This window comes from Amblyomma maculatum, chromosome 1 (genome assembly GCF_055883805.1).
Source record: "Amblyomma maculatum isolate TAMU_Amacu chromosome 1, ASM5588380v1, whole genome shotgun sequence".
NCBI classification, from domain to species: Eukaryota; Metazoa; Arthropoda; class Arachnida; order Ixodida; family Ixodidae; genus Amblyomma; species Amblyomma maculatum.
The window spans coordinates 328,333,569-328,455,464 of record NC_139344.1 but is presented as its reverse complement, the minus strand read 5'-3'; the positions used below and the strand labels follow the sequence as shown (position 1 = coordinate 328,455,464).

The following is a 121,896-nucleotide window of genomic DNA, read 5'->3' as shown; positions in this document are numbered from 1 at the left end:
TTGAAGTATTGAAGCAACCGAGCCATCTCCGAAAAGGAGAAGAAAGAAATACGGAGCCAGTTCGCCATGCTCATCCATGTTCGCGTGCACAAAACTCGTGCGGAGAATTAACCTCCTCTCCTAGCTGGGCGTGTCCATGCATCGCGGCCCAGCCGCGTGGCACGTTCAAGGGACAAGGACCAGTAAGCGGCCGCCACCGAGCCGAGAACGTGCAGCAGCTCGAGCCATTCGTGACACGCGCAGGGCGGGTTCGGAGCCGGCCAGATCAGATCGTTCTAGCCGCGCACAGTGTCGACACGTCACCTTCCAGCACTGCCTAGGACGATGGCCCTGCGCGCAGTGCTTGCCGGCCTGAGCCTCGCCCTGGTGGTCCGGGCTGACTTCCAGGATGATCATTTTCGGCTCAGGGACGCCGGAGGCCTACGGCAGGCGATGCCGTACGACGCTGAGCGCCAGCGGGCTTTGCTCGAGGGCCCATTCCATCGGGCGCCCGTGGCCCAGCTAAGCCTCGCAGATGCCCCGAGCAACCAGTCCCAGCTCGAAGTCGGAAAGGTCCCGGCCCCGCAAGCCCCTGCCGCAGTTCCCAACGCGCCGGCCCCCGCAGGAGCTCCTCCTGCGACCAACGGCACAGGACCTGCCGTTCCGCCTGCTGTTCACAAATCCTTCTTCGAACGCAACCCGGTGAACCCAGTCTTCGGCCTGGAACAGCAGCCAGACTCCGACGAGGCATCGAAGCAGCTCCTGGAGCAGGACCTGGGTAAGCTTCAGCGCCGCAAGTTCCGCATGCGCCGTCACAAGGGCCTGAAGGGCATGCGCAAGATTCGTAAGCTCATCGATGAGGAGGCTGGTCCCGCAGGAATGCCCCAGGAGGCGTACGCACAGCAGAGGCCCGAACAGGCAGCCGCCGCGGGCAGGCTTGAGGCCCTGTCAGGACTTAAGGTGGAGCTGGCCCGCGCTTACATTGCGGCTGAGGAACCAGAGGCGGACTCCGGTCCCATGGAGCTGCTTTGCACCGTCGGCTACAAGGAGTACGCTAGCATCACCTGGACCGTCAACGGCCGCCCCCTGGAGAACTTCATCGACCGGTCTACCATGACCACGGTCAAGAACGACCTGCCGGTCAAGGTCTCCAAGATCACAATCACCCAACTGGAGAGGCTGCCCTCCGATAACGGCAAGTTTGTCTTTGAGTGCACGGCTCTTGTCGACGCGCAGGTCACAAAGGCCACCATCGCCCTGGGCTCTATCATCGAAGACACCTGCACGGCCAACGCACAGTGCGAGCCCCGCGGAGCTACCTGCAGCGAGGGGCGCTGCCTTTGCAAGCCTTCTCAGCCCGTGAGTCTCAAGTCGAAGCACCTGACCTGCCGTGCCGCTGCCGGTCTGGGTTGGCCCTGCGACTACTCGGAGCAGTGCGTGTTCGCCACGCCCAACGCAGTCTGCAACGACCGCCAGGTCTGCGAGTGCGCGCTTGGCTTCGTCCGGAGCTCAACCAACAAGTCCTGCGACAGCCCCGTTCCTGGAAACCTCATCGGACAGCCCTGCAAGGCCAACACCGACTGCCACGCCGCCGGAGCCTCTTGCCTCAACAGCGTTTGCGCCTGCACTAACAACACATTCGAGCGCGGCGGCCTGTGCTTGACGGAGGAGCAGCTGAAGATGCAGGTCGGCGTCCGAGGACCAAACTTTCTGGCTGGAGACGATGGCATCAAGACTGTCCAGAATGACACCCGATACACCGTGGCCGCGGCCATGATCAACGAGAACGTCGACAAGAAGGAATCGACGCTGGCTGCTCCACTGGGCATGCCAGTCCGAAGCGCGGCCGGTGCCTTCTCACCATCCGCCGTTGCCGCTGCGGCAACCTCCCTGGCCACCTTCCTGCTGATCAGGCGCGGTTGAGTCCTGTCCATCTGGGGGTCGCGAGCAAAAAAAAAAAAAAATAAAAACTTTTTTTTTTCTGTACCCTGGCCAGTGTCTTCTTTGCTGCCGACACGGTCACCAGCGCGGTTGTCGCTCAAGAGAGCCTCTACGCAGATTATGCCTCCGTGGCAGATCATTGCAAAGCAGCCGTAATACTTTCAAATAGAGGCTCGGCTAGGCGCTCTTGAGATGTGGAGGCGCTTTTGGTGCTGCATCACTTCTCTATAAGGCGGTGGCAAGTTGGATACCTGCACATAGAAAAAGTTCAAATATTAAGGTGTTTAATAAGCCCCAGTGTATTACTTTGATCGCAACCGGCCAAAAAACTAGTAATGCAACGGACGATCATAACAAAAAAATCGGGTAAGACTATATAACCGGTTGGTAATTTTTAATCTCATTAATAAAATCGATTTGCATGCGTTGTTCTTTGTTGACTTCTGGTCTCTAAGCTCAAGCGACGAGAATTTTCAACAAATTTTGCTTGTATTCAGCTGCTCTAAAGAGCAAAAAAAAAAAAAAAAGAAAAAACAGCTTCGCAACGTGGGTATGTGCTATTGGGCAGCTAAGAATGGAAGAGGAACCGAAGGAAAAGAAGATTAAAGAACAGGACCTGGAGTTCAGGGCTATGTAACATATATGGTACAAGCCTTTGCCTCTAGTGCTAACAGCACAGTAGCATTGAAACATCAGTCGCAAACAGACCCCATTATTGTTATGAATAATGGTTATAAATATTACAATGAATGAATTATTACAACGCCGAATAGTTTCGTAATGAACAATAGTGCCGATTAAGCATTACTTCGGGTGATGTCGATAACCTCCCGTTCTCACTTCGTTCCCAATCATTATTCTGTTTTGGTTTGCGGGGTTTAACGTCCCAAAGCGACTCAGGCTGTGAGAGAAGCCGTAGTGGAGGACTCCGCAAATTTCGACCACCTGGGGTTCTTCACAGTGCACTGATATCGCACAGAACATGGGCGCCTTGCTTTTCGCCTCCTGTTCCCTGTACTCGCTGGTAAGATCAGATAAGGCAGGAGTCTCAACTCGTATTGCTATGCGAGCCGCCCTGAAATAATTCTTCCCATCAGGGACAGGAGCCGAACGACAGCAAAACAAAATAGCATTAATAAATAAGACCAATAAGGAAAATAAAAGCAATATAAAACAATATAATAAATCCAAATTAATAACGGCTCGTTCCATGACTACACTCCCTCATTCTTCGTGGAAAAAGCAAAATGCGGCGCATGATCTCATCTGCCTAATGTCCAAGTTCGCCACTTCAGTATAGCTCGGAGATAGTTACAACGGTTACTAGCACTGTCACTTGTCATTAAAAGGGAAAAAAAGTAGACTAAACCATGATAGTGAGGGTGGGTTGTCCGGCACCTCACTTCTGAAGGCAGCTGATGTCCGTCCAAGTTCATGGAGAACAATAGGCTTCTTTTCATTTTCGCAAAGAACGCGCACTGTCCGGGGACGAGACCTTTAAGTGATTTTGATTAGAAAATTGGTTAATGATAAAGATGACTTGCGAAGCTGGCGCGTGCTTTTGAAAAAAAAAAAAAAAAGGCAGAAATTTCGGAAGTCAGCGGGTCGCATCACGCAGCACCGCGGGCCGCGTGTTTGAGACCCCTGGCATAAAGCGTTATCTGCAGGGTATTTACAATCAAACACGGAAAGTTTTCCGCAGCTCAGCTGACGCAGTACGCTCATATAAGTTTGCTTCTGGGCAGATACTCAGCCTTACAAGGCTGTTCCACGAATCTAAACTGACACAGTAAATGCAGATTGGCATATGGCTGCGAGTTCGTTTGCGATCGCATCACTTTAAACGGTCTAGGGCTCAACGACCAGAATTTCTCAAAATTACCAGGTTATCACGTTTTCATCGCTTGTTCTTGCAGTTATTTGCGACTGGTAGCTTTGGCAAAAATGCCCAGCTTCGAAATCAGACAAATGAGAAACCGAAGTGATTGTGGAAGGAGCAGCTCTTTAGTCTCCGGTATATCCCTTGACAGCTGCTGCAGTGTAGACAACACATAGCCGAAATGCGCTAATACTGCATATACTAAAAAACACTCAAGACGCAAAGAAAGAGGAATTGTATACCATAACTGCCACTGTAATGAACTGAATGTCTGCCATCATAAATGAAACAATACAGTAATTTTAGGTCCATTTTTCACGCGAAAACGAGCACTGCTTTCCAAGTTAGTCATGCTTGGCAGCCAAGACACAAGGAAGCACTGCCCTGAAACAGTACAAGCGTAAATGGCTTGACTAGGTCCAGTACCGAGGAAGGACCGGCTACATTACATTCGCCACTGCTCCATACAGAGTCCCGTAACGCTTAAGCAGTCTTAGAGCACACATGCCTGGTCATCGGACATAGGCAGCGCATGCCAGGAATTGGGCGCTGCAGCCTCGAGGTCGAAGCGGAAGCACGGCCTGACAGCATCTTCGTATGGCGGCGGCTTGTCGCCCGTAGAAGACTCGGAGCAGAACGATGGCGCTATGACGACCGCGGCGGGAGGCTCCTCCGCTTCCATGTTTCGCCGGTCGTCGAGCTTCCTGCGCCAGACGACGAACCTCATGCGTCATTCTGAAATAGCTCGAGGTCTTGCGTATGTTGGTGCCGCGTGAGGTGCTGTAAAACCTTTACCCGTAATCTCAACCAGCAGCACTTTGCGCACAGAACAACAAACCGGAGGCGTGAGTTCTTGTCAAGGCACACAGGCTGCGGTGCATACGCGAGGCGTTCAATAAGGCTAGTGTTCGGCCCTACAAGTTGTAGCTTTGCTAAGAAGCGATGGAACAGAAAACGTGCTCCATTTCACATGAAGCAAGGATCTCCTCTCTTCCATGAGGCACATCACTTTTGATACAATCCAAGTTAAGACGTCATAGAGTTATCCTTCCAGTGGTACAGCATGCCACTGAATGCCACCGTAAAAGGAATGAGAACGGGTGTTTTGCTTCGCGCGCGTGCTTTATAGCCCGGACCTTGCACTCCATCTGACTTCTGGCTGCTTCCCAAGACAAGGCAAGCGGACGCGTTGCGCGCCCAACGAAGAGGTCACCAACGCAGTGCGCCGTTAGTGTCGCGAACAGTCGACTCGATTCTTGTACTAATGCAAGCCGATATTGTAATGCACAGGTTACCTTAAGCGGCCTCGCCGATTTAGTTGTAGTGAACTTTACGAAAAGTGGTGCCCTCCAGGAAGACAGAAAATAAACTGCTTCCGCCCTTTAATTCCATGAATGGATATAGGAACGATAGAGACCCAGAAGGCGATCTTTACTGAACACCTCCGCAAACATGCGCGTAAAGGTAAAACAAAACTGAGGCGGAGGATGCCGAGCGATAACGTCGGTTCGCTTGATCGCTTGATGGCAAAGCTTGTAAGCTCGTTTGGTAAGAAATGCTTCGCCATCGCCATGCGTCCAGCTAAAAGCGACCACGAAGCATTTCTTACCAAACGGGCTTACAAGCTTCGTCCAGGACGCTTAATAGTGCGTTGAATAAAGTTGTTTCCTCCTCCTCCTCCTCCTAGTTTTGAGTAAAGCGTGTCGAAAAAAATCACGTGATTAAATAATCAAAATTGGTTCACAGGAAAGGAGAGGTGCAGTATCTGTCACACTTGTTTCTGTGGACACCTGAACCGCGCCGTAATGGAAGGGAGGAAGATGGGAGTGAAAGCGGAGAGAGAGAAAGAGGAGCCGTAGTGGAGGGCTCCGGAGTAATTTCGACCCCGTGAGGCTCTTTATCGTGCACTGACATCGCACAGCACACGGACGCCTCTTGCATCAAAATTGTGATGCCGACGTTGTTTGTGCAGCATTCAGAGTGACGTCATACCATTTTGTTTCTCATTTAGCGTTCATATGCTGGTCAAATTGGAAGCTAGTTTACGATAGGGATTCGGATTGATGACATATGTACCTCCGATTGTATTGTGTGCCGTTAAGTGAAGACAGACACTGCCCCTTCGCTTCCCCCAAAATCAACTAAAGACGTTTCTTGGCCAAACTCCGTGCCGGTCTCTGAATGCCAAAAATTCGTGGAATGAAAAGGCGGTGTTGAAGGTTCTATCGCGTTGACTCTGAAGGCGAAGCCCAACTTAAGCGTCTTCTTCACTTTTTTTCCAGCTGGTGCAGGTGCGGAATATGCCTCGCGTTAAAAGAACTAAAGAGCGAGGAGCGGATTTTATGTTGCTCTTGGGGATGTCTTGTAGAGCGGACGCTGTGCGGACGTGTTCCGCATGAGCTCCCGCCTTGAGACCGATTTTCGGCGGAACGCGCTGTGCCTTGGACTTGCTTTTTGTGGACTCGTCTGCAGGCAGTTGCCCTGTACCTGTGGACACCATATTTTGGCAAGTGTTCCCCCCTTTTAGGGGTTTTTTCACGATTTGTACTCGACCACGGCGCGGCAAATCAGGCCTAATCATTAGGCCGAGCCGACGCCTGCGGCACCGGGCTCCGGGGCTGTGACTTGTGGTTGTGGGCCTTTGCGAGGCTGAATACAATGGAGTACTCCGTTGAGGGAGAATCTATATCGCCCGAAGAGTTCGAGGCGGGAGAATGGACCTGGGTTTTAAAGGCGCAAGATCGATTCAAGAAGTCTGTGTACGGGGATCACTCCGAGAGTAGGCCTACCGAGAAACAGGCGGGCAGCGACGGGCGCCAGACGCACGGAGCAGCCCAAGTCAAGCGGGGGAAAGCGCCGGTGTGGAAGAAACGGGGACCGTTTCTGAAGATGCCAGCCAAGGATTTCAAGGTTGTGTGCCGGCCCAAGAATTGGGACTTGAGTATAGTGACGCCGAGGGAGCTCGGATGTGCCTTGAGAGCGGCAGCAGAGCTGACGAACGCGACTGCGGTGGAAGAAGACCTGGTGCGGGTCAATGAGACAAACAACACGATGACGGTGAGCACGCCGTGTATGAATCGTAGTGGGGCATATGCGAATGTAAAGACGCTCAAGCTGGGCGGTCGTGACCTTGAGGTTTCGGCGTACGTGGCGGCGCCGGAGAACTCTGTGCGCGGAGTAATTTACAATGCGTACAACGGATGCCCATTGGCAGAAGTTCGCGCAGGATTCTTGAAGAAGAACGAAGACATGGACATTTTGGATGCCAGACCTTTGGGCAAGTCAAAGGCGATTCAGATCACTTTCGGCGGGAAGCGCGTTCCCCGGCAAGTTATTTATTGGAACTGTCTGTACGCTGTGATCCCGTATAGAGAGTTAGTCGAGACCTGCTATAACTGCAGACGAGTGGGACATCGGGCGGACGTTTGCTATCGTCCGAAGACTAATTTGTGTCGCCGTTGCGGGAAGGAACATCCTGCACCACCGGACGGAGAGTCGCTGACCTGCACGCCGGACTGCATCGTGTGCCATGGGGCGCACAGCACGGGAAGCCGCAACTGCAAGTTTCGTCTAGCCCGTCAGCAGCCGACGGGTCTGCAGCACAGCAACGAGGACAAGAGCCAAACTGGCAAGGAAGAGCGGCGTTCGCAGCACAGCAACAAGGACAAGAGCCAAACTGGCAAGGAAGAGCGGCGTTCGAGGCCCAGGAAGCGGTCATCTAGCGGTGCGAGAGGCGATAGCAAGAGAAGGAACCGGTCAGCTTCCTTCCCGTCACTGCCCGGACCCGAGCCTGGCAAAGGAGGAGGGCAAGGTTCCGGTCATGGAAGAAGTCCCAGTGCCACAAGGAAAAAGGTGAGCTGGCCAAACGCGGGCTCCCAAAATGAGACTGCTCGAGAGAAGGAGCTACAAAGGCAGGTGTTGCAGCAAGCCGAAACTATCAAAAAGATGGAAGCTAGGATGGCAGAGATGGAACGCGCGCTTAAAACCGGCAGAGTAGAAAGGGTACAGACGCCGCTGGCCCAGGCCCCACAAAAAGCGGCGCAGGCGAACGCTTCTAGCGTGGACGATAACTGTACAGCTATGGAAGTGGAGAATCGGGGGACGGTCAAAAGGCCGCCGCCGGCAGATGAGGGAGCTCATGCGAAGAGAATAGCAGAAACTTCGGCGGCGGACACGCCGCAGCCAGTAGTTAAAGTCACTAGTCTTAGGAGGGACATGCTTACCCTTGCAGAGAGAGTAGGAAAACTGGAAGAAAGACAGGATAGGTTGGAAGGTCGGGTCGACAAGATCGAAGCCAGACTAGGCAAGATTGAGGAGCGTCTTGACGCCTTCACCAATGACTTAAGGGGTTTCCAGACCCAAGTAATGGGTATGTTTAAACACCTAAATGCTATGCTAGAGGCTAGATTGCCTCCCGTAGTCGGCCAGGAGCCGATGTTAGTGAACCTAGTGCCTCACCATGGCCCCTCGCCAGCAAATTGAGGTTTGGCAGTGGAACTGCAGGGGCTTCCGTCGCAAGCGGGGGAACCTGCAGTTGCACATACAAAATCTAGATAGTAAGCCGGACATTATAGCTTTGCAGGAGGCTAGCGGCTCGGTTAAATTACCGGGATTTAAGACATTTACACCACCAGAAATTGATCGAGGGGGCGTATCGAGCGTCTTTACGGCCATGCTAGTCCATCGTAACACCACAGTGATTCAGCATACCATAGATAGCAGCAGGGAGGACTACGTCCTGCTAGAGATTTTACCCAAAAGAAAAGGCGATAAGAGTCTCTTTGCTCTTAATGTATACTCTTCTCCAAAAGATAAGGGGGTGGGCTTGCCAGACCTCCTGATAAAGACGCAACGGCTAGCGGCTAGGTCTCAACTCATCGTGGTGGGGGATTTCAATGCGCCTCATCCGGAGTGGGGCTACATCCGAGCCAGCCCGAAGGGAAATAAACTTTGGCAGGTTGCCCAGGACCTGCGATGGACGATCTTGAACAACCCGCTAGATCATACAAGGATAGGCAACAGCGTGAGCATAGACACCTCTCCAGACCTCACATTTGTGAATGGTATCAGGGATGCAAAGTGGGTAAACACGGGACAGCCACTGGGAAGTGATCACTATATCCTTTCCACGATATTTAGTGCTGCTAAGCACAAAGACAAGGTGAAAGGAACTCGAGTGACGGACTGGGACCGATTTCGGGAAGTCAGGAATGATACAGTGACCGGGGAAATCGAGGACTTAGGAGCCTGGGTTGAGGCACTCAAGCAGGCCGTGAAGAGTACCACAAAAGAGGTTCCAGCGGAGGAGGAGGGCTCTACGGCTGATTCCAGATTGTTACACATGTGGGAAGCACATGCGAGTCTCCTTCGGAGGTGGAAGAAACAAAGGCATAATGGTGTGCTCCGTAGAAAGATGGCCAAGTTAGAACGAGAAATCGAAACGTACACATTGGAGTTGCAGTGCAAACAGTGGGGGCAGATTTGTGACCGGATGAATGGGCAATTCGGATGCAAAAAAACATGGCAGTTGTTGAGGCATCTTTTAGACCCGACGGCAACCAAATCTGCGCAGAAGGGGCAAATGGCTAGGTTAGTGCATCGGTATCAAGGCACGACTGGGGAGTTTATACATGAACTCCGAAGACGTTACATAAACACAGAGGCGGGCGGTTGCTTGCCGGATTACTCGGGAGAGGAAAACCTTGAATTAGATGCAGACTTTACGGTGGCGGAGGTGGAGTTTGCAATGGGTCAGCTTCGTACCACGTCAGCAGCGGGTCCGGACGGGGTTACTAATAAGATGCTGAGGAACCTGGATTTCAAGTCAGTAGGGGCACTCACGAATTTGATGAATAAATTTTGGGTGGCCGGGGAGATTCCGCCAGAGTGGAAGCATGCTAGGATTACATTTATTCCTAAAGCAGGGAAGAAGCTCTGCATTGAGAATCTGCGTCCCATCTCGCTAACGTCGTGTTTAGCCAAATTGATGGAGCATGTGGTCCTGAACAGGCTTCAGGGTTATGTAGAGGACAAGGAGTTGATACCTGAAACAATGATTGGTTTCAGGGCTAATTTATCAACGCAGGACGTCATGATACAACTAAAAAAAGACGTTGTTGATCCTGGGTACGGCACGGGCACCAAGGCTATCTTGGGGCTCGACCTAACTAAGGCCTTTGACAATGTTACCCATGAGGCAATATTGAGGAACCTATCGGACATAAGACCGGGGGGTAGAACCTTCCGGTACATCAGATCGTTTCTGGAGGGTAGGACTGCGGAGATTATAGTCGGAGAAATGAAATCGGATCCCTTCCCATTGGGGGGCAGAGGGACACCGCAAGGGTCGGTATTATCGCCGTTCCTATTTAATCTCGCATTGATCAAGATACCACCCAGGCTGCAAGGGATATCGGGACTTAAACATACATTTTATGCGGATGACATTACTCTTTGGGTAACAAGAGGCAGTGACGCACATTTGCAAGAAACTCTACAGCACGCGGTGGATATTGTTGAGGAGCTAGCAGGGGAAGCAGGACTCTCGTGCTCTCAGCCCAAGTCCGAGCTTTTTGTGCTGAGGGACAAGCCAAGAGGGATACATGCGAGACACTATGTGCCGCCACCGCCTTTAGAGGTCAAAGTGGGGGGCGTACCGGTCGCTGAGGTTCAAACGATCAGGATCCTGGGTATGTATCTGCAGACTAACAGGAAAAATAGCGAGTCCTTGAAAAGGCTTAAAAATACGGTCAATGCTACCGTGAGGTTAATCAGGAGAATCGCTAATCGTAAGAGAGGTGTTAAGGAAAAAGACTTGTGTAAGCTGGTGCAGGCGTTTGTGCTCAGTAGAATAGTGTATGCGACGCCTTATTTGAAGTTGGACGCGACGGAAACAGGCAAGGTGGAGGCTATGATTAGGCAGGCATATAAAGCGGCCCTTGGGTTGCCTCACAATGCGTCTACCGAAAGGCTGCTGGGATTAGGGGTGCACAACACCCTAGAAGAACTACGGGAGGCGCACTTGGTGATGCACCTCGGTAGGCTTTCAAAAACAAAAGCAGGAAGGGACATATTGGAAAGGATCGGCATTGGAGTTGATGCTCCAGCTGGTGACACTAAAATTCAGATTAGGCGGGAAATGCACAAGGGCTTGTACATAAAACCTTTGCCCAAGAACATGCATCCAATACATCACGAGGACCGCAGGAAGGCAAGAGCCAAAGCTTTACATGTTAAGTACGGGAAGTACAACGGGGCAGTCTATGTAGATGTCGCCGAGTATAGGGACAAGGACGCATTTGCAATTGCGGTGGTGGACGGGCGGGGACGCTTGATCGCCTCCGGATCAGTCAAAACCCGCTCCCCAGAAACTGCAGAGGAAGCGGCGATAGCACTAGCTATTACTAGTAGTAATGCTGACTTGATCTTCAGCGATTCCAAAACAGCCATCCGAAATTTGGCGAGGGGCAGAATATCTGTCACAGCGGCGCGATTGCTGAATCGGGCCACGGGGCGAGGAACTACGGAGGCGGAAATTGTCTGGGTACCAGCACACTCTGGGAATCCTGGGAACGAGACGGCTCACATGAATGCTCGAGGTTTCGTCAGCCGAGTAGGTGAGCCGGACGTTCCGGGAAGGTCCACGAGAGATGGGCTGGTATCCTTTCATGACATTACTAATCATTTCAAACTTGAGCGGAGGATTTACCCACCCCCGGACAAGCAATTGGTGAAGGCGCAGGAATGCGTCTGGCGACGATTGCAGACTAGATGTTTCTTAAACCCATACGTGTTGAGCAAAATCTACCCGGACATTCAGCCGGAGTGCAAATGGTGTCAGGAATTGGCAACCTATGACCACATATTATGGAGCTGTAGCATAGCACCGCCACCGGCGGATATTATGCGTGATCCTTCCCTCGAGCAGTGGGAGGCCGTGTTGGCCAGCTCAGACCCGGTCGTCCAGACCAGGGCCGTGGAGTGGGCCACCCAGGTCGCCGTCAGCCATGGGTTGATGGCCATCTAACACGGAACCATCCATACATGCTCTCTGACGAAAATAAAGTTTTTCCATCCATCCATATGTTGCTCTTGGAAAGTGCATTTGGGGGGAGATGGGGGAGGGGTGGGGGAGGGTGCAGTCCCATTTGAACCACGTATTCCTTGGACTCTTCTTGGTGGAAAAAGTAGGTGTCAGCATGTTTTTTGTTTTCGTAAAATGTAAAGGGAGTTTAGTTAAATCAGCCCGTGCAAAGAGGCGCTACTCAGCGGCGTGTTTTTCTCAGCATTAACAGTCAGGTTCCATGAACTCAGCCTTTAAATTTGTTCGCAAAGGTAGCAATATTTCTTTGTCCCGTAGGCAAGAACCCCAGGTGGTCGAAATTTCCGGAGACCTCCACTACGGCGTCTCTCATAGCCTTAGTCGCTTTGGGGCGTTAAACCCCACAAACCAAACCTTTGGCCCGTAGGCACAGCACACACGCTGAGACTGCGCAGTCGGCTTCAAAGCGAAACGCACAATTTCTGCCAGTGGTGTATAGCTAACTTGGAAAATGATTTTAAGCTCTGCTCGACCAAATCGCCGTGGCTTGAAGATACAAGTACGTGATTCAATTTTTTATAGCATAGATGTGAACAGAATGTTTGTCTAAAGAAGGGTGAATTCTGACTAGCGCCTTTAAATTTTACATATTCGTTATCTCTCTCTCTCTCTCTCTCTCTCTCTCACACACACACACACACACACACACACACACACACACACACACACACACACACACACACACACACACACACACACACACACACACACACACACACACACACACACACACACACACACACACACACACACACACACACACACACACACACACACGCACACGCACACGCACACGCACACGCACACGCACACACACACACACACACACACACACACACACACGCACGCACGCACGCACGCACGCACGCACGCGCGCGCGTATTCGGAGCCACAATACAGGGTAGGGTTATCGTGGCGCCCACTACCCACCCATGTCAGCAAGTGAGCACTATGGTTCAATTACGCCATATTACACCAAAAGCTACTGTGACGCCGACTACCTTAGATTAAGACGGCTATGTAGCTATAGGTGCAAAAACGCAGTTACGTACCGTTTCCAGTAGAGGAAGCACAGGGACATGGAGAAGATGAGGATGGAGAGGAGGCATCCGACGCTCATCAGATATACCTTGGAGAAGCCCCGGCTGCTGCGGGGCTCTGCTGGTCGCAGCGGGGTAATCGCAATCAGTTTGTTTTCTTTAGCTGCAAATCTTAAACTCAAAAGCATGACATCTTTTGACGCCACAAAAACGAATCTAATAACTTCGACTTATTTTTTCTGAGGCGAATAACGTGATGCCAAAGAATTGTGCTGCTGTTTATTTTAAGAGCCAAGAACTGATCAAAACGTCTATAAAAATACGGAGACTTGGTTCACTTTTGTTTTACATAATCAGTAAAACAAATATATTGCTAATAAGTTATCGAGCAGTAAAGATGGGTAGATTGTTGCCCTCAACTGTGTTCGCATCATCACCTATGCCGTGTTTTGTAGATGTTCGATATTTCTCATTACGGTGTCATAGTAAGTACTTTGGTGTCTCCAAATTAGTAGCCACACCGAGTTTGTCTGCCGCTTATTTTTAATCAGAAGTGAAAGCGTTCGCATATATGGTACAAAAGGAATGAGTGGTGGGAAAGCAAGCTATAGGTTGTAATAAGTCGCACACATCAAGCATAATGGACTTCAAATCAGTGTATAGTGTGTCTTTTAAAGATGAGGGAAGCAAACCTTGTATTATTCTCAAAGCTTCCGAGCACGACAAACAATGCGGTCACACTTTTCTTTGTCACACGTTATAAGCCTCCGGTAAGAAAGGAGGAAGTGCGCAGCTCGGCGGCTTAAGTGGACGCGAGCCTATAGAGTCAATTTGTGCTCTTCTTTCGGTTGCCTTGGCTACTGCGCGAACTGAGTGATACCTCGGATCCGAGCACTTCTAATTTTCCTCGTTTATTTACTGCGCCTCTCGTTGTCATCTCATGGCAGCTATAGATCATTCCTCCATTCGCTCCCTCCCACAATCACTGCCTATAGGTTAATGTTATTCATCCTTGCATGATGGAAGTCCTTTTAATCGTGGCCATGCTCCAGTCTGCTGGCCACTTGTGATTAACGCCTTGGTCATTTTAGGTCTATTTATACCGATCTTGCCCTATCAAGTCCTGGAGCATCAATGGACAAGAAGTGGAAGCTGTGACAGATTTTCTGTTCTTGGGCGCCAAGATTACCTCGGAAGGAGACTGCAGCCATGAAATTAGGAGACGCCTGCTTCTGGGAAAGAGAGCAATGGTTAGCCTTGACCGCCTAGTAAAGAGCAGAGACATTAGTCTGCCAACCAAGATCCGTATAACTCGTGCTATGGTCTTTCCAGTTGTGATGTATGGATGCGAGAGTTGGACTGTGAAAAAGGCTGACCGTCGAAGAATTGACGCGTTTGAATTGTGGTGCTGGCGAAGACTCTTGAGAGTTCCTTGGACTGCCAGAAGATCAAATCAGTCGATATTGTCGACCATAAACCCTGACTGCTCATTGGAGGGTCAAATTCTAAAGTTAAAGCTCAGCTACTTTGGTCATCTGATGAGAAGAGAGGAGTCGCTGGAGAAAGATTTGATGTTGGGAAAGGTTGAGGGTCGCCGGAGAAGGGGTAGGCAGCGAACGCGATGGTTAGATGGCATCCTCGAGGCACTGCAGATGAAGCTATGTGATGTTAAGAAGATAGTGAGAGACCGGAAAGCGTGGCGTGACATGGTCCATAGGGTCACGAAGAGTCGGACACGACTGAACGCCTGAACTGAACTGATACCGATCACGTGAGCGTTTGGTTCCTCACTGTTTGCTTTCCTTAAGTTCCTGTTCATCAACTATCCATCATTTGCGTTCGCTTCCTTCTCCTCATCATTGGCTACGAGACTAAATCTCCATTTTCTCATCGTTTCAAACTCTACTGGACATTTCTTTCAAACTTGACGTTTTGTGTGCTGCAGTGCGGTGTGGACAATGAGTTAAATATGAGAATTTATTGAAGGAATGCCCTAGAGGTGTTATCTGGTAATGGGCGACGACGGGTATCAATAAGAAAACGGTGGACAGCAGGATGTTATCACAGGGTGTAGCGGGATGTGAGCACGGGGATAAATTGTAGCGACACCTTTATCGTCACTAGCAGCGCGCATATGCCGCTTTGAGACGTTTCCTGCTCAATTTGACGTGTACAGAGGAAGGAAAGGTCACCCGCTGCATTAATTAATAAGCACATTGTAAAATTATCAGCTACATCGAAAGCACTGCGACGATGAGTCAGACCAATTCAGGGCTATCCTAAAGGCGGCGTTATATTTTTTATACTCGCTTCGATTGATTTTTCGTGTTACGAAGTAGAGTTCCCCTGTGATTGCCTTTAATTCCTAATTTTATCATGCGAAATATTTACAGGCCAACCGATAGGTATAAGTTAGAAAAAGTATGGCTTGATCAATGTATTTAAAACACCACAAATGATAAGCATGTGTTAGCAGTGCTTTGCTGCCAAGTCTGACGCCTCCACTTCAACCTTCCGTGGCTTTCCCATCGATCAAAACGCGAGCAGAGGAACAGATTTCATTAGGAAAGATGATGGTTCGTAAACTGACAATTATTCCTCATATTATAGTGTATCTTTATAGTGGCCTTAGGTTACACCACCTATCTTCTGCGGAGAAGTTGCAAAGCTAATAGCTCTTAATGTTTTTGTTATATTTTTGTATGAACGTGATTGTCAACAATTAAAATGCGCAGGGGGAACAAACCGGTCGACAAGCTGTCATTTCACTTTTTTTTTTTGTTTTGTTTTTAGCGCTGACTCATCCCTTATCGTGGCGAGGAGGCAACATTTATTCTCACCTGGAATACACCTGTCTTCATAAAGAATGAAGCCGATCTTGCAGACACACGTCTCTGCGATGCAGCCGGAGTTCTCGATCAAGCAGTTCGAATCGCTCTGGCACCACTGGCCGAGTTGGGAGTAACCTATATATGCACGTACAAGAGGCCGGAGAAAAAAAGCGCGTAACATTTTACCTCCATTTCACTCCCCTGCAACTCGTTCACGCAGATGGGCTTATAAAGTAGAAGAGCGAATGCATTGAAAATTAAAATAAATGAAAAAGACTGCTTTCAATTTTATACGTTTATGAAATTAAGGGGAAATTATGGCGGCAAGAAGAGGAAAATCAGGGAACAATCGCTCATTTTCGACGCACTGAGCAAAAAGTGAAACAATACGTAGGAATGTTTCGAACTGTGCTTCGCGCGATATGGTAAAAATTGTGACGAGAAAAATAAGAAAATCAATGCGATTAATCGCGATATTGTTGGGCCGCGCGAAATAAATGAAACATGATGTCTGCCGAAACTGCGATACCCTTAGAGCTGAAATATCCCAGATATGAAACCGCTGAGATATTCTTTGATATTGTTTTCGACCATTAAATCAATTACCTCGCGAGCATGAAAGTAATATCTAAAATACGTTGACCGGGAATTGTTTTTCAGTCACTACCGTGGTTATTTTTTATTATCATTATTATTTTCGTTGGACAAGCGACGTCTATGCGCTTCTCTGTGTACGGAATGTCACAGAATTTCGCCGTCAAATTTGCAGCAGCGTAGTTTCCTTGGCGAACTCTGCTTTTTCCATGTCCTTGGCCGAGTATTTGTTCCTAGAAGCGCACTTAAGAAACTGCCGTCTTGCTCCTTATCTGCGGCTACTGACAGTGCCTCTTATCTTATTGCTTCATCAAATTTTCTGTGAATGATTCAAACTATAGGTAACAAAACTGAACCTCTAAGCCGTTGTCGGCTATAATATTCAAACCCTCTTGACATTGGGGATAAGAAAATCTCGTAGAATAATTTTGAACTGGTGTTTGAGACGTATACGTGACATCACCATTGCTTCTTGCTCTGTTCATAGGCGTTTTGATATTTTTGTTATGATATTGCGCGACAGCAGCCATGGTTTGCAACTTCCTGGGAAGTCTGCGCACAGCACCAAAGGAACGTGTAAGCCAGTGAGGGCGGTTTCATTGAATGTAGCAATGACATCAAAGAAGCGCTCACAAATTGAGAAGCGGTTCACACACACACACGCAAAAAAAAAGGGGGGGGAGAGAGAGAGAGAGAGAGTGTGGAGGGGGCCAGAACAACCAGCAGATAGAAAGAACAGAGAAAAAAGGTTTAACGCAAGATTTATTCACTGTACTGTAGCCACAGCCTGAACATAATGCTAAAATACCTCAAAGTTCTGTTGACTTAACGCGACGAATAATGTTACCGCGAATCATTATGCACTAGCGCCCCCAAAATAAAACAGAGCACGGGCCTGTTGAAAGCGTGCTCTCCTTAGTGCGGGATGCTGATGAGGCGAACACCAAGAGTGTCAATCTCGACAACCAGGTGTCCCACACGCACCCAAGTTATACGCATGCGCGTCCGTTTGTAGGCGCGCGCCGCGAAACCTTATTTTGTTCATTCGTGTGTTCCGTTTTATTTTGGGGGCATTAGTCCACCTAACCTTTCATGAAAGCAGCGGCATCAGGCTACATAAACAAACCAGTCCCAACGCGTCTGTGCAATGCAGTTCGAGCTATGTATTGTTAAACGCGGCAAGAAGTATTCAAGCTTAAGAGTATACTAACTGATAAGTGCACTCGAATTTGATTTTAGCGCATGAGGATGCGCTAAAATGGCAGCGCTGGGCCAGCATTTTTTTCTCGCTCTCCTAGAATATTCTTCGAAAGATTCCGTACAACCCGAAAGGGTACGACACAGGCAATGAGAGAGAGCTCCACGCCACCTTTGAGCAGGACATCCTCCAGCGTCAACTGGTCCCCCGCTGCCATCGCGAAGAGCACGGCACTCGAGCACCACCTGAAGACGCACGCAGTCGACCGGCGCATAATTTGCCTTTTCGGCCGACCCTGAGTGGACGCACAGATTAACCTCGGTAGAGGGCAGCGATGAAAACAGGAAGGGGCGACCCTACCACCGCTATCTGGACTGCAGCAGTGTTTGTGAACTTTACAACCGTAGCATCTGTTCTGTCAGCGGCGCGCAGATAGCTAGCTGCTCGCTTTATAGTTGCCCGTCGCTCGCCGGACGCCGCGTGGGGCGAGGCGAAATAGTGGCCCACATTCAAGGGCGCCGCCGCGCACGAATCTCGCCGTTATGTGCAAACGCTTGTGTGGGTGAAACGGTCATCGTATTGGCGCAGAAAAATAAGAAAATAAGGATGCGCTGTGGGTCAAGTCTTTTCGGGCGGGTACTATATATCTCCGACGGATGGTACCGAGTGACGAACTTCAGCTTGCTTGTGCTTTCGGGACGGTAGCTCATACACGGGTTCGTCGCACCCTGCAAGGCTCCATGCCTTGCAGGGTGCAGGGTGCCTTGCAGGGGGGTATTTATGATACGCACTGCGCAGATATCATTGTTCTGCCGGGTATCTCGAAAATGACATAATGATGATGTCTTTTGGAATGCGCGCTGTGATACGTCTCTTAAGAATAACAGAGAAACACCTTGATGACGTAGCCGTATAGTATACGTATTTCGCAGTACTCCCATAAAGCATGCAGTGCGGTACACGCGCAGCGAAGATATCAATTCTCAGTTTGACACCCCGAAGTTTGTATGTGTCACGATATGTAATCTAGGATCACAGTGATAAATATCGTGGACATCTTGGGCATACGTTGAAGAGTAGGACTGCAAAAGATTCGCTCCTACGCATGACACTCGGGAAAGCTCGACGCGTGCCTGAGTAAAGGATGCACTATAAGGGCATTCTGAAGCGGCGGATTCACCATACTCTCACGACACGCGATTCTTAGTTTATATCCCAGCCTTTTCAGGGAAGCCCACTATTAATATATATATATATAAGAATGGCTTTTTTGAGGTACGAACACAGCTTCTACAAAGCAACAGTACCAGTGATGGAGAGCATAAAGAAAAGGGCAGGCGAATAGTATTAACTATAATCGGACACAACTGAAGTCTGCAGTTACCGCTGCACAGATTTCCTTCATGACTGAAGTAGCCAGCTGTTAATAAAGCTTTCCTTATTGTTACTATAAGTAAAAAAGCTAACCTCGAGAATGTTTGTATCTCTTGTATGTTCGGTAGCTATGCACATATCAAAAACTGATTTCTTTTACTGTTAAGCGGAGTAAAGCACACGCCGCTTATCTATATGGCCTAGAGTTACAAACTAGTGCTTAGTTAAGTTGTAGCCTATCCATACTGAGGCCAAGAGCCCGTTTGCAATTAGAGATACAGTTCTAGCCGGCCGAAAGTGATAGTCTTATCAATCTTTAGAAATTCAATACCTTCACCGCTGTTCTTAAGTTTTGGTTAATTCGCACCAAAAGACATGCAGTGTCGAGAAGTCCGCACGCAATCCCAATAAGTGGTCCACATCACTTACTCTGTATCGTCTGGGCTGTGACAGCAAGCAGCGGCGAGCACTGTAGTGCAAGCGGTATACGCAAATGTCCAGTCACCTTCTCTGTATACAGAGAAGGTGACTAGACATTTGCGTCATTGCGGGTTTTCTGAAAGCGCGAGTCTTTTGGCGCAAGTCAGCCAAAACGTGGTGAGACCCAACTCCGAGGGTAACCACATTTATCGAAATTCTGAGGACTTGTATGCCTTATTGTTAACGGCCGGTCACTAATCTCCAATTTCAACTGGGCGCCCAACCATAATAGATGAAAATTAATTATCGGAATATAGTTAGGGTTATTCGTCTTCGGGTTTTATATTTTTTTTTTTTTTTTTCAAATTCGGGGTGTAAAAATCGGGCGTTATTTTTAGACTCGATAATAGGAGAGAAATCGGATTTTTCGTGGAAACACTCCGAATTTCGGATTTTATCGGATTAAATTTACAAACTAATAATTTACTCGATTTCTCCTAACCGGCGGGTAATGATTACGGTTATGTTTTGGGTTGCTTTAAGGAAATTAAGTATTTCATATTTCGGCGTTTGTGTCGTAATTATTACTCTCAGTGATGTGCAACGGTCAGTTCTTGGACAAGAAACATTTTATTCACGTGAGCTGGCAATCGACGTTTCACACGCCCTTATTAACATACATGCGCAACATTTCGGTCTCCATCCGAGACCTGTCTGGTCTTTGGAGGTGCCTTAGCTGAGAGAACGTTCGATCAACGTCACAGCTACCATTAGCTAGACACAACAATGTCAACGCTGTATTTGCTAGCCTGGGGTAGCGCATAGTTGCGTCGTTCCAATAGTCCATCAGTTCAACACTTTCATTCGTGGGGCTTGCTTCCAGGAAGCACTGGTTAAAAACTCCCCACGAAACGAGCCCACATCGCCCGCCACGGAAATAAAGGGAGGGGGCAGTCATCAAACGCCTGACTCAGCAGCTGCAACCGGAATGGATCGAGTAAGGCATCCAGTTTCCACATTGTTAACTAGTTTTCTTCTTTGTCGAGATGTTCGGTTTCGGAGACTAGCCCTATTTTGGGGAGAGAGAGAGAGATAACATTTATTTGCACCTGTCAAAAGGTTGGCGAGGATCCGAGGCACAGCGCTGTCCTAGCTATGTCCTCGCCCTCAGCCGTCGACCTGGATCTCTTGGATCTGAGCAGCGGCTAGGCCGAGACGGATGACTTCACGCTGTCCTTTTCCGTTCTGTTTGAGAAGTAGTGCCTCTCAGGACTATTTTCGCGCAAATCTCTTCACAGCAAGTTTCTACTAATGTGGCACTGCTCCTGGGTAACACAGATGAAACACCTTTTGCTCGATCGCTTCTAACGATCATTGTCGATAACACGTTGACAATATGCTATAGCTTGACGATTACGAGGTGATCGAAGCTTGGCATCAGAAGTTTTCCGCTTTCAAGCGTTTTCTGGGCACCTAAAAGTGGCCCGAGTGAACCTATTTGCCTTTGCATAAAGAACCTCTTTATCAGAAAGTATCAGAAGTTCCGGTGGGCACAGTTGTTCCAGAAACCGGGGAAAATCGGGTTTTACCCGAAAACGAACACGCCTTAATATAGTTAACCGGCTTGTAGTTAAATTATTCGCCTGATTTATGATGTCAGCCAACACTGGTAGAATTTTGGTATCATTGTGCCACGAAAGCCATCTCTTTTACCTTAAAAAACCTATTTTTAAAAATTCGTGGCAGGGTTCCGTGAAACACCTGGAATACAGCACAATTTTCACTTTCTCGTCCGAACGAGAAAGTCGCGTCTGTGTGATGTGGTACCATAATAGCCGGAAGGAAATACAGCCTCCTGTCATCATCTTCCTTTTTCGTCCTTTCCAACTGGGGACCCGGGCAACGGCAGCCAGACGTTCGCACTCTGGAGCGCTGCCCGTAAGGCAATATCCTTGCTGCCCTTTCATGTTAGCGATTTATCTCTAGACACACGCCGGACATCCGCCTGCCCGCACGTGTTCCCCGTGTAAACGGAGGCACGTGGGCATACAGGGCCCTGCATGGCAGTTCATTCCGCGATACGCGGGAGAAAGAGAGAGCATGCTCTCATAAATGAACGAGTAAAGGAGATGGGGGAGGGGGAGAAGGTTGCTGTACTATGTTTAAGTCACAATTATTCTGCTTCGCACATTTTATCATTTGAAGTCAGATAAAAAAAAAAAAAAAAGGTCTCAGTGAACCAAGGGTCGCAAAAACTGCAATCTTCCAGGTATGAATGCCGAATGCAGGCGAATAATTATACATACAGTCCGGAACTCCCGCATTGTGAATGCCACAGGTTCCCGGCTGTGTACTGAACTGTCTCCTCCTACTTGCTGGAAGACGATGAATTGCGTGTTTGTGTATTCCAAAATAGCACAGGAATGTGTCGGCGTAGAAGCATGTCTCGTTTCTTTTTTTTGACGCGACTCGTTCACCTTCTATACACGTAGCGGAACGAAGGACCCTCCCGTTGGGTCTATATATGTATACAGTCGGTGCTTGTCTTGCGCCCATAAATGCCGACACCATCTCGCGAATCCATCGACTGAAATTTTCCACTGACGACTAAATTTTTTTTGTTTCCTATATCATATCGCTCTGTGATTATCAGCTCTGCGCGATGCCTTTATGTTTCGTACATAAACGATAAAAGCTGGGATTTGTTGAAGCTGTATAATCCAGCCATCACAACCCTCAGCGTGCAGCGCCGTAGAAGTAGCGGCAAGTTGATCTGATAGTGTACTATATCACCATAGTCGAATATAACTTTAGTCTGCAGTAACCAACACACAATTCCTCCGTGACAGAAAGTAGTCCTTTATGAGGGCTTTTCTGGCTGCTCAAATAAAAGGTCGAACGTTACAGGGCAAGTTAAAAGCGCAATAATTTCGATGCCTCTGGCTTAATTGTTTGGTGTCGTCAAATATTAAAATCTGACTCTTTTTACAGCTTGGCGAAATAATACACACGCCGCGTACCACTGCCCATCGTTAGCAACAGCATTTTTTTTTTTAATTGTGGTTGTGGTTTGTGGGGTTTAACGTCCCAAAGCGACTCAGGCTATGAGAGACGCCGTAGTGGAGGACTCCGGAAATTTCGACCACCTGGGGTTCTTTAACGTGCACTGACATCGCACAGCACACAGGCACCTTGCTTTTCGCCTCCATCGAAAAGCGGCCGCCGAGGCCGGGATTCGATCCCGCGTCCTTGGGAACAGTAGTCGAGTGCCGTAACCACTGCGCCACCCCGGCGGGACCTTTATTTAATTGTATCCTATAGTATAGTAACTCTAGGTTCTTTAACGTACAGTGATATCGCGCAGTATACATGGGCGCCTTGTGTTTCGCTTCCATCGAAACCCGTCGAGGCCGGGACCAAACTCGGATCGCTCGGCTCAGTTTTCGACTGCATTACCACTGAGCCACTGCTGCGGCAAAAAGAAACGAATGTTGGAATCGAGCGCGCGGTCTCCGTGGTACACAGTATAATCTGCGAAAGCACGCCTCAGGCCAGACGCAACAGCTACCTGCCACAGCCAGTACAACTTTCGAGTCAGTCGCGGCGCGTATAGTATACTATATCATGCAAAGTACGCCGCTTGATTACGCAATCTATAATTGGACCAGCTTTATTTTAGTCAGGTGTCATATAATGGAAACGAAACATTACTTTAGGCGTGATTTACGTTTTGGAGGTAAGCTTACGACTCTGAAATGTCAACCACATCGTCACTGACTTCGTTAGTGACAGATTTTCTTTGTTTCGCATACCTGGACTATAGATATACAACGTCCAGCTGAAGGAAATAACTCGCACTAAATAACGGCCTCGAAGCGTGCCATATATACGTAAGCGGTATTGCATCTTCTTCGCTAAGAAAGGACCACCAAGCAGCCGTGTTGCAGGAGACATATTGTCACCACGCCACAGCATGTGGCTGTCTAAAGCTCTCTGGTCAATTTCTGCATCACTGGAACGATCGACAACATGCCCTATCTATGTAGGGCTCTTTTCATGCTACATTGGTTCCCGATACCAGCCAAGTCGCCCACAAGGGAGCTGTTTTGACTGTCGCACTGCAGTCACACGTTTAGGCACGGACGTTAGGCAGCCGTTTCCCCCACTGAAAGGAATTGATCAACGGTCATACGAATCGCTGCGGTGAAGATGAAATGCGACAGCAGTTTTTCCTATCGCGTTGCATTGGCCGCCTTTCAAATGAGTCTTCGAATTTGATTTCGCCGTCACATTTTCATTCTTCCTGGCTTCTGGAGGGTGCACCCTTGTGGACGGTGGAGGGTTAGCTCATTCGCTCCCACATGTCGACGCAGGAATGATCTGGAGGGTGGAGGTGAGTGTGTTATGAATGGGTTCCCTTCAATGACATTCTGAAGAGCGGTGGTCGAAAGTTACGGTCAAGCTACCTTTCGCCGAGATAGCGCCTTTGCTGTCATTAAAGTTTTCTCTCAGAACCTATTTCCAAACTTCAGACTGCATAAACTAAGAGCGTCATCTCGTGTGCTTAGCGAAGTGACAGGCGCAGCAGCACCGCACCGTGGTTGATGGAGGTCAGGTTTGGTGAAAAAGCTGGGAATTCGTGAACATATACCAAAAATTCGCCAGCAAATGTGCGTACGGAAGCTGCTTGATTTTACCTGCAGTATACTGCGGCTTTGCAGCACCCATATTTGCACGGTAAAGCATGGGACAGAAATGGCGTGCCCACCGAAGTTGCCACCATTATCGACTCACTAGCATTCAAGCGGCTTGAAAGCCTTTATTGCCTCATCGTTGTCGACAAAGGTTGTCAGCAGAGGTGTCACGCTTTCGAGAGCGAGAGTTAAAAATAAATTGGTGAACCTTTTCACCGGGAATCAAACCTCCATCCCTGGATCACCAGCCTAGCGCTTTACCAACTGCGCCAAGCCGCTGCATTTTTTTTTTTTCAGCATGGTATTTATTACACGCCTTTAAATGCAGGAAATAGCTATATACATTATTTATAAAGTAATCAGCCTGTAGCCGAAAAGTCCAATTAAAACATGCAACACAACACCACACAACTAGAATACGTCTAAGCACAACTACGCTAAAATGGCGGCAAGGAAAGACAACACATCAACAATGGCAGCCAGTCCGGTTGATAGTCACTATCTTCGTAAGTGTCTCTAAGCCAGTACACCATCTGGCCGAAATGAGTACAGGGGGAAACGAGAGGCTCAGCATTCCGATCCAACATACGCGTTTTCCACAGGCTGCGCAGTCCAAACAGGAAAATCATGTCAAAGGGTCCATGGTTATGTTCGGTGGCCATTAGGTAACGCAAACTGTGGGAATTCAAAATAAAGTCTTTCTTCACTGTTCTTTGCAGAACGTCCCAAAATAATATTGCATCTTTGCAAGCAACGAAACAGTGTTCGATAGGCAGAACTTCGGCATGAAGTTTAAAGAAAAAAACGTTTTAGTAGAAGGCGAGATCGGCATTTTGCGCCAATCCCCTGATCGTGAAACGTTCTTCATGATTCCCCTTGTCTACAGTGAGAATGATAGCGGGATTCCGCGATTGATAGTTTCTGCGCCTTTCCTTTCCGGCAAACGAATTATATAACGCCGGTGAACTTTGATGCCTTTAATGAAATGCTGGTTGTGTTCGACAAGGGGCACGCGACGTACCGGCACTACAGGTCATGACGCCACCAGGCGATTCATTCATTACGAAGCTGACCCCGCCGGGCGTCCGATCCAGGCGTCTGTGCGCCGCCTTTCATTTGCCGCTTCCTCGAACGCCGTACCACACAGCAAACAGAAGCAGACCCAGATGTCTAGGAGGCGTTAGTACACCAGGCATCAGTGGCTTTTGGAATTGATTCACAGCATAGAAAAGGTGCTGTATCTGTCTCAGTGGAGGGCTACGATCTACCGCACATTAGTGGTCCAGGGGGGTTTGCCGGTGGCTGCTCCTGGCCCTATGGAGTTGGGACTGGTAGGTCACTGCCGCTTGCGGCGGGGGCTTGCCTGCCACCATATTAAGGCGAAAGAAAGCCTTTATGGCTCATACTGTCGTGGACAAAGTGTGTTCCGCTTTTGCTGCGGCTGTCGCATGCGTTCCTTGCCGCGCGTTCGTGTGATTGCAGATGGCAGGAACGCTAGACAAGATGAGACTTCTCTGGCTTTCACCTTTCACTACTTTAGTCGCTAAAGTCCCTCGCAATTTTATTTTTATCTGTTGTAGGCCGCCTTTGCACCCGCTACCGTTTCGGTGGTGGACGACGGCTGTAGCCGACGCGCGCGTGTTTCTCTTCCTCCTCTTTTTCTCTATTTCCTCTTCTGTCCGCACGAGGCAGCGGAGGTGGCTCAGCTACAGAGCCAGTAGCAGGCCCGTGCATTTTCTTTTCCTTGTCACATGTGGTCCAAAGTGCCCCCTAGAATTTTTACCGTGATTTTTATTATATTTGTTTACCCTGGACTGCCCACCGGGGGTAAGTAACTCGCTAATTTCGATTTCAACTACTTCAGCGCACCTAGCGACTGAAGGAAACTGACGCTTTAGGTTGGTCTGTGGGGTTTAACGTCCCAAAGCAACTCAGGCTATGAGAGACGCCGTAGTGGAGGGCTCCGGAAATTTCGACCGCCTGGGGTTCTTTAACGTGCACTGACATCGCACAGCACACAAAGAAATGACTTGCTGTGCAAGCACGCTGGCTCGTCAGTTGTATCCACTACTCGGGCGACCTGTACGATGCCTGTAAAAGTTGCGATTTAGCGTGGCATGCCAAGATATACGAAAGTATCCGACTGGCGCTGCACCAAGAATAGGCGTTTTGGTATTTTGTGGGATGGACATCTGGAAGGTTTGGCATAGCTTGAATTTGAAGCCAAGCGTAGGCGTTCTAGAGTGAAGCGCCTATTTGGAGGAAAATAAGTTCGGCGGTCGAGTGGCTGGGTCTCTCAAGGCGTTCTAAGTATGTATTTAGGCTTGTTGAAAATCGGTGACGATATGGTAAGGTTCGGTTCGGGTTTTGGGGTTTAACGTCCTAAAGCGACTCAGGCTGAGAGACGCCGTTGGAAAGGCTCCGGAAATTTCTACCGCCGGGGGTTCTACACTGACAACGTACACGGGTGTCTTGCTTTTCAAACACCTCCATCGAAAAGCGGCCGTCGTGGCCAAGATTCGATCCCGCATCCTTGGGCACACTAGTCTAGCGCCTTAACCACTGCACCGCCACGGCGGGGCCATACGAAAAGGGCACCGATGTTATCAAAGCGCTTGATACGCTTCCAGTGCTACTGGCCTCTGCTGTGGCTGGGCTCTTCGCTCGTATAGAGGCTGTGAGAACAGGGTTGAAACTGTGATGCAGGCCAGCAACTGCAAAAGCGTCACAATCTGGACAGGCTGCCACGTCCATACACACTACTGTGGTGTCTCAAGTTGTTCGCATAAGCGCCGAAACTTGGCCGCGGCCAGACTCGTGGTGCATATGCACTTCTACAGGAAGTGACGATATCAGGCGCCTCTGAGGTGCACAGTGAAATGCGCACCTCCGACGATCAACGTGTCAGCGCATTCCTTATAAACGCTTTTCATGCGCTTACATTTCTGGCTGGTTTTGGAGAGTCTAAATTAGCACACCGGTGCGGCTAGTACGGGCAATACGGTAACGCGTAGCCGTTGCGACGCGTGCTTTCTCGCACATCTGCCGAGGCCGTAGTTACCGTGTACAGTTTACAGCATGAGTGCTAAAACTCTACTAAACGACACCAAGAATTAGAGGGTCTCTTAGACGTCTCTTAATTAAGAGGTGAATGACGAAAGCCTACCCTTCCTCTCCTATCATTTGCATTTTATCGGCGTTCGTTGCAGTGCTACGTATAATTATAATTGGTTTACAGGAAAGGAAGGGCGAAGTATATGTCACACTTTCTCCGGCAAGTATGCGTTCGGACGGTACACTATCGCTCCTGTCACATGACGTTCCTTGGCGCGCGTTCAAGTGCGGGATTGCAGATGACTGGAAAGCTAGACAAGATGAGACTTCTGGTTGGTCACTTCGAATTGTTTTTAAGAACTTTATTTTTCCACCGATGTAGGAGGCCCCCTACTCCCCGCTCCCGGCACGCAGGTCTATGGGACGGAGGCCGGGGCCTCCACGACTAAAGACAAGGGTGGCTTTTCGTGGCCCTACAAGGCTGGGACTGGTAGGTGAACTCCGCTAGCGGCGGGGGCTAGCCTGCCACATTTTTATCTGTTGTAGGCCGTCATTGCACCCGCCACCGCTTTGGTGGTGGACGACGGCTGTTGCGGAGCGCGTTCTTCTCTCCCGCTTCTTTTACCTTCTCTCTTCTGTCCGCACAAGGCAGCGGAGGTGGCTCAGCTAGCCCCGCCGGGGTGGTGCAGTGGTAAGACACCCGACTACTGTGCCGGAGTACCCGGGTTCGAACCCGACCTCGGCGGCTGCGTTTCGATGGAGGCGAAACGAAGAGGCGTCGTGTGCTGTGCGATGTCAGCGCACGTTAAAGATCCATGAGAAGAACCCACCTCACCCGAAGTCAAGAAGTCTTTTTGAATAAGCTCATCGCCCATGCGGCTTACACGCCACATATTATGGCCCGCTGGCGTCAGTATAAAGAGAAAATGATTACGTGCCCCCACTGTACGACTCTAACCTGCGGCGGCATATCTCATTTACTTTGGGAATGCCCTGCTTTTTCTACTGGACGCCCCGAGATCGAACCCTACCGCCTGAACTACCGTTCCCTTCTAGAAACTGATGCAAACACACAGATGATATTTGCCAAGTATGGCTCGCTTAGTGGCCTGGTTAGAGCAATGTGATTCGAGTGACGACCTAAATAAACAATGAAGATTATGTCTACTCCCCTTTATCCCCATCCATGGCCATGAGCCTTCCCATTCAATAAAGGACATTCAATCAATCAGGTGGTCGAAATTACTCTGTAGCCCTCCACTACGGCTCCTCTTTCCACTTTCACTCCCATCTTTCTCCCTTCCCTTACGGCGCGGTGTCCACAGGAATCAAGTGAGACAGTTACCGCGCATTTCCCTTCCTATAAATAAATAAATCAGGTGGCTCAGTCGCTCCGCAGTAGCAGTTCCTAAGCTTCTCTACTATTTATGTTTTGCTTGGCGCCAGGGGAATCAAGGCATTGCAAGATTATATGCTCAACAGTACCTCTTTCTCCGCAGGTTTCGAATTTATCTTCCGCCTTTTCCTCCAATTGCGTGTGGAAAAGCCAGACAGGACAGAAAATTCCCAGCTTGCAGGCGCCGCCAAGCGACGGTCTCCTCGTTATTTAGCGTTCAGTCCGGAGGTGGCAGGGACCTTCTGCTCAGTCTGTAGATGGTGATGACGGTGCTCTGATTTTCGTATATTTTTGCAGCCTCTCGTCCATACCATCGCAAACAGGCGGCTCTACGGCTGCCAAGAAGTAGAGAGCTCGGGCTAGCTCGTGCGCCGCCTCGTTGCCTGGGACGGATTCGTGCGCAGAGGGTCCAAATGATTAGAATCCTTCTCTCAAGTTCTGCTTTCTGTAGAATTTTGGCTGCCTCCTTCGAGACAAAGTTCCAGACAGCCGTTTGGCCGTCACTAATAACTTGGCGGTCGGTGACGTCACTTTCTGTCGACCAATCAGGTGCGCCGCTCGCGCGGATAGCTTTTGTCGACAGTAGAGATATTTAGCTTACCGTGATACGCGACCTGCTACCGTGACTCTCCACCGCGCGTGGGCTGATTGGTCCCGAAGCGGCAGGTCTGTGTGCCGACATCCAGCATGTGGCGCCATCTATCGGCGTCAAGGGGGGGTCTGGGCATGCGCAGTGGAACACGCGGTGGCGGATCGCGGTAAGCTAAAACTCGTTAGTATCAGCCATTAGGGCCATTTTTTAAACATACAGCACCTACACCAGCGCAGCAAAAATTCATTGTAGGTATACATTTGCTATACTGGTGTAGGTTAAACAAATGGCCCTATTAAATGTTTTCCCCTTAAAATAGCCCGTGTCCTACGGCTGCAGCACCGACAAGAAAAAAGGTTCGTGCTTCAGCTCAAGTCACGAACATTCCCATAACAAATAAGACAAAAAAAATTAAAAGGTCTCTTAGATGTCTCTTAAGAGGAGAATGGCAAAAGCCTACCCTTCCTCTCCTATCATTTGCCTCTGCATTGGCGTTCGTTGCAGTACATACATATAATTGTAATTGGTTGCAGGAAAGGAAAGGCACAGTATTTGTCACTTTCTCTGGCAAGTGCGAGTTTGTACGATGCACCATCACTCATATCCTGTCGCATGGCGTTCAGTTCCTTGGCGCGCATTCAAGTGTGGCATTGCAGATAGCAGGAAAGCTAGACAAGAACTAATCTCGGGGAATCTGGCAGAATATGACAGATCTTGCGCGCTGGATTTCGTTCCATGAGACTAGAAGGGCCAACACCCCATAGACTAAGAATTGTTTAGGTGGTGTTGGAAGGGCCCTGCCGCGGTGGTGTAGTGGTAAGACGCCCGACCACTGCGCCGCAGTACCCGGGCTCGATCCCAACCGCCGGCAGCTACGTTTCGATGGAGGCGAAACGAAGTGGCATTAGTGTGCTGTACGATGTCAGTAGGTTTAACTGTATTTAGATTACCAATATCACAGAGAAGAGTACAAAGTATGTAGCAGGTAATCTGCACAGTAATTTAAATGTCAGATGAAAATTTCGATGGAAATCATACTGCAGACGAATTTGAAGGAACTACTAAATTTGTTTGCCAGAACAGAAAGCGCACATTAATACATATGCGAGCACGCTATAGGTGTGCACAAATATGTTGCATAGTAGCCTGACAAAGTGAGAATAATGAAATTAGAGATTTAATTGCATCATGCACAAAGCCAGCTCGCATTATCCTACCTGAAAAAGAAATTTTTGTGTTTTCAAATTCTCACCATCTCATTTCTGTCACTGTACCTCACAGTGGCTGCTATTTCAGCGTGGGTGTGTTTTTATTTTTGCTTCCCATCCTATTCAGAGCACTCTAAAGGTGTCCAGAAGGGTAGCCATGCATCTCTCATCCCTCTCCTCCTACAGCATACCTGTTAACAACTCCACGAGCAGACATTCCATGTGATTTTCCGTATGCCACAGGCAGTGCGTGCAGCGACGATATATGGGCATTTCTTCTCGGCGATTACGCACATTGTCTGTGATCCAACAGTTTTTAAGCCCCAGGTCAATGAGCGGACGCACACTCCGCATACGCGTGTGGCGCATGGTGCATGCACGATGCCGAGATTGGACCAAATCAGGCCAAGTACAGGTGTAATGCTCTGTTTTTTCGCACCGGCAAGAAAGCTTCTCCTCAAGGACATGTGCTCCCGCAAGGCAGTTGCCCCACAGTATTGCATGAACTTGCATGGAAGCCATCCTGTGGGAGTGCACTCTTTTGCAAAAACCTTTTTGCCGCCCCCCTTTTTTTCCCTTTGAAACAGTCATGGGGATGCCTTGTAAGAGCTTTGCGTGGGGTCGCTTTGGTATACAATCACGTGCCAAAATTAGCCTAAACCGAAAGGCATGAGAAATACTTTGTCTAAAGCGTTTTTTTTCACATTGAATGGAAAACCAACCTATGGTCTCGCATCATTTATGCCATCCAAGAATTCATCTTAACCGAGTTTTGTCGGAAATCTACTATGCATAAAAACTGACAGACAAAAATAGCATAAATTATTTGATATGTACTACATTCTTTACTTTTCTTCCATTTTCTTAGTGACACATCAATGCAAACTGAACAGTTGGCATGACCAGATAAATGGTATGAAAAAAAAAAAAAAAGTGATTACTAGCAGCTTATGGTAGGAAGGTACATTTGGTCTAAAATATACCTGTTATATCAATTCTAAAATCATGCTACAACTGCCAGCTTATGGTTCAAATGCTAAGACGTGCATAATGAGATGACACGAGGAGTATGCTATGTGTATGCATGTAAGACTCATGCATGATGACTGTCATAATGAGCATGAAAGTGTTGCTTCTCAGCGTTGTCAAAATATAAGTCTGATGGTATGATTTGTGCGATATGTTACAAGCTAATACTCTAAAGACATCACTTATTAAGGAACTTCAACTCTTCCCCACGAATCAGCAGTTTCTCTCTATCGAGAACAGGGCCTGGTTTTGGCTGAAAAAGAAAACGGGAACATCAATGAAAAATGGCTGTGAAGTGACGAAAAAGAGTTTTGCAACTAAATAATTCCTGCAACTAACTCACACATTCACTTAAATGAAGCAAAGTTTGGTCACACTGCTATGCATTCAAACATTATGGAGCTGTTCAATTTTGCACTATGTTTCTATTATTTTGTTTCTTTTTCACTCTCGCACATGAAGAACTACACAGCAGGGAGAATTCGATTCCTGTAGCCAAAATTGATGAGACATCAACGCTCGCAATAATGGGCATTGGTCGGAATATGGTTAATGTCCAAACTGATATTCCGCTCCCCGCGTATGCCCCGGTCTGATTAGCTCACAGTGGGCATTGGTCGGAATATGATCAACGTCCAAACTGACCCTCCGCTCCCCATCTGATTAGGAGAACACTAATATGTACATTTTTCGTTAACTAAGGCATTTGCATCACGTTTGTAACCAAAAATGAATCGTTATGTTCGATCCCTGATATCCTCAAAACCAAGCCAACACTGGGGGTGTGTCACGGCCAGAAATACCCGACAGCAAAACGGTTAATGCAAGTCTCGAGTGCACCTAGAGAACAGACAAAACAAACTCCCGGCAAAAGAGCAATTCGTCGAGCAGATTGAAATTTTTCTGAAGCAGAGAGAGAAATATCAAAAGCGCCAGTAATGCAAAATTGTAAAACACCATTTTTGTGCTGTATCATTCTTGCGTCAACCTGAAGGTGAGCATGTGCTGAGCTAAAGACTTCTGGGGAATTTGCTAAAGCTGTAAATGCACCTTGAAGCTTGTCTGGTCAGTTAATCCATATATTATTAGTATTAAAGCATCGGCACTCGAGAAGAACTAAAAGATGAACTAGTGTCTGTACCTTTCCCATTGATGTCCTTTCAAAATTAGAACCGTTGCACTTTCTGGAAAGAGAAAGAACAGTTTTTCAGTTTTCAGTCAAAAGCATAATGTACAATATCAGAGGCTATCGGAGGCACGTATTCACATTGCTGGACATCATTACTGAAGTATTCAAACTTAGCTGCTTTCTGGATAATTTTTTATGGTGTGCTTTGAAGAAAAAAAGAAAAAGAAAAGCAAACTTTGTTTATTTGGTACTTCAAGCCATCCCTATATGCAGGGCATTTTGGGGAAGCCCGCGACTCATTTTTAAAAATGGGCTACTAGAGATAAAAAGATGGCTTTAATGACGAAATAATACCTTCCTGTCCGATATCATAAAAAAAGATAGATTTTGTTAACTAGTCAGCTGATTAATTAAATCCTAATAGCTAACCTTTTAACTACTATAGATGCTAGACACCTGGCTGCAATTAAAGATATGTAGGTGACTATTAGTAATGGCCATAGGTGTTTTCAAAATTTTGGAAACACTATCGCCCTTGGTGCTACGGCTAAGTGAATTACGGTCATTTCCCATTCAGTTCGAAAGCCACGCACTGCCCGCCTGCGACTGTCACGCTGCGGCGCACCTGCCACGTGAACTCCTTGTCCCCGTTGCGGAAGGAGCAGTGACGAGCATCGCATCGCTGGTAGAGCGGGTGGGACAGAGATTGTCATATGGCACATGCACCACAGAGTCCTGCATTTTCATGGTCATTGCTGTACGCTCACAGCTGTCCCATGATATTCTAGCTTGTTGTGCTACAGCATCAAAGGTAACCGTGTTTTCAATATTCTGAAAACAGATATGAATATTACTAATAGTCAGCTACAAATCTTTAATTCCTACTATGCACCTATCTGTAAAAGTTAAAAAGCCAACTGTTATTATTTAGTTAACCAGTTGATTAATTAACATGACTTAGCTTTTTTATGATGTCCACCAGTGCTGTTACCACCTTGGCAAAAAAAACCCATCCATTTACTTCAAAAAACTTATTTTAAAATATAGCTGCTGGGCTCCCATGAGAAACATGTTATACAGTCAAGCCCACTGTAACAAATGCTTCCTTACTATGAAGGATGGCAGTGCCACTGTCAAAATATGCATTAGGGCGATGGCACTGCGTCTAAGGTAAAGCTAATGCCAGGCACATTGGTTAGAGTGAACAAGGAGGCATCGTCAACTTGACCCCGCAGTCAGAACATGTGCACTTCCGACCAGCATGGTGACCAAAAACTCCCCCAGAAAAGCAGAGAGAGAGAGAGATAGAAAGAAAAAAAAGAGCAGCATTAAAACTCGCAATCAAGCACACATCGATGGGTGACAATGTTGATTGGTGCATATGCGTTTATCAGCTGGTCTTGAGTTGAAGCCAAAAGAAATGTGTGTCTGTGTGTGTGGAGGAGGGGGGGGGGGGGGTGTATAAGGTCAGCTTAGAAAGTGAAAGCGCTTCATGCGGCCAGTGATCAAGCTCTGGCAGATTTAGTGACGGCTGAATTCCAAACTTTCTGTAGCAGAAAATTCCAAATTCCACAAGATTGAGAACAAAGAGTCCACACAATTCCGTGGGAGACATCAGACTGCTTCAGAATGCACCTCACGTTATGGTTAGGACTATTAGTACAAACTCGTCTTTTTCTTTTTCTTAGGTGACCTTTACCACCAGGCTCAAAAGCCACTAGGAGAAGTCAGCTTTTCAATAAACTTTGGCCACAGCATGAGAAGTGCAAAAGACTGTGGTGTGGGTTGCCGAGAAAGAGCAAGCACTGACAGGGTTAAGTAAAGCACAGAGAGCAAAGGAAAAACAGGCAGCTGTAAGCAGCATGCAGCGTAGGCATGGCAGTGACAGTGGCTGCTGTGGTGTGGGAGGATGGACGCATTATATATAGAAGATTTGACTTTAATTGATTCTGGTGCCTGCATTGGAAGTGTTGCCTCTTACGCATCATCGACCTATCCGCTCCTTCCGTATTTCAGTGTTCTATTTGGGTTTTCTTGGCGGAGATTTGGCTATGGTTGACTTTAACAGCTTGAGACTCCACTAATATTTAAGTTTTCTCTCGAGCCGTCAAGTTCTCCCGCGTGTTGTATTGAAGCAAATAACGTAAAATAGTCATTCTTCTATCTCGCTGTCGTTCTTACCGATGCCCGTAACAACAGTACAGTCAAACTCACTTATAACAATACCGATTTTAACAATATATCAGATATAACAATGGGCAGCTGCTGCACTGTCAGGTTTGCCATGTGTTCTATGGTAAAATAAACCGCTTATTACAATGGTGTCATATTATATTACCAGTTGTGACAATCAAATATGGTCGCTGAAAGTCAACAAAAACGCGGAAACGTGGCGACCACAAAAGCGCGCGTGTATGTGAAGGCAGCGACAACGCCCATGCAGTGACAATAAAAAAAAAAAAAGGAAAAGAAATCGAAACAGAGCATGTCGAGCCAATGCGTTAGATGGGTACGCCGGGGAAGCTTGCATGCCGCGGAGATGCGGGGGAGGACGGAGTGCTTCATCACGCGGAGGAGGGAAGGCTTAAGGTGCTGCTAGGCACGGCCATTATGAGGGAGAGCATTGTGCGCTCTCCCTTGAGACCACCCGTTAACTAGGGAACTCGCGTCCTCTCTGCCTCTGCACGGTGGAGCAGTCCATTCTGAGGGCGCACTGACCGTGGTGCGCTGCACTGTCCTCCCCTATTTGCTTTGTCCAGGTCACCGTTTTGTAGCAGGTGTGCAGTAGTCTTCGTGCACGTGTCTTTCTAGCATGGTTCTCCTAGCGTGTCATCATCTTTGCTACGATCTTGCTGGCCCTGCATTCAAGAAGTATACGTGGACCGGGACTTGTACAATGAGGGCAAGACTGGGCTGTTTTTGTAGATGCTACCGTCAAAGACGCACGCTGTCAAAGGCGATCCCTGTAAAAGCGGCAAGCAAAGCAAGCTGCGTGTGATCGTTTTCTTGTGTGCCAACATGAATGGCAGCGACAAGTGCTTCGCCTTCGTCATATGGAAGTACAAGAATCCCCGCTGTTTTCATGGTGCCGCGAGGGTCCCGGTTCGCTACCGTTATAATGGGAAAGCATGGATGACGCACAAATTTTTAAACCGCGAGTGGCTAGTCGAGTTTGACCAGCAGATGCAGTGCAAAGGCATGAAGGTGGCATTGGTGCTCGACAATTGCACTGCGCACCAAACAGCTCAGAAGCTCTCGCATGTGGAAGTTTTTTTTCTCCCACCTAACACCACTGCAGGCTTGCAGCCTATGGATGCAGGCGTGACTGCTTGCTTCAAGGCACTGTATTGCCACTGTATTTTGAGCAGGCTCGCGCTGAACCTCGACATTTCTGTCCGAAAAGAAGCAGGCATGCAATTAGTCCTTTTAAAAAAAGTTAAATGTCTCATTTGCCTGACTGCGTTTCTGGCCATCATAGAGAAAGCCCAATTACTACAAACCTTGGATATAATGAATGCTCGTGACTGTCAGATTCTTTATAAGGAGGCTTGACTGTATTCCTTAATTCGCCGAACGAGGCATGCAAAGGAGTTTCAGCCTGACGCAGAAGCGGTTTATGCAGTCATTTCATCCTCACCTGCAGCTGTAAGCTGGAACCTTGCAGAAGGTAGCCGTGCGTTGACTACAGTCTTTACAACGGAAGAAGCGTTTCATGGCTTTGTGATGTCGCAGTGCATGATTCTCCTTCTTGCACAAGTCAGACGCCTTGTGTGCTGTGTAATTGCACTGGAAGGAAAAAAAAAAAAACGGGGACACTTAAGCTCCGTCTTAAGGGCATGATCTGACGGAGTTAATGGCTCCTATCAGCGACTCACACCGCAGATCCTCATTCACATACACGCATATGCTGATCACTTAAGTAACTAAAGGGCCCCTGAAAAGGTACTTGGGATAATATTCTCATAAAAGAAATCCATAGAGGTGGCCTTTGTGAGTATTAGAGTCAAATTTAAAACCTTTCGCATGAAGCCTATAATTTACAAATAATAATTAAAAAATGGTCCTGGTGACCGCTTCTCGCAATCGATTAGAGAGACACCTCCCCGCGCACTCCTTTCCCGATGATGCCATCGCGGCTTGCTGGGTGCCCCTGCTGAATGAACGCTCCCAAGTGATGCAGGCTAGACAAGGCATGGTGAGGTGATGGTGCGACTTGTTTTCTTCGATTTTGCTCTTGCACTCCAGCATACACTAAGTTGAGGGTGAACAGGAGAAGTATCATTTTCGATCATCAATTCTCATCTCACTCGCCGATCTCAAAAAACCTGCCCTAGATGGTAGCCCCTGCCAACTTCGCCTTGCCATGTGGTCACCTGACGTCACACAACCTGCCAATTAATTGTGTCAGGCCGTGTCCACACATTGGAGGTGTGCCCTTAATTTTTTGGGGCCCCGATGGTCTCACTGGCGTATAACTAATGTAGAATACCCTATGACCCTTACTTTCAAGGTCACGATTGTGGTGACATCAGAAATAATGAAGTAGATATACTGATTTCTGAACATGGATATGTGAGGACTTTTATTACGTGACATTACTGAAAGTAGTGCAGAATGCAGAATTCAATTTCTTCATTTAGAAAATACTTTACGGCATGCTATTCCTCAAGGCACATCTCATCACATCATCACATCACATCACTTTAATACCTTAAAGACCCTCATCAGAGGGTATTACATAAGGGGTGGGGCGCACAGAAATGAAACATGAGAACGAAAAGAAATACAAAAAGTTTGGTGCTCAAATACAGTATATGCGACAAAAGGATGGAGGTTTTGGCTAGTTGGTACATTATTAGATATTTCTTCACGGTAAGCAGGAACCGCAACGGAATACAAGGAAACGGTGACATAGATGCAATGCTGAACTTGGGCGTAGGGCACGGCTTCTTAGTATTGCTTGAATGGCTCTAGAATGAAACTCTTTGCAGTAATGCCCTAAATTTCCCTCAGAATAAGGTTTTTGCGCATGCTAGGCCTTTAGGATCACTATATGGGCGTCAGAGGAATGGAGGAAAAAATAATGCATTGTACAGGTTAGAGAAAAATGATGTACCTTCTTGCAGGAAACCACATCGCACTGTATTTCAGAGACAGAGAGCATCTTCTCTTCCAGCTGCTCCTTCTTTTCCAGGATGCTGAAGTACTGCTCTTCCTCCTCTTGCTCCAGCTGATAAATGCAACATAATCAGAGGTAAACTGCTGGCACTGCAAAGCCGTACACTGTTCACAGCAGTATTACAAATCGCACAAAACCAGAGACTGTTTTACAACTGCCAAGGATAGGTATTATAGGTATTGTTCAAACAAAAGCGGTCCTTTATACTTTAGACCAGTTAGTAAATATAACTATGGCTATTTGACCTCATATAAAAATAAACTGAACTTGTTATGGTGCAGTCAGGTTTATTGCTGACAAGCAGTTTCCTTAAGAAATGAGCCTGCAGCTGGCAATAAAAATCCCATTAAAAGAAAAAAAGAATGTGGAGGTTGATGGCTGCTCACTTATTCCAGCAACAGGTGGTAGCTTGCTCTTAAGAGCAACATTTAGGTAGTTGCCTAAAATGGGGATGCATTTTATACCCGGAACCTGAAATTTAGTCTAGTACCATAATGGCACATCCACCAGTTATAGACATATTTTATAACTGCACCTAATAATGTAGAGTGGTTTTTCAATGCACTACTGCTTTTGAAATATCACAACTACTTAGGGATAATGATCGACCTATACTTTGTCTCTATCAGATATAATAATAATAATAATAATAATAATAATAATAATAATAATAATAATAATAATAATAATAATAAAATAAAATAAAATAATAATAATAATAATAATAATAATAATAATAATAATAATAATAATAATAATAATAATAATAATAATAATAATAATAAACTGTTGCAGAAGCTAACTCCATCAGTACTGTATTCGAAAAGTTCCTACAGGAAAAAACAGTGTTCAGTTTTAACCTAATCTTTCAAAGCTGTCACAAATGTATGTGTAATGTATAAACTACTACATAGTGCATCATCAATGCAAAAAATGTCATACATCATCCAGTTGATGTGCATGAGATGACTTTTGTCGAAGCAGCTTGTCCACTTGATCATCGTTTAATGATGGTCCAAGACGGGATTTTTTAGCAGCTGGCATTTTCACTGGGCCATCATCTTGACCCTCCATGCCTGAAATGGCAGCATAAAACAATCGCTCAGATAAGAAGCAGTCGCGGTCAGCTTGTGTAAAGCTAAACGTCCTCATGGCTACAGGTACCTGTTTCAATTATGAGCAGTTTGAAACCCAAGTAAGCTGCCACACTTCGCGCGTCGGAAGGTATGCGATACGATTTCATGCGACAGCTGCACTAGCATGCTTTTTTCTACCTTGATTTCGACACATTACGTCTGACATTTTGAGGTGCACACAGCATACAACACTGGCCAGAGCAGTTATTTTGTTAGATCTGTAGATATATACAAAACTCGTCAGATGTGCGAGTTGCGAAAGCTTAGTGCATAATTTCGGGTTCTTGCAGTCAAAAAAATCTGCAACGCATTGTCCAGGCGTGTGATGCCACATCAGCGAGCAAAATGCGGAAAAACATCTGCGCAACAAGCGCATCAGATATTGTCAGCTGCCGTACAAGTATCGAGGGCGTTATCTTGCATCTGAGAACTATTGCTTCGCGGCGTTGGTGGCAGTCCAAGCCAAGCTTTCCATCACTTGCGTCCAGTCTGTAGGCGGCTGTACACTTTGCCCCCAACACCTCTTTAAAAAAAATGCCAATTACTTTTCCAACAGAGCTTCCATGTTTGTTGCCCTGCTTAGTTATGCATGCCAGCGGGCACTGTGTTCCGATACAAAGCAAGAAACAATTCCGCACTTCCTCTGTTATTTGGAAGATTTTTTGGAACTACAGTAGAACCCCTTTGTAGTAGTCTCTGAAAACGACAAAAATCTTTACTATAGAAGGGTGTTTACTATATGAGTTGTTGGTGATCCCATGGTACTGAAGATGCTGTCTGGTAATTAAGTGGCTACTTACTGGACACGTCTTGTTGCTTAATTAAAAAACTCTAGAGTACCTTCCATTTCTCTTATCATTTTTTCGTGCCATTTTCTTCTTTCAATTCTAAGATTTTTTGTTTGCATCTTGCGGAAGTACCTCTTAAACATGAGGGCAATGTGGCCATGAATACCCAGTTTGTTTTCACCTGAAAACCAAAGCCTTGCATGAACACGGCGTCTCCTCAGCTGTTTCTGTCTTCTAAAAGGCAATACGAGATGAAAAATGCGCGCGGCTGTCAAGCACTGCAGAACTGCACACGCCGCGCCTCCAGTTCTTACCACTACTGGATCATGCTTTGTGCTGCGCAATGCTGCAAATGCTTGGCCGTTTTTTCCCTTCCCTATTTGTTGCTGCACTTGTACTCTCCTTTGCTTGCTGAATGAACTGCGCCACCTTCTTTCCATGTTTGTAGACAGCATTGCTTTTTTTTTTCCCTACACGCTGCAAGGTTTCCCTCACGGCTCCAAGGCTTACGCAAAGTTGGCTACTCCTGAGTCCTGCTAAGCCCGGTGGAAAAGGCGGTTAGAAAAACACTCGGTGTTTATTTTCTAAAAAAAAGATAGATAGAGAGAGAGAGAGAAGTATGCCTCGTGATCTTCGGTAGTGCGCGTGCGGCGATGTCATTTCGTGGGAAATCGTCGCCGCGGCCAGATGCACTTTACTATAGATTTTTACTATAAAAGGAAAAAATATGCACAGTTGTTTATGAACGATGAACTGGGACTTCAGTTTCACTTTACTATATATGAGTTTGCCATAGCGGGGTTCTACTGTATTCACCTAGGTACGCACAAGAGATTCCACCTGTTCTGCAACTATTTCATGTTACTCATGAAAATGATGCGCTTGTAATCAGTGCTAGATAAAACCAATGCTTACAAGACGTTGAGGGTCCCTCCAGTTTCCTTTGTATTTTTTCCTGCGCTTCTACTGATGTAGTATCCTTCTTCACCGCGTTGGGGTCTTTTCGCACGAGGGGAGCCTTTGCTCTCAGCTTTTGCGCTGCTCTAAGCTGTTGAGAGGGGGAAAAAAAAAAAAAGGAGACAAAATTTAACACTCTAGATTCCAGCAGCAGCTTAGTCTGAACCTAAATAAGCACTACATAAAAAGCAAAGACTGTAAAAAGCCACTAATATTATTCTCAAACCTATTTGCAGTAATCTCCAAAGACAACCATGATAACAATATATAACGGTAATGGGTGCAACAACTAACTATACATTTTGTGAAACATTCTACGATTCTTTAGATTTACGACTTCATCAAATCTCATAAAAAGCATTGAGCACCATAAAGATGGATTTTTATGTTCACCAAAGACAACGTAACAATGCAAGTACAATAAAACTCCCATAAAGTATGGCATGGCCGGTATGTAGGAGTGGACATCTGAAAGCTGTGTGTGGGCTATGAAAGATGTTATAATGGAGGATTATGGATTAATTTCTACCACCTTGAGTTTTTTAATACCCACACACACCTCGCAGCCCCGCCAGGGTGTTGCAGTGGTAAGACGCCCAACTATTGTGCCGGAGTACCCGGGTTCGTTTCGATAGAGGCGAAACGGAGTGGCGTCCGTGTGCTGTGCGATGTCAGTGCACGTTAAAGAACCACAGATGGTCGAAATTTCCGGAGTGCTCCACTACGGCGTCTCTCATAGCCTTAGTCGCTTTGGGACGTTAAACCCAACAAAACCAAACCAACCAAACACACACCTCGCAGCACAAGGCCTACTTTGCATCTTACTTTGCCACTAAGGAAATGTTGCCACCGCGGCCAGGATTCGATTCCAAAACATTAGGCTCTCGTGGTTAATTCAGATTTCATGTGAGTGGGAAATAACATTTGAACTATATCTGAATGTCAAATTACCGAATGGCTCTATCAAAGCTGCCAAATACCTATTTGAGTAAAAGTAAAATTTATTAAGGCAAAAATCTGGGAACGCTGATCTCCTTTTAAATAGAAACTGCGTAACAAATCTGTTTTTTCACATTTATTTCCACTGCATTTAAGGAGACCTCACTGCAAAAACAATATATATATAGCATGTTATGAGCACATTTTTCATTGAGATGGAATAAAAGAAATAACCATCCCGCAGATTGAAGCAAGGAAAAAGCATAATGCTACAGTGGCTGGAAATTAATGAGCTGAATTATAAAAAAAAAACAATGACAGTTATGATGTTTGGTAACGAGAAACTCGACGACAGCTTTGCATGTATTTTGGCTTTGCTACGATATGCAGAGGCGAAGAATTCGAGAGACATGCAATGTATGTGAAAATAGAGCCTATACTGTTTTTTGTCGCACATAGCCATCCTTTGGCTGACACTCCTTTCGTAGTTATTGTTACAAAGAAGGCGTTCACGTGACACCTGCCCGAGATGCTGTTGTGCCTCGTCGACATATTGATGCTACCTGAGCGAGATCCCTGGTCCATTGCCCCTGTCATACTGACCTCCACTTACCACCCTATGTTTCTACCCTTCCTTCTTCGCCACTGCCCTCTTTGTTCTCTAGCTGCATTCCCATCCTACGCCTTTCACTCTTTCCCTCCTATTGTGCCAAATATTTGCGTAACTGTTGGTCAAGCAGGCCCCATAATTAACATGGCGCCACTTCCGAAGCCTGTCTGAATTTGGTATACCAGCGTCAGCTGCAGGGCATCCGAATAAATGAGTAACAAATTTGTTTAGCAACTGGTACTACAGTTCAGGAGGCACGAGCAGTACACATCAATTATTACGTATTTACCCACCTTTGCTATTTCAGATGGAGTTAACGCCGTTAGTTTTGGTAATGGCGCTGAGCACAGGCCAAGAGGCCTGCTAGAAGCCGGCCCTTTCGCCAGTGATGGCGGAGCTGGTGTCTTCTTGGAGTTCAATGGTGAACTTGCAGCTAGAGATTTCATACCAGCGCTTTGCATCTTGAGCAGGTCCTTAGCAGTGACAGAGACTATTTCTCTCTTGGCAGATACCTCTAAAATAAATAACAATGATTAAAAAATTTGTTTATGAAGATGGTGATTTTACAATAATGGCACAAAGGCGAATTGGCCAAACAATGCTACAGCAGTGTTCTGTATTAGACCCCAAAATATGCAACATGCAGGGAAATATGAAAATTGATAGGCGCAGTGAGAATTCTATGAGCACGAAGTCAAAAACTGACAAATCACAAATAATTATTCTAAAAAATAATACTACCACATGGATTGTATTAAAGTGATCAATAGCAGTTTGTAGGCCTCTCCTCATTCGCCATGTTCCAGTTTCATTTCTGAAAGTATTTGTACAGAACAGCTGAATGGCAACCTTTTCATCCGCGCCTGCTACTGTTCCATTTTACAGACTGGAGAAGCAGAGCTGGGACAAGAGGTGATAATGCTTTTGTCATCTCGTTCTTGTTACTACAGAAGTACATCAACTACTGAAACTTTCACAGTGTTTGCCAAGCGAGCGATTTCTTTTCGCCCTTCACAATGAGTGAGCAGTGCCCCCATATTCAGCACAAGCTATAATTTGTGAACAAAATTAATTTCCGCAAACAAGTTTCTGCCCGATGATCGCACTGCATTTTTTTAACAGGAAGCATGTCTAGGAAAACACACCCCGTTGTTTTTCAAAAAGTAAGCAAGCAAGTAAGGTCGAGCGGCCGTACGTGGCTATCGCGGCCCAGCTTTTTTGTCTAGCAGCGCATCTACTTAAACAGGGGGCTAGACCGTTGTTACAAAACAAAAATATATATGCACAAATTTAGAAACAAAAATATACAGAAAGAAATAAAACCAATTACCAGATGTGGAGTCTGTCTCTTGCACCACATGACGAAGGAAGTTACGAGAGCCAGCACCAGGGTTACACAGTGCCTTTCCCCTATATAAATAAAAAAAAAAAAAAAAGAATAAAAAGCACTTTTTAGCTCTCTCTGATGTGGCACTTGACAAGTTAAAAGTACTTAGCTTGTATATTATACAGTGTGTGGGGTCTAACCAAAGCTCTTTAATATTACCAGTGGCAAAACTTCCCATAAGGTCTTTGTATTAAAAATAACGATCTGACCTGGCCAAACTTCGGGTGCTTACAGACTGTGGCAATGCCTGCAGTCATTACGCTGTGTCCAACTTAAAAACTGATGATTGTTGATAATGCCTTACCACTAGGCAATTAAATCAAACAAATGCAGTATTGAATATTAGTCGACACAACAGTCAGTCCAAGAGACAAATTCGGAGCTAGAAGAAACAAGAAAAGAAATGCTTTCCAGGAAGTAATAGCGACAAAAGATGATACTTTTATTGGCTGCTTCCAGATGGTGCTGCCGCTCGTAAGCGTCCGAAAAGCGGCTACTAAAAACTAGTTACTTTTTAAGCGAAGTTTCTTAACTGGTATGATCTAGGAGCTGAGGAGTTTAACACCCTGTAGCAATGCGAGCTACAAAGCTTGCCATAGAGGCATACTAAACAATTGTGAAATACAGACTTACAAGAAGTTGGACTTGACTGCAACAGTGTTGATGGCCTCGTTTTCAGATGAGGAAAGATGCTTCAAACGGATAGCTTCTGCTGAGGCTTGTCGTGCAGATCTTTCTATTTCTTCTGCCTGCTTGGCAACCTTAAGGTTGCTCAAGATCAGCTTGTCTTTCGCGCGAAGGGCTCTCGTTGCCTCCCGCCTAGAGGGTATAACAGATGACTTGTAATATGCACCTTATCTGGATGACTGTTGTATGTACATCATGTAAGCAGCAAACCAACAGCGAGTCAAGTAAATTTCATGTTAATGTTCACAGCTGCTCCAGACCACTAAGCAATCCAAAGCAAACCCTTGTCAAAGTAAGGACAGGACATTGCTAATTATTAAGGAATAAGAAATGCATAGCAATATGTCATTCCTAGCTTTTAGAAGAGGCAAGCGACAATGAGATGGAATTGTTTGGTCAAATAATCAGTTGATGACAGTGAGAAGTAAAGAAATTTGTGACAATTTTTCCTCCATTCCATGCACTCTTCATCAGATACGGGATCTGTTTATTTAATTGGTATTGCTATTTATTTCAAAGAAAGGCAGTCGCATAGTATATTCTGCTGTCTTAGTCAATCCTGGCTATATTGAACTCGAAGGGATAGTGAAATAGTTCAATGCATTAATAACTTTACATATGAAAGACACCAACTGAGAACGGCTCTGCAACTCTGAAGCGGTGTACACACTTAGATATGGTGTACTCTCACTGGCGGAGCGCCTCCAACAGCGATGCTTCCCGCCAGCACAATGCTTGCTGTGGGCGCGGTGACACTACGGAGAAACGCGAGGCCTACGGGCAAGCCAAGCGCCATATCGCACTACCCCATGCTGGGCGGTGAAAAGGGGAGTGCACTTAGCGCACTTTCCCTTTCCGCTTTGTAGGCACGAGGTATTGGAGTACCACAGCCTAATCAGCCCACGCCTCTCGGCCCACTTATGTGCAGACCCGCTCTGACATATGCGGGTACTCCCGGCATGCAGCGTAGCTTAGGTGCCATTGGAGTCGGGGCTTGAATTAAAATTTCAGAGAATGGTCATTGGAAAAAAAAAAGCACCCCTGATTGCAAAAGGCGTAATTCTGTTACTGGTACATTATAAACACACTAATAACTCAGCTTAAATGGGGTACAGTTGATTTCTGCGTCAGCTTCAGCAACAAAGCAGGCCAGGGGAGAGCCATCGCAAACATTTGGTAGCTAAGCTGGCTTCACTGCATAGCAACCAGTGCATCGAACAATGGCTTCCTTGCACAACAGAAATGTAGAGTTGAAAGCAAGCATGCCAGAATGAGGCAGTTTTCAACCCGGCTCTATGCATGAAAGGTGGTCGTAAGAGTGTCATAGGGAGAAGCGAACCTTGCAGGGGCATGGCACGCAGTTTGACATATCAAATGATCTGTTGAACGGCAGTTCGATAAATGCGAACACTGCTACACTTTTGCATGAAATTTTCAAGGGGGCATTCTGCGAGTTTGACATAAGCAATAATTTAATACATCAGGAATCGATTGTAGTACACCTATCGGCTCCTCCTTCACAATGACTTGTCAACACACTGCTCTGTTCAAAGAAATGAGACAGCTAAACAGGCAAGTGGCACATGCCACTTTTTCAACTCGTCATCATATGATCCCTTATTCTGTATTGCAAAACAACATTCTGTGATACCAGTCAAACAATGTTTCTGATACTGATATGTGCATCTCCTAGTCCAGTGAAATTGCCTATGCAGTGACAACATAGCTCTTATGCAAAGGCTACTCAGCATACTTTTATACTAAATAACTTTGTTTATTCCTTCAGGTACAAGGGTGTTTGCTGTGATGACAGAAAAAAGTTCCAACTGCAAAACACTTTTGCGCTCTGCAGCGAACATAGTCTTCTTAAGTTCCATCCACGCCACTTGATCATTTAACCTAGATAAAAAGGCCCCAGACAGTACACATTCTTTGTGGAAATAACGAAGTGGTAGTGATAGCTGTGACAGTAAGTGGAATGCTTGAGCCAACTTATCTGCCCCGTGAAATGTCTGTACTGCAGTAATTTGGGAATCGCAATTCTTGAAATACTGAGTTGGTTCTCGCTTCAAATATGGATGGGTGTAGCACTTTCTAGGAACTAAACAGTGTAGCAACATTTATTGTTTTCAAATCTTAGTTTCTTTCAAATGTCTGAAAGCAAGGTGATATGTGATGCCTGTGCTTCCCATAATATATTAGTACAACAGGTTCACCAATCAAGTTGAACTAAGAATTTGGATAACCATTTGGCTCTAGCATTCTGGAAGGTTGTGCATTTACTTCCAATGCTTCACACGTTGTCTATGACGCACATACAGTGTTAGACTGTCATATACCATGTTTGCTAAGGAAGAGTGTGAGCAACTTACGTCGGATTCAAAAACAGTTGGCCACCGTACATTACTTGGCTATTCTTGAGAATCTTCTGTTTCAGTCCACTTGGTGCAACTCCGGAATACCTGTTGGACATCGATATTGAAGCTCTTCGATACTATGCATCAACAAGGTTTTACTGTACTTCCTCACAATGTCTCACTTAGCTTCATAACTCCATAAACCTTTATCTTTTTTTAATACTGATTTAGCGCACACAAACAAGCAGAGAAAAAAAAACGAATCTGCAGAGAGACTCACGATGCTTGAAGGTCCGTTCGCTTAGAACTCATCTTGCGATACTCAGCCTTGACGTGATAAACGCAATAGGGACAAGTTGACCTGAGAGAGACGGGTAAACATTCATCTAGTGGCTGCGAAGCTACACATCAATGATGCCATGTTTTTTCAATCATCAGTGTTCACTATTCACAAATCTCCTACTAAAAAACAATATTCGTATCAGCATATTTAGAGCAAGTCATTCCTAATTTTGTCCAAGAAATCAATACATGCACGTTAACTACTTATGTGAAAAACTGCAAGCTCATCCAAGTGCACAAGCACAAAAAAAAAACTTTTATGCAGTGGTTTTTAATTTCTGCCATACGCCAATGAGAGGCCTATCTAGATTGCATCTCAGTAAACATAGTGTCCTCAAGTAAGAATGGCTACAGTTCCTGTTTTATTGTACTGCAGGGGTTCTCATTCTTTTTACTGTTGAAGTCGCATTTACTTTTTATAGGCGCTAAAAAGCACCATATATCGTGGCTTCCATCATTTTCTCTTTTAAATGCTTGCAAAGAAAAAGGGCATGCATTAATGACCAACTGTACCATGAAACAGTCTGCTATTAATGATTACAGAGTGGCCAATCCCAAAATGAAATAGGTAAGAGAAACTCAGGTAAGGGGAACGTAAGGGAAACTCAGAGTGAGAACTATTGCTCGATAGAGGTTAAAATTACAAATGAGGTACTCACATGTTGACCACATTAGTACATATCTGGCCATCCCTTGTTTTGCCTTTGCAGGTTCCAAAATCCTTGGATGTTCCCATCAGCATTATCTTTCCAGGGTGATCAATACTGAGGCAAACTTCTGTTCGACTGCTCTAGAAAATGAGAAGAACAGCAAAGTTTCTGGCAAAAGTAAAAGGAGAATGCATGCATGTTTCCTGAATTAAACACTCAGAAAATTAAAACAATTGCAAATACCAGAGCTTGATCAGAAACTTGAAAATGAAAGAATACCAAAGATGAGAAAGAATCAAGGCCCTGCTATGCATGCATGTTTACCATTTATAGTGCTTCTTTTGCCCGGAGAAGAACAAAACGCACTGAATTTAATTTTTTCACAGTGAAGCAATCAAACAAAAGAATGTAAGGTTTGAACACTAACTGTTTAGCTATGGAAACTTACATAACTGTCCTTGTTTGGCATGATTGTCGGATTGAGAAAGCCGATCACAGAGCCAACAGATGTTTTCCAGTGTTTCTCATGTACATCACCAAAAAGAAAGACGCAGACAAGATTTTCACAATCTTGCAGGTCGGTCAGCCTCCATATTGAAAATGGCTTTCCCTGAAAATGCAGAAAGTTGTTGCTTTAGTTATTCAAAAAACATGTGAAGTCAAGGGCTAGCACGTGCATATGCCTCTTTGTATGAAAAAATGCCACCTAATTCTAATTAAAATTTAAAATGTTAAAGCTACTGGCCATGCTGTGGAAGGTTTGGTTCGAAAACCAAATGGCTAAGGGGTCACACATACGTTTTTAGATGTCTTTGGTGGTGACTTGTTGACCAAAACGCCTACAGTAACCCAGTCAATGTCAGTGTTCTTCTGCTTAACAAAACTGGGCACCATGGACATCTTGACCATTTTTCTTCCAGTCATACGAGCTTCCATTACTGTTGACGATACAAGAGGTCGTCTGGAAAAGTAAAAATTAGCTTAGCTAGAATGGAGTCTAGGTTTGCTTGCTACAATTCAGCTTGTAATCACTGAACATAGCAAGTACGTACAGCTAAGAGCTAAAACTCCAAATAGCCCATTACCTGAGACAACTGTTTCAGCCACTGTCAGCTTTTGGAAGGATACAATTCACAGACAGTGCTATGATTAAGAACAGTCGACCTATGTCAGCAAAAATATCTACTCTAAGATGGCAAACCATATTTTTAGAACCATTGCACATTTAGCTTTGGCTATTCAATGTCCCCTATAGAAGATGTTGGGCACTAAAAAGAATATATGGTATTGGGAGCTTGTTTCGCTCAGCGATCCCTCACTGCATAGTACTGTGAGCGGATCCACTCAAAGCACAGCACCAAGAAATATTCTGGAGCAGATTTGTAGTTATAACGTCCCACAATACCAAGCAAAGCACATAAAGGCATTGAAGACTTACATTATCCGTATGCCAGAGTAGGGATCCCTCACGCCGCTGCCATCAAGCTCGCCGAGAGGAAGGGTACCTTTGGGCTTATCTTTCCCTGACGATTAAATGAATGGTGAGAAAGATTATATACGTGGACTACAGAACGAGGCGCTTCCAACTTACATGTATCAACAGGTCGCCTCGATGAGAACTCGGATGACTTTCGCCGATCTTCTAGGTTTCTCTTAACGCTTTTGCCAAACTTGCTCAAACTTGCCTCGGTTGGATAGCGCTTCTCGTCATCTGAGGAATCTGTGTCACCGGAATGTACGACACTCTTCACCAATGAAACCTCTGCCTCCATCAGCTTGTTGTCGTCTTTAAACGCAAATATATCTGCATCCAAGAGCTTCATGGGTGCTCGGACAGCGACAGTGTTCTTAGAAGTGCTTTGACTGCTGCTCTGTTCGCTCGAAGAAATGTTCCTCGCCGCTGATGAACTCTGAGATGGGGCTGGTGGGGCTTCTTGGCGAGTCGACTTCTGCCTTTCGAGTTGCTGGCGAAGGATGTTCATCTTTTCTTGCATTTCACGCAACTGCTTTTCAATGTCAGCAGTTGAAGCCGGTGCACAACTAGGCCCATTTTCATTCTTCTGATCGTGGACAGTCTGCTTGCTTTCGGTTTCTGGCGGATTCTGGCCTTCCACCGACTCCAGAAGCTCTTGCCCAAGCAGTTCATCGAGTGCATCGAGGTCCAACTCCTCTGTTGAAAAAGGGCATTCAGATATCAGTGAGAGAAAAAGCCGGTCAGTTCGCAAATACTACAAAACTTACCGTCCATGCTGAAGCAACGTGATTAAAGCTTGCACCAAGAAAATATTTCAATAGCAACAATTTATTGTCCACGCTTTCTACCGAATTCCACGCTCCTTCGCCACACCACCTCGCCTTCCACAGCCCTCCGTACCTCCGTACCTCCGTCTTTACGCGCGCTTTTTGGTAGAGGCGTGGAAAAAAAAAGAAAAAAAAAAAAAATATCAGACCCTTTCTCCATGCTTTGTCCTCTTTTTCTCAGCCTTCCACATCAGCGATAACCCTGCTACTCGTTTCACTGTTATATTCACACTTCTCGACAGCAAAATATTTTACATGAGGCAAATGTGTTTATTCTCCACCACATTCATTATATCTGCAGCACGCACCAGGGGGCTTGGTTTCGAAAACATGGTTGTGTGTTGATGTGTGAGCATGAGCGTTTCAGAATGCGATAAAGTTTTCTCACGTAAACTGTGGCCAAATGGAACTTGAATCGTGCGCAGCAATAACTGTGAAAAAGGTCGTGATGTGATCTCGCTGCTGGCGCGTCGTGTACGTTTGCCGCATGGTTCTCAAAGGCCAGTACGCGCGCATTTTTTAATTTTCTGCCTGCCCGTGCACTCTCCACGTAAGAGTTTGCTATCAACTCGTAACAGTGCTCCACTACGACAGTTTCGTCTTCGGCATGATCTACCGCAGCAAACCGACGTTCCCGCAGAGCTGGGATGTTAGTCGTGTGGACGCCAAATCGTGCAGAATCGCGCTAGCATCGTGTGGCTGATCACGGCATCTGCTGTAAACAGTGTGATCGGACAGACCTCGTGTCTGCGTGTTACTGATCGTTGTGCATCTGTGATCTTTGTGACGGATATATCAACGCTTCCTAATGGTGAGTAAACGTTTATCTGCAGCTTAACATCGTTTTTGTGCTCATGCGGCGAAAAACACGAGTTGGCGCCTGCCCACGCTGGCGTCGACGACGATAAAGAGAACGCGTTTGGACCGGCCACCACGCTCCACATTTCTTTCTTCTTACGTCGGTGCACAGGATTTCGAGAAGAAAACGGAAGTCAAAGGCAAAAGTTGGCGCAGAGAACGGGAGGAGAGAGGTCGGCGGCAGCAAGCCCGTGCTTTGCAAGCTGAAAGAGGCGACCAGCAATGTGTGCCTGTGTCCGGCAATAATGTTCCGCACGGCGCTGGAGGCGATGTTAAACATGGTAGCGTAAGCCCTTCTCGCATACATCTAACACCTTGATCTCGCAGTCTGCTCCATTCAGCTTGATTCCTTTTTGTTTGTTTCCCAGCAGGCGACGTCGCAGCTGGTGACAGTGCTGGCGACAGCGCCTCATTCAAGCGTGCTGAGAGCCTACCCCCTGAAGATACATCGGAAGAAGTGGCTGTCAGCTCTGTGGCAGTAAGGATCTCCTGTGTAAATTTTTGTTCATTTATGAGGAAGCCAATATATTTGCTGGCAGTTCTCGGGCATTTTCGCTAGCAAAGTTTTGTGGAACTTTTTGCTGTAAAACAGTTTTACATTGTGGCAACGGGCATGCCTGTTATTTCAGAGGAAAAAAAAAAAAAATGTTTTCATGCTCTTGTTCTCGCCGTGTTAGGCTGTCAGTGGATGACTTTGTCGCAGCAAATTTCATAGGCATGTGCTGTTGCAGGGCTGTGCAGTGGGAACATATGCCAGTCACTACGTCCCACTTTGCTAAGAAAAGTGGAAATGCTGCTCAATTTGCTGACAGCCAGTTGCTTTTCTTACTATTTTACTATTTTTCTTAGGATAATGCAGCTGCTGCCGAGGAAACTGAAAAGGTAGGTAAACTGAGTTTGGTATTATTGGCTTTATTTTTGCTCATCTGGCTTTTTTTCCCCTTTAACTTTTTCTCCAGGCTATGCTTGATGCATATGTAACAGAACTTCAGGAAAGACTAAATTTGAAATTAGAACTTCGGAACAAGAATCTAGCAGCATCTGGTAAGGCTATGGTTCCTTCTCATCTCATGAATACATTGGGCTCTATCGTCGTAGTCGTTATTCACTATTGACATCTTCCATTGTGCGCATAATAATGTACAGCCATCCCTTGATTGTAGTGCATTACTTATTGCATTATCAAGTTGTGAGGGAAGTACTCTTGCATGCCTGCGACGTGGTTACGAAGGCAGGGCGTCAAAATGCTCAAGGTATTTGAAGAAGTGAGTTTGTGGCATGGGCGCAGTGTGCCTATACAAGGAGCTTTTCATCATGATCATCGTCACCTGGCCAGGGTTCGTATTCCGAGTTTGCGTCATTATCAAATTGTCGCTACCTCACATCGTGTCATCTGATTGGTCGAAACACTGGGACTGGGTGTTGCCACTGCGGAACCGGAAGAGACGGAAACATCATGTTCCGGTGTTTCTACCAATCAGATGACTCGAGCTCACATGAGATAGCGACACTTTCGATAACGACACAAACTCGGAATACGGGCCCAGCTACAACCACTGCAGAACGAAGATGATCTTCAGGAGCTGTATTACACAGCGATCCCATCGCAAATCTATCACAAACCAACCAATTAGCCCGCACCTATTGGTCGATTTTGACTGGCAGACATATCAACCTGTAGGAATGGGGCTAATTGACAAGTTTCTGGCAGTTTTTGCAGTGTGATCATTGTGTAATTTGTCCACAATTGACTGTGTCTTGTACCATTTGCAGCCACTGTATCACTTCCTGTCTAACTTCCTTGTCTCATTTGTGCCTATTTGCTCTCTGTTACCCCCCCCCCGTGGCGCGTTTCACATGCTGCGATTTTTGCACTGTGAAGCTGCAACTCTCGTCGGTCTAGCCGCAGAGTGAGCGTCGCTCCAGCTGTGGAGGCGTTTCCAACCGGTTGGAATTCAGTCGCAGCGTCGGTGCAGTCGTTCTGGGACTGACCAATGAGGAGCCGAAGAGCGTTGCAGCGTCGTGTGACGTCTGGTGACGTGCAACGGTCTGAAGGGGAGAGCGCGCGCACTCTCCTATGAGACCGGCTGTGGCAGAGCAGCGTAATATCTACGCCTAAGCAGCCGCCCCTATTTTGGTTTCATACGGCGCAGCAATGCGCTTTTTGTACGCTGAAAGACTGTCCGTTTTCATAAATACGTATGTATTATCGCTTAGAATCTAAAAATACCTCTGAGTATATAAATCAAACACACACTGTGTACGTGTTTTTTACAAAACATCAAACAACCCTGATGGGATCGCTCACCTAATTCGCACACGGGTTCGCTGCATGTGAAAGCACTTGCGAAAATCGCACTGCGGCGTTACCGACTGCACCGAAAATTTTCGCTGCAGTCGCAGCATGTGAAACAGGCCCGACACTTTCTGCTACTTGCAGAACACTGAAAAAAAAAAAAAATATTGTGTAGTAATTATGCCTTCACTGTGTTTTGTAATTTCAGGCAACCGTCCAGAAGAAGCATTCTTCAGCAAGCTTGACTCAAATCTGAGGAAAAACACTGCATTTGTAAAAAAATTGGTGAGCATATTCTCTTACTCAGCTTCGAGCAGATTTATTTATTTATTTATTTATTTATTTATTTATTGGAGGCATTACAGAGGGGAGTGGGATACATAAAAGTATAAGGATGTACGTACAGCAAAGTTACAGAAGAAAATACATTACAAGTACATAAAAAACATGCGCAAAAAGAACAAGGAAAAAAAAAACTTCACAATGCAGTGGGGATAAGTAAAAACTGTCAGGAAGTAAAGGGCAAACAACATAGTAACAAGCAATATACATTCAAAGAAAAACAATGGCTTTCCGAAATGCGTCGTTATCTGTTACACGTGCGATATCATGGGGAAGGTGATTCCAACTGACACAAGTTCTAGGTATGCTCATGAAATCTTTTGCATGCATTCAGAAAACAATTTCAGAGGCGCAGCGAGACTCTCTCCTGAAGGACATGGCTGGCTTAAACCTTACCAAGTACATAAGTGAAGTGGTATGTTCGTTTGATCTCTGTTTATTAGATGTCAAAAATTGATGGTACTGCAATCAGCTCAATGCATTCTATTTTGTCCACAGGCGGCAGCCATAGTGGAAGCCAAGCTCAAGGTAAGTGCACTCCTTTGGATGGAAGGAAGAAACATCTTGAAGTAATTATGTTGTGAGAGTCTGGAAACTAAACCAGAAATTAAATGGCTGATAGGCATGTGCTGATCGATAACCTACGAAGGGTTGATTGTGCTTTACATTACAGAGGCTTTTCTGCATGGTCATCATGATTTTATTTATTTTTATTTAGTATTTTTAAGCCAATAGAAAGTTATATAGCATTTGAGTGCAGTAAGTGCACTGATTTAAATATATTGAAAAGTTTTGTGCGTCAGGAGGTTAAAATTTGCTTGTGGCTAATTGTAAACTGAGGGGAAACCTACTAGCAAAGCTAGTTTGTATCGTTACCTACTTTGCATAAGTTTTAGAGGTAGTGCCATGATGTTAAGAGTAATGCCATTTTCTTTGGCTGTGGGAGTGGTTCAGTGTTGGTAATATTGTCAGGATTTATTTTGTTGAGCTTTTGTTCCTAACATCCCAAATTTTTGCTCGCGTTTATGACTCTTGTGAACGTCTTGTGTAATGGGTTCTAATATTTTTTGCCCTGAGGAAGCCTCGACAACTTTCAAAGGGTGACGAAAAGCCCCACGTGTCTTGTCTTTTGTACCGTTCGGCATGACACCTCCAAACGAGGGCATATAGATGCATAGGCTCTCAAAAAATGCTCAGTATTAGATGACAGACTGTGGATTAAGGGAAGGTTGGGGTTTAGGCTAAGGGTTCTACAATAATTCGTTATGAGAGTCCTTGGTCCAGGGCATTGCTTCTGATAGTTCAACACACTTTGCCTTTTCATTCCTCCTAGATGTCTGACATTCAGACTGCCGTGATCGTGTGCTCATCATTGCACCAGCGCTATGCAGAGTTCTCAGCACAGCTCCTTGAGAACTGGCTCAAGGCATTGCCACTGAAAAAGGATGACAAGGTTTGTTCCTGCTAACTGCATAGTCTCTCTCTTCCAACGTTGAACTAGTTCACCGGCATAACAAGCGATTTATAAATGCTTCATCTGGATCGCACAAAAGTATATACTGCTTAGTGAAGCTTTACTTGGCAGACCCAGAAGATAGAGGATGGCAAGAGAAAAAATGGTTTTGTTTTGTTTTTTTTCCCACGTTCCCTGCTACTAGCCCTATTCTTTCAATTCATCCCGATTCATGTACAGTCTTTGTTTTGCCATTTTGTTCCTGGGGTATCCGCCTTCATTCCCGGCTGTGGCGGCCCTTTCGATGAAGGTGAAACAGAAAATGCCCATGTACTGTCCTGTGTCGATGTATGTTAAAGAACCTCACATTGTCGAAATTATCCAGAGCTTTCCACTATGCTATCGTTCACAGCCTTAGTTGTTCTCTGAGGTTAAACCCCCCAAACCAAACCTTTTTTTTTATTTTTCCTGTTATCATCTACTGTCTTGTTGGAGGTTTCCTGGCCCTGCCAATTGTTGGGAACAGCTTCGAGTACCTGCCAGAGCATTTCTTTGAAGTAATGTGATGATTTGAAATAAAGTGCATAGATATCTTCCATCTTTTTCTTCGGGCTTATGGACACGTTCAGCATGTGTGCTGAAAAATTTTACAGAAATGTTTTTGGAATAAGTGCTACATTCTTATTTCATTATTTTTTTTTTTTTTGAGTGCGGAGAGAGTGCAGACCACTCAGAATATTGCAACTGATTATATGTGTTAAAGGTCTGATAGCATTGGTAACTATTGCCGCTTCACATCACTGCAGTTCGCTTCATCTTGCTGCAAGTTGCAATCATGTTGGTGTCATGTTACATCGAATGTCACCTGCGACATGCATTCTTTATTTAATCTTGGGTGTCTTAATACTTTTTCTTTTTTGCATTGATGCCACAGATGATACCATTGGTTGTTTGTGAGAAACAAAAAATCCAAAAGACCTTATTAAAGGCATTTTCTTCAGAAAAAAAAGAAAAGCATCTAAACATGCATTGAATATTGGAATTGGAATCTCGAAGCCATTAACTTCTTTTAGCTGTGAGCAAATGAATAATTGTATGAAATCTATAGTCTCTTTTCAAGCCAGCCAATTTGTTTGCTTACCTTTTATTGCAGGGAAGAAAAGTTTTTGACTGCAGAGAATAGGAACCCTTGTTGAATAATGCAGATATGTGTAATTTAACACTTTTAACTGTGTAAGCATGACACCAGGCCATCAGCAAGTTTTAGATTCATATGTCTTAAGCCTGAGCACCCTGAACTGTTAAGCTACTTGTCTGTATTTGTGCTCATTGTCAAAACTCATGATTCATTATGCACTTCAAGGAACCATATTCTGAAGGCATTTATAATTTTCAGTTTACTAATTTTCTTTTTTATAGTGGCCAATTGGTACTCGCACAGCATTTGACATTTGTTTGCCTAGGTGGCATTGTGCAATGCATGTGGAGGGAGTGAAAAGCCACAGACGCCAAGAAAGGCACCGAGGAGTTATTTTTGTGCGTGTGTGTGTGCGTGTTTTGATCAATGTGAAGTGATGATGTAATCATGGAGATAGTTAATAAAAAAAAAATAGAAAAAGAAACCGCATGCCTCTTGGTGGGACTCAAACCCAAGCCCTCAGAATTTTGCATCCGGTGCTCTTCACCCTGAACTATGGCAAGCGCTGCATTTCAAAGTGTGCGGTGGGCTCATATCATGTTTCAGCTATTATGGTTTTCTCTGTGCCTTGAAACAATCTGCCTCTGTGTGAAACTCAGTGCCTTGCTTGTTGCCTCTTTCAGGCCACTAACCTCAGCAAGATCAGGGTGGACTTGAGATTCTTTGCTGAGGTCAGTTTCGAGTTTCTGCTTTTGAGGAAATTTTTGTTGCGCGTATGATGAGAATTTGTGTACCTTTAATTTTTAACAGAACAGAGGTATGAGCTCGAAGACTGCTCACCATGAAATGGCAAGGACATCTCAATAGTGCGTATAAAGGAAGGGGAGCAATGCATATATGGCTGTAAATTGTGCAGGTTCGTTTCAGAAAAGGGGAATGTCAATCTTTTCAGTCACTTGTTTCACTTTCTCTCCGGAACAGCACTTCTTTTCTATGTTACAATCTCAAAACACATCTTCTATGGCAGTTGCATGCACATGAAAAGCAACTAGCTTTGATAATTTCCATCGTGGTTCCATGCTGAAGCAACTGTCACAACAGAACTTATCAAGGCTGTTGACATTGTATATGCAGGTTATATTCGATATTGTTGCTTAAGAAAGAATTGCTAGTTTTTGAGCATTAACAATATCAGTGACTATGCATTTAATGAGCTGCAGTTGTCCTTGGACAGAATTTTTCTATTCATAGTGTGTGTATGCCGTGCATACTTCTTTCATATGTGCCGCTGTCTTGGCAGTATCAGCCTAAATCCTTGAAAAAGAGAAATGACTTGAAAGATTGTCGAATAAAACAGTTTAATTTTTCATTTAATCGCATCAAGATAAGGTCTGTCTTTGTGGGCTTATCTGCTGTTACTTGCTTGTTGTACTATATTTATTCGTATTCCATGCAGTTGTGTCATTTTTTATTGTCTCGAATATGTGATATGTTTGGCAAAATTTGGTTTGTTTCAGTTAAAATTTGGTTAAAATTTGCGTATGAGAGAACAATTGCATAAACTTTCTGCTGCCTGGTTTGAACAGTGCACAAGTCTGAACATTTGCTAGGAGGCCTGCATTTTTTACTAGCTTGAGATTATGGATGACATAAAACTAGTTTTTCTTGTTTCGTGGAAGGAACTGTCGGAATATATAACCGGCCGCACGCATCATGGCTTGGTGCTAAAAAAAAGAAAGCATGCCTCAAATTATGAGCATACCTAAACCGCTGACTGTTCGAAAATGCTTCTCCTGGCTCATCAACTGGCTCATCAGAAGTAGTCTTTTCCAAGGAAATGCAATTAGACAGCGAGTTTGTTTTGACTTGGGTGAGGCACTTGTGGTTGGTCAGGTTTGGTCAAAAGTACTTGTCGCCAGTAGCGATGAAAAATTGAAAGGGTTCTTCAGCAGATGTTTTATCAGCTGTGTCTCTTCCCCAGAAGCATGTGGAAGGGCACTCTGAATTTCGTGTCATCCGCTTTCACTTTTCTGTAGCCCAGGATAGTGGGCACTGTGGAATCAATCACTGTTTTTTGTTCGGGTTTGCAGCTGATAGTGTGCAGTTTTTTCTGAATTCTGATCGAAACAAGCAACTACCTTACCCAACTGCACTACTATCAAACAAAATTCACTGCATTATGTGTTCCTATGCAAAACTTGAGTGCACACAACCTGTTGTTTTAGCTGGTAGAAGTATTCCAGGATGGACTTTTGAGTGATACCAAAACCTGTACACCTACCTGTATTAGGTTTACATACTGCAGTCCTTGCCTGGACATGTTCCGGACATGTTCTGCACATGTGAAGTATATTATCCAAGAGTGGCATAATCTGAAGACTGACATCATTTTTTGGTTGCATCCTTGCACAGCTGCTGGTGTGCGGAGTGTTCACCCAAAAGGAGGGTCTGCCGGTGTTGAGAAACCTGCTGACATTCCTAACATCCAGTGATCGTGAGGAGCACAATAATTTGAACATCTTGATCAGCTTCTGCAAGCACTGTGGCGAGGACTTTGCGGGTTTGGTCCCTCGCAAAATCCGCATCCTTGCCCAGAAATACATTCGTGATGTACCAGTGAGTGATGTAAGTCGGCATCATTTTTTGTTACAGTAGAGTGAAGTTATTTTGGCGGAGGGAAAACAGGATACGGATCTAAAATGGCTGGAATTAATAGATTTTTGATTAACAAATTGCTAGCTTTTTAATAACTGACACAATGTCCTGTGATATGCATTTTTATGGATGCTACTTTTTGTTGTGAAAGAGGAGTGGTACTGGTCAAGATCATTGTTGGTCACTTCTAAACAGGGAGGAAAAATGGGTTATTGGAGTCTGAGGAGGCATCCAAAACAGTGTCAGCTGGGGTATTTTTTGAGAAAGTGAAGCAGCCAGTTTCTTTCTCTGCAAGAGTAATCGTCAGGAACACACTTCTGTTCTTTACCATTCACCTTTCAGTAAACCAAGATGCAAACTCTTGTAAAACACAACTTGTTTCATAGAATAATACAGTCTGCTTTCTTAGGCCATGAAAAGCACCTTACCGTTATTTTTAAAGAGAGAAGCATATAACAGTTGTGTCTTGTGACTTGTAGTTAGACTCGTACATGTGATAAATGCCCTAATGCAGCGATGATGTTATGCAAGCTGTTTTTTAGCCTAGCAGTGAAGGCCGTCCTATTGTTGTCATGCCTTCCAGCATTTGTGTGCCACAAGTGCTTGGGCTACAGTGCACCACACTTAAGACGGGATATTTATGTCAGCGCTTACCTTCGGCACTTAAGCTCAGCCTCTCTTTGGGAGCCCCATGAGGAATTCCACTGGCAGGCTTTCCTGCATATCACGGTTGACCAATATGAGATGACAGAGGTGACGCGCTTAATGTGCTCTGAAAGTGGCACAGTGAGCACCGTGGAAATGGTGTGTGCGGTAAGCATTAAACACATTTTGGAATGATCAAAGAAAAACAAAAACAAAATATGTGCTTTTGTATCATCATTTGAAGAGGTCGGTTGGCTAGCCTATCTTCATCAAGTGTGGTGTATGGGAAAGCCCACTTGTGGGATTTTGTATGGTGTCAATACCAGCATACGAAAGTGACGGGTACATGCGGTAAACGATGGAGAGGAAGGCAAAGAGAGCATCTTTGTACTGTTTTCCTCACATTTTGAGATCAATCTTAAAAATTTGGCCCAGAATTGTGATTTTGTTGTACTCAGATTTTGAAAGTAGGCAGCATTAGTTTGCTGCCGAAAGTTGGACATTTTCTGATACCCATTTCTTGAATTGAATATGGACCACATTACAAACATTCATTTGTACTTGAAATTTGAAACATTCACATGCTTCTATGGCCTTCTTTCTTTTTTCTTTTACAAAAATGGACGGGGTGCTTTCCACTGCTTGTTATAAAAGCCAAAGATCGACAGGAAAACTTTTGTTCCAGTCATTGTTAGATTGCCAGTACCTCACATTTTGATGTGCATCTGCATATTCTATTGCACCGCATATGTTTACTCTATGACCGCGTTGGTAGAAGAACTCTAGTTTCTAGAGTAAGAACTGGTTACAAGATCTTGAGGATATGGACCGGCATTGCAACAGAAGAGTTATTCTTGTCGAGACAGTTTTTTTTCATTATTAACTTGTAGCTTTAGGCTGTGCGGGTGTTTTCAACATTAGTTGCTTGTAGCATGAAGTATTAACTGTTTGGTCTTGACTTTTTCAAGGTACGCCTCTTCTGGGGCATTATTGGCATTTGCATTACTTACAGCATCTCGCTTGATCGGATATGCATTGCTTCATACGTTTTGGCTGATGTGCATTGTGCAAGGGTTAGCTCAATGAGTGCGCATTATAATTTTTATTTGGCATTTGTTTTGTCCGTGTGATCTTAAGGGACCATTCGCAAATCTACTTACTAGTGCAGATTGTTCAGCAAGAAAAAGCCAGTGCTGTTCCTGTGTGACAAACTGACTTCGTGATTTTACATACCAGCCACCCCAGCACGCTGTAGAGCTACGTGCGTCAGCTATGCTCACATAATAGAAAAATATAGAACTCTTTACAAATTTCTTTGTCTCTGGCTGTGCAGTTTCTGACTCCAGATAAACAGAAAAGTCTCCTGAGCATCCTGCGCGAGTATTACCGCTCAGTGTGCAGACACCTGCTGCGGGACCACCAGAACCTTCGGGGTCTGGAAGCGCACAATCGCCGTGTGCTTCAGACCAAGGGTGAGCTCAGTGGAGAGCAAAAGGAGAAGTGCGAGGCAGCCCACCTGGCCTTCCAGAAACTTCTCACCGGTACCCAGCAGTTTGCGGTTGGTGTCTTGCTTTTGGCGTTGCACTTGCTGGAATTCTCCGCAGAAAGTCAACACGGTTTCTGCTGTTTGCTGCTTAGCATTTATTGGTCTCCGCAAAAACTGATGAGACGATGTTCCTTCTTACTGCTAGGCTTGCGATGGCTCTCTGCAGAAACTCGCAAGGCAGCATTTCGCCTTACTGTTAAGCATGCTGGTATTCCTCAGAGATATTTGCCATATGGAGAGAAATTCTTCTCCCTGTTGAACGTGCTACAATTTTCTGCAGGAGCTCATGAGATAGCGTGTGTTAACTATGCTATGATGTCTGCAGAACTCATAGGACAGTGTCCTTGCTTTCTTTTAACCATATGTCATTTTCTGCAGAATAGAGATGGCACCATTTCAAATGATATTTGTGCTGTGCTAAGATTTCATTTCATATTCAGCTATTGTTCCAGATTTTATTTCATGTAGATTTTATATTTGCAGCTAATCGAGGGCTCTTTCTGTTATTGTGAACAAAAGGTTTGTTTCAGCTAAATTCCAATATGCATCTGATAAATTAAGCAAGTAGGCTTCAAATTTAAGGAAATTTTACAATAAGCAAGCACTTTTGTTTTAGAGCAAGATGTAAATGAACATACTTTTGACTCCCCTTTTCAGGATGTGTTAGATGAAGATGTTCCTGACTTGCCATTAGAAGGTAGGTGCCGTTTCCTTGCACATTGTTGTGTAGCTATTTTTTTCAGATCATGCGAAAGTAGTGGCTTCTAACTTGATGATGTTTTATTTTTTTAGAAATCACCACACTGGAGAATGATGCTGCCACACTTGATATCCACAATCGTTTTAAGGGTGGAGAGGTGAGCATCTTCTTGAACACTGGCTTCTTGCCTTTGTAGCACCAGCACATTTATCATTATCAGTACCTTGTGCTGTGTAGCAGAAACCAATTGGCAATGCTTGAGACTACAGGCCGTGTTGGTTTTTGAAGGTGGTATTTCACCTTTTTTTTTTTCCTCTTCAGAGTACACTGCCAGCCCTTGATAATTTGAGAGCTTGAAAGGGACCGTAAAATTTTCCAAAATTTGCTGAATTCGAATTAAAGAGCACTCTTTTAATACACTTGGCATTGCTGGGACAAATGCGCTAGTTCAGGTAAACGGGTCTTTCAGAGTAAACAAATTCTAGAAAGTCAATTACTTCGATTATGGTAGTATGAACCTTTCTCAGACAATGTTATTAAAAAGAGCTTTGTTAGATGTTTGAAATTTGTTTGTGCATGTTTCTTTAATAAAAACAGTCAACTTCAGTATGTTGCCACCCTGACCTGTGCTTCAAAATGCATATCATGTCTGAAGTCAGCAGGCGTGCTTCACTCTCGAGTGCTTAAGAGGGCGACATTCTTTTTGTTTCAGCTGGATGGAAGTACTTCGCTGTGGGAGGATGAGGAGACTCGGAGCTTTTACGAGAATCTTCCCGATCTCAAGGCATTTATACCTGGGGTAAGCAGCAAGGCCACGGCATTAGGAGCAGGCTGTACGACTGATGACCCACTCCAATTATTGCTTCAAAATCAGCTGTTTTTCTTGCTGCCCTGTGTTGCAGTTGTTTATTTTTATTTTTTAAGGTTTACATGATGTTTGCTGTAACCCTATCATGACCTCTCTGTATGTATTAGTTCCCAGCATAATTGGCTCATACTGTGTGCAGTAACAAAACAAATGCACACATCATGATCACTTTGTTTCTGTTGTTTTATGCCAGATCTTGTTCAAGGACAGTGTGCAGGCTACCATCACAGTGTCATCCATAGAGGATCCTGTTGATCTGTCTTTGGAAGAAGGTGAGCCTCCCGCAGATGTGTTGCGTTTCGACATCTCGTGGAGATGTGTGTGCAATTTTCATGAGAATTTAATTCTGATGAAGCTGGACAGGTTTAGGCTTTAAAAAGGTCAGGGTGTAAAAGCTTCTGTTGTATATTTTTCTTCTGGGAAGGGGGGGGGAGGGGGGGGGGATTGGAAGTACCTTAGATGATCAAAAGCAATCTGTGACCCTCCATGACACTGTCCCTCATAGCCCACATGTGGCTTGGGACTCACTTCGATGTCCTCCGATGTCCTGTGAATCATCAAAACAACATTGCTACTGCATCCGTGCTTACTAAATAATACCAGGCCTGACATTATTTCGGTGCTTGCTGCTTGGATGAAGTAATGGACTCAAAAATCTGGTTGTGGCTCGTGTAAAGTTTGTGTTGGCTGAAAGGTATAGCATTTTTTTTTCCGGGGGCGTGCAGCTATTCGTAATTTCAAATACTAGTACTTGCTTTTCTGTTTGATTCGCATCATACTTTTGCAATTCGAACTATTCGAACCTTTTTAATGTTCAGTAATTACGAATTTATACTTAACCTAACTGCCGGCGAAAAACTGTTACGTTTCCGAAAGGCAGTACATCATACTTATCACACCAGTCAACTTGCTCTTTCATCATAGAGTCATTGCCAGAAGCAGTCAGACTCTAGAAACTGTGTTTCTTAGGCCACAGTTGACCAAAAAAGAAGTGTATTACAGAAAGTGCGCCTGGGAGCAAGCCTGCGCAACCACAACATTCACCGCGGTGTGCGCAGTGGGGCATCTAATGGCATGGTTTTGTTTTCATTTCACTAAATAAAGTTTATTGCATTTACCAGCACATGATTCTTCCTCCCTTACTTGGTGGCTGATAGTTCTTACAGGTATTAGTAAATTATGATTAATTATGATGGACAGAAACATAACTTTTTGCAGGAACTTTTTTTTTTTTTTTTTTATAGCTGTGCTTTACAGAAGTGTGTTTCTTTTTAGCTTCAACTAACTTTGCTGATATTTGAAATCATTCCAAAATATTCAGCTTAATTTGCACCTAATTTTGTTATTTGTATTTACTTTGATATTTGCACACTTAAAGTTTTTTGAAATGTAATGTAATGGATCATGGAACAAGGTTATCTGCTTATTTCACAGTTTTCAGAGCTCTTGGCTGTCCAGTTCCTTTTGTTGAATCATTCATTTGAACGTTTCATCAAAGTGGTTTAAAATGTTGTTGAGTTTCTTCTTTTCTCTTATGCGCAGATTTACAGAAATTAGAAATGGAGGGTGCCCTCGAGATCGAAGAAGAAAGAGAGAGTGCTCGATTGGACGATGGCTGCAAATCAGAAGAGAAGGATTTAACCGAGACATTGCTGCAGGAAATTGAAGGTTAGCCAAGAACTGTCAGTTATACCATATTATATTGTTTGTCCTGAATTAATGCCATCCTAATAGACTGTTCGTTCTGGATATTCCTTGTATTAATGCTACTTGCTCACTGTAGGAAAAATTATAGTTCACAACATTTTGGCCATTTGGCTGTTAGGATGGGCTAATAAAGAAGCAACGTACCAGTTTCCTTCATTACATTTCTTATTAAGCTCCTTTGCTTGTGTGTTGACTCAAATTAAGTGCGGACCCTGAGTCAACTGTTGCCTGTGATTATTGGATGAAAAACTGCAGCTCCTGATGAAGAGCCTGCAGCTGGCACGGGTCCTGGCACTGCCAACAAGCTTCTGTTGGATGGCTTTCTGAACTCCTTACTTCACTGTGTCAGCAGGGAGACGGTCGACCAGGTAAACTCCTCCGTCCCTTTGCTTTATTTTCTCAGGGTCTCAGTTGTGGGCACATCAACTGATCCCCATACCTATACAACCCATATAAGCTATTAAAATCTTGTCAGACAACTGCTCAAAGGAATGCAGAGGACCGAGGCACCTAAATTTGTTTGTTGTAAAAGTGGATTGTTCATCTCAGAGTTGTGGCTGCGTTGATGTCTATTCGGCGTCACTCTACGGGTTTTCTGGGAAAGCGTCTTATAAAAGGTGAGCCACATGAAGGAGCTTCACTTGAGCAGCTTAAACATCATCTCAGGTGACAGGATCGAACTAGTCATTCAATGTGTTACACATTTCAGTTGCAGATGGGCCTAGGTGTACTAGAAGCTGTAACGAGCGAGTGCAAAGGGAGGTTCACAAATAGTTCTGCTCTGTGCTGCTGTTGCTCTAGTTGTAAAGGGGGGGAAAAAGCCGCTGAAATGAAGCTTTTCATCTCATCCCTCATGTACTCATGAGTACATGAGGAATGAGGGATATTTTTCATGTACTTATGAGTACATGAAATAAATGAAATGAAATTAGAAATGATTTTCAAAATTTTATGATTTAGCGTCTTAACACCCAATAATCACAGCTTGTGATTGAATAATACTGCCTTCTGTTTTGTGCATTGTGGTTTCAGGTACCAACTACCTCATAGTTGACCGCCAAGGACTATGCACTTTACTAATAACTACTACCTCCAGTGATGCCAGTTTTAAAATGCTGATAAATTTCTTTTCATAGTTGACTGGCACTAAGTTAAGAGCTATAAATCATTTTATATTTCCATCTGGTCCTTGTGAAAACATTCATTCGCACCTGTTTGTGTTTGAATCATAGATGCAAGTAGCATTTGCTCGCAGGGGAACTTTTTTTTGTTTGTTTGAACTACATAGACATGGGGATAGCACACTAGGATATTTTTCAAGCTGCTACATGTGGTCGTTATGTAAAACTACATATCCTTTTCACAAACGGTGTTGTTACACGGCTTTTGTTACCTGAACTGGTTGCTAAAGTTGATTTGGGTCCTAAGCCTAACAGTGCACTTTACCCCTTGCCATTCCTTTCAGGCAGCGGAGCAGTTTTGCATGAACCTCAACACCAAGCCCAATCGCAATAAGCTGATCAAGGCTCTGTTCCTAGTGCCTAGAACAAGGTATGATACTTGTTGTATTGCATTTTTGCTGCACTAGAACGGCATAAACATTGCAAAAAAAGTGAAAAAAAAAAACAAAACAAACATTGGCTGTCTAACTGAGCATGAATTGCTCTTGGAAACAAATCCCTTTAACATCTCTACCACTAAACCCCAGCATAAAGCTGGCACGGGAGTCCGCAGCATCTTTGATGGCCTTCTGATAACTTTTTTCTTTCGCTTTAGTGTTGGCCTGTTTCACTTGGTTACTCATTGTTGCTGACTGTCCAGGACAAGTGAAGGCTCTTCAGCAAAAACAGTTATTGAGGCGTGTCTGTGTCATTAGTAATTAATATCCTGGCTTTAGTAAATGGATGTCGCATATTAATAGGTTGAGCATCGACCGACGTAACCATTCTTTTTTTAGTACTTTTTTGGCTCTACATTTGTGCTAAACGGAAGCGTCTCTAACCATCTTGTGCAGAAAGTTCAGTAGCAGCTTTTTGCCAAATCATTCTTTTTTTTGATAAGAGGTAGTCGTTGGTGAGCACCAAGTTAAGTAGGAGAGGCAGGAGTAACAAGCCCTCATTTTCGCTCTTCTCTTCCTCGCTTGCAATCTAGGCTCGACTTGCTGCCTTTCTATGCTCGATTTGTGGCCACACTGGCGCCATGCATGCCAGACGTAGCCACAGACCTGGTCAGCATGCTTAAGCAGGACTTCAAGTTTCATGTGAGTACCCCCAAGCTTCAGGAGATTAATGGAACAGTGGTGTCTTCAGGTTCGGAGAGCGAAAACTGTACCATTGCAGAACCAGCATTGCCATGAAACTCACAATAGCTTCATTTCAGAGGCCATCTTATGTATGCTAATCTGAGTTTCAAATAACCAATATTGTGTAGTGCTGAACCTGCTTCACTTGCGAAACCTTGAAGGTCCAGATTAAACAGCAGCTATTTATAATAATAAAAAAGTTAATATGGTGTCTTTTGGGTATTGTAATGTAGCTTTTCTTTGCCGAGTAATCTGTTTACCTCTGTTGGTTTTATTACTTTGTAATGTGTGCTTGTTGCTCATATCTTTATGCATCTTCATATGAGTGGTGTGTGTGCGTGCGCGCGTGCCGGGGTGCATGTGTGCGTATGATTATTTCACTACTCTTTCTATTTTATTTCTGCAAGCAGTCAGGCTCACTTTTCGTGCCTTGTACTTTAGCTCAAGAAGAAAGACCAGATCAACATTGAGTCAAAAGTGAAGACAATGAGATTCATAGGTGAGAAAACCCGTTTGTAAGATGTTACACTGATACAGTTTTATTTTTACGCAGTGTTTACACTGGCACAATTTGTTCTTGTTTAGGAGAGCTTGTGAAGTTCAACATTTTCCCAAAGTCGGATGCACTGCAGTGTCTGAAGGTAAGTTTGATGAGATACTTTTCAGTGAAAAAAAAAAAAAAAAAATTTGAAGGGGTGTAAAGCTAGAGCACGCTAAACTTTGCATAGTGCCACCGAAGTTATAGCACAGCCTAATGTTGGCTGCTCTCTGTTGGAAAAGCTGAAGCCAAAATAATTGCTGGTGATTTACATGATGTCGATAATTGTTCCTTGTGATTAGTTGCTGAAGGAAATGTATTTTTCATCAGTTCTTGCTTTGACTTTGTAATGCAGAATCTTCTGCTGGACTTCAGCCATCATTATATTGAGATGGCATGCAACCTACTGGAGACATGTGGTCGTTTCCTTTTTCGATCACCTGATTCGCATCAGAGGACGAAAGTGTATCTGGTAAGTCTTCCTATGCACTTCTATCGTGTCACTTAATCTCTTTTCTTTTTTTCTTTTTATTGTTAATGTAATTTTGGGGGTGGGTCTATGTCTCTAAATAGGCTTTGATATGACCAGATCCACAAGTTAGAGTAGTGCTCCAGCACCGATTGCTGTTGCAGCATGGCATCACTCCTGCTAGCGGTCAAAATTATTTTGTTGAAGTTGAGACCCTACAAATCACTAGCCTTTGTACTTGCTTTGTTGCTTGCATTTATTATGCCAGGCAGCTGGCTGTCAGTATTCAGGATCAATATATCAACTGGCTGGCTGTGTTATCAAGTGTCCATGATGTTTATGTATGCGCTTCTTTTTGGGGATTGTATATATGGGCAACAGAAAAACATTTTCTGCTTGGGCAGAATGTAGGTGGTGTTGGTGAACCATGACAGTAACGAAAGATTTCTGCACGGTTCTTCACTGTCATTGTTCTTGAAGGTTATAGACAGATGAACATAACAAACACTTAAAATCTCCACTTTTATTGGCAAATCCCTGAAATGCTGCAATTGGTGTAAATGTTTGGGGGGTTAGGTTCTGTGGAAGAAAGTGCAGGATGTTTTTTTTTTTTTTTCTTTACATGTTTTGTGGTTTTGTTCTGCTGGCATTTGAATTTATCCTCTAAATGTGTATGTTCTTCTTTTCTTTTTCTGTGTTTCAGGAACAAATGATGCGAAAGAAGGCTGTTCAGGCTTTGGACAGCCGGTACATAACCATGATTGAGAATGCTTTCTACTACTGCAATCCTCCAGAAGCACCCATGGTAGGCAAGAGTTATTAGTTCACTGTTAGTCTTGACCTTTTCAACTTACAAACTCTCTTCGAAAGAACGACTAAAATTCGAAAAGTAGAAGCAAGGCATTCCACCCCCAGGTTGCAGGCACTCTGGCTGATTGATATAAATTCAAATAGTTTTATTAGGCTTGTTGTTCATCGAGATGATAACCAGGCTGTAACTGCAGTGTAGTGAGGGTTAGACGTTCATTTTGAGTCTCTGTTAGTGCAGTTGACACTGCCTGTGGTATAGTGCTTCTTGTCTCTTCAACTTCAAAACCATTTTGCGCCAGTAACAAAAACAAAAAATAATAATTGGTTAACAGAAAGAAAGGCCTAGTATCTGCCACACTTGTTGCTGTGGACACCTGAACTGCACTGTAAGGGAAGGAAGGAAGGTGGGACTGAAAGTGGAAAGAGAGATAGAGGAGCCGTATTGGAGGGCTTCGGAGTAATTTCGACCACCTGGGGATCCTTGTGCACTGACATCGCACAGCACATGGAAGCCTCTTAGTTTTGTAACTCCCTCTTTTGTTTCACAGTCTGTTCGGGTTATACGGCCACCATTGCACGAATACATTCGCAAGCTGCTCTACAAGGATCTCGCTAAGAGCAACACTGAAAAGGTATGATTCTTGGTCAACATTATGTTATTTCTGGACGAGCGTTGAAAAATATGGCTCTTGACATCTTCAACCAGACTGGGCAGTTAAGACATTCAGTAGAGCAGAGTGTTGAGTGTGCCGTAGTTCACTGCATTTGTCTTCCACCATTGTGCTGTCTGGTTTTATGAGCTTGGGGATTTCTCTGTTCACTGGAGGTGCAGTCAGCTTTTGTCGGCTCAAAGTTTATCGGTGAATCAGTGGTACACTACACAGCCATCACAATTCCAGTTCTGTAGAGGTGAAAGTAATTGAAGCCCCAAGTTAAAGTATTGAAAGTGCTAAAAAAGACGAACAACAGAATGAGACAGACACATGAAGCACATTGTGTGTTGGCCTTATTCTTTTTTCCTTGTCTTTTTGAGCGCATCCACGATGAGGAGAGAGGAGTCGCTGGAGAAAGATTTGATGTTGGGAAAGGTTGAGGGTCGCCGGAGAAGGGGTAGGCAGCGAACGCGATGGTTAGATGGCATCTGATGCCGCTGCAGATGAAGTTATGCGATGTTGGGAAGATAGTGAGAGATCGGAAAGCGTGGCTTGACATGGTCTATAGGGTCACAAAGAGTCGGACACGACTGAATGACTGAACTGACTGACTGACAATATTAACACGGTTAATCATCATGCCCAAACGCTGCTGTTGGATGTCCCAAAGAGATTACGACCCGTCTTAGGTTGCATACAATCAGGTTCTGAAAGAAGTCAATGAAAGGAACTTAAGGTGATTAGAACAATGCAAATAAACATACGGAGAAATGAAACCGTAGTAAAGAAATAAAGATACGATGTACTATGTCAGAAAGAACTAGGGAGCTTGAGTGGCGAAAAAAATGGGAGAAATACACAAAAATTAATGGTGATGCAACAGTTCAAGCAATCATTTTGACGAAGTTGGTGCTGTACAATCCTTACAGGATTCTGCAGCAGGGCTTTAACTAGTAATACATGTACATATATTGGCAGTGAGCAAGGCTAGTCAATTGGCAGCCGTCTGAGATTCCCTTATTTCACGGCATTTGTTAGTATGTCACCAGCAGCTAGACTACTGGAGTCTCAAAATTTCTGTGACCTTGTTAAAGCTAAGGTTTTCAGTAGTTAATTGTGTCTTGCATGCGGTGCGAGCTGAAAATATTTAGCCTTTGTAGTTGCTGCCGGTAACTGAGGGTGCTGGCTTTGAATGAACCTGCTGTTCCACAATGTGCCTTTGAAGCCTTGTGGAGCTCTTCTTTTGTTCTGATACCATCCTACATTACTGGCTTCTTGTGTACCCTAGATCCTCCGTCAGATGCGAAAGCTCGACTGGGAAAACCCCGAAGTGTGTGCCTACGCCACCAAGTGCCTGGTGGCCATCTGGAATGTCAAGTACTACAACATTCGATGTATGGCCAACTTGCTCGCTGGACTGGTTGCCTATCACGTAATGCTTGCTTCCTTCTCTCTCTCTCTCTCTCTTTTCTGTCACCACTTCGTGCTGTAGGGCGTAGCTTTCAGCTTCTCCTGTTTGGAGAATCCTTGCTGTCTTCATCCTAAGTGCCAAAACATTTTTTTTGTGGTGTTTAACAACGCACTGTCACTGTTTGCGGTGCATGGGGGGATTTTGTGTCTTGCTCTGCATTTGGCTGAGAAGGCCTGTGCGAGAGCATCGCATTGTGTATACCATGTATGATAAGCGACGTACGCTTTTTATACATTTTTTGGTGAGCATAGGGGGCACGAAGAGACTCGAAATGATTGACTGTTCTAGTCTGCAAATAATGTAACTTAAGCAATGTGATATAGCAAATTACTTATAAAAACAACGGAGAAACTATTTGTTGTGATACAAAGTGGTACCTGACGAGAAATGTAGGCCATCTGCAGTTTGACAATAAAATGGGGTGGCTCATAAACTAGAAAAAGAAGCTTGTGTGTCACATGACATTATGTTGTGTTACATGTCTAGGAGAGCATATTTGAGTAAAAAGGGATCCTGTAAATATTAGTGCTTAATCATGTGCAGATAGCTGAGTTACTGTTGTTGTTTTCTCTCTATCTTTGATTTGAATACTGAACAGTACCTGTGACATTCCTTTCAACAGGAGACAGTCGGCCCCCAAGTCGTGGATGGTGTCTTAGAAGAAATCAGACTGGGAATGGAGGTGAGACAAACTGAACAGACTGTATAACTTGCTGAAAAGTAACGTGTTTGGCACCTTGCAGAGACTGGCAGGGAGGGCTGTTTCTCAGTGTTTAAGTCTGAACTTCTGGTTGGGCTAGTTGGTGCATGGCTTTGTTGTTAACGACAAGCTGCGCACACAACAATGGAGCACGAGCTCCATTGTTCTTTTCCTGTGTTTGTCTTTTGTGTCCACAACTCGTCCTTAACTACAAAGTTACATCTGAATGTGGAGCCAGCTTCTCTTTTGTAATACTTTGTCCTCTTTCTTTGTCATACAGTGTGTTATTGATGTGTTTGAAACATTTGCAGGGGTTGGTGAGCTTTTTATCTCCAGATAAGTGCCTACTTTGTAATAGTTGTACAGTAAAAGCTCGTTTATTCGAACTTCACGGGACCGGGGAAAAAAAGTTCAAATTATCGAATGGCCTCGAGAAAACTGACAAGAACCATTTGTATTACAGTAAATGTATCGTATTTAGTCGCATAATGAACTCGCTCGCATAATAGTGTATAGTGTAATAGTCCTCTAGGTACTTTGTAGTGGCTTGTATGCTGACCTTCCCCACGATTAATGTTATTATTATCATACACTGAGTTTAATGCCTGCAAAGCCGATCACGTCATTCTAAAAATAGAATTAAATTAACACAGGAAGTTACATCCTCGCTTGTTGAATTCAGCAAAATAGATTTCACGCAGTACTGATTGCCAAGAGAGACGGTTGAAACTACGCATAAGTCAGGTAAATTTGTTGGCGCATATTGGGTTTTTATTATCCAAACTTGAGTGTTCTTCTCTGTTTGTAAATTTAAACAAATTGGTGTGCAAAGACAGTTTAGGGTGGCTTGCAAACAATGGTCCTAGCGCCATAAAATTTACTACACTCTTGTTTGCCATCAGCTAATTAACCCAGTTAGCTGCAGCGATATGTAGGTCTGCCAGGCTAATATTTGCCTTCACTTTGTGTTTTTCTCAGGTTAACCACCCAAAATATAACCAGCAGCGAGTAAGTGTGGTGCACTACCTCGGGGAGCTGTACAACTACCGCATGGTGGAGTCGTCAGTCATTTTCAAAGTTCTCTACTCCTTCATCACGTTTGGTGTCAACTTCAATGGTGAGCATGCAACCCTCACCTCTTTTTGTAATTTGGCTCAAAGAAGTTTGCTGAAAAGGCACTGTGTCACTTGGCTGTTAGAGCATGTTTTTTCACCTGCAGGACATTTATCTATGCTATTTTTTTTTGCATCTATTCTGAAAAAAAAAACAAAAACTGAATAATGGAAGGGCATGTTTAAAATGTGGGAGTGCTCAATTTTTGTCACATGTTTTTCCCTTTTAGAAGTTTGCTGGGCTGTTTTGTTGCCATGAAGCTTAGTTGCCAGCATGTCCTGTTTGAAGAATCCTTGCCGTCTTCATTCTAAATGCAGAAGGAACGTAGATTAAAAAAATAGAATTAGCATGTGCCAGATAAATAATTTATATTAAACTTGTTTTCAAATGTAATTTCAAATTGGGCTTTAGGAATTGAATGCTGGTTGGGACATCACAAATATTGCTAAGTTTTAGATCATGTGAAGTATATACAGAGAGAGAGAGAGAGAGAGAAAGCACTTTATTTACACCCGTTAGAGAGCATGGGTGATCGGGTGAGACGCAGCTCCCCCTTTCACTGTCTGTCTCCTCCCTAGACGTCAGCCGGAATCAGTTGGCTTCCGGCGGTGGCCTGGGCTTAACCGATGACTTATTTTTGGGCTTATTCTTCCTGGCTATAAAGGGAGGATTACCGACTCTTTGTTTCTGTGTAGACCGTTTAGCGCTGGGCAAGCCCAGAGCATGTGATTTAGGGTCACACTGCCTTCACAGTTTTTGCAGGATGCCATTTGTGTAGGTTATATGGTTTTGGGAAGGTACCCATTAAGGGGGGGGGGGGGGCTCTCCTACGCTGGGGCCCGGTGTGTAAGTCCTCAGGCAACCTCGGCGATCTCGTTCCCTGTGAGTCCACTATGGGCGGGTGCCCATATTATGTTAATTAGGTCGTGGGGTATGTTCTCCTTGCCTGCTTGCAGAATTTTGCCGGCCTCTTTGGACACCTTACCATTGCCATAGGCTTTGATTGCAGTTTTAGAATCGGTGATGATTATTCTGCTTGATGGATTTGGGATTGCCAGGGCAATTGTCGCCATCTCTGCTTCCTCTGGTGAAAAGTGTCTTACGCTATGGCTCAAGATGAGCTCGCCTTTACCGCTCACTACTGCTGCAGCGTAGTGCCCTTCTGGGTACTCTTTCGCGGGAACTGTGATAACAAGCACTTATTATAGCACTGTCCTCACATGACTCATTTGATCTCAGGACATGGAACATCCTAACCACCGGGATGGTGCTGAATCCAAAACGAAAAACAAAACTAGAGCTGTGGAGAAGAAATTTAATTATTAATCATTCACCAGGAATGTGTGAATGGTACATGGTGATCCGTGCTTGCTAGTGTCTTACGGACGATTTTAAATAAAAAAGACATTCGAAATTTGCTGTTTCTACCTACCCCTCTTGTTTATAGAAAATCTGGAGCTGAATAGGCTAATGATTTGCATTAATTTTCCCTTTACTGGTCAGCTGAATCAACGCACCTCTCTGGAGTAGTTGTCTCGGGGTGAAGAAACTCGCTGGTGTTTTGCTTACGAGTTTTAGTTTAGGGTGAAACTAGTCATCTTTTATTTGGATTGTGGGTAGGTGGCGAAAGGCCTCTGAGCCTGCTGAATGTGACCGTTATACATTAGTGTAGTGCTTGCTGAACCACTGTGCTGCCCGGGAAGATGAGTTCCAGTTTGGTCAGTCTGCCTGGTTGCATGCATTTACTATTAATTTGGCTTTGCCCTCTGCCATCACCGAGAAATGTATAATCACTATTCCAGGGTCTCCAAGCATCTTGGACCCGCCTGACAACCTGTTCCGCATAAGATTGGTTTGCATTCTGCTCGAAACCTGCGGCCAGTATTTCAACACTGGGTCTTCCAAGAAGAAGCTCGACTGCTTCCTGGTTTTCTTCCAGGTGGGGGAACCTTGTTAGTTAGTTGTTTACCTTAGCAATTGTGCAAACTTTTGTGTTTGCATTGTGTACTTTTTCATTTGGATTGTTTTCTAAGCTAATCACTATGGCAGACTAATTCGGTAAAACTTTGAATAATTGCAGGACAACCTGCAATCAAGATACCGATATAGTCAGTCAAATGTAATTGTACTCAATATTAAGTGGCCACAGGAAAATACATATGTACGTGAACTCATTAATTCATACCAATGCTTGCAATCAGTAACACTGCCGCATGCAGACAGAAGGTGAAAGAGAGGATCAAGTGGAAGAAAATAACGCTTATCACAGCAGCTCTGAAAAAGAGTAACTTTATGCATAATAATGTAGCTAATCTGTCACAGATGAGGTAGAACAATCGTTGCAATGAAGCAATTTTAGTTTCCTTCAGGTTCATTGGAAAAAGGTCCAGCTCTGCTCTCAGGTGGCTCAAGATTGTCCCTGAAGGGCACGTCATATAATTTGGAGTGAAGCGTTGGGCCGAGTTTATGTGCAACGCATTTATTTGTGAGTCTTGCAGAACTGAGCTGTTTTGTTACACTGACTTATGAACCTTGCAGCAATACTACTGGCAGAAGAAGTCAGTGGACATCTATGGGGAAGAGAACCCGTTCCCAGTTACTGTCGACTTCCTCGTCAAGGACACACTGCTTCCGTTGCGGCCAAAGATGAAGCTGTACGAAAGCCTCGAAGAGGCCACGGCTGCTGTTGAAGATCTCATGTCTGAGCTAAAGCCCAAGCTATGTGAGTGCAATGACCTTAGCAAGATAGCGAGGCAGTAGAGGGGCTTCTTTTCCTCTTTATGTGCATTTTGTCTGTTGCGCATGGCAATACCCTGATGGTGTGCAATTTCCGGAGTTACGGTAAATTGTTTTAAGATGGGCGCAAGAGAAATTCAAGTTGCCTTGTGTGCATTAAAAAGAAGTAAGAGCTGGTCCTCTGTGTCTCTTTAATCTCATCAGTTACTTGGAACGCATTCCTGTGATATCATTTTTTTGTCTTATATTTATACTTTTGTAATTTTTTTGTTGTCGATCGCGCTTTTAGGACAAAGTGTTGCAGATGCGTTAGACCTCTTCATAGGCACAGTAATTGCTTTGATTGCCTGAGGATGATCTTTTTTTGATTAGGTTCCAGGAAGCATGGCTCTGGGGCATAGAGTGATTTTTGAGGTTTAATTATTATTTTTGTCTTTGCAGCTGAATACCTTTCTGTCCCTGTAGTAGATGGTGAAGATGGCGACAGCAACAAGGCCAAAGAACTGGAAAATCTTAGCCCAATTCAAGAAGTTGAAGGTTTGTACATCCATAATATAGCAGTTTCATTTCATTTACATCGTGTACCGGTGAAATTATGTAGAAAGTGCGCATAGTATATATATATGCTACTCTATTGCAGCAGTGTCAGTAAATATTGATAAATGGCTGTGAAAAAAGAAAAAGCATTTCTGATTGCTTATGTTGTAAAAGTAGTAAATATCTGCACCATCGTTGCATGATATCATCACAACTCTGATTTAAGTCTTAATATCAGTGTTTCTGACAAATACTGTAAGAACCTGCATATAATACGTCTTTTTTTCCCATTTTCATGTCAGATTTCCGAAAATTTCCGCCTCTTACCAGCCAACCCGGTATTATATGTGAATCCGAACAAATTTCAGCCTAAATTCACTGTTCCAGCCTTGTTATTAATAAGCGCCATCAGCATCAGACTTCCAGCGAGAGGAGGTGCCATCTAGTGGTGGCCTCAGCTTATTGCTTCGATGATTTTGGCGTTTTCTCTCTCAACTCACAGACAGGCCTTAACAAGAAAGAAAAAAAGAAAAGCTTGCAGCCTAGTACTGTACTTTATCTCCAAAAGCTTTACCAGCCAACCCGGCTCAGTATACTTTTATTTATTATTGTTATTTTTTTGGGGTACTTGTTCCTCCACAGCAGCTAGACAGCATGGAAGAGAGTGCAAAGGGAGGTGCAATGTGGTCTCTTTTCGGGCCGAGCAAGCACCCCTTCTCTGCGGCGCTGTAAACCAATGATAGCATCCCACAGCAGTCTCCACTGTGATGTCGCTGGCATGAGACAATGCAATGTGCGGGAACTCGGGTGAATGTCCGGCATCGCGGGTTGTGTCGTGAAAGTGGGAAATTAAAAAAACGTGCAAATTCTAAGCCCACTTTCGTGGAGTTGTACCTGGCATGCATGCTCAGAATCATTTCCCCTACATAGTGCACACATTTGATAGCCATTTTATGAACACCCCCCTGAAAGGGGGGTGTTCGGAAAATGGCTATCACTGGTTGAAAGGAACTTGCATTTTGTTGCCAAGGGTTAACTTTGGGCAACAGAAGCCGATTTGTAAGGCCTGTGTTCTACTTGCGAGCAACTATGGATTTAGATGTGTATAAATTATCTTCAACACATCTGGCACGTTTTCTTTATTTTTCTAGAAGAGCCTGATGAGAACCACAGTGGTGAATGCAGTGACCAAGACGGGGACGTAGAGGCTGATGGTGATACAGATGTCTATAGCGGAAGCCAGAGCCAGCCGCTTGAGGTACGTTTTGCTTGAAATGGGCCTTGGCGCTAATAATCGCTTGTTTGCTGGCCAATTCGAACATTTATTCTACATTAGGGTGTCCATTCAACAACAAAAGCCATAGAGCCCGGTTGATTACCTAAAATTTCAGATGTAACTTAAGTGTTGTAGTTCTGATATTTGTGCCTAGTCTGCATATCTATCAGTCCGGGCTCACTAGTTAACAGATTGGAGGTTCAGTGGATATTTGTGATCAATGCTATAGCAATCCGAGCTGCTTGGCCATCCCATGTGATGGATGTAGAAGAGAAGTTAAGAACAAATGAAAACAACTAGCATTGCTGAAGGGCTTCATCTACTCGCATGATAGAGTAACTTGAACAGTGAAAATGCCTTTGTTTTGCTTTCCTAGGTATTAATTTTGCTTATAAGTTTTTGACAGGATGTGAACTTTTGACAAGCAACAAGCAGCACCTTACTGTTGTTATTTTAGGCATGAAAGCAGCAATCAGTTGGGCTTCTTTTTATATACATTGTGAGCTAATTTTTGTTGCTCTTACAGGCTGTGTACTCATACTTTACAGAAGCACTAATGCTTTTGCTGTGTTGTGAGCTACTAAGCTGCTCTACCCACCTTCTGAAGGTGCACTCTTATTTATAGTAAATCTGCACCAAATTTTCAACTAGCGTTCCAGCTTTTGTGTGGAGTCCAATCCGGATTCCTTTCGAACAGAAGCCCAGAAGGCCATAACAAATTTGCTTTGCTCACTAGGAGTTTCATTTACTGAGAAAATGCAGTGTAGGCAGTGATAGTGCTTCGCAGTCTACTTTTGGTCCTGTCGCAACCAGTGCATTTAATTCGGAGTGAGTTGAATAGGCCGTGAATGTATATACTTGTTTAAAAAAGAAAAAATAATGACAAAGAACACGAAACTGCTCCGCAGAACTTTGTTGTTCCATTTTTCTTGTGGTTCTGCGAGAGTGAATGTATATTGCTTTTGCAGTGCATAAATACAATAGATAACTCTTAGCGCTGTTTTGGTAAGCTGTAGATTTATCTGAGCGACTTTCTTGTAATCAACATTCCTCTTCATGCGTTGCTGTTTTCCTGTTCGTGTGTGACAAGTCCTGCTTTTCATGAAAGATTTGAATTTTGTGCACTCAGAGCTTTGAGTGGACATTTTGTCAGCTCCTTTTCCACCGTGCAGGATGAGGTAGGGACAAGCTCTGAGGATGAAACTGGCAATCTCGAGGAAGATGCGGGCAGTTCACCACAAGATGTGACTTTGGTTGGGCAGAGACCGCGGCGTGCTCCATGCCCTGAGGATGACGACTTTATGGCGGCCTTCGACAAAATGCTGTCAGAAAGCATCCTTGTGAGTTTATGGTTTTGCTTGTGATGCTGCATGGGCACCTTCTTTAACCAATTTAACGCCTGTTAAAGAAGGAGTCCACTATGCACATATCAGCAGGGAACAGGGCACCAATCTTTTATAGCGGAAGTTGTTATTGAATTTGTGTAGCCATATAGCCCTGCATTCTATGCTGGTAGAGTGAATTTTCTTAATTCGGCCTTCAAGGGAAGTTCGAACTAACGAATGGGCTTGACTGCCGAAAACCATTTATATCACAATAACTGTGTCTATTTTAGGTTTGTCTGCATTTGAGATGAAGCGCAACAGAGAATGATACTAGTTACTTCCTCTTTGCTTCATCGCCTATTCAACGTGGCAAAGCATCGCGGTGAAACTGCGCACGTGGTTTCAACGTACTGGAAGCAGTATGTGGGTGCATGCGAGGGACATAGGCTTAGGCATTAAAACTGCATGACGCCGTTCCAAAATAAAAATTTGCGGTGTCGCGCCACGCACTCTCCAGAATGGCGTGACTGGTTGACGTGACGTGCAAAAAATGCATGAGCTTTACTGTTGCATGCAATTCAGGTTTGAAGAGGTCTATTTTGGGGATCGCTGGATGCATGGGTCGTACCTCGACGAAATCCCCCATCTGAATTAACTGGAGTGATCCCACTCATGTTTTAATTAACGATTTCCCGACACAATAGACTTGTATAGACATCGGCTGGAACTGTGCTTCTAATTTGAATTTATCCGAATTCCCAAAGTGATGGGAACATAATTGGCTAAATTTGTTCATGTCACAATGTTCGCTTGTGCGCAGCGCCCCCACACGGCGGTGATAGTTTTGTGCTGTACTGGTTATGCCTGGCTGCTGAGCCGGGTACCAAGAACGAACTGCTCGTTTATTTCCACGCATGCTGCTCGCTCGCCAGTCAGGCGTGACCAGGAAAATACAAAACTATCAGCGCCGCGTTGGGGCACTGCGCACAAGCCAACGTTGTGACAGTTTTTTCTAACTTTTCTTAAATTGAATTAAATATAACTTATAAGAATTGTATATATCAGTATATTAAATATAACTCCTTTTAATTATATAAGGTGGCAAACTGGAGTGAGCAAAATTCCCTTTCCCATTTGTAGAAGACTTTTAATGTTGACACTGTTAGCAAAATTAGATTAACAGAATGCAAGGCAGTCCATATAAGAGTTAACCCTGGATCTAACGATGGTTTGTACACTAACTTGGCCCAGCACTCCTTCACAGAGAATTTGCTTGGGGCGAACCTTCACTGGTGGTGTAATAACTTGTATTAGAATGTCTGTAGTTAATTATTAAGGACACGATGGAGGGATAAGAATCTGGAGTCTAATATTATGCAACGAAATATCCGAGTGATGCATTTGCTCCTTTTTCTGCTCTGTACGCTGTCAAATTTGTAGTCATTCACAAGCCTGCTGGCATTTTATTTATGCTGGTAGCTACTTTATAAGAGCTTTGAATTAGAGGTACCCCCCATATTGCAGCATCGTAGTCAAGACTCTGTGAAGCCTCAGGCCGACATTGTGATCCCCATGAGTCTGAAAAGCAGCCTTCAGCAAAAAAAGACATGTGAGTACTTCTGCCTGTCTTGATATCAACATCTGAGGCCCTCAATGGCTAGACGTCACTGAGCTGAGGGCTTGTTCTATGATCTGTCTTTGCAGACTGCAACCTTTTGGAGAAGAAATGCGAGGAAGACAAGAACACCATGAACTTCATTCTGATGACCCGCAAAGGAAACAAACCCCAGGTTTGTCACATATCTTGGAGAGCTGCTTGGCTCGAGTTGCAACCTCTCACTTTCTCTTCATGGGTGCACATACTTTCTTAAGCAGGAGGGGTAGTCAGTCAGGCCAAATGACTGGCAGTCATTAAAGAAGAAGAAAACAGATTCTGGATCTGCATTAATGCTGGGCCAGATTACTGCAGGAATGTATTTAATGCTCTGAGATGTTGCATTGGTAAATGTTCTCAAGGCGGTTATACATGCTTTCCAAGTGTGTGTGCACTCTGTTTTGCTGTATATTTTCATTTCTTCACATTTTGGGTGTTTACTGGTGGCCTCTTTTGCACAAGAGAGGCTTGTGACCTGGAATTTGTTTTGCTGGCTGGAGTGTTTTCTTGCTCAATGCTGAACATTACCTATCCAGCCGATTGCAGTTTTGCCAAATCAATGCGTTAAAGATTTCAGCAGTACCTTGTCCGACGTCATTGTTGATAAGCACACTCCAGCTCGGTTATAGCGAAGCCACTTACAACGAAATAGTGGTTATAACGAAGGGATTTCAATTTCCCACTCCCAATTTTGAATGTTTAATACAATTTGGGTATAATTTAACGAAGTGAATAAAGGCGTCTCAGCGGATATAGCGAAGAGATTTGTCACAGATGAAAAATAACCAATCGGTACGAACATTTTTATACTTTGCAAACAATTTTGGCTCTAAAATAAGAGCGAAATCCGGCTGATGGTCGCATGCGCGGCGTCGTCTGCACCCCCGCAGAACGAAAGGTTGCTTCACTGCATAGCTTGGCTCGCTGCCTTCGTTGATTCTTGATTTCTCGGGCTATGTCGAGTTTTGCGAGCTGATTATCCCTGCAGCAGCTGACGCTCTAGGAATATTCATCGGGAGTTCAGAGCAAAACTTGACTCTGCACTTGGACGTGGTGGCCGCGATCCTGAAGTCGGCGCTCAGGAAATGGGTTCAGGGAACACTGGACTACATATTCCAGCGGTGATAAATCAATTTTTCCATAGTCAGCGACCGATTTTTCTTTCACCAGGGGCCGCGAAAATGTCGAAAAAATCAAATTTTATAAAGAAAATCACTTTACATAGACTTCATTCCCTTCACCGCGTAGTCCTCACAGTCCATGCGGTGAAGCATCCTGAAAACGCGGCAGGGCCATTTGTGAAGGGGCACCACTGCTAATGCGTCGCACTGTCATATGGGCAGCAGAGGCACTCATGATTTTGGAGTATTTATTTGTAGTGCTCATATATGTTAGTTCTGTCGAGCATGTCGTGGTGCCGCGAATAAGTCCAAATAATCAAGGGTCGGAATTTTCAAGTCCAGACATAGCGAAATAGCGGATCTAGGGAGATCATTTTTTATTCCTGCCGACTTCGTTATAACTGGGCTAGACTGTATTGTGAGAGCTATTATAAACAATAGTTATATCCTGGAAGCTCTAGTTACGCTTTTGTCACATTTTTGTGTATAATTCAGTTGCTTTTGCAGATACAACTTGTATTTATGTACAGGTGCGGACAAAAATTAAATAGAGCATGCCATTGTCTTGAACCATTTTTCACATGTTGCGTTGGTAGTAGATGCTACTGCTTTTTCCCATTGACAAATAACATTTCTTTGTCTGATAGGGAAGGCTAGGTTACAGCTAGAACGGAATAGCATGTTCTGTTTACTTGTGTAGTCCAAGGTTCGATAGAAGTTTGCCTGGTCAGAAGAACAGTAAACAGTAAAAGAATAAAGGAATTCACGAGAAGGATCAGATAGCATCAACGCGATGCCTAAAACAAGGAAGCGGCTTCAAACCCTATTGCCGAGCACATGCACGAGCACCAGCATGTCATTGACTTGAACAACTCAGCTATTTTATTAAAAGAATGCAACTTGACGACGTGCCTTTTGCCTGAATCGTAATTCATCCAGACAACGCCTGATACTATGAACCAAAAGGAAGGAATGATGCCATCTATCTACATGCAATGACTTCATCATAAGTTTCACACTTAAATTCTTCGCCTTGCCCTGCCTTGCCTCATTGGGAACAAGGAATCTGTAAGAACTCAGAAACATTTTTTCTGTTGACTCGGTCAGTGACTGTTTACTGTTCTTTCTGTTTACTTACGTCCACAGCTGTAAATATGTCATAAACAGCAGTGCTGCCCGATTGTTCTGCTAAACTGCCACTAACATAGCAGGGACCTTATTTGAGAAACCTAACTGGGCACTTTTTGAAAGTTGATGGCTCATTGCCGCCTTCTCTTCACATTGCATTATGGTTCTCTGGTTATGGGTAGAGGAGCGGTGTCCATAGTTTTTACCTTCTGATTTGCTACCCTGAGCATAAGTCAGTGTTGATAACAAACTTTCATAAGGTCAGATGTATTGCAGCCTCTGGAGAGTAGTTGTGGTGGCTTGCTGCTGTTTCTAGCTTTCCTTTCTTCATTAATAATATAATTGGTTCACAGGAAGGGAAAGGTGCAGTATCTGTCACACTTGTTTCTGTGGACACCTGAACCATGCCATAAGGGAAGGGAGGAAAGTGGAAGTGAAAGTGGAAAGAAAAAGAGGAACCATAGTGGAGAGCTATGAAGTAATTTTGACCACGTCACTTTGAAATAAATATGAGGCGAAGGTGATAGCAGTGCAGTTTTTCTGTTTGATATTAATTTAGTTGGATTATTGACTCTGTTCGTGATGTGACACACAACACTTTGCATGTACTAGTGAGATTGAATTCGCCATGTTATTACTTTGTAACCAAATTTCTGAGACAGGAATTAGCAGCTAGTCATTTTGTTTTCTGCGAGCGCAGTTGAAGATTTCCATGCTTATTTTTAAAAATTACTTGGCTGTTTAACTACAGAAGCCCCCCTCATGCTGGTCTTAGTTCTGTGTAGCACCAGCTTTCGTTGCTTGCATGTTGTTTTGAAAGTTTTGGCTGTCTTTTTTAACTGCGTGTTCCATGTTTTATGTGCATGCAGTTTAAGAGCCTTGAGGTTCCGGTTTCTTCTGAGCTGGCGCAAAATCTCAAAGACAGAGAGGAGGTAAGCATCACTGCTTTTGTGCACAGTAAGCATGAAAAAAAGAATTTGCAAAAAATTAGGTTTACTGTGACAGTGTTAAAGGCCCAATTCTTCAGAAGATCCGATTTTAACGTCTGCGTTGTGAGCAAAGAGTTACGAGCATGCCCCTGGTGGGTGGTTGTTGGCAGGTGACCAAGCAGGCCACTTAATGATCGGCAGGTTGTGTGATGTCATGAGGCCGCATGAATTGGGTAGTTAGCACTTGGGCAGTTCTTTTGAGAGAGGTGTGAGGTGGGAATCGAACCTGGGACCTATCCCTAGGCCACACGAACGTGTTTGGTTAAAGTGGGGCTTTATGTCGGGTGTTCTTTTACATAATGTGGTAGTATACGACTGTGTGCTAATGAGTATGTATGAGATACGAGAGACACATATGTGATTAGTGATTAAACAAGTAGTAAAGTGTGTATAGACTAACGAGAGTCTGCAAGAGAAGCTACAGGCGAGAGCCATTAATGCTGTCGTGTTATACCTTTAAAGGCAGAGCTTAGATGTCCTTCCAAATTTTTCTTTGTTTGTTGACTCATGTTCTCAGGTAGTTGATACATAATTGTTTGTTTGTACTTGTCTGTCTCACTTTCTGTTTTGCACCTGTGTTTGCTTTGTTGGATCTCCATTTATTACTTTCATAGTTAGCAATGGCTCTAGCATGATGTAATTTTGTTGTAAGTGTATCCTGAGGCAGTGTCTTGATGCCTCTTCCACAGGCCGAGAGAGCAGAAAAGGAACATGTGAAGATGTTGACATTGAACATCAACGAAAGGCAAGAGGAAGAAGACTACCAAGGTAACTGAAAGAGAATTGTATTTACTTATGGGCTTGTCCTATGTGATTTGAAGCTCGATCTTGAGTGGGAAAGCTGCATGCTTTTATAACCATCTGGAGCTGTCTCCAAACTGTTCTCTCGTGTGTGTCGAGGGAGTGGTGTGGTGGTGGACAAATGTACCTACTCTCGCGGTATAATACATCATGACAGCGTGGTAATCGGGTATGCCTTCGTCACCACTGCCACGGGGACTGGGAGGAGGTTCTATCAGCGCTTGGAAAGACATTTCTCAAGCGTACGCATGAACACACAGATTACCGAGAATACCCTTGTCAGGATACCCAGATCCCCACATGACAGTTATGGAGTGTTGCGGAGCGGGGTGTATGTTCTATTACATGTACAGCCTTGTGCGGAGCGATGCTTTGGAGAAATGTCTGTGTTTATGCTCTATTTGGATATCGGTTCAGATGGTCACCACATCGATGTGTCGGGCTGCATGGTCGATAGCTAGGCTAGGATGATGCATTCACTGATGAGGATGAGGAATTTGGTGTAACTTGGAGAATTCTCCCAAACGTTCAAAGGGACATTGAGATCAACTGTGGCAATGAGTTTTCCTTTATGTGTGTGCGTGTATGCTCGTGTGCATGTGAGAGGGGACCTTTGTTGGTGCAGTGGGCACATAGTTATTGCTGACATTTTCCCACAACATTGTTCAAACTCCTGATGTTGATGAAAACATCAAGATCATTAGGGACTATGTGATTGGTGGCTGCAAGCGGCTGGTGTGGTCAGCTGGAGAGACTTGCAATCAAGCATACAAAAAGGTCTCGGCGTCATCACAGTTTGCTTGTTAAAATGGTCTCTGTCAACAGTAATGTACTTATATTTCACGTTTTTCTTGCTTCATTTTCTTTTCTTCTTTTTTTTAAATAACCTTATCATTGGAATGTTGTAAAGATAATATACATGTTTAGTAACAGATATTTAGCTAGAGCTGAACAGCATGGCGCAACAGCAGTTTTTACTCCCCAAGCTTCCACATTAGTTTGTCCTCGCTGTATACTCTTTAGGACTTTTGTAGAATGTGTTTTGCAGTGAGACATTTTGTGCAGCTGAGGGAACCGGTGAATGTTTGGCCATGTGTGCTTATTTTAAGGCAAAAGCCTGTAATGGCTCATACCGTCATTCGTTCGGTCACACTGTAGCTGTAAATCATCCTGACTTAGCCACGCCGGGCACGTCCTTGTCTAGTGTCATGCCAGTGCGGTTGCCATGGAGACCGCCACCGCTAGTTAGTGGTAGATAATGACCGATAATGATATAGTAGTTAGTGATAATGACAGTGATGACGATAATGACAGAGATGACTGACTATGACGTCATCACTTGGTGACATCATGATAAGTTGTAACGTCACATCCGGTCATGATGTCACCAGGTGATTCACGCATATATGAAGCTGGCCCTGCCAGGCGTCCCATCCAGGCATCCGTTTGGCGCCTTTCATTTGGCGCTTCATTGAACTCCGCACCACACAGCATACAGATGCAGACGCAGTACAGCAGCACCAGCGGCATTTGAAATTTGAAAAAAAAGTTGCCATTCTGGATCAGTAGTCTGGGTAATATTGTCATGGACAAAGAAAAAGAAGTGAGCAGTGGCGTGGGCAGGAGTGCTCGTGCAAGGCCTGCTTCAATTATTAAAAGTCGCCTCATCGTCATCAGTTATGTTGTCTCTTCACTTGCTTGCCACTCTATGAGTGGGCTTGTCCATTTTTGTCCATGCTGACTGGCTTGCGCTCCATGTGCAAAGGTGGCTGATGCTGCGTTATTAGAGTAATTACTTTTTTCCAGCCGCGCCATCTTGCATGAAACAGTACCTGCAATTACATCAGTAAATGCAATGGAAAACTGATTACTGTGCCGAAGTACCCGGATTCGATCTCGCCGCCGTTTCGATGGAGGTGAAACGAAGAGGCTGTGCTGTGCGATGTCAGCGCACATTAGATCCCCAGGTGGTCTAAATTCGTAGCCCTCCACTACGGCTCCTCTTTCTCTCTTTCCACTTTCATTCCCACCTTTCTCCCTTCCTCCACTGCGCGGTTCAGATGTCCACAGAAAAAAGTGTGACAGATACTGCGCCTTTCCCTTCCTGCAAACCAATTATTATTATTATTATTGTTATGCATTGCAATACCTGTGTAAAGCAGAGACAGGCCGAGACAGGGTATCCTGTGCAACTAATGCTGTCTGAGGCAGCAAGGGCGGCATATGCAGCGTTCTGGAGCAAGAGGGTGGCCGACTTGAAGCCGTGCCTGTTTCGGACATGTTCATTTCCTTTGCCCATTTATGGGTACTTGCAGAGTACACATAGTTTTTTGCAGCTGGTTTGTTTCTGTTAAAATGGTGCATGGCTGGCACAACTGACTTGTACTTTTTGTGTCACATGCCTTCTCTTTGGAAGAAATGCTGGCAGCGCAGCAAAGACCTGTGGTATTGAACCTGAACCGGGACCGGAGGCACAAGTACCAACACCCGAAGGGAGCCCCAGATGCAGATCTCATCTTTGGGAACAAGTAGGGATCCTCATCTTCAGAATGCCGTTTGTGCCATCACTACTAACCAGTTCCAGCCATTTGCGAGACGTGCGACCTAAAGTATGGCTTGTGGATGGCTTTCAGAAGCATGGAAATGAAATTTACTTTTTTTTAAAGCTTGATAGAATAAAATTTAAGCTATGTGCTTTTACAAAAATGTGTCTTGCTTGAGGCCAGACTAAAACTTCTTTCTCTGCTGCCCTTCCTCTTTTCTGCCTAACAGGGCTTTACCTCTTTTGTTCTAGGTAAATTTATTGATTTTTCGTTAATCAGAATGTTTTTAATCTAGATTTAGTTTTGATTGTTTCTAGACCAAGGCGTTAATCAGAATGCTTTTAATCTAGTTTTAGTTTTGATTGTTTCTAGACCAAGGCGTTAATCAGAATGCTTTTAATCTAGTTTTAGTTTTGATCGTTTCTAGACCGAGGCCAATATATTTTTATTTTATTTTTTTACCATGCTGTTCCCAAGCAGTGATATAAACATAATGCAAGGTATAGTGTTGCATAAGCCATTCACAAAAAAGAAAGTAAGAAACAAAAATGGTTGTAGTGGTTGCTTGTAGCAGTATTCTTTGATTTAGACTTTTTGTACCTGCAAACCAACTTAGTACTTTTGGTGCAAACACAGCAACTTGTGAGCTCATTGTGCAGATCATCATGTTCAAGCACAAAGATTTGAACGTTATGAGTCCTGTAATGAGTCTGAAACTGATTTCATTATGTTCTTGCATTTGCTTTTTTTTTTATTACAGCAAGAGCTGTTACTGGTATGTACCATGTCACTCTGCAGTTTCAATAGGACCACGACCATGTGACCTTCTTGCAGTTGTGTCCTGAAAGAAAAACAAATCCGTCAGGCTTTCAACCCGGAATCTTTTGATCTATAATTGAATGCATGATCCTTTATGCCATAGGCCTGGACACACATCAGCTTTTATTTTTATATAGTTAGAGATGTTGCTGACGTGTACCCCACTGTACTGTAGATGTCCTGGGATGGTAGCACAGTAGTTGGGGCGCTTAACTGCTGTACACAAGGATGTGGGATCGAATCCTGGCCACAGTGGCCACTTTTCAATGGAGACAAAAAGCAAGGCATCAGAGCACTAAAGAACCCCAGGTGGTTGAAATTTCCTGAGCCCTCCTATGGCATCTCTCGTAGCCCAAGTCACTTTGGGATGCTAAACCCCATAAACCCGAACCAAAACCTATACACTGGGACAAATCGGATGGCAGTATTGCCCGTCTGTGCAGTGATCCTTCAGTCCTTATTCATATCAAAGCTAAGAGACACAAGGAAAACAAGGAGACGCCGACCAGGCACATAATTCTTACCTTCTCATCAAGCACTCTGCCCGAAGATGTGGAGGTTGGGTGCACGCAAATGGAACTGACACCATATATACCGAACCCGTGACGCTGCTTAAATGTCAAAAGTGTGGCCATGGCTCGCAGACTTGCAAAGGTCAACTTCGTAAGCAAAGTGTGCCTCCCACAAACATTCCTCAGAGGACTGTCAAGCAGAAACACCTCATTGCATCAACTGTGAGGGCAGCCATTCTGCTTATTCATGCACATATCCAACCTGGAAATGGGAGAAAGCTTACCTCTTATCAGAATCCAGCATACTCTGCTGTGACGCAACGGGCAGCATCACAGCAATCTTCGGCACCTGCGCAGGCCACACGTGGTGAGCCTCGGGCACGGCCCTCCGACCCCAGGGGGAAGTAGCTAGCGCTGCCCCACCATCTTCAAAGCAGGCTGTGTAGATTCCCCAATAATGGCGAGGCCTAACCCAAATGTTCCTGTGTGTTTTGCACAGTCTTCTAGCTCATCCGAGGACGCAGTGGACACAGCAGGCGATGATCGTCTTGCGCCGTCAACATCTGACAGGCGGCGAAGCTCCTTAGAACGAACTAGAACAGGAAAGGCCCATGTCACTGGGCCAGAAGAGACCTAGTGTCCCTAGTTTTCTCATACAGAATGGCGTTCCTAGTCCAGTGGAACTGTAAAGGACTTTTAACTAACTACAACAATATAAAAGACACACTGTTTCACTCTCACATGTGAAGGAAACAAATCTTGGTTCGCAACACACAAAATAACGAAAAGATATAAGGTCCTCCGCCGTGGCCGAGAGCAAGCAAACAGGCTCTCAGATGGCGTAGCCGTCATAGTAAAGAATGGCATTGTAGCTAAACGACACAAGTTTGCAAGTTTGCACTCAGTTTGGAATGGCAGTAGCCGCCTTACTTGCATTCAAAACAATCACAATGTGCTGCATGTGTATTGAGCCATGCCGAACAATAACACTCCATGACTTAGAAAACCTTTTAAATCAACTACCTGAACCTTATCTGGCAGGTGGAGATATTAACATATTCTCCGTTTCGGGTAAGTAAGAAAAGCGATGCATGAGGCCAAATTATAGATTTTATTCTATGTAACAATGTTTGTTACATAGAACTAAACATGAGTAAACTGACCTACTGCTCACTGAGCATGGGAAAGATGAGTGTTTTACAGTCGCCGACAGTTTTTTCGTACTCGGTGGGACCCGGCAAATGGTTTGAATAATCGAACAGTCCAAAAAATGCGTGAACTTGAAAAAAAAAATCACTTTTCTGTGAAAAATCAGCTTTCGAAATCACGAACTTAGCCGCTCGCCGTGTTTCGTTTATATGTCGATAATAGGGAGTTATAGCATAGCGCGATCCGCGACTGTGGTCTGCTTCCGTACGTCTCTCATGCGCATCCGCAATCCAGTATGGCGGGCGCAGCCGCCAGTGCAGGTATGCTGACTGGTGCTGACGCGGTAAGCGTACCCGCCGCCAGGAAGCATGCAACTCGCTCAAGGCGGTCACTGCATGCATAGTGGTGCCCCGCTGAAGCGGATCATGCTAAGCTGTTACCACTGCAGCCCTCCATATAGAATATCTCGGCTAGTCATGCTTTTGTCATGTTCATGCCACTTCACGACGCGCAGGTCATGCTCGCCGCGAACCAATGCACGCACCCGCAGTGCGAGGCAATAAGATTAGTTCCTGTCTCTATGGTTAACGACCATAGCAAAGACCGCGAGATGGACTCACGGGAAAAAAAGCGAGTGGAACGAGAGCCTACGTGAATGCACTACATCACAGAAATTCTACAGAACCTTTAATTTGAAACATCATGCATAATGTAATAGCTGCAGAATTATCGGCACAATCAGTTGTAAGTGAGGTCGACTACAAAGCCACGTTGGGATCATCGGCAACGAGAGAATTAATGTATGTGCCGCAGCAGCACTTAATTCCAGTTGCATGCGTCATGGAGCAACGAAATAAACAACAAACTACATCTTGTCAAACCAGCCATCGAGGAATGGAAATTGTTATTAAAAATGCATCTAAGTCATTTTATGTTGGCTTCGCATCGGACACATGGCGTCATTGTAAACAAAGAAGACAAACCTTTATGTGAAGGATGTGGAGAGGAACTAACAATAAATCACATCTTTCTGTTATGCACTAAGCTAAGAAATGAAGGAAAAAATAATTTGAACTTTTTTACAAGGAAGAAATCTTTTTCCGTCCCAGCCTGCTTTTGGGAGAAGATACACTGGTCAAAGGTCAAAAGTTTTCATGTTTTCGTCTTCCTAAAAGAACCAAAGCTCCTGAACAAGCTTTAATAGCATAAAAACATAATTGTCCTTACCTACAAAATAAAAACACCCTTTTCTTGCTGCACGATAGCTTAAGTTGCTTATGCACCAAGAAGCTCAACACAACGCAACAATGAATGGCCTTGCTCATTGAAAGTGTAGGGAGCAATCACTGTCTGCATAGGGCTTACAAGACATTACAAACGAAGGCACTATAGGAGTCTTGCAATCGGTGAATGCCTGGATTGAGCCATGGAGGACTGTATTAAGAAAGTGATGCCGCACCTTGCACACTAATTCATTATTGGCTGAAGCCTAGCAGTAGTGAAGGTGGTTATGGATTAAGTTGGGCAGTGATATAGAATGGGAAAAGTGGAATTGGTATGTAGTGCTTGCCCTGGCCTTTCAGGGAGGGTGGGCAAGGTTGCGTTTTTATTTTTTGTGCACTAAACATGGCTCTCGCCTCCCCTTTGCAGGAAGCGCTGAGCAAGCGATGCCGAGTGACATCTTGGGAGTGACATCATCCAAGGGCATGGAAACGCCATGGAGGCACAGACGTGCGTGCTGCACCCTCTTGCCAATCTCCACAGCAGAAAGATCAGCCCGCAGCAAGGGATCAGCTGGAAGGAAGAAGCAGCGTGCAGGGGGCCAAGCATTGCTCTGCTGCCAGTGTACATAGTACCTCCCCACCTTCCAAATAAAAAACCCCTCTTGTATGGCGCCGGGAATCGCGCGGGGATGGCACCTCTTTAATACGGTCGTTTCATCAGCACAGTCGTCAGTGCATTAGCCAGGCATGGACTAACGATCCTTGATACAGCCAGAAAAATGGCCTGTGAGACTCTGTTGCTTTAACTTCAGTGACTAATCAGCTGGCAAGATTATAGGATTTACGCACAATATAAATTCAATCAACTGTGTTGTTATCATTTCTATCTTCTGTTGGTTGGCACTGTGTCAACTATGCATATCTGCATGAGAGGTGCCCTACGCTTTTTTCAAACATTGTGGTTTTTGCAGTCTTTATCTTTTTAGTTCCCTCCCTCTCACTGTCTGTTTCAGCGGCTGTAATAAATCTGTCACTCTATTCTGCTGGCCTCCTTGAACCGTTTATTGCAGTCTCGCACTCACACTGTATGGTAATTGCACTGTAGTCATTGCACTTAAGTATAGAGGGGGTTGAGGGGCAGGTAAAGTAAACAGTTTCTATCTTCACAGTGACATCGGTTGTTGCTATCCTGTTGGATCAATGCTGCCGTGACTACCATAATACATTATTAATGAGTTATGAGATGGCACTTGTCCTGTAACTTCCTTTTTCTTTGTGCCTGCTACGTTTGCATCCAGTGTTTTCAGTGGGCCTGCCTCCTCTAACTAGCCGAGCTTTCTATCTTATTGCACTGCTATTCATTCATGATGCAGATGCATCAGAGGTAAAACATGTGACGGAGTAGATGATGATGATAATGCCCTCAGTCGAAATGATGCCCAACTGCGGAGGATTAGACCAGATACATTGCAGATACAAAACATTCATGGGCAAGGTTGTTGTTGTGGCTGTAGGAAGAAGGAAAAGAAAATGCACGGGCCTGCTACTGGCTGTGTAGCTGAGCCACCTCTGCTGCCTCACGGAGACAGAAAGGAAAGTAGAGAAGAAAGAAGAGGAAGAGAAAGGCGTGGCCTCAACAGCTGTCCACCACCATGCTGTGGTGGGTGCAATGACGGCCCACAACAGATACAACCTAACCCCCCCCCCCTTCCGCTTGCCAGCCCTTAGGGAGGAGCAGCCACCCCTTCCCCCTCCCACACAGTCTACATGATAGGTGAACAGCCAGGCATGTGCTCGCATGTGCATGTGTGTTGCAATAAGCACACTTATTGTGTGGCTTAGTTCTCAATCCACATTAATGCTGGCCATGTTTTTTTTATAATTACAGGATCATTAGAAACATCAAGTTCTAATTGGTCATAATCACCAGAATCACATGGTCTTAAAAGGATCATTAGAAATGTCAAGTTCTAATTGGTCATAATCACCAGAATAGCATGGTCTTTCCATTCTGAAGAAATGAGATATTAGCGCTCACTTTGGAACCACCACCATAAATGATTGCTTGCAATACGTTGTGTGTACTGTGAGTTCAGTGCACATCTCTCAAGTGCAAAGTGTTCCTCCATAATATTATCGACTTTTGCGTTGCTGAAAAGCCAGTCAGGTTAGTTTACAGATAACGATCATATGGTCATTTAAATTTCTGCCTGCAGTGTACAGAGAGGTGTGTGGTGCGTCTGTTCCTACAGTGGGTATCAGATATGCAGCAGGAGTGATATTATAAGGAAGACAATGGATACCTTGCTATGCGCCATCCAAGCACTCCTCAAAAGGTGGAGAGTAGAAATTAAAAAAAAACAAAAAGCACCTGCCGATAGTGAAAAAAAAAAATTACACCAATGTAATCTTCAACTAGGATAACTTGAACTCGTTCTATGCTCTGCATTGAGTTAACTTCGTGCATAGTGTAATAGATGCTTTATTAGTAACTATCCACCCTGGAATTCTGTTTTCATGCAGCATTGGATTGGAAAACATTTATTGTCAGCAATGAGCGATTTGTGGGTGCTACACTTAGATGGCCTCAAGTCCGTAGCTCTCGGCGACCTTTTGAGCCCACTCATCATCATCAGCCTGACTATACCCACTGCAGGGCGAAGGCCTTTCCCATATTTCTGCACTTAACCCGGTTCTGTGCTAGCTGCATCCACTTGACCCCTGCGAACTTCTTAACCTCATCAGCCCACCTAACTTTCTGCCGCCCCCTGCTACGCTTTCCTTCCCTTGGAATCCAGTTTGTTACCCTAAGCGACCATCGGTTATCGTCTCTTCGCACTACGTGTCCTGCCCATGTCCATTTCTTCTTAATTTCCGCTAGAATGTCGGTAACGAGTTATTTCTCTGACCCACTCTGCACTCTTATTATCTCTTAATGTTAGCCCTACCATTTCACGTTCCATAGCCCTCTGGGTTGTCCTCAACTTAAGTAGAACATGAGCCCACTCATGTAGCATATATTTGGACACACCTAGCACAGTCGCACAACTTTTTAGAAAAGCTGCAAAAGCTTTGGCAAGCTCCAAAGCCCGACCTTGATTTACCCTTTTTAAACAAAAGTGTAGTGTGGTGTCCTGATCTATTGACAGCAAATTGAATCAATTTCAACGCTTCATAGATGGCACAGCAATAGGTTTTGAACAGTGCTTAAATTCTGGCTCCAAACAAGGAGGGTCTCTGGAGAGTACTACCCCCCCCTTGACATTAAGCTCCATTTGAACATACTGGACATTTTAACGAGGATGACTGCATTGGCATAGGGGACTTGAACCATGTAATTTCATCAAAGCTGCACGGTGAATTATATCAAGCTAAGCCAAGTAAAACAAAGCTAAAACAAGCTAAACAACTTGCTTAGGGGCTCTCTCCTGTTAAGATGACCGTCTGAAAAGACAAGTTTCCTGGCCCCTTCTAATTGGTCTTATAGGGAACCAAAAACTGTCATTTCCCACGATGTGTATACAGATGCTAACACTTGCATCTGTTTGGGATGGTGATAAAGCACACTACGCTGCCCAAATGACGGCTGCTTAGTGACATCAAACATGAGACTATGCATTCAGGAGACGTTATTTGTAAGGCATATATAGATAAATAGCTTTTTATTCATATGTACAGCATATACAAAAGGCCTTGTGTTTCATCATTACCAAAGTACTCTATGTTACACACCGAACTTTAAACAATGCTGATGGCAGGAACAGCAAATGAAATACCCAGAACCTCCTTTAAACAATACGGAACAGTTGATCGATGTTCGTTGTTTGAAATAAATGAGAAAGTACGCTGGACTAATAACTGATGGCTTTTTTTTTCTTCATAACAGTTGAGAGGGCAGGGAAGGTGGCTGAAAGCTGCAAAATGTTTCTTGCTCTAAATGCAACAGGACCAGTTTTTACACATGTACAATGTACACAAACATGCATTCATTCATGAGCTTGCTCTGGCATACTATGATGCTGCTCTCTGGAAGCGGGACCTACTTGCAGCAAAAAACAATCTTTTAGATCATTCGAGAACAAATGCACTCTGCACAACTACAGACACACAAACTTCCAGAGTCTACTGTTCTTAATAGAATGACTAGAAAACGCTGCATCATTATAGATGGCGTGGAAGAAAAAAAAAAGAGCAATTCATCACCTGCTTTCACCAAGGGCGCAGAAGGTGGTGCAAAGACTGGCACAGCTACAACCCTTTAAAAAACTTGCATAAAAACGTCGAGCAGCCCTAATAAATACAGTGCATTTCACAAGCTTTGTATCAAAAGCAGAGCCATTTTCTTTTGTGGTACAAAATTATGCATCATTCGGAAATATATCGGCAAGGTGCTTGCCATTCCCTTATACACAGACACGCCTTCCACTACGATTCTTCCTTGTTCTGCACGTTTATCACAGTAAAAAACAACGAAAAACAAGACTCCCTTTCAGACACACGAGCACAATCACAGCATGGCCACAGAAATGCACACACGGGCGTGTTCGGTCGGGTGCCCACTTAACACATGCGTCGGGAAGAAAGCACCCCATTTCCGCACCACAATTCTATTCTCAAAGTTTCACAAGAAACTCTCAATTTCATGTAGCAAAAGCTTGTTCATGAAAAACTAACAAACAAGCAGAGAAACAGCCATCCCCTCTAACTTGCAAAACGTCGCACAGACAAGGATGAGGAACACATAAGGACAATATTTGCATGTATGTGTTCACTGCGACCTTCCAAATTGTCCTAGTAGCTTAGCGTAATAGTTTGCGCTGTTCTCTGCCTGACCTAGTGGTTCCCCATGCAGTTAACACATTTGGCATACTATAACAATGGCGCTTGTTTTCCTTTGCATGCTGGAAAACTGGAATGTTAACATGTCAAAACAAGACATTCTCGCCTAAGTTTTAAGGGCAAGATATGCTTAATGATTGATGTGCTTCAGCCGATACAAAACTGGCAGCATCCTTTTATGCAGCTCACAGTGCAACATCTATGCAGCTCCCCCAATCCTTCCTTTTTGTCGAAATATTTTTTAAGTCATGGATGGTGACAAATCCTGCAGCCAATTATTTTGCTTCAAATATCTTACTTGGCTAGTTGCTCACTGATGATCACTCTTCTCAACTGCCAGCGCAATATAATTGCAGTCCTGCCTCAACACAAAGACATCGAAGGAAAGGCAGCCTTGGCTGCAAAGGAGCTGCATAAACGGTTGCTTCCTCTATGAGCGCGGCAGCTTATTAGTCAAGCTTAATTTAATTAAGCACGCGCACAATGACATTAGTTCCTGCTGCACGCAGCCTTCATGAAAAAAAAAAATGAAAACAGCACAGGCACACACAACATGAACAATGTGCACTAAAGGTTTTCAAGCTGCTCACACCAAGTTGCAGCTACCTATCACATAGCCACGACAAAACGGCCTAAGTTTAAAGAATTGTAGTAATGAGGCCAATTACAAGAATTGATGACACCTATTTTTAGCCTTTTCTTTCTGCTTTACACTTTTTCAACAAAATTTTGGAAGCAATCAAAGCATCCTCAAGCGTCAAAATGGTTTTCAAAATGCAACAAAGCCATTCTTTTTAGCAAGCCATTTACACTTGTGATGTGAGCAAGGTAACAAAATCTTGGACGTGAGCTTTTCATTAATGACGGTCCGAGAAACAACAACAGCAAACCCTTGCCAACAACATAGGGTGGGGGGGATTTAAACACCCTGACACGCACACGCGGTTCTGGTGGCAATGGCTCTCTTAGAATCCTAAGGAGAAGCCTTCTTACAGACATGCTAGCACACTGCACATCAGTCCTTTAAGGCAGAATTTATAATATACAAGTCTATGTATAACATCTGTACACTTTGAAAAACCCTATGGTAATCTTTACAAGAGGTAGAAGAAACACACTATGCGTTCGGAGCCAATGATTCAATGATTCTTTGTCATGATGCAAAACCTACCATGTTATAAACTGAAAAATATGTGTAGACTACCTTCACAATGTGGGTATTCTGCAACCATTGTGTGCCCATAGCGATGAAGAAATCTGACGTCGAGAGCATAGACAACACAAAGTAAATGTTAACAAAATGAGCAAACAGCTTTAGTACGCTGCTGATTTCCTGCACGAAAACAGACTAGCCAATTATACGTCTTGGGCCATTGAGCTAAGTATCTATGTACATATTTACACTCAACAAGTGGTCTCACCGTGCAGTTATGCCGGGTTTCCATCCTCACTAATAATGTACACATGACATGGTTGAAGACAGCGTATACTCACTACCTGTGGCCATGGGCAGCAGAGCTCAGGCTTTGATCATTCGCTGTAGATGTGAACCAGTATTATGTATAACCAGCACGGTAACATGCTGCAATCGCACTCTAGCACTTTCTGTTGGTCAAACAGTTATTGAAATGAATAAGGTACAGCACTGCTCTTTGAACATCGCATTAAATAAAGATGACAACAAATTCGAAGATCACATGAATAAAAAAAAAAAACACCATAGCAAAAAATCACTGTCCCACCTTCAATAAGAAACGAGCATTGGCACTCGTTCGCATGCAAAAAAAAAAAAGGGGGGGGACCTATTTCCACTTTAGAAGTGCACTTGAAAGAAGCAAATGCGACCTACATGCAAACTAACATTCCAGCAAAAGTGTCGATTTCAGCTGCTTCACAGGCTTATCGCCTCAATTAACAATAAATTCTGAGTGACTTGTAGAGCATGTCACTAGTACTCTATAAAAGTCTCAATAAAACGTACAGCCTTACGCACATTAGGTTTGGTAGCATTCATGCTAGCTTCATTATCAATACTTGCTTGTTCCGAGTCAGGTACCACAGAAATGAGTGAATGCTGCCTATCCACACTGGGAAGTGCAATGAAAAATCATGCTTTAATGGAAGTGTGACACAGCCTTTCTTTAAGTGTCAATCAAGGTCAAGGCTTGTGGCGAGGGGTCAGCAGTTTAAATCTGACTTCAGTATACGAGAGTGCTCGGAAAAAACAAAATCAGTACATCCGATTTGATCAAGACAAGTTGTAGAAATGGCAAGGCACACCAAAGGCAAAAAGTGAATCCCTAAATATAGATTCAACACAAAACAGAAAAACAAAATCTCATTTCAATGGCTTGAAACAACACAATGCTCAGTGAAAAATAAACAGAACAAGAAGCCCCAGTTTATGCCAATCATGGCCTGTAATTCAAGAAAACAGACACTACCGAAAAGCAGCAACTTGAACACTCAAGACTATGGCTGCAAATTTTGCCATCTGCTACAATATTTTGTCCTAGCCGGTGAATTTAAACAATGAAACCAAACTGAACCAAGCGTAGACAGAGTGAGAGGGGGAAAAAGAAAAAAAAAAACTGTACTGAGCAGTCCTAGGGCTTACGATTTTTTTGCCATGCTGGTTGCAAAAAAAAAAAAAAAAGTTAAGTGCACATACGGAGGTTAGATTAACTACCTTGTGAATGCCAGGCCTTGAGCACTTTTGAAAACTGCATCGAACAGTTCAGAATTTGCTCTAGATGACTGCACTATTTGACGTTCTCGGTATTTGGTCATGACAAAGGCAAGTAACAATGTGAACACCGCAATGTGCCACCTTCACTAGACACTCGGATGTCACACAGTCTGTCACATTTTTCACCATTTCAATTTCCAGCAAGCTTGGAAATGCCGCTTGGAAGAGCCAGAACATGCTACCAGAGCTGACGAGGGAAATCTCTGCCTTGTGCAATGCTATGTGGCATGAACAAGATGCTGCCTATTCACGAGACCCTAGAAGAAAAACAAGACGTCTCGCAGTGCATACAGCATTCTAACACACGAGGTGTCGTACCACACATGCTACTTCCTCACTTTTCGGCACTTTGAAAGAGCCGCAGAGGACGACACAAAGGGTACTGTGAGCTGTGCACCAGCCACTCACGATTGCACACAATATTGTCACAGTCTTGTCCACTTAGTATTTACACAGGCACAACATGTGTGAGATGCACCCTCAGGTTGGCAGTGATCCGCCCGGCACCTTGAGCTGGGGCTGCTGCGGCCTGTGGCGCCGCTCATCGTTTGGGAGCAGCAGGGGAAGCTTGAGAGCAGCCGGAACCACCTGGCCCGCTAGTACCTGCTGGTACAGCTGCTGTTTGGCCACTGAGGCTGGCAGTGAAGTGGCCGGTGCAACAACACTGGACGCTGTGTCTGGCAACACGGTACGGCCAGGATGTGACCTTGAGCCATTCCGTGCCCCTGCAATAAACAAAGAAGAGATTTATACGTCCCCGCCCTCCTTCACTAAAAGTAGCCACATTGACAGTCAAAGGTGAAACAACCACACTCGGCAGAAGCAGTGATGTGCTAGGGCCTTCGTACATTGATTAACATATCAGGTTATGTATCTGTGGCAGTCATTAAGCACAGACCACATTCGTTATCCAATGCTGAAATACTATGCTAGTGTTTACAAAACATACAGGGATTAATGGGGCACTCAAGGAACAAAGCATAAAACAAAGATCGGTTCAGGTATTAAAATTATTGTTACTATTATTCTTTTATTATTTTATTATTATTTGAAAATATTGCAGACCATACATATACATGGTCCAAGAGGAAAGAGGGGCATTCATGAAAAACGTAAATACACATAGAACAAGCATATGACTGCACAAACAAATCACGTATACAAATAAAAAATTCATAACGAGCAAAGTGCAATCAATGCAAGAATTGACACTAACTCTTTGACAATGTCGCTGGCTGCAAAAATATGCAAGGGCAAGGAATTCCCCTCTGCTATAGTTCTAGGGAAAAGACTATGCTTAAAAGTGTTCGTTCTTGCAAAATTTGGAGCCAAGGAGTGAGGGTGTGCGTCTAGTCTTTCTGGTACAATGTGGCTTTATGCAATCCAGTCAGTTTTAACTTCAGCTTACCTGAGAGGCAGTTATGTAAAAAGGCGAGGCGACTAAATTTGCGACAACATTTTAGACAGTTTATATTACGCTGCTTCATTGGTAAAGAAGGAGAATCATGCCTTTTATATTTACTAAAAATATACTGAAAAGCTTTTCTTTGGACTCCCTTGAGCTGCAGTATATCCTTTTTACTGTTTGGATCCCATACAATGGCAGCATATTCAGGTTTGGGTCTAATGCAGGCATTATAAGCTTAAAGCTCAGCTCGGATAGGCACACCCTTAAGTTTCCTCTTTAGGGACCACGACTTAATAAGAGTGGAAGAGCAAATGGTGGACATGTGGGCAGACCGGGTTAGCTTATTTGTAAGTGTGACACCACTATAAGAAAACGTGCCGATAGTTTTCTTCTGGCTAACTCGCAACATAACTCGTTTCTCTGAATTAGGCCGCATTCCCCATCGCATATACCACTCATGATAGCCTGTAGGTTTGCTTGTAATATTGTATGATCATTAGGTGTTGTAATGTTTTTTAAAAACCATAAATCATCCGCAAACAATCTGATAGAAACGTCCCCGTGAATGACATCAGGCAAATCATTGATACAGATGAAAAACAATAGTGGCCCCAAGCAGGCCAGAATTTTAACAAACTGCTACTTATCTCTAAAGCAGGCAGAAATCCACTGCAAGATACCTTCAAAAATGCATGCCAAAACTCAGAGCCGGTGCACTTGGTGTGGTGCTGTCATTTGTAGCACATTTCAAGGAGCTTGTATCATCATCGCTCCCATGAATTTGCCAACTGAAGGTCATAGTTTGTAGAAGAAAAAAAACTGTGCTACTTCCCCCTTCCTAGGGGGGGGACATGTTCTTTTGGCATTAGCACTACATGCTCAACGTGCGAAAGGAGTGGAGGCTTCCGTGTATGCAAGCGCTCCTACGGTTGCAGTTCTTCCCCGAAACATTTGCGAGGGTCGTGCCGCCATGCCATCTGCTGTAACTTTGTAGAAGTTACAGAGGTAGAAGCAGGCTCGAGCATTTTGGAGCAGCTCAGGGAGCAGTAATAAGGCCATTTTGGGGTACTCAAATATGCTCTGGAGCATGTTTCTTGGCTCAAATGCTTTCATTAATGACAATTTTCACTTCCAGACACAAAGAAATCCAATCTGGTTAACTTTTTATTCCACATTCAATGCTTTGCTGAATATGCACGCGTCTCTGACAGGCCTCGACAAAAACCCAAGACATGCACGGATCCTTAAAGTAACACAAGTACCTGAGCAACAATTTGGAACAGACTAACAGCAAATGGAATGCTTGATTCTATACTACCTAACTGAACATCAACCAAACTAAAATCTTGTGATATATATTTTGACTTCATAGATTCAAACTTTGACTAGTTTGGAAATGTGCTGCTCATCGATGTGAACTCCACTCTGTCTTGTGCATATCTTTTCTGATCTAACGCCTGTGATGACAAAATTCTGGGCACTAGTCAGCAGTGCCTTCGGGGAAGATATATGGAACTGAAGGGTAGCTTTTTCCTCTTTCAGATTCTTTATTTATTTGAAATACCTTACAGGCCCATTAGGCATTGTGTAAGGGGGCGGAAAAATCTATACAGTGCTATATATACATAAAATGTAAGGAAACAGGCAGAAATACAGATGGTAATTAATATATGAACAAACAAAATAGCACAGAAGAGCACATGGAACGACGCGGAAATAATTATATCACTAAAAGAAAGAAATTGCTTCTTCTTGTATATTTAGCACTTTTACATGCCGCCACGTTACTGTTCCGATTTGTTCATTGTGTTTATTTCATGACGTTCCCCCCCCCCCCCCCCCCCCATGTAATGCCCACTTGGGCCTTTAGGGTAAATAAATAATAATAATAATACACAGATTAAAGCACAACGGTACACACACACAGATTAAGCACAATAAAAAGCAAGCGGCACACAGTGTCCCATATAGCGCTTGAAAAAAATAAAAATAAATAAATGGTAAGGGGGAAAAAAAACAACGGAAAGAGTACATAGGCAAGCACAAGTAAATAAAACTCATCAAGACAATTAGCAGCTGCAACAAATTTCATAAAAATGTATAATATATAAGACAAATAAGGCTTGAAGGCTTCAGTGATATAATGTGATGAGTTGGTGATGGAACGCTTCTATATTAGGAAGAGAAGTGATAATGTCTGGCAGGTTATTCCATAATCTGATGGCTCGTGGAAGTGCTGATGAGCTGAAGGCTAATGTGTCACCATATATTCTTGTAAAACTGAGGTGATTGTGCAATCTTTTGGACATGCAGGATGGAACATCGAGGTGAAGCGGACTTGATCTATTGGGGTATACATACTTGTAAAATAGTGTTAGGAGAGCGACGTTGCGGCGTATACCTAAGGATTCTAACGAAAGGTTACTTTTAATCACAGTGACACTTGAATGGTAGTTATAGTTTCAAGATATAAATCGTGCTGCCCTATTTTGGATAGATTCTATTGCGGTGATCATGTTGCTACGATAGGGGGAATGGATGAAGCAAACTCAAGTTGTGCACGAACAAAAGTAAGGTAAGCTAGTTTACGAATATTAGCAGGAGAATTCCTGAGATTACGTCGTAGGTACCCTAATGACTTTGAGGCGGCACCGCATATGGATGTAATATGGAAGGACCATGAAAGATCAGAGGAAAGGTTAACATCGAGTTATTTGTAATGGGATACGTCAGTCAAAAAATCATCTTGATTGTGGTATAGAAAGCTGGAATTGTTTCGTTTGCGGCTAAAAGACATTATTTTGCACTTTGATACGTTAAGGGTCATTAACCAGGAGTTGCACCATTCGTTAATAAAAAGCAGGTCTGATTGGAGCGCCAGGTGGTCATTAGAAGCTTTAATAGGGCGATAGATGATGCAATCATCCGTGAAAATTCGCATACAAGAGGATATATTATTTAAGCAAATCATTTATATAAATAAAAAATAACAAGGGTCCGAGCATGCTACCTTGCGGCACACCGGAGTCAGCAGTGCCTTCGGGGATGATATATTGAACTGAAGGGTAGCTTTTTCCTCTTTCAGATTCTTTACTTTAGGGGCTTCTGCCAGCGGCTGCTCACGTTAACGCTTGAGCTACGCTGGGGCTTAATTTCAACACACTGGCAATAGGCCCTGTATGGCTTTCTAACGCTTTTGAGAACACTTAAATGATTAGCACCTAAGTGGTGGCGCACCCATAGCAGTTCAAGCATGCTTTTGTCTGACGTAGGCATGACAGTCTTGAAGGTGAAGCACCTGCTTGTTTTCATAACAGAACGATTAGAACAGCTCGTGTATTCTTTGCAACCGGACAAGTTTTTTAATGGCTCGTGGTAGTTTGCAGTGTCTGCTTCAATCACTGCTCTCGCTTCTCCCACCACCAATGATCCAAAAGGCTGGGAGAAAGTGCTACGTCACGCACACAGAGCCATCTGTTTTGAATTTGATTTCCCCCAATCGCTAGTGGCTCGTTTTAAATTGACTTGTGAACAAACATTAATTATACTCCATGCTTTCCTAGTTTATAAACATGTTATGCAATTTTGTAGGCAATACCATTTATGTCCCACTGTGTGGCAATCTGCAGTGCACCAAATTTGATGGTAAAACATTGAGGCAGCCAATTTGGAGCAGCTTTGGAGCAATATTGCGTTTTAGTGTGGCAATCTGCATTGCACCAAATTTCATGGCAAAAACATTGAGGCAGCCAATTTGAAGCAGTTTTGGAGCAATATTGCGTTTTAGAGCAGGATGGAGCAGGAAAAGCAGTTTGGAGCAAATGGAGCAGCACTTCGACACCTGAAGTTATTTTATCTCTCTCTCACTAAATACGCAACAAGATGTAAAGTGCATGGGGCGCGTGCATCTGCCCCTTTATGGCATTGTTTACGGCTATTAGTGGTTTGCCAAGGTTGCATCAAGGCAGGCGATATAAACATTGCGTCTGTGTTTGTAGCGCTTTTGTTTCTTCACAAACGAGGTTACTGCATTGCTCTTCTCTCTCTCTATGCAATCTTTCATTAGCAAGTTGCCATTTTTACTTCGTCTGAGCTGCTGAAAGTGCTCCCTGATTGCAAGAGCATCACTAACATAAAAAAGGAAAGAGCAAACATTGAGCGGGATGAACTACTCAGCCTGTGAATACTGCTCAAAACTGTCCTGAGCCATTCATCCGGAGTGGAGTGCGGACCAGGCCTCTGAACTAAAAGTAAACCCTGTCAATGTGTTTGAACGAAAAGGTGAAGGAATGTTGCAAAAATACATTCACCAGTGTAAACAGCTTAAAAAGAATGCATGCAGCCAGAACTAGTCCCGAATGAATTTCCGCCCTATAGACAGCAAACTTCTTATCTGAACAGCATGCTCAAATGCAGCCACATATTTCAAACTACAATTGCCACACGGCAATTGGGTTCTGGGTTGTGCAAAAGCATTGTAAACAGCAATTTTGGTTCTAAAGCCCTTTAAATTCAACCTACAAGGTAAAAAAAAAAACACTCAGGAGAAATCAAATTTATTTTCTCGGTGCTAATTGTTGTTCGAAAGAGAAAAGAGTGCCCCACAGTGGTGACTCAGTACTAATTAGGGCACTTGACTGTTGAACCCAAGGGTGCGGTTTCAATCATGGCCACAGCGGATGCTTGTCGATGGAGGCAAAAAGCAAAACAAGTGTACTATGCAACGTCAGTACGAGTTCAAGAACCCCAGGCAGCCGAAATTGCTGCAGCTCTTCAACTATGGCGTCCCTCATGACCTGATTGTGATGACTACTAGAGATATTAAACCATTTAAACAAACAAAATATAATAAAAAGAACAGATAATCAATACTTAGTAATGCAAACTGAGCACAGCCCTTTATACAGCAAAAAAAGTAGCAGGAAAGCTGGTGTCTTCGTCATCAGCGTAGCGAAAGTTTTACAACTGCAAGTCCCAATCCAGAGGAAAAAACTCAAGGGGAGGCCTAAGTAGCCCTGAGAAAGTAATGCAATAGTTTGGTAGGGATCCCTCACTGTTGTGTCACTAAGGGGTTGCCTGCTTCAGATAAAAGATGATGTTGCTCTGGTGTGTGAATAGCGAGTTTTAGAACAGGGCGACCTTATTGATAAAGGGATACAAAATCGAGGTGCCAGTGCTCATGAGCAGAATAATGAAAGGTTGGATGTATGGCTAGGTGTGGATAGCTATGCGCTTGGACTCTTCTAAACCTGACTGCCTAAAAATGAGTAGTAAAATCTGGCACCACTGCAAAATTTAATGATTCCACCTGATACCAGACTTATTTGTGCCCCTATTATCTCACTCATTAGCATGCAATCGTAGGCTACTGGAGTGTGTGAAAAAGAAACTGACATAGATATAACCCCCACCCCCTAATCCAAGTTGTACAAACTGCATGTCCCTGGAGAACAGTGTCTGACTCAAGGTCCAAGAGTGCCAAGTGGTTCCATCTTGATCTCACCCTTCCATCGCAAAAACGTAGCCCAAACTGGCAGCTTCTGCCAACTCGGCCATGTCATGTGGTCTCATGACACCACACAACCTGAAGGCAATCAGTGCCTTGCAATGTCCCCTACTTGAGGCATGCCCATGATTTTTGGCTTATAATGTCAAAGCTAGATTTTCTGAAGGATGTGGCTTTCAACACTGTCGCATTGAAATGCTTCCCGAGAGCGCCCGGGTGGGAAAGGAAACAGGTGGGAGCAAAGTTATAAATTACTGGAATGTTTGCTGCACTTCGCAGGGAATAGCTACGAGAAGCACAGAAATGCTGCTTCCATCAGCGCTCCCCACTGTGTTTCCAAACCATCCGAATCACAAGAAAGAAGAAAGCGAGAAATAAACTAGCAGAAAAGGACGTGTTCATAACGAGTTTTTATCCTTCGTAACCATGCACCAACTGGCCCAACAAGCTACACTTCTTCAATGCGAGCAAAGAAAAATGCAGAAGGCGTGAGTTTAATGCTCTGCCGACGGCATGGCTTAAGTACTTCAGCTGAATGCGGCAGTTCTAGAAAGCGCCCCAATATCTGTGATGGATGCTTTAGAGATACAAAAATGGGAGTAGTCAGCCTAAGTAAAGTTACATACACCTCTGTTAAGAAGGTCATGAAGTGCCTGGAGGTCAGATGAAACAGCGAGTTGTGTAGCATGCTTATTTTAGTATCTTGTCCCTATTTCATACATTGTCCCTGGGAAGCAGAAGGCCACAGTCACACCAATGACCCCTGAAAAGTATTTCTGAGGAAGCTGATGAGAACACTGCTAAAGAAATAGGCTGGGAACATAAATCTCATTATGCAAAGAATTGTGTACATATGAGTAGGTATGCCTAAAAGACTCGAACCCCTGCAAATTATTTCTGAGGAAGCTGATGAGAACACTGCTAAAGAAATAGGCTGGAAACATAAATCTCATTGTGGAAAGAATTGTGTACATACGAGTAGGTATGCCTAGAAGAATTGACGGAGCATAATATGAGAAATTTTAAAGCAGGCTGTGGTGCTCACCAGTAAACTTTACTCTCAACCTTTGCCACATAGCTATACACAAACAATAAAAGCCCATGCGCAGTCACCGAAACAAAGCAGCTGCAGAAATATTTTAGACGGTTAAGCCTGCTCACCTCTGTACTTGAACATAAATTGCTCTCAAAGAAACTTCACTTTTGAAAAAGTGTAACTTTACTACAAGGCCTGGGGCTGATTGTGGCACCGATCATCAGCTTCTTGTTGCCAAAATTAAGCTTCGATTGAGGAAAACGCAGAAAACTAGAAGGACTTTCAGGTATGATCTGGATCAAATTCCATTAGAATATGCTGTGGAAGTGAGGAATCGCTTTCAAGAATTAGATCTGGAAGACAGGAAGCCCGAAGAGATGTGGACTGATGTTCGTGATATAATACAAGAAGTTGCTACTAAGGTAGTTCCAAAGCAAAAGAAATGCAAGATAGCAAACTGGTTATCTGAAGAGGCTTTGCAAATAGCTGAGGAAAGGAGGATGGCAAAAGTTATGGGGGAAAGAGAAAGATACAAGGTTCTCAATGCGGATTTTCAGAAAATAGCAAGGAGAGATAAGAATGCCTTCCTGAACATACAGTGCCAAGCAGTTGAGGACAACAGCCAATTAAGGAACGCTGGAGCTCTGTATAAGACAATCAAAGATATCAAAGGAAACTTCTGAGCTAAGCTGGGCGTGATAAAGGACAAACAAGGCAAGGACCTCACTGAAGCCTCAGAGATAAAGAAGAGGTGGCAGGAATACACAGAAGAACTGTACAAGAAGGACCCGAATGTGCAAACCCAACATAAGACAGTTGTGATTACTGATCTCGAGCCGGGCATCCTGAAGAGTGAAGTTGAATGGGCCTTAGCCAGCCTTGCTAAGAACAAAGCTAGCGGAATTGATGGCATTCCAGCTGAGTTGCTTCAAAACCTCAACCATGACGCTGTTAACATTCTGCATACATTATGTCAGAAGATTTGGACAACCCTGCAGTGGCCACAGGATTGGAGGAGGTCAGTTTATATCCCCATTCCAAAGAAAGGCAGTGCCAAAGATTGTTCCAACTACCGCACGATCGCACTTATTTCGCATGCTAGCAAGGTGGTGTTGAAAATCCTCCAAGGTAGGCTGCAGCAGTATGTGGATCGGGAGCTTCCGGACGTGCAAGCTGGGTTTCGCAAGGGCAGAGGAACTAGAGACCAAATTGCTAACCTTCGCTGGATCATGGAAAAAGCAAGAGAGTTCCAGAAACCCATCTACTTCTGCTTTATTGATTATGCGAAAGCGTTTGACTGCGTAGATCACAGCAGATTGTGGCAAGCTCTCCAAGAGATGGGAGTTCCAATTCACCTCATCTGTCTCCTCAGGAACCTGTATGAAGGGCAAGAGGCCACAGTCAGAACTGGACATGGTCTTACTGATTGGTTTCCGATCGAGAAAGGAGTGAGGCAAGGCTGCATACTGTCGCCCTGCCTATTTAACCTATATGCAGAGTGCATGATGAGGAAGGCCGGTCTGGACGAGTCTTCAGCTGGAGTGAAGACTGCTGGAAAACGTATCAACAACCTTAGATATGCGGATGATACCACTTTAATGGCAGAAAGTGAAGTGGAACTCAAAGAGACTTCTGATGCACGTACAAGAAGAGAGTGAGAAGTTTGGGCTTAAACTGAACATTAAAAAGACAAAGATCATGGCGTCTTGCCCTATCAAGTCCTGGAGCATCAATGGACAAGAAGTGGAAGCTGTGACAGATTTTCTCTTCTTGGGCTCCAAGATTACCTCGGAAGGAGACTGCAGCCATGAAATTAGGAGACGCCTGCTTCTGGGAAAGAGAGCAATGGTTAGCCTTGACTGCCTAGTAAAGAGCAGAGACATTAGTCTGCCAACCAAGATCCGTATAACTCGTGCTATGGTCTTTCCAGTTGTGATGTATGGATGCGAGAGTTGGACTGTGAAAAAGGCTGACCGCCGAAGAATTGACGCGTTTGAATTGTGGTGCTGGCGAAGACTCTTGAGAGTTCCTTGGACTGCCAGAAGATCAAATCAGTCGATATTGTCGACCATAAACCCTGACTGCTCATTGGAGGGTCAAATTTTAAAGTTAAAGCTCAGCTACTTTGGTCATCTGATGAGAAGAGAGGAGTCACTGGAGAAAGATTTAATGTGGGGAGAGGTTGAGGGTCGCCGGAGAAGGGGTAGGCAGCGAACGCGTTGGTTAGATGGCATCCTCGAGGCACTGCAGATGAAGTTATGTGATGTTAGGGAGATAGTGAGAGACCGGAAAGCGTGGCGTGACATGGTCCATAGGGTCACGAAGAGTCGGACACGACTGAGCGACTAAACTGAAACTGAAACTTTACTAAAAAAAAAAAAAAGGAAAAGAGAAGATACTGAGCTTGACTCCTAGCGACAGCTGTTTTAGACTGCCTAGTATTTTTAAAAGAACTTTTCTAAATACAGTAGAACCCCTTTATAGTAAAGTCACGGGGACCAGCAAAAATATTTACTATATCAGGGTCTTTACTATATCAGTGGTCAGTGATGACATAGTCCTGAAGATGCTGTCTGGTAGTTAAATAGGAACATGTCTTGTTGCTTAAAGAAAAAGAAACAACAAAACAAATACCTTCCATCTCGCTTTTATCATCTCTTTGTGCAATTTTTTCATTATAAAATTTTTTTACAACTTGTGGAAGTACCTCTTAAGCATGAGGACAACATTATTACAGATGCAACCAAGTTCGATTTCATGTGAAAACCAAAGCCTTGCATGAACATGGTGTCCCTTTTTGCTCTTTCTGTCTTTTAAAAGGCAATAAATGATAAATGCGCCTGGCACTCACGTGCTGTAAGACCGCGCTCGCTGCACCTCCACTTTCTGCCTCCGCTGCCTCATGCTTTGTGCTGCACATTGCAGTGAATGTTCATCCATTTCTTCCCCTTCCCTATTTCTTGCTGCACTTTTACTCTCCTTTACTTTCTGAATGAACCACGCCGCTTCCTTGCTATGTTTGTAGGCAGCTTTACTTTTTTTTTTTTCCTATGCACTACGCGCTTTCCCTCATGGCTTCAAGGCCTCTGTAAAGTAGGCTTCTCCTGACTGAGCTAAGTCTAGTGGTAAAGCCACCCAAACGACCACTCCGCATTATTTTTCTGTTTTCAAATACAAAAAATCTTTGCCTCTCGATTCTAGGTAGTGCGCGTGGGTGGCGATATATCATGGGATTCGTCGCCGCGGCCAGAAGCACTTTACTATGACCGATGTTTACCAAAAACGTCTACTATAAAGGGGGAAAATGTGCAGTTGTCTATAGAAGATGAACTGGGACTTCAGTTTGACTTTACTATATCAGAGTTTTTACTATACCCGAGTTTACTATTGCAGGGTTCTATTACGTATGAACTGGCTGGATTATAATGCTGAACAGTGCTACCTCCAAAAATGCAAAAAAGTATATGCCGTTAATAATCGTCCTAAAACCATATCCCCTGTTCAGGTAACTATATGTAATAAGTTAGCACAGATCTTATAAAGTTTCGTGGTAAAGGAAGGGGCAACCACTCGGTGAAGCAAGATTACAAGTGATACACACTGCAGCCCAATTCTTTTTAGCCTAAACACAAGTGCATAAGTGCGATGTGCCACTATCGACATAAAGCCTGCATCCTGCATCAATCATCAATAATACTTTGTGAACCCTGAAATTATAAAGCACTGGTACCAACGCTTCAATGGAAGCACAGCTCTCTGCCCGTAACTGTCCCTGAGCAGTCAAGCCACAGCGGTGGTAACGGGAACTAGAAAGCATCATGCCTAGTTCCCGTAATATGTGTGGTAATGGGTGGTACCTATTGGCACTAGTGTGGTGATCAGTGAAACCACTTGGCCCCAGCATGACAATCAGTTGTATCACTTGGTATCAGTGTAGTATCAAGTGGTACCAGCCGAGATGTCCATTTTCAGAAACTGCACTTCATCTTTAGAAATTTCCCGTAACACACCATAGCAACTAGAGTGATACCCAGTACTACTTGTACCCCTGAGTATGTACAAGGTAAATACTGGCCAGAGCAAGGAACACGGAGATGGAAGAACTCATGCTGCAAAGGCTCAAAAATGCACCTTGTGACAACTGAGAACACTGCTATCCTAAGACTCCACTACCACCACGCCATCCAATTGGCTGAACCATGCACAACTGAACCATACACAACATGTCTACAGCATAGGCAAGGCACAACGTTCCATCATGTCTCTTATCCTTCCACCATGGTTACTAATCAGCTATGTGCTGTGCCAGCTACAGCCACTCTACCCATGCAAACTTCCTAATCTTACTCCTACCCTAAAACTCCACAAAGTTCGTAAAGTAATGCCAAGCTTTGAAGACTGCGTACCTCATTTCTCCTTCAGCCTTTCCTTCTCCCTGACGTGACCCTATGTTCTTCAATGCGTTCCCATTGGGGGATACGTGTCACTTGGATTAAACAGTCAGCACACATATTTTTTTGCTTGCCTTTTGTTGCTCACAAAAAGCACGCAAAAACTTGCGACTTCAACACCATCTACAGTGATGCAAAAAGAAGCTGCAACATGCTGAGTTGTAATCTGTGGTGTGGGGACTGCGAGAAGCTGTGCGAGGTTACGGTTCTCTGAGCAGTTGTGCGTGTTTTAATTCCCCAGCATGACTTGAAGCTACTGGTCAACGCGAGTTTTTGTTCATTGGGAGCACAACACTTCAGCCTTTGCATTCGTGATGCCAAACAGCGGTAAGTTACTTTCTCTTTAAATTCCTATTCATTCTTGGGTGTATCGCACCTTCTCTCACGTTTGTACCTGCGTTGTAGAGGAATCTACATAGAAAAAAGAAAGGAAGTATCGTATTTTCCGGTGTATAAGTTGTGGTTTTTATCTTGAAATTTTGTCAGTGCGCCTTATCCACTAGTGCGACTTTTGTATGCAAAAATTCCGGGCCGCAGCGGCCACCTCTAGTTCACGCCCGAAAGGTGTCTGTGCAATGTCAGCACACGGAGACCCTGGTAGTCTAAATTAATCCAGAGTATACTACTACGACATCGCTCATAGCCCATATGTCACTTGGAGAAGTTAAACCTAACAATTTACAATTTTTACAAGGCAAAATATTGGGTGAGTGGCACAGTCATGGGCCCAAGCAAAAAATTACACGCCACAACTGCGCGTCATCTTGTGCCATGCACAGTAACTGCATTTCGAAAAAACTCAAAAATAACATCAAATTGTCTAGCAAAAACAAAATGTAGCTCGTATGTTTTTATAGATAGTTTAATTATGAGGGAGGAAAATATGTTGTTCATTTAAAAATGGCAGCTTTCCAGTAACAAGTTTTAATTTTTGAGCCACTCCTGTTTGCGCATTTCCATCGGCCACGACATCCTCATTGCCTGTAGTGGCTTCACGGCTTGGATGCCACAAATGGCAGCCCAAAGGCCGCCCGTAAAGCTGCTATGCAATATTCTTTACTTTTGGTCTTCATACTAATAAATGGCTTTCACCACCACCACACGTTTCACGTATGCCACGTCTTGTTTTATTTCTCGCTAACCATGACGTTGCCCCCGAAGCAAAAACGTTACGATGCGAAATTCAAGCTGTAGAAAGGTAGTTTGTGGTTAGCGAAAAAATTATCCGCGACTGGCACAATGCCGCCAGTGTGCTCCAGACAACGAAGTCTACCATGAAGGCCATAGTTGGCGTTTCCTATTTCCCCTTGCTGCTTCGGCCCCTCCTCTTCTTCCTTTCCTTCCTCTGTTTTCTCCGATGGTTTTGCCTAAACATCATCTGTAAGTGCACATACCATCTGTATGCATCAAAATAGAAAATTTTTGAAAAGTACTGTTCAGACTTTGGACATGACGTGCTCCTGTGTGAGCACTGCGTATCATAGGATATGGGCGTATGCTGCGGCCGCAGCAAGCATGCATTTTCGTAGCACTTTCTCGCAACATGATCTTCAACGAGTTTTCTACAGCGTGAACAGGTGCATCTTATACAGTGGTGAGACTTTTTTTTGCAAAAAAAAAATTGCCGTTTGGGGGAAAGGGTGCAAGTTATACAGCAAAAAATATGGTGCTTGTGTTTTTGTAAGCTCCAAAAACCTTGCGATCTCAGTTTAGGCTGCTAATGATTAAAGCTTTACTGAAGGATTAATCTGCACGACACGTCAACAAGCTTGGCTTATTTACGCGGTGTTTTTTCAAAATAGTGCTGGCAGCTTTACGATCGATAGTTGGGTTTTCTTTAAAAGGTGGTGACACGTGTTTGTGCGTGTATTAGAACCATGTGCCAAAGGAGAGATAACTTCGTTGGGGGCACAATGCTTGAGCCTTTGAGTTCATGTAGCGAGGCGGTAAAGAGCTACTTCCTTTGCAATTTCCCTTTCATTCTGGAGTGTATCGCGTCTACTGTCATGTTTGCACTTAGTAAATTATAGAGATAAAAAAAGAGAAAAGAATGGCAGCATTACCTTGCGTTTTGGCAATTTGGTTTCTTTTCTGGAATCTATCTGATTCACTCGTAAATTTTTCTTGCTAGATTAATCTCTACACCTAAGCACCTTATTTAGCACTGTAAAATGATCACATCCGGTTCGCATGCACTGTGCAGAGAATTTTTGCTACCTTTGGACAGGGAGCAGACACGTCTGCCTGCCCATCTTACTACCACAAGTGGTTCATCAGCCCCTCTAATGTAAAATGTGAATATGCTCTTTGAGCGTGTATCATTAGCCGCATTCAGAAATGCAGCACATATTTGGCAATTTCTCCGCTTACACCAGCCAATAGCCGTGAGGCACCTTTTAAAAATCGTCATTCTAATGAAGTAGACTGAAAGGCTTCACTGCGATTTCTATAGAGGAACAGTTTTCAGGGGCACAACTTGGCCTACAGCTGGATATTTCTGCCTTAATGCAAACGCGAAAATCCTTGTAGATGCTGGCACAAACACACCACCAGCCTGAAGGACAGTTGCCGTCTGCTACAGACTGCATCTACGGAGATGGTGCCACTGTTTTCAGGGGAGAACCGAGGAAGGAGCAAAGGAGATGTCGCTAAGTTACGAAGTTTGAGGGGTTTTACCCCAACTGACCAACTCTCTGTAGTCCCTTGCTACATTTTTCTTCGCTTTAAAGTGTAACTCTAGGGGCATTTTCAACATCTTGAGATAAGGACCTCTTCACATTCCTTACAGTGCTCTGTCTCCAGCAAAACAGCTGTTTTTCAAGGTATCAAGAACTACTGTAGAAAGCAAAAACATCCAAATGAAGCTGAAATTTGACCAGGGGCAATGCTTCGGTTGATGTAGCCATGACATCACTGACATTGTTAAAAACTCGCTTACTAGTACCTGATTTGAATGGCTAAAATAGCAACTGGAAGTGACAACTCCATTAACTGCCTAAGATTACTTTATACGAGCCTTCAAATTTATCCTTCATTTCATGCGGGGAGCAGGCAATAACACACATGACAATTCATCTTCCTCTTCTTTTCATCTTCCTCTTCTTTGCAAAGGGAATAATGGCACTCTTCCTCGCAGACCTTAACATCGTCCAAACATGGTATTGACCAATCTCATCTTCCTCTTCTCTCTCTTCCTCTGATAAAGAAGAAGAAGAGAAGAAGAGGAAGATGAGATTGGTCAATACCATGTTTGGACGATGTTAAGGTCTGCGAGGAAGAGAGTGCCATTATCCCCTTGGCAAAGAAGAGGATGATGAATTGTGCCTGAGTGTAGAAGAGGAGGCGTGGTGAAGAGGAAGTGTTTTCAAATTCTAATTACAGTTGGTAGTGTGCGCGTGTGTTGTGTATCTTCTCCTGTGTTTGTGTTTTTTGCGCCACATATCTGAATATGATCAATCTGATGTCTTTGGCGACAAGTTAGTGTAAGGTAAGGAATCGTATATAAAATTTTGCTAAGTGCTAGTGCGTGGACAAGCTGCCTGACTTGACCATCGCGTAGCCCGGCGTGCTTATTGACTATGCGGCGAACTAGATGCGTAAGCTGATTGCAAACTTTAGCGGTTGTAGATACATTGGCCTGATTGGTTGGCTCATGGATATGAAGTCCGAGGATCCGGCAGGATGATACACGAGGGATGGGGTGACCTGCCATTGTGAGATTGATCAGCTGGTTATGTTGGCGTTGATACCGAGTTTTTGCAATCAGCAGCAATTCGGATTTTTCAGGTGCGGGAGATAGCCCTACTTTATCAAGGCAACTAACGACTGCATCGATACCTTGCTGTAGGGTCTCCTCTACTGCTCCAGGAGACCCAGAAGTGCACCAAAGAGTAAGGTCGTCTGCATAGAATGTGTGTTTTAGGTTTGGGATAGACGCTAAAGTACGAGATAGGGGAGCCATTGCAAGGTTAAAAAGGGTGGGTGACAGAATAGCACCCTGAGGAGTACCACGTGTGAGGGGGAAAGGATCAGATATCGAATCGGGGAGACGGAACTTGGCCGTACGGTCGCGGAGAAATGCTGTGAGGTAGCCATACATCTTTGGACCACAGCCAGTAGAGGCAAGGATGTTTAATAGAGGATCGTGGGCAAGGTTATCAAAAGCTTTTTGCACATCAAGGGCCACTATGGCTTGGATCTGGGAAGTGGGCGGAGGGTCAAATTCGTGCATGAGGAGAAAAAATAGGTCCTGAGTAGACACACCTTTTCGGAAGCCAATTTGTTGAGGGGGAAAGAAATCTATGGATTGAAGATGAGTCTCGAGCCGATTGAGCACCATCCACTCCATGGTTTTTCCCAGGCATGATGTTAAAGAAACTGGACGGAGGTTTTGAAGCGCAGGTTTTTTGCCTGGCTTTGGAAGTAGGGTTATAAGTGATTGTTTCCAAGATGCTGGGAGTGTGCTTTCTTCCCAATGTAAGTTTATAATGCTCAGAAAATGTTCTTTGTCCTTGTCAGAGAGATTTCGAATGAGTGAGTATGTAATCTGGTCTTCACCTGGGACTGACTTCCACTTTAGCTGTTCTAGCGCCCAGTCGAGATCCCAGAGGGTAAACGGCTGATCGAGTTCTACATTGGAAGCACCAGTGTACGGAGTATAAAGGCTGGGTAGGGGAGGAGGAATGTAGAGATCGTGGAGTTGGGCTGTTAAGGCATCCGCGCCTAGTTGAGAATAGTGCTTCTCGAGAGTGGGAACAGGCGCCGGTTGAGGCCCGAGTAGGTCTCTGAGTAAATGCCAGGTTCTTTTTTGATTTAGTGTGCCGTTAATGGTGTTACAAATTTTGTTCCATTGATTGGTGTCAAGTGTAACGCAGTGTTCTTTAACCTGTCGCGTCAATTCGGTGACTCGGTCGGAGAGGCGAGCATTGTTGGGCTGAGTGCGAAGAGTGCGCAAGAGTCGTTTCCGCCTCTTCCAGATGCGTACAAGGTAAGGGTCCGGATTATCTGACGGGGCTGAAGTGGAACTCTCCTGCGTAGCTTGTTTCTGAGCATGTTTGAGTGCTTTTGTCCAGCTCTGAAGACTGCCAGTAGTATGAGAGGTGTCGCGTATAGTGCGAAAGGTATTCCAGTTTGTGTGGGAAATTTTACGTTTACGCGGACGGGTACGGCTAGGGACAGTGATGTTAATAATGTAATGGTCGCTGAGCAATTTTTCATCTCTAACTTGCCAGGTGACCTCTCGCAGTCCGCGGCCCACTGTGAGGTCTGGCATGGTGGATTGTTGGTTCCTGTAACCTTCCCGGGTAATGGAGTTTGGGGTGTTATAAACACGGTATCTGGGGTTACCCACACACCTTCCGACCTGGCCGTATACTCGACGCATTAAACGGAGCTCAATTAACTGTCCCTAACTATGTGTGGCCCATTTTCAGGCACTTCCACCAGCCTCATGTATGGATAAACTTGGTCAACATACCGCAAAGAAAAAATCTTCGCACACGGGCAGCGCCTAATGCTTAATTCAACATAATGGGCCTCACCACAACACCATGTTTCAATTGAAGCATACAACATTCTCACAGTTTTAAATCGATATTTGAAGGGAACTTTCAGACTGCATGATACAGGAAAAAAAAAAAAAAGTTTACAAAATACCCAAGTTGTATTCTGTTTAAAATATACACAATGGTCTCGTGCTTTCAACATTACACTTCCGAGGAGATTAATTATATTGCATATTAAAGAAAGAAATTAGAATATATAGGTTTGATAAAAGGTGATTACAGTCCACGCTTCAAACCAAGTTGCCCTTTCCAGCGAGAGCAACCAGAGACTGGAGCCTCACCTTTTGCGACCAACTGGGCTTGGTGATAGGTTGTGCCATCCAGCACTCCCTGGACAGAGTGATTAGGCACAGGAAACAGCTTACTCTGGCCAAGCACCGTGTGGGGCATGCCATTGGGCAGCTGGCTTGCTGAGGGCACAGGCACTTGTGGTGCAGCCAACAGTTCCTGCGAGAAAAAGCCAATGTCTTAAGGCAAGTGGCAAAGTGAGCCAAGAAAGCACTGCAGGAAAATGGCTGAAAGTGAATTCTTGCTTATTGTTATTATTATTATTATTATTCAGAACAGATCTTCTAAAATGTATGATACCTAAAGCAAATGTCCACTGCGCGTGTGCATGCCTGCACTGGGAGAGAGACTCAGGAAAATGATCAGACATAATTGTCATGAACCTTTCATAAGCAAATTATGAACAGAGGCAATATATGACTGGAAAATGAGAAGAAGTGATATTGAAGAGATGGTTTGGTTTGGTTTATGGGGTTTAACATCCTAAACGACTCATACAATGAGACGCTGTAGTGAAGGGCTCTGGAAATTTCGGCCCCCTGGGGTTCCTTAATGTGCACTGACGTAGCACAGCATACGGGCGCCTTCGGCTGGCATGGCCAGTATTTGATCTCGCATCCTTGGGCATAGCAGTCAAGCACCCCGACCACTGCACCACCGCAGCAGGGCTGATATTGAAGAGACAAGAAAACATTTAAGTATGCTATCAATTGATCATTGCATTCCAATAATTAAATAAGGCTACTTTCAATGAAAGCAGAATTGTCATAAACTCTAGGGTCAAGTCTCAAAATTTAAAAATTATGGCCAGCACCAACAGCTTTCACAAGGAAACTATGTTACACTGATGAAATCAATGCTGTCTTTTTTTTTTTTTGTTGTTGTTGGAGACCTGTGAGAACACTATTCAGAAATTGTTATTCCAATGTAGTGCCTTTATTACTTTAATTGCAGTCATCACTGTTGTCATCCTAGTCAGATTTTCTACACTGTGGTTACCTCCCAGAACAAAGCATCACCAAGAAACATTTGAGACTAAAAAACAATGATTATCAGTTCCTGCAAATTCTGTACCAAGCAGCTTAAAAGTGCATACACACCAGATTATAGGTGCGTGTTTTGACCTCTGTAATGATACATACCAGACAAACTTTCGACGAACCCTTGACTCAATGATACATAAGGCTAATAAATATGTGTCACTACATGGTATTCGCCTACAATCTCTAAATAATATACACCTGAACTTCTTCTCTCCTGCTGTTTCAGTTTCAGTTACACAGGAAAGATGGCTGTGACATCAAAGGTCAGCCTAGGTCACATGAGGCATAGAAAAAGCTACACTATAATGACTGATATCTTGCTTGTTGTCGCTAGTGCCTGAGGCAGGCCGATGTAAGATGGAGTGAGGTCTTGCAAGTAACAAAACATTCTTTGGCAATAGTGCAATCAAAGCCACATGAATGAAACTTAGCATAAATAGTCTGCAGAAGCAGCAGTAACAAAAGAGCTAAATTTTTGGAAGAAGACTTCATAAATTTTGTTATAAAGCTTCTTAAAAATGTTCCATTTTCTCAAAAAATGGTTTTGTAACATACAAGTATTTCTTATAAGTGTGGACACTACTGAGGTGAAACTAGAAATAATTTCAAAATGAAAAGTACTTGTCATATACTCTGATAAAACTCGAGAAAAACATTGGGGGGATACTCAAGCTTTGTATTAAGAGCTAATAGGACAGCATTTTTAACACCCACCTTTTCATTCTGCAAATTTATTATCTTTTCTGTCTCAGCAGGTTTTCGGGGAAAGGAAGGTGCAGCATCTAGGCTTATTTTTCTGTGGACACCCAAGCGTAATTTGTAAATTGGTCTATAGGTAAGTAGACACACCTGCCACAGCTTTCAGTGGACACCTAAACCACACTGTAAAGGAAGGGACGTCATCTCAACTACAGGCCTCAATTTTTCCTACCACGATGTCCCAGCACTTCTGACAAAACCGGAGCCGAAATTGGGGTACGGCGACTGCTTTTCGATCGAACAAGCTGTATTGCTCTCATGTAAAAACGACAAACGCCCCTCAAAGGTACCCTTCAGCCAATGACGTCGACCAATTTTCATAACACCATGGTTAATTCGATTAAGGCGTGGTGAACCTCCCTTCATTTGCCACACCCTGCATTGTCCTGCTAGCAGGTCCAAGATGATAATTGAAAAGAAACAGTAAAAACCATTGGCGCATTACACACTCACACCCTTTAAGGGGTGAAAGCTGGCTTTTTTTTATTTGTATCCGACCATTGAACTTTATTGTTTTTATTGAGTGCAGTTGTGGGAATGGCCAAGAGCCTTTTGTAGCAGGAGCCCAACACTGAGAAATTATTACAGAAATCTTAATACAGGACTCTTTAAACGATGCGCTGCATGAAGATTCGAACGTTGCAGGGTTCGAGGTAGTTGTGTTAGCCACGTCTGCATGTTTTTTAATGTAGTGAAATTTTGTATACTCATTATTGCTTCCTGTGCACTTGAATGCTTTCTCTTCAAGCATTTACAATAAAAATACTCGGTTCAGGCTTTCTTGCTTCGCAACACAGTTCAAGCTCATGTGGCAGAAGACACCCAGCAACGGTATAATTAAGCTCAAGTTCATGCATTTACATGTGCCTCAAACCTACTTTCTATATATTAAAAGTTGCAATTAACATGGTTCTAATGCACAAGCAAAGCAGAATCTCAAATACTGACGGTGCTGCTTCAGGAAGTGCAATTCAGGTCTTTTCAATTGAGCAATCATGGAGTGTGCCTGAAACCTTTCTTGCAGTCTGAACTTATGGCATATGAGGTTCAGTACAAAATTCCAATGAATATACACCCTTTCACAACCCCAGAAAAACCTGGTTTGACTCGGGCTGTTAAGGTGGGCAGTCCTCAACGTTTTCCTGTGCTATGAACTTGGCCCAGTGCCCAATATGGCAGCGCCCTTCACCTCTTTATGAAATTGTATATATTGTGTAATGTAACACTACTTCAGCCTCTTAAAAGAAATTTTTCCTTTGCATGTGCATTCACCGTGCTGCATGGGACAGTGTTGGCAGTGCCATCGAAGCAAATTCGCAAAACAAGCACACACCGCATAGTAACAGCAAGCAACAGAGGGTTAGAAAGCAGAACATGATAGACTTGGATTTTGTTGATCATCTTTCTCCGCACACGTTGGACGAAGGAACCACAGACATGCCTGAGCACATTAAGCGATAGCCAGGCTGCACACATTAGGCAGCAGCCTCAGCCTACCTGCACTGTCCTTGGCTCTAGATTGCTGGAATAGTATTTCGGTGCAGTGTTGGTGCCATTTCATGCAATGGTGCAGGCTGGAGCATCTCGTGCAGCATTCCCGCACAGTGAATGAACTCGCTGATTTAGAACGAAGAAAACTCAACCCACTCTGACATGAGCCTCGTCCTACCCAACTCAGTACTTCCACAAGCAAGAAGCAACTACTTCCTGTGCTCAGTGCCATACTGAGCCTATAACAAAGCACGGCACTGAATAGTGGATACCTGTGACACTGCAGTGAAAATCAAGATAAATGAAGCCCTGGCACTGACTGCAACAAGAGAGTTCTGGTACCAACAACTGTGATGTGCGTTCCACAGATGCTCACATGAAAGCGGACCCTGTTGCTGGTTCACACTATTAATTTCTAGTCAGAAAAGCTCAGTTAAACCGAGGCAAACAGAGCCAAGAGAGAGCAAGAAGACTGCAAAAGCTCACAGTGCTATAGTTTCTGTGTACAACTTCACCCGAGTCCGCAAAGCGAATACTTTAAGTTCAGCAGAACATGAAATTATGGGGCTGCTGCCACACAATAAGAAATCAGGCGTGTAGGGAACACGCTTATTTCCAGCATTGGGTCGAATAGTCAAAAACATTCAATACTCTATCTGATTGACCATTTCATATTTAGAATTTCGAAGCATCTGTCTCAAGTGAACAACCTTTGCAAACGCCTGCTTCCCATGGTTTCCGTTGAATGTGCCTCCTATGGATCGGCACCATAGTGCTTATGCAACTAAGGCCCCAACTCCATGCAAATCTCCTAGATGTACATTTTACGTGTCTGCACACCAGCCCGCATGTCACAGCCAGTCTGTATATGCGTATAACAGCAGACGTGAGCAGACGTATATGTGGCACCCCAAATATGTACCCGCTGGATGTAAGCAGCCATGTTACTCAAGCAAGCACACATGCAGCCAGCAGTATGCACCAGTTGGAGGACATGAAGCTGCTTTGACTTCTGAAGGATGGGTCTCAGCTGTCTGCACCTCCCACTCTTCTGTGCATGAAGTTAGCTAATCAAGCATGAAGATGTGAGCAGGGCAGGAGAGATTACTTGCACGAGGCACATGGAGACGAGTGCCCATGGAAACAAGTGCCCATTTTGTCGCCTGATGACATTGTCGGGTGGTACTGGGCGCACAGGGTCCATGGTGTCCATGGAGTTACGGCTTGAAAGGAGTAATCGTACAATGATGGCACAATTGCAATTAAAAACAGCAGCTGAGGGTCCCACAAAAGAGGTCCCGCGCACCACAGGTATGTGTCAGCTTTATATGTAGGTCAGGTCCGTCTATTTTTAGTGGTCATTTTTGCAAAAGGTTGAGACTTCAATGAGCGTGACAAAGGCTTGAATGCACTCTTTTCACTTTTTCGTGTACAGGATGACGTGTTGAGAAAATGCATGGTTTTGAAAATGCTTATTGGAACAACGATTTTCTTTTTAATGTGCAATAAGTGTTCAAAATATTCACTTCGCAATTATTCTAAGAAAATTACTATTTACTTTGAACAACAAAAAACACGATTTGCACACGCCTACAACGAAGCGCCCGAGTGCCGCTGCTGTGCTGCCTCAAAAGTACAGAGTGGTAAGTATGCGCAGTTATGCAGGGCAAGGAATTTTCCAATTTCACAGTATGCACAGTCTAACAAAAATGACCAATTTGCAGGTCCAAGCAAAAACTAAACGACTTGATCAACAATCCAGATAAACCCCACCCTAAAGCTTGTCTCTGGCTTGCACAACCAAGAGTTGCACGCAGGCCAAGTGGGCAGACTACAAAGCAAGCTGTTTTCCACCCTCTAGCTTTACGGCGCCTCTTGCACTATTTTTGTCCCATTTTGATGGCACAAACCCACCAACTGCATGACAAAATGACAAGCTCGTCACGGCTACCAATGAATTAACACGACTGGCCACAGTTGCCAGAATATATATGGGGAGTCGCTGCATTTCCTTTTAATTTTATCTCATGCATAGCCTATCTGCATCTGCACAATAATTTAATTTAGCCTGAGTGTTTTCCTTTACTTAGTATCTACTTTTTGGAGCGAGTTCAAAACTTGCAAATGTAATACTAACTATGCCAGCTTTACTAAGGCAGTGCGTTTCAGTAGCTCAAGAAAATGCCATAATCTCCTATGCAGGCCCCATTTGACAATAAACACATTCAAATTTTTGGATGGCTTATTAAGCACACAACACTGCACGAAATGTGCTTCACAATGCATTCCAGATTAGGAGTGCTTACAGGCAGGGCCAAGCCTTGGGGTAGAGCTGTTGGCTGATGGTGATTCTTCACAACTGGTACTGCAGACGCTGTACTGCGCCCAGTGGTGGGAGGTGCCGGTTTGCGTGTCCTCAGCAGGGTGGGACCCGCAGGCTGCTTTGTGGTCCTTTCATCAAGAGGTCGACACTGCAGCAGCGTGGTGCCCACAGCAGGCTTGCTGATGGTCACCGAGTGGAGCAAACCACCACTGTTCACCTGACCGTTGAGCATATCTGCGGCAGTCACCAACATGGCCGTCCCACTGTCTTTGGAAGCTGCCACCCCCTGCCCTGCCATCTGAACTCTCGACAACGCCCCCATGTGGGTCCGAAATGGAAATGTCACTGGCGTGCCCGACAGTGGCAACGCAGGAGCCACAGACTGAGACGTTGCCGCCACCGCACTGGACACAACTGCGGAAGACGACAATGACGCGGCCAGCGAGGAAGCCGCCGCCGACGTCACCACGGCAGACACAACAGAAGAGTTGGGCCTCTTTTTCCGAGCACTGGACAGAAGCACATTACCACCACTACCACCACCAACACCAGCACCACCTCCACCATTGC

The 121,896-nt window shown here is 44.4% G+C and overlaps 5 protein-coding genes across 8 annotated transcripts in view; 2 read left to right on the top strand and 3 right to left on the bottom strand.

Annotated features, from left to right (window-relative positions):
* The first annotated feature begins 324 nt into the window (after nt 1-324).
* LOC146207390 (uncharacterized) lies at nt 325-1,902 on the top strand. Its single transcript, XM_084576673.1, has one exon. It carries the CDS (start codon nt 325-327, stop codon nt 1,900-1,902), a length of 1,578 nt encoding a protein of 525 aa, XP_084432799.1.
* Nucleotides 1,727-17,928, bottom strand: LOC146207389 (uncharacterized). 2 transcript variants are annotated; one of them, XM_084587065.1, is made up of 5 exons: nt 17,735-17,928; nt 15,781-15,906; nt 12,953-13,061; nt 4,308-4,503; nt 1,727-2,171 (listed from the first exon to the last, which is right to left on the bottom strand). In XM_084587065.1, exons 1-5 carry the CDS (start codon nt 17,835-17,837, stop codon nt 2,082-2,084), a joined length of 624 nt encoding a protein of 207 aa, XP_084443191.1. In that variant the 5' UTR covers nt 17,838-17,928; the 3' UTR covers nt 1,727-2,081. The 2 variants fall into 2 exon arrangements, with proteins under 2 accessions (XP_084443191.1, XP_084443194.1); XM_084587068.1 differs by having other exon boundaries at nt 12,953-13,058; nt 17,735-17,923.
* Nucleotides 17,929-31,220: 13,292 nt separating this feature from the next.
* Nucleotides 31,221-50,085, bottom strand: Mcm10 (minichromosome maintenance 10 homolog). Its single transcript, XM_084587060.1, has 17 exons — nt 49,733-50,085; nt 49,083-49,661; nt 48,930-49,014; nt 48,290-48,452; nt 47,940-48,101; nt 47,501-47,631; nt 46,780-46,860; nt 46,515-46,604; nt 44,089-44,274; nt 43,399-43,478; nt 42,362-42,582; nt 40,478-40,610; nt 38,581-38,714; nt 37,576-37,689; nt 36,097-36,245; nt 32,472-32,514; nt 31,221-31,583 (listed from the first exon to the last, which is right to left on the bottom strand). Exons 1-17 carry the CDS (start codon nt 49,737-49,739, stop codon nt 31,509-31,511), a joined length of 2,433 nt encoding a protein of 810 aa, XP_084443186.1. The 5' UTR covers nt 49,740-50,085; the 3' UTR covers nt 31,221-31,508.
* Nucleotides 50,086-90,907, top strand: Upf2 (UPF2 regulator of nonsense mediated mRNA decay). Of its 2 annotated transcripts, none has more exons than XM_084587056.1 (39): nt 50,086-50,603; nt 50,763-50,931; nt 51,022-51,128; nt 51,500-51,532; nt 51,610-51,694; nt 53,155-53,231; nt 53,623-53,703; nt 53,787-53,816; nt 54,622-54,741; nt 56,563-56,610; nt 58,292-58,504; nt 60,513-60,737; nt 61,383-61,422; nt 61,518-61,582; nt 62,138-62,224; nt 62,487-62,565; nt 63,836-63,961; nt 64,256-64,368; nt 65,466-65,551; nt 66,152-66,260; nt 66,744-66,801; nt 66,888-66,943; nt 67,196-67,312; nt 68,013-68,114; nt 68,668-68,751; nt 70,061-70,204; nt 70,866-70,925; nt 71,922-72,060; nt 73,859-73,995; nt 74,595-74,778; nt 75,234-75,329; nt 76,481-76,587; nt 77,778-77,945; nt 79,455-79,539; nt 79,635-79,720; nt 82,703-82,765; nt 83,512-83,590; nt 86,040-86,151; nt 90,297-90,907. In XM_084587056.1, exons 1-39 carry the CDS (start codon nt 50,601-50,603, stop codon nt 90,304-90,306), a joined length of 3,783 nt encoding a protein of 1,260 aa, XP_084443182.1. In that variant the 5' UTR covers nt 50,086-50,600; the 3' UTR covers nt 90,307-90,907. The 2 variants fall into 2 exon arrangements, with proteins under 2 accessions (XP_084443182.1, XP_084443180.1); XM_084587054.1 differs by having other exon boundaries at nt 51,019-51,128.
* Nucleotides 90,908-93,498: 2,591 nt separating this feature from the next.
* The window catches only part of LOC146207386 (uncharacterized), a 52,556-nt gene continuing 24,158 nt past the window's right edge, over nt 93,499-121,896 (bottom strand). For both annotated transcript variants that reach the window (XM_084587043.1, XM_084587047.1), the window contains exons 11-13: nt 121,310-121,896; nt 115,704-115,869; nt 93,499-98,182 (exon numbers count right to left, since the gene is read on the bottom strand). The exon at nt 121,310-121,896 is cut by the window's right edge and continues 326 nt beyond it. In XM_084587043.1, coding sequence (XP_084443169.1) covers nt 97,938-98,182; nt 115,704-115,869; nt 121,310-121,896 — 998 coding nt within the window. In that variant the 3' untranslated portion in view covers nt 93,499-97,937. The remainder of the gene's footprint in view (nt 98,183-115,703; nt 115,870-121,309) is intronic.

Bases quoted from the DNA above. Each gene is read 5' to 3' on its own strand.
- LOC146207390 (XM_084576673.1), top strand. From the start codon at position 325: ATGGCCCTGCGCGCAGTGCTTGCCGGCCTGAGCCTCGCCCTGGTGGTC.
- Mcm10 (XM_084587060.1), bottom strand. The intron at 48,102-48,289 runs GTATGTGTGACC...CTGCATTTTCAG, and splicing joins CACCAAAGACATCTAAAAAC to GGAAAGCCATTTTCAATATG. The intron at 46,861-47,500 runs GTGAGTACCTCA...CGTCTCTCTCAG, and splicing joins TGTACTAATGTGGTCAACAT to GTCAACTTGTCCCTATTGCG.
- Upf2 (XM_084587054.1), top strand. The intron at 51,695-53,154 runs GTAAGGCTATGG...TTGTAATTTCAG, and splicing joins CAAGAATCTAGCAGCATCTG to GCAACCGTCCAGAAGAAGCA. The intron at 74,779-75,233 runs GTGAGTGCAATG...TTGTCTTTGCAG, and splicing joins TGAGCTAAAGCCCAAGCTAT to CTGAATACCTTTCTGTCCCT.
- LOC146207389 (XM_084587065.1), bottom strand. From the start codon at position 17,837: ATGCGCCGGTCGACTGCGTGCGTCTTCAGGTGGTGCTCGAGTGCCGTG. The intron at 4,504-12,952 runs GTACGTAACTGC...CGTCTGGCGCAG, and splicing joins TGCTTCCTCTACTGGAAACG to GAAGCTCGACGACCGGCGAA. The intron at 2,172-4,307 runs GCATGTGTGCTC...TTCTATGTGCAG, and splicing joins TGCCTATGTCCGATGACCAG to GTATCCAACTTGCCACCGCC.